Source organism: Schistocerca cancellata, unplaced genomic scaffold (assembly GCF_023864275.1).
Source record: "Schistocerca cancellata isolate TAMUIC-IGC-003103 unplaced genomic scaffold, iqSchCanc2.1 HiC_scaffold_1148, whole genome shotgun sequence".
NCBI lineage: Eukaryota > Metazoa > Arthropoda > Insecta > Orthoptera > Acrididae > Schistocerca > Schistocerca cancellata.
Genome location: NW_026047147.1, coordinates 2,330,895 through 2,475,073, shown reverse-complemented (window position 1 = coordinate 2,475,073; position 144,179 = coordinate 2,330,895). Strand labels below are relative to the sequence as shown.

The following is a 144,179-nucleotide window of genomic DNA, read 5'->3' as shown; positions in this document are numbered from 1 at the left end:
ACTAACGAAGATTTTTGTGAGGTAAGTGATTTCTGAAAGGTATAGTTTAATGTTACTCAGGGCCATTCTTTTGCAGGGATTTTGATAGTCAGATTGCGGTGCGCTAAAATTATTGTGTGCCAGGTTAAGCACAGTCTTGTATAAATTGTTCTAAGGGGACGTTTCATATGGCGACCCTGCCAGGATACGAACCTGGAATCTTCTGATTTTTTTCTTGTAGTTTGTGTATTTAGTGTAGCTTTTGTTTATTGCTAGTGCGTAATTGTAGAGAGAATCTCCTTTGTAGTTGCAGTCTTTCATTGTTGTACTGTAAAACAGTTGTGGCAAGCATGTAGATTTGCACCAAGTATTTCGCAGTTGCGCTTGTAATTAACTACATATTATTTTCAGTGCTATGTTAATGTGTTCTCTTATTTTTGCTATTCAAATTGTGCTTTTCTGTGTTATTGTGTGAAATATTGTGACAATAATGGCGTGTGAAAAACGTAACACTCGGCTCCAAAGTAAACTAAGAAATGACAGTGAAGACGAAAGCAGTGTGTTGGCCCCACCATGTAATGAGTTAACTAATGTTCAAAGTAGTAATTTGGTAACTGTGCATAGGGAAATGGAGCGGGCGTCAAACAATGGCGTAGACAGTCAAACAGGTAGTGAACAGGGAAGCATTATCGATCGATCGGTCGGCAACAGCTCGCCTCAGGAATCCGAAATGATAGGACACAATTTTGCAAATACTGTAGATTCAGGTTTTGCGTCCTCACCGTTTTCTCAAATAAGTCAAGACACATTTTCAGCTTGTCAAAATGTGAATGTTGCCGGTGCAAATGCACTGCCGAAAAGAGTAGAGGAACAGATTCCAGACACTAATGCATTGTTATTACAACTAATGCAACAAATGGAACAAAATCAGAGACAAACACAGCAACAGTTAGACACAATGGAACAAAATCAGAGACAAACACAGCAAAAGCTTCAGAAGTTAGACACAATGGAACAAAATCTTCAGAAGTTAGACACAATGGAACAAAATCTTCAAAAGTTAGACACCACACTTGAACAAACACGTGAAGATTTAACTATTGAGTTACATAACATTGAATCGAAATGTCAAAAAGTCTGTAATGATGTAAAAACACAAATTTGTGAGCATTTTCAACCTATTTTTTCGCGGCATGAAAATGCATTACAGAATCACGAAGCAGCCATAAAAGAGCTGCAAACCATTGTTCATGAAAATCATGAGACCTTGTGGGCTAAAATTGACTCAGTTGCATCTACCGATTCGGTTACGCAACTGGCAAAAACTCAGGAAAACTTAAAGAACACAGTAGATTCGATTTCAACACAAATGGACACTCTGAAACTTGGTTCAGAAAAACACACTGAGGAAATGTGTTCACTATCGGAGAAAGTAGCTGAACTTTCGGATCAGGTCACTAACTTATCTACAAAGGTAGATGATGATCTGAATGACACAAGACCCGTAGCCTTCACTGACACAGAAGAGTATGAACAAATTAGAAAATTCAAACAAAATCAAAATCAAATCAACACACAGTACAAAAGAGAAATCCGGGAAGTACAAGATCAGTTGACACAGGTGATACAAGAATTACATATTTCAGAGGACACTCGCGCTCCAACACGGGAAGAGGAACTTAGAAATATGGAAAAGCCACAAAATAATAACACAGGGCATTTCGGTAATTATGAAAGCAATTGGCAAGGTACACCGAATTTTGAGATGGAACCGCCGACACGACGTAACAATGACCGATATGCTACTCGCCGACACGATGATTTTGACTATAAGCTGTTCATTACTACGCGTAAATTGAAAACGTTTAAGAATTCTGCCAACGACATTCATCCACAAGCGTGGCTCCATCAATTCTCTCATTGTTTTCCTCCCAACTGGTCATTGGAGCACAGATTAGAATTTATGTGTGGTTACTTGGAGAATGAACCAGCTGTAAGAATGCGATCGGTCATTCACGATTGTCACAGTGAAGGAGAATTTTATCATGCCTTCCTCTCAGCGTATTGGTCTCAAGCCACACAAGACCGCGTAAAACATAGCATCATAATGATGAAACACTTCGAACAATCTGAATTTTCCAGTCTTGTGAAATATTTTGAAGACATGTTGCACAAGAATCAATACCTGTCAAACCCATAAAGCCCCTCAGAACTCATCCGCATTTGTTTAATCAAATTACCTGAACATTTACGGCATATTATTTTGGCAGGACGTTGCAAAGACGACATTGAAGCTTTTCAGGGACTCCTACAAGAATTATAAATTGACACAGACAGTCGTGGGATGTGAAAACGGGAAAACAATCACTACAGGTCATATCCGTCACAATTCCGTGACGACAGAAGCAATAACTGGCCACAACAAGCCTATTCTTACAACTTAAATCGTGACCAAAACAGACACCATCCATATGGCAACCACTGGCAGAGTAATTATAGTTACAGAGAAAGTTCGCATTTCCGTAGTAATGAATATGACAGAGATAACCATAGAAACAGACAATATGGTAATCAGAACTATTATTATCAAGGAAGACAGAATAATTTCAGACGCAACTGTTCAGCGCGCAGTTACGATTCAGGGAGAAATTCTCCACCACGTGACCGACAAGAAAGAAACTATCGAATCTACCGACATGACGACAGACGATATGATTGTAACGACAGACCTTAATTGCATCAGAACTGGCGAAATTTAAACAGAGCAGAGCACTCTCGTCACGATGAATTTGTAGAAGTTAGGTCTCCAAATCCCAATAACGACGCGCGCCAACAATGAGACAATAGGCAATGACTCACTCCGCTGTCAGCCACAATATGTACTTATGAAACTGACGACGCAGCTGCCGTAGCTAGTAATTACGTAAAATTGGAAGACATTAGGGACATCTTACTCCAGGAACACGACGTAAAACATAACAACATTGCATATCCTGTGATTCACATTACTGTAAATGACGTAAAATTTACGGCAGTACTTGACTCTGGCAGTCCCATTTCAATAATTAGTGAAACAGCTTTTAGCAAATGCAACAAATCGAACGATTGCCCCACACTTCCGTTACGTAAGATTAAATTACAAGGTGCAATCTTTGGAAAAAGTGTAGATGTACGCCAACAAACCAATTTAGAATTCTTTTGTCAAAGCCACAGCTTCTCTATGAACTTTCTTATCGTTCCATTATTGTCGACGGAAATTATACTGGGAGTAGACTTTTTGAATGAATATAAAGCAATCTTAAGCTTTCACGATGCTGAAATAAGTTTAGAGAAAGAAGGTAAGTCAATAGCTTTGAAATTTGAAGACTGGCTCTCAAACCATGATGAGGAAATTAATCGGCTTTACCTTCTGTTAGATAACAGTTCGGAATTTTCTACAGAACTAGACACTAACAATCACTCTGCAAGTACTGACAGGGATGACACCGATGGCATATTTGAAATTAATGAGTTAATTCAGAATAAAATTCAAACAATTGAGAATTGTAATGACACTGATAGGCAGGACCTTTTTGAGATTTTACAAGCACATTCCACAGTATTTACTCACAAAACAGGAACAATCAAGGGATTTCAATACCAATTTCGTGTTCGTGAGCATACTAAATTTTGTGTTAGACCATACGTAATTCCAGCACATTATAGAGACCGTGTTAGAACAGAAATACAATCTATGCTTGACGAGGGCATTATTGAGCCTGCAGTAAGCTCATACAACAATCCGTTACATGTTGTTGAGAAGAAAAATGGATCGATCAGACTTGTCTTAGATTCGAGACAAATCAGTACTATCATTATTCCTGAAACAGACAGGCCGCAGAACCAAAACTTTGTTCTCTCACTGGAAAAAATACTATTTGGAACTGGGACGAACAAGCACAGTTGGAATTCAATTCTTTGAAAGAAGCGTTACTTCACGCGCCAATACTAGCTCATCCAGATCTGTCACAAGATTTCTGCCTTAGCACGGATTCTTCTAAAGTCGGTCTTGGTGCCCACTTATTTCAAGAAGCCATAGAAAATGACTCTACTGTTCAGAAAACCATTGCTTTTGCTAGCCGAGTGCTAACAAAATCTGAAAAAAATTATTCCGTTACTGAATTGGAAGCCTTAGCTATCGTTTGGGCGTTTAACAAATTCCGTTTCTTTCTTTCTGGTAAGCACGTAAAATTATACAGTGATCATCGTGCATTGCAATTTCTTATGTCTTCAAAATTAAATCATGATAGGTTAAAACGTTGGGCATTGTTTCTGCAAGAATTCCGCTTCACAATAGTCTACATTCCCGGCAAGGAGAACATTGTTGCGGACGCGCTGTCACGCGCACCGGCTGGGCTTGAGAAAAGTAACACAGAAGGCAACCTCCAGAAAAATTTCAGTATTCTTTACATTCAGAAAGTCGCCTTTGAAAACTTCATCACCACATCTTTAAAGGACATTGCTCATGAACAAGATAAAGATCCGATTTGGAAAGACATCAAAGGTAAATGGCATGAAAAGACACACACTCAGATTCGGCATTATTACCTGGTTAGAAACAACATACTCTTCAAACGCTGCACTGTTGATGACAAGCTATGGGTACTTTGCATTCCAGACGATTTTGTTAATAAGCTCATTTGGTACATTCATTTCAGCTACGCACATTTTGGCCCACGAAAATGTTATCATATTCTTCGAACGACTTGTTATTTTAACAATATGGAAAAGCGAATTCGAAGAGCCTTGTCTATTTGTAAACTTTGTCAAAAGGCGAAACCATCTACTATCTCACATCGTGCTCCGTTGTTTCCAATTATTCCTTCTAAATTAAAAGAATTTGCTGCTGTTGATCTTTTGGGACCCCTTGTCAGAACATCGAATGGATTTTCGTACGTTCTAGTCGCTGTTGAACTTACTTCAAAATTTGTTTCTTTCACTCCGTTACGTAAAGCCACTGGACGGTCTGTATCCAACGCCTTTGTTAAAAATTTCTTACGTGAAGTTGGACACGTTAGTAAAGTCATTTCAGATAACGGACCGCAATTCAGATCTGCTGTTTGGTCACGCATGCTTCAGAATCATAAAATCAAACCTGTTTTTATTTCATTGTATTCACCACATTGTAACCCGTCTGAATGGATTATGAAAGAAATCAATAAGGTTTGCAGACTTTATTGTCACAGAAAGCATTAGCATTGGGACAGATATTTGCACTTATTTCAAAATGTGCTGAATGAAATGCCTCATGATTCCACTGCTTTACCACCTACTCTTGTACTGAAGAATGAAGAACCACCGAACAGAATCAGAGAGCTTGTACCTTTCCCGAATACACGTAAACTTCGACACAAAGATATAATTGATTTGGCTCTTAAAAATATAAAATCTGCAGCAGACAAAAGGAGAAAACTACACGGTAAAGCAAATGCAAAGAAATTATATATTGGTGAGAAAGTTCTCATTAAAGCTCATTCATTGTCACATAAGAAGAAACACTTGAGTCACAAATTCTTTCTAGTTTACAATGGACCTTACAGAATCCGACGTATACCACATGATAATTGCGTTGAAGTTGAAACTCTGCGTACTAGGAAGAGTAAAGGTTTACACCACATTTCTCATGTAAAACCATTTATTGACAGATAATCTGCTTTTTAACTTAGTCTTTGCAATTTTCACTTCACGCTACTTGTACAATTTGTCACACTGAGAAACTGTTAACATGCAACTATGTTTTAAAGCTAACTAACTATCCAGTCAAGAACATAGGTAACTTAGACAAGTAATTGCGAATGCATTGTTATTGCGACCAGACGACACAGTGTTGTTATTTATACATTCCTCCTTGTTAGTTGCACGATTACGTAACGAATATACGGCTTACATACTTAGAACACATACCAGCACTGCTAATGAAATTTTCATGCAACATTTTGGTTTGCTTGAGAGTGGATTCTGGATTTGAGGTGCTTTCTGTGAAATGCCAGATGACACAGTGGTTAGTTTATGTGACAGCTACACGATTTTATCATGACGCTGCTAATGCGTGACAATTTACGATGTTGCTTTTGTGGTGTATCTGTTTTATATCTGCACAGTTTTTTCTGAATTCTTCTATAAAGTGAGACATGTTTTAGTGGTGACTTTTGTGCTATTGCTACAAGGAGACAGCCTTTTCTGTAGGACAACAATACGTTACAGCACAGTACTTTCCTCATCACAACAATAAGCGTAATAACTAAGATATCTCTACGCAAAGTATTTCACTTTGTTTATCATGAGGTAAGTACATTGACTTCTGCAGAACTTAACTTTCGGAGGACAATAACTACGACACTTCCCAGAGATTATTTTACAGCAAGACGCATATTTAGCGCTACAGGACACGTATTTGAGTGATTACTTTTGTACTTAAAGCATTTATTTTTAAAGATTTTTGAATTACAAAGTTTTCCGTGATACATTTCATTCCATTGCTGTAATCTGTAACACCTGAGGGTATAATTACATTAAACCTCAGGGGGGTACACGCCTACTTTGTGTACCATGTGTTTGGCAAGCACAAGGAGCCCTAGCTAATATGGTATTTGCTTATACAACTTTACACATCGGTACCATATTTCTCTAACACATAAATTACACAGCTATCTGATCATTTAACTGAGAGAGACAAACCTTTTTACTACGTCAGTGACAGATGTTTACGCAATTACACAGTTGGGTAACTTCACACTTATGAAATTGTATTTTGCCTGTACTGTGTGAACTCTTCATATTTTTTTAGAACCATTGTGATACTCTGAGAGCTTTGAATGATGTATTTGGTATGTATTTACCTTAACAGTCATAATATATATAGCAGTTCATGACAAATTACAAAACTCCGCCATCTCTCTCCTCACATCCACCACTGCTGGCGGCTCACCTCCAACTGCGCAACGCTACGCGCTGTTCACATCCAGCTATAGCAGTTCATGACAACAATGGCAGGCAACAATGCAAACTAGCCACATACTGCACACAGCACAGCCAGTGATCGACACGACGCACCGCGGGCTGAACGACCGCCGCAGCCGGGACGGCTGCCTCGCGAGCTGCGTCGGCCGCAGCCCTCGTCGCCGCCCCCCGCCTGGCGCCGGGACTGCCCGCTCGCGCTGCTGGCCTCGTAACTCGTGCGAGGGCCTCACGCGACGGGCAGCGTCGATCGGGATGGCCGTCCCTGCCGTCTCGACAGCATTTCTTCGGCATCCGCCGTACAGAAGCGGCACGTCCAACTTCTCCTCATCAGCGTGTGAGGAGCCTTACAGCGGAAATGACCTGCCGACAAAAGACACAGTTCCTGCTGGTCCTGCAATGTAGACGAGTAAACAGTCGACATGCTTACACAAACAAGTAGCCTACCATCAGCCTCTTTAAACGCGATAGCCGACTCCGGCCGACTTCCCTCTCACTCTTAGAACATTTCTGGGGCAACGCTACGCGCTGTTCACATCCAGCTATAGCAGTTCATGACAACAATGGCAGACAACAATGTTTTGCTAATTTCTCAATGCTGCTTGCTTCGCAAATCTGCGTTTTTTTTTTTCATTGCTGTTTATATTAACTTTTTTATGTGATGCTGCATTGCCTCGTCCCTTAGTTTAGCATCTGAGCTCAGTAGATTTAAGTCTGACTAACTTTAACCTATACCTTTCACAAATCACTTACCTCACAAAAATCTTCGTTACTGGAACTACTGCAATACAGCGATTCTACCTGCGCTTCTGACAAGGCACTCACACTAATGGCTTGTTCTCCAGGCGTCTGACACACCTGGGTGCCCACGACGCATTATGTGCAGGTGGTCACTTAACTTTCTTATGGAAATATTTACGACATTTTTCCGCTACAGAGACAGTCTCATATACAAAATTTCACGGGTCGAGAATTTGCGTTGCAAATGTGTAGAAACAAAATCCTATGAATACAACAGTGTCCAAAAAAATTTTCGCCGGCATTGTGATACATTCACGCATTTACACACACATTTCAAAACTCTTAAAGTACGATTCTCGGTTTCCAACATCCTTTTTTTGTTTACAAGTCAAGAGTCCTTAACTTCTTTCATTATTCATATACATATAAACACGTAATCACATTCCTCATATATGGTAGCATCATCTTATTGACATAAACATACCTCAACAGCATAATACACATCGTCGTCGTAAAAATAACATCATAACACCTCAGTCAAATCTCAAAATCGTCGTAGCTTTCTGCAATAATTTCAAAACCTAAAGAAAATTCTCTGCTCATTTCAGTAGTGTCATCTACCTCAAACGTACTTTAAAAATCATGATCCCATACCAAATACATCATTCAAGGCTCTCATAGTATCACAATGGTTCCGAAAAAATATGAAGAGTTCACACAGTACAGACAAAATACAATTTCATAAGTGTGAAGTTACCCAACTGTGTAATTGCGTAAAAGAAAATTCTCTGCTCATTTCAGTAGTGTCATCTACCTCACACATACTTTAAAATCATGCTCCCTTACCAAATACATCATTCAAAGCTCTCATAGTATCACAATGGTACCAAAAAAATATGAACAGTTCACACAGTACAGACAAAATACAATTTCGTAAATGTGAAGTTATCCAACGGTGTAATCACGTAAACATGTGTCACTGACGTAGTAAAAAACGTGTTTATCTCTCAGTTAAATGATCAGATAGCTGTGTAATTTATGTGTTAGAGAAATATAGTACCGATGTGTAAAGTTGTATAAGCAAATACCATATTAGCTAGGGCTCCTTGTGCTTGCGAAAAGTTTCAACTCCAAAATCAACAATCTCCATATCTCTGTACTCGTCTGTTCAAGCGCATTCGGACGCCGTTAAAAAAAAGTATATCATCGTATTTTTGAAAAATCACACTCGCTTCAATATCTCGATGTCTTCTTAACATTCTCTGTGACTCACCAGAATACGTACCACTGGCGATCGTCAGCAGTACAGGTTGCACAAATGATGCCCTATTATTCCAAATGTAAGCAAACCCGAACTCACATACGGGCCGCACTGGGTAGCCGCGCGGTCTGGGACGTCTTGTCACGGTCCGTGCAGCTCCCCCCTTCGGAGGTTCGAATCCTCCCTCGGACACGGCAGCGTGTATTTTCGGCAGTGCAAGTTAAAGTTAGATTAAGTAGTGTGTAGGCTTAGGGACCGATGATCTCTCCAATGTGGTCCCATAAGACCTTACCACAAATTTCCAAAGAAACATTTTCTCACATACTGTCGTCTGTTTATTTTCACGGCTGTCATACAAAGTGCTCAAAACGTTGATAACGAGAATTGCTATAAAATTATTTTCGAGAAATAATATTGCACGTTGAGTTACATCAGGAGTTACCGGCATCACAGGCCCGTGTTGTAACGCATTTCGTGCCTTTGGCAGTCATCAGTGTTTCCTAACAGAATGCTTGTTTTAATTTTTCCCACAAATGAAAACATAGTAGTGTTAAGTTTGGCGAGTGAGCAGACCATTTCGCGTTTTCTGAACGACCGTTCCAGTGCTCTCCGAGTTTTCTCTCCAGAGGGTCCGCCGCGAGACGTGAGAAAGCGGGGGTCACGCTGATGAAACACTGGTTGCCTTATGTCCCCCAGTAGCTGCGGCGGCAGCACGTCTGAGGAACTCGAGATGCCCGGGTGTGTTTAGATTCCCGTCAGTAGAGCGCAGACCACGATGCGGGTCTCGAAAAACACGCACTCAATGACAATATACCGATGGCGTTGCTTTTGTCGACTTCCTTGAGTCGTATTGAATTTTCAGCTGACGATTACAGCGTGTTGCGAAGATTGACTTGCCCACGGTGTGTAAACGATTGTTCTTCCTTAAGGTACGTTCTCCTTGTTGCGACTGTTGCCATTATCGTTCAACAACGATCGTGGAACGACAATCGTAGAACGCTATTGCTCTGAATAGTGCTGTGTTCGTTCGAACGTCTGCCGACACGGTCATTAAACGGCGATCGTCCGTCTCGAGTAGTCCCTACGGTCGCTCGCGATTTCTGTTGTGGAAGGCCACATGCGTCACGGCTCCGTTTGATGTTTTACCGGATTCCTGATACAGGATACTTGTGAAACTGTCGTACGCGCACATCTCCACTCCATCGCTACCTCGGAGACGCAAGTAGGCCGACTATAGCACGACGTTCAAACTCACTTAAATCTTGATAAACTGTCATTCTAGCAGTAGTAACCTATTTAACAAGTGCGCCAGACACCTGTTGTCTTAGACTCACGCGCCAAAGACACTAGTATAGGCATGCGTATTCAAACACAGAGATATGTAAACAGGCAGAATACGGCGCTGCGGTCGGCAACGCTTATATAAGTGACAAGTGTCTGGCGCATGTATTCGATCGGTAACTGCTGCTACAATTGCAGATTATCAATATTTAAGTGAGTTTGTACGTGGTGCTACAGTTGGCGCAAGAGCGATGGGACACACCATCTCCGAGGTAGTGATGAAGTGCGGATTTTCCCGTGCGACCATTTCAGAAGTGTACTGTGAATATGAGGACTCCGGTAAAACGTCAGATCTCCGACATCGCTGCGGGCGGAAAAAGATCATGCGAGAACGGGACCGACGACGACTGAAGAGAATCGTTCAACGTGACAGACGTCCGACTCTTCCGCAAATTGCTGCAGATTTCAATGCTGCACCAGCAGCGAGTGTCAGCATGCGAATCATTCAGCGAAACGTCATCGATATGGGGCTTCCGGAGTCGAAGGCCCACTCGTGTACCCTCGATGGCTGCGAGACACAAAGCCTTACGCCTCGCCCGGGCCTGTCACCACCGACAGCCATTTGTAAACGATTCCAGCTGTGACTCATCGATAACACAGCCACAGGATACTACGCTTTTTCGTTTTGTGAAGTGCACAACACTACATATCTCAACATTTAAAGCAAGTTACCGATCTTTGTACACCTTGAAATCTTTTAAAAACCTGACTGAGTATTTTATGCATCTTTTGTCAAACACTACTTCCATACAGAGAATTGCATCATCTGCAAAATGTTTGAGCTTACTATTAATACTGTCTGCATGGTCATTAATGGGACATCACGAACACGAACAGCTACGATCTCAACACAGTTCCCTAAGGCAAGAAGTTACTTCTACATCCGCCGATGAATCTCCGATGCGTGACAACTGTCTTCGTCTTCCCTACCAAAAAATGCTCCATCCAGTCACAAATTTCGCTCGATACACCGTACAATTGTACTTTTGATAATAAGAGTAGACATGGTACTGATTCAAATGACTTTCGGACATCGAGAAGTACTGGGTCTACCTGACTGCCTCCACTCGTGGCTTTTAGTATGCCGTGAGAGAAATAAGTGAGTTGGGTTTCACGAGATTGACGTTTCCGAAATCCGTGCTACTTGACATAGAGTACCTCATTCTGTTCGAGGCACCTCACTATGTTTTAACTCAGATTATCTGCTAAAATTGCACAACAAATCGATGTCGGGGATAGTTGGCGGCAGTTTTACGAATCGCTTCTGCTGCCCACCTTACCTGCGCTCTCTTCCGACTACTGGAGACGGTTTTCTGTTTGGGACATTATAATTAACAGATTACACCATATAAAAGAAAAGATTATGAATTGCGTCAATGCATAGCAGACGTGAGAGAAAAGTTGATAGCGACCCGCTAAAACGTCCAGGTGCGGACTTTTCGCTCATTTTTCTCGACAATAATAGTAAGCAGTGCACACAACACAGCACGTTAGTCAACAATGTCTACTTTATTGCTGCAAGACTGTTGCATATTTAAAATTGAGAGCGAGTCTAAACGTTCCGTAGTGGTCCCACGTCATTCGAATTTGATGGATCATAAGACGAACACTTTAAATTTTGCGATTAAAGTGATTTTTATTTTCTGTTTAAAAAAGTGATGTGGCGACAACTGCTGAACAAACTTTCCTCACCCTACTGTACGACAAATCGCAGAAAAAACGTCGCGTTCTGGACAGGTCTCTAGCGTGGTGCATTAATTAAACTGCATATTTTCGTAGTATGCAAGTATAGGTCCACCAAATAAGGTACTTTAGCTTTGCAAACACGTAAACAAACGTGGCGGCGCGTCGCTTTGCTTCTTTCAGCCAGCCGCGGTTTCCCACACATCAGGCCGTCACCAGAAACTTCATTTGACAGAACAGTGAAAATAATGCCGCACGAATACTGCGGTGAACGTCCTCGGTGCTGTGTCGTACCGCCAGAAGCACGTCCGTGTGGCGCCACGTGTCCCGTGCTGTGACCGGCCGACAGGAGAACTCGAAGCGGCTGCCGTGTCGATTTAAGGTCCGCGCACTTATTTGTCAATCGTGAACCAACGAGTCTGTTAATTTAATCTCGCTTTTGGAGCAGACGCTGTTTGTCTATGCTCGAAATGCAGTTAAAACATTTCTAACATACTCTGGCACTGTCTTTAAAGAAGAAGAAAGCAAGATGCTGGTCCAGAGGTGATTTAGAATGAGAAATACACGAGCTGTAACCTGTTAAAGGGAAATGTTACACTCGGAACGTGACGGCTACGTCAGCTTTCTGCGAATGGACACGGAAACTTCGAATAACTTGTTTGGAGCACCTTCCCGCTCACATTGAAAAAGAAGACACAAGTATGAGAAAATTTATTCTCTTCTACTTGGTATTCTATGACAGATTATTAAGGTACCACAATGTGGGAACATGAAGCCTACATCGCCATTGGAAGAATTTCGACTTTTTATTTTACTGCGTGTTGTGCGTAGAATGCTGATTTTCTTCTTAACCTTATCCTGCGTAAACTATGGCTGGGAAAGATGCGACAAGTCTACTATTTTGGTAAGTGCCAGTGCTATTTTATTTTCTTGCTTGATCGTAGCTTGCACGGGTTGTGGTGACTCACGATACACTCATATATAAATTGTAACAAAAGTATTTCACTAAGCATGTGCGTCAAAACACCAGCACTCAAGTCAGCCATGTTTTCAAATTTTCCGTCAGTCAAAATTTCGCTCAAACACGTCAAACACGCCCCGTGTCAAGCAAAACCCTACACGTTCAAATATTTGGCACACAGAGTAAAATTGGGTGCCACTATTTGATTGTGTAGCGGGCCCTTATGTATTTTTAAGGATGAATTGCGTATCTGATAATCTCAGCAGTTATACGTACGGCATACGAAAATGTGCAGCGTAACTCACGGGCAGAATTAGAGATCTCCCCAAAGTGTACAGATTTGGCCACGATTTGCTGTGTAAAAGTTTCGGGAAATATAACTTCAGTAGATTACCCGTGTTGCAAGTAAAACGCTTTTAAGATGGGTTCATTATTACGGGGAAAGTAATTTTTAATTATGAAACTAGCAAACTTTCAAAACTATGGAGAGAAGCACTACCGCAGAAGAGGTGAAGGGAAGGCCAGAAGAGATAGAAGGGGGGGGGGGGGGGGACAGGGTGTGCGCTAGAATACAAAGCTGGCAAATATGAGGCTGCTTTTGTAAAATAATTTCTTCATCCTGCACCAGCGTGGCCAATCTGGCTCTTTCTTGTCACTTTTACCATTCTTACAGGTGGATTGCACGCAATTCTATTTCTTGCTTGACTTGAATGCACGACTTTTTCTTTAGACACTGTACGTTGAAACCGCATTACTTGTGATGGAATCTGAAGTGTGCTTCCTTTAAATGCTGTCGGAAAAACTGCCAAAGCATTTGCGTAACAAATGTACACAGCAACAGCTGTAAAATATCGCTATGATCTGTTACGATTGCCAGCAACATTAAAATCTAAGGTAATCTGATTACATCACAAGGTGATTTTATACGAAATATACAGAAAATATTTTCATTCGAGAGTGGACACAAAATAAAGTACAGTAAAATTTGATCAATTGAGAACGTGTATAAGTCGGAAATCTGCCCAAACCGTAGAAGTATTTCAGTTCCGACACATTCAATACACTTTAACAAGCTAACTTTTTTTAAAAATATATACAGCGGAACGTGTCTAAAACGGATCGCAAATTCTACGACTTTATTAAGAATTTACTGTGTAATGCCGAAAGTTAATTTTGACACAAAGACAATATATTCCTGACTATCTGCTGAGCGGCGCAAAACGAGAAAAGAGCAGATGTGCTGCGGGTGTGGACATCAGACTGCTCCGCTCTGTGCAACGACGAACAGGTTAGCTAGTAGTGTCGGTGCATCAAAGGAAATGGTTCGTTCGTGAGCGCTCGGTTTGGCGGGGTCTCTGGTTTTCCATTATTATTGACGCATAGGGCGAGGAGGGGGGGGGGGGGGGGAGCGCACGCTGGAACACTGTGGACGCTGCTGCAGTCGGTGCAGTGAGGGAGACGAGTGTTGTTCCGGTGACGCACTAACAGCATTATTTTCTGTCCGTTTCATTTCACTAGTAGCGCCTTAAGTGATAAAATGATTCGAAGGAAAAGTACAAGTCGGAAACACTTTCACTTAATGAAAACATTAAGATAATCGAGGCGAGTGAGATAGACACGAAATAATGCTGCGTTTCAAATGCGGTAAAAAAACAAATTTACGATGCTTCAAGAAACAAGAAGAAGATATTGGACGAATGGATGATTGGGAGGGGGAAAATGAAAAGAAAGGCGAAGAAGACGGGAGATGAAGAAACTAACGGAATAATGTTGGAATGGTTCGTAAGTGCGTGGGAAAATAACCTACCTGTTTCTGGACCCACGTTGCATAGTGAGCCAAAGACCTTGGAAACACCGGGTTTATGCATACACGGGAAGGCTGTACAGTTTCACAGCTAGGCACGACATCGTGTGGAATGAAGTGTGTGGGGAAGCTAAGGATGTGCAGCAGACTGTAGCAACAGAACGGAAGACAGTATTGTGCGACATAACTGCGGATTATGATCCGAAAGACGTGTTCGGAGCCGATAAAACGGGTCTGTTTCGTCGCGCACTGTCTTCAGAATCTCTAGCAATTTGAGGTGAAAATACTCTTTCCACAACAGCAGTTGTGACTCGTGCAGCAAGAGCAAAACTCACAAGCGTCTCTCTATTTTTACATGAAGTACCTGTACTTTTAAGGGGATGGAATACATCACACTATCTCTTAGCTGTTTCCAAATTAGCTGCTTCCCATTCCTCAAGTTTCTGCGACACAGTGTTGTTCACACATCCGATCTGAAATGTTGCACATCAGTCTACTGTCTTCAGAATTATCAGAAAATTTAAAAATTCAGCCCAAGAAACAGAATTTTTTAGCGTTGCACAATGAAATGATTTCAGAGGTTGAAGTGGAGAACTCCATTTTTCCAAATAAGTCAGTTGAGTGTCTTAAAATAAATTGATAACAGGCTCGTATTTTAACTGAGTAAAAATACTTCCTTTCCCAAGTTAAATAAAAATGAAAAAAATATTGAAGTTTGAAATTTACCAAACTTCCTGTTAATGGTTTTTTTTCTTTAAGCACGCTGAAATCGTGGTTATTTGCAACTTTTGGATTGAATTTAAAAACATTTTCAACTGACATTGTGTGAAATGAAGGCAAATAAGTGACTGTGGGTTTTCGAAAAATTGTTTCAGCAACGTAGGACACCTACCCTGAGATAGAAAATAAGATTTCCAAGGTTCATACGTATCAACTCCTCTTAAAAACTCTTCTGAACAATGTCAACAATCTAGTTTTAATATTACCTATAACTTTTTTGTATTCAGTATCAACGAAATCACAGAACGATTTCAGTTCACCCATGTCACAATACTGAAGAAATTAATTCACTGTTGTTTCTGCGTCAGTGGTAATAACTTGTTCCTGCACTTGATCTCCAGTATGTACCACATGGACTGCACAACGGGTGCCTTCCATGCTCACCTCGAGAACACTGTTCAGTTAGGAACAGACAATGTTTACTCCACTCATCTTGTGGCACCAAAGGTGGTATCACAATTACCTGACAAAACGTGACAATCGTGTCAACTATATTTTTAATTTTTAAAATATGCAGGTTATATCCCGGCTAATAATCCTGCTGTTTCTCCATCGGTGCTCGGAAGACAAATTACTTTGCACTGCACACCTTTCCCAGTAATAACTTTAAGCTTTCGTGATGTCATGCATCCAACATGACAGACACACACTTAGAATTTTTAAAACGTTCACTAAAATCGACTCCTACTTTGTCTCAGAACATTCAAATTTCTTCTCAAACAGCCCTCTGACGAGAGCAGTGGTGCTGTCCAGTGAACGGAAAGAACAACTGTGCTTTGTGGTATGGAAGCCAAACAGGACTTCTTACGCAGCGATACGTTTCTGTTCCTCTATTTGTAGTATGTCACATAAATTTCAGTTTCATACGTCAAACTGTCCCACAGAAAAAGACTCTACAAAGAACGAAATGAAAAACGACTAAGGGATAAAAGAAAAACCAAAGTACTTTTTCGGGCTATGTAATTACACATTAAAAACTCCCCGTTACTTTCCTTTAATGGCACCGTGAAGCATTGTTTCTTTCCACGTCTCATGTCTTCATTGTTATAGGTCAACGCAAACAACGCTACTTCTCTTGGCTGTGCGTCATTTCGACTGTCAAAACGTGTCACATAAGTGGCCGCAAGTTTTCCTTGGCTTCACCTACAAGCACACAACTTTTCCACCGCTAACATGTTCAACTTGATACGCCGAAGTCTTCCTCTGTTTGTAGTTTATCCGTACTTAAAAAGAAAGTTATGCTGCTAGAAATTCTAGCAGAAACGGCAATCAGTCGCTTCTTTTTCTTTATGTGTTGCGTTTTGTCGACGCGTCCCCCATGTTCAATGAAAAATACTGAACGACAGAGCGTACATTGTACCTTCGTATAGTCGTGGTTTACTTTAAGAAAGGGAACTCTCCTTTCATGGTTTTAGAGGAAGAACACTTTCTTCTCCTCGTATTAACGGACACGAGTTTCCCTCACATGCAGCAAACAACAGACAATGGAGGGCACTAAAGCGAGCCTGCCGAACCCTGTGCTGCAACAGACGGCTACTTCTAACTGTTGTCCCTAACAGTCTGAGGACATAGTGTCGGTTGCATCTGCGCGCCTCCCCCCGTCGGAAGTTCGAGTCCTGCCACGGGCATGGGCGTGGGTGTCGTCCTTGGCGTAACTTAGCTTAAGTTGGATTAAGTAGTGCGTAAGCTTAGGGACCGATGAGCTCAGCAGTTTGGTCCCATAGGAACTTAACGCCACACCTCGGTTGCATCTACTACAAATTTGTCACACAACGGTGAATAGCTAATCCGTAACTATGAATACAATTGAACACTGATAGCACTTTAACGTTCTTTAACGACAACTTGTTACATCCGTCCTTCACTTCCGGGGTAGCAAATTATCGAGACGAATCGCGACGGAAAATCATCTGTTCACACCCGTCCTCAACCGTGACCAAAATACAGCGTCTTCTTTCATCTTTGCATTCACAGGAAGCGGTATTTGGTAATCGGTTTACAAAATCCGGTTTTGGGAGCCCCATGTAGGAGGGGGTGTGTGTTACCAGCTGTATAGCGCGGGACGAGATGAACGGCCTGTGGCGTGGATGGGACGCAGGCTGCCCGGCCGTGCCGACACCGACGTCGACGCCTCGCCCGCCCTGCCGCAGCCGTTCCCTCGCCTGCCTGGCAACGCCGCCCCGTGACGTCAGAGCTGGGTGGGGGCAGCCGCGCGCCCCGGCTGTCGGTGCGACCCAGTTCACAGTTGACTGTTGAGGGAGCGGCCGAGAGGAGAGGACAGGAGCGTGCGACTTGAGAAAGGTAAGGGGGCCAGCAGGCTACTGGAATTTCTGGACGCTGCCGATGTTCTGCACGCTTTTGTGTGGTTTGTCGCGTAACTGGGCAACGTCAAGGAACTGCTCTTGTCTAATATATTGTCTTACTTTTAAAAATCACGATGGCTACGAACAAAGGGGTCGCGAACAGGGTGTTAAATTACTGCTTTGAGTGTTCAGTAATTTATTGCTCGTTATTTATCGCTTTGCTCGAGGCTTTTAACCGGTGAAAACTTGAGCAAGAATAAGGTAGAACGGATGGAAAATACCGCCACATTCAGTTGGCTAGTATTTCGATGGCAGTGTAGATTTCTCCAGAATTCTCGTACCAAAAAGTATTTAATATGAAAACCTCGCGTTCTTGATTAAGTTCGTAGGACGCAAGTTTTGCGAAAACCATCAACTCGGCACTTGTGACTGGGTGAGTTCTATGGCGACACGGCGTCTCCTGCCACTGGTTCCAGCAGCCGTGGTTGTCTGTAACACTGGACCGCTAGCCTGGAACTGGACGTCGGCTACAGGTTGCCTATCTAGCGGTTTGCAGGGATGACAAAAATTTATTTTTCAATATTTCGCTTACTTTTGCCGACATTAAACATCTACAATGTTGTCCTACCGTACTCATTCAGAGGTATAATCTGACATTACGGGGTCCACACAGAAACATAACTATCAGAGTTGGTAACTTGGCGTATCTCGAGGTGACATATTTCATGGCGCTGAAGTACCCGGACGTTATTCAGCCAGTCTTCCAGAATGACGGCAGTTAGCGATTTGCAATAAACTCCGGACGACATTTAAAACACTTAAGTTATTTTTCGGTAACCCCCCCCCCCCCACACACACACATATATACGTGAAGTAGCACATATTCGCCGCTCATGCGGTCACCTTCCGCATCAGACTTAACGTTTTAGTTTATTACTTCATTGCAACTGTCTCTATATTGCCGACAGTTTGCAGACTGTATCCACGCACCCCATACGAAGTGTTGGCAGAATTAGCATCGTCGTACAGTTATGACGTCACACGTTTGGCCGTGCGAAAAACTGGCTTTTGTTTTGGCGACTTCGAAAACACGATAAGAATAATTTCAAACCGTCCCTAAACTTTCTCTCGCCCACAGGCTTAACATCAAGTATTACACACGTTAAACCGTCTGGAAAGTAATCAGACGTCGGAAGTTGTTTTGTGCATGGGCATTCGAATACCGTGTAGTCCACTCGCGGATCACAACACGTGGCGCCATGCCGACGTGCTTCTGGCCATGAAAGGCAGCACTCGCGTTCATTTCACTGCTTTCACGGTTCTGTGGAGTTGAGGTTGCGATGCGCGAGCGATTTGTTGCTTTGCTTAATATCCTGGTTAGACTGAGGCGAAGATTTGATTAGCGAATTCTTGAGAATTTATCGTAATGTTTTGTGCCTCTTGAAGTAAACCTTTCGTATTGTTGTTTATCGTTCTGTGACGTCACGTCCTCCTAGCATGAGATTACTAATGAAAGGGAAGCGATAAACACACCACAATTTTCCTGCACTACACGACGCTGCAGCGCTTCGTCTGTCCGTTCTCGTGTTAATATTTGTCTGATAAGAGGGCCTGGTGTGCCGACAAAGCAACGCATCGGCGATCGCTTTGAGACGCGTCGTGTTCTGCGTGGCTTGTCGTGCTTGCGCATCAGTCGCATCGTAAATGACGAAAGAACGAATATTACCGATTGTGAAACTGTCACCAACTTCTGTACTTCAGGTTCAAATGATACGACTTAAAGTGCAGTGTAAATTTTTGTGTGCAGGCTATTGACGACGGTAGAGTAGAGATTTAATTTCTCATTTCCATTCCAATAGTATCGAACGTGGAGGTAGATTTCTGTTGTCACTTTCCGTCAGACGAGTGAATCACGTCAGAATGGTAACATTTGTAGAGAGATTTGCTAATTATATTTGACTGAAACCTATAGTAAATACTTCGTTTAGCCACTTACTGTTAATGAAGCCTTACCATTATCGATGTTAAGCCTCTGTTTCGGAATTACGGGCTGGCACTAACGTCTTACTGACGCAGTGCGGAAAATGTGTATCAATTAGAGTGCACTTCGCCATAAAACGCAAATTTGAGTACCACAACTATATAATTTTCAATTTGGACAATCGGGTTCTTGATGTACCGGTTTTCGAAGTTAAGTTTTCTTCCCTGTCGCACGTAGAGGATGATTTGATAAAAGTTGCACGAATTCTGTGAATAATAATTACCCCGATATTGGTGCTCCAAATTGCTTTCACTCTTTTGACGTTGAAGTTTGTGTGGTGGTTTTCGTATTTATACTTGTCTATCAGAAAATATGCAACGCAATTGATGCACACCGTATTAAGAGACCTCTCCAAAACGTCTCGTATGTAGCGAGATTAGTTGTGTCGAAGTGTGGGGAAATGTGACGTTGACGGATGAACAGTAGCCGCAGCAGAAAAACAGTTTCATAAAAAGGCCGCCAGTTACTCGCGAATGTGTGGAATCCACGCTTTGAGTCACACATCGATTGCCCGTAATAGGGGACTAAGATCACTTACGTCTTAAGAGTGTGTACAGTGTTTCTTGGTGCTTCTAATTCTTTAGCTGTTTTGTCCACGGGCAAAGTGTGTGACAGTTGCGTAACTTTCCTCAGTGCGGTGCTTGACACGGTACTTGGGCGGCAGTGGAGACGGTGGCGAGGCAGCGCCCTGACGCGAGGCTGAGGCAGTGGCGGGGCTCCCCCACAGGGAGTGGCGGGGCTCCCCCACTGGCTGGCCACACTCAGACGTTCAGACACTCGCGGAGGTCCGGCGTGGGCCGTTCTGTCGTAGAGCCGCGAAGCTCGGTAGCTAGACTGATGCGTCAATGGGGAACGGATTTACACTGGAAAGAAATTATTTCCAATTTTGGGAATGTTTCTACAAGTAATGGATTGACAACGGAACGTGGGCAGCAAGGGCGAAACAAGTTGAAGAACGCAGAATGCTGATTTTATTACTAACCGCCATTTGCACAATTCGTTCAGTATGAGCACCGGAGACTTCGGCGAGGTGTTGCACAGCGAGAGATTCGCACCTGGTAACCAAAATTGGAACTAATTTTTTCCAGCGCAGACTGGTATCGCATCAACGCGTTAGCACATCTACCAAGTTGCGTTGCCATCCGATAATTACAGACCACAGTGGACATCGGCGAGTAGGTGCATTTTACTTCCGACCAGCCGCCTCTGTCGAAGAAAAAAGCGATTGGCCAAAATTTCGCTGTCGCCTGTGTGGCCTGTTTGGTCATAAACCATTCAGTAGTCAGTCAGTTAAAAGGAATGTACGGTTGTCTGACTCCCGTCGTGTTTCATTTCTGTTAAAGCGCCAACTCTCGGTACGTTCTGTAAATACGCGTATCTTCAGTACAGGCGGCTGTCTGTAGTAGGTCGCAGCTGCCGATACCTGACTTCGAATTGACTCGTGGCGTAATGATGTGATCTGTGACGTCACACACACTTAACGGCCACAACAGAACGCAGTGATGTTCTCATGGCTGCCATATTATTTTTTGTAATGTATGCTGTGGTGGAAAAGTCATCTGTTGCATAGCCCGAGGTCTAGGCTAGCCCGACAGGTTACAGTATCGTTGTAAGTTACTGGAGCCAAAGAAATGCAATGTTATAGTAACAAGAAATTTTGCTGTGGCACATATTTTAGGCATGTTAGATTTCGAAGAGTGTTCCATGTCCATTTTGATGTCATGGAGCGAAATACGTTGGAATCGGCACTATTTTTCACTAGTGTAAATTCCTAGCAGCGAAAGAAATGTAACCTTGCCAAAAGTTGTCTTATTAAGCAAGGGTTTACAAAGTCATTGTCTGAGACTTAAAAACTCCGATTAGAGCAATGAGGCCATTAATACAGTAACTGCTAAACTTGAGGATGGAATCTGTACCTGCCTGTACGAATTATTTAAATCTTAGTCTGGATTTTATACTTCAAGGAAACATATCAATCTCTGCATTTCAGTTACCCCTTTTACGGGCAATCGATGTGTGACTCAAAGCGTGGATTCCACACATTCGCGAGTAACTGGCGGCCTTTTTATGAAACTGTTTTTCCTGTTGCGGCTACTGTTCATCCGTCTTTCGTCCCTAGTGTAAAGGCACGCCGGCAGGTGTGGCCGTGCGGTTCTGGGCGCTTCACTCTGGAACCGCGTGACCGCTACGGTCGCAGGTTCGAATCCTGCCTAGGGCACGGACGTGTGTGCTGTCCTTAGGTTAGTTAGGTTTAAGTAGTTCTAAGTTCTAGGGGACTGATGACCTAAGCTGTGAAGTCCTACAGTGCTCAGAGCCGTTTAATTTTGGACAAGACGCGCGCAGCCTCTGCACGAAGAGGCGTCGGTGCAGCCAGCCAGGCCCGAACGCGCCTGACACGTGAGCACGGCACCCCGGGGGAGTCCCCACGTCCCAGGCGAGTACAGCAGAGGTGGGCGAGCTGAAACACGTACCTGTTTCCAAACAAATACAATGTAATGTTTCGATACGCAGTTTCGAAACAGTTTTGTGTTTTGTAGTCGTGTAGACCTGACATTGTCATCTTGAATGTCTGCTGTATAAATATTTCCGTATAAACACAAATGAGATGTGAGAGTGCTAATTAAATCGCAGAAAGTATGAAACTTTCACTTAGGTGTCTTGACAGTTTATTTCCTGCAGCAAATGCGCTGCTTTCGTGTCGTGTGACTTTCATACATTCCAACTGGCTGAGGACAGAGTCGGTATCTTTGACATAGCAGATTTTCCCAAACTCGTTTCCCTGTATTGTAGCTCCTAATTTTGATAGTTTTATGAGTGAAAATCTGTATGGGCTCTTGAAAAGGCATCTCATGAGATGTAATTTATTGAGATAGCGTTCTGGGAAGCGAGGCACTGAAACAACATTTACGAGTGTGCCACTCACTCTTTTCTTACAGTTCAATTTACCATTCTTTGTCTCACAGAGCAGGCCTGCAAAGTGACTGATTCACACAGATCAAAAAATTGCCATAACAGACTGGAGCATTTAACGCAATGGTCAAATATGGCAGTTTTTCATCAAACATTAGTCAGCTGGGTACAGCTCATAATATGTAACCTGATAGAACTGGAAAACATGTTACAACATTTCAAGGTAACTGAAATGCAGAGATCGGTATGTTTCCTTGAAGTGTAAAATCCAGACTAAGATTTAAATAATTCGTACAGGCAGGTACAGATTCCATCCTCAAGTTTAGCACTTACTGTATTAATGGCCTCGTTGCTCTAATCTGAGTTTTTAAGTCTGACAGTGACTTTGTAAACCTTTGCTTAATAAGACAACTTTTGGCAAGGTTACATTTCTTTCGCTGCTAATTTCTGTTTTGACTTGCACTAAAGGAGATAGTATTTCACAAGATTTTTGAATACCTGACCGTTGGACAGTTTTGTTTGTAAATCCGCACTGAAGATGGTGAGGGTGTAAAGGCTATTTGATTGTCAAAAGCCTGTCAAACATTTCATACAAGGAATTCCATCTCGTAGGACAATCTTGTTTCGTTGTTAAAATAGGGACGCCCATTTGCTTCCGAATATTGTGTAATTTCTCAAAATAGGGACGCCCATTTGCTTCCGAATATTGTGTAATTTCTCAAGTGCTTGAGGACTTATTTTGAAAAATTCCGTTACTGACTTCACCTTTGCTCTTGTCACAGTAATTGGTTCAAGGCTTACTTCCACAGTTAAATTCAGTGTATGTGCAAAACAAGGTACATGCCACCATTTGCACATCATCACTGCCTCGACCATATTAGATGTATCATCTGTAGTGCAAGCTATAATTTTATTGGTAATACCCAAAGCTGATATCACATTTTGTAATTCACTGGAAATGTTTTCAGCTGTATGCTTGTTATGGAATTTAAAACTAGATATGAAATATGACTTAAGATTGCAGTTTTCATTAATGAAGTGAGCAGTCACTGCAGTATAATTCTCATTGTTCACAGACGTCCATCTATCAGTCGTAATGCAGATGTAGGATGTAGCTTGCACTGCAGCTCGTACTCGTGTTAGGGTGTTGTCGAACACTTGAGAGAGTAAACTGTTGGAGACGGTTTTTCTACTGGGGGTAAATAGTTTTCATTTATAAACAAGTCATTTTTCTAAACTCTTCACTCTCAACTATTCTTTAACACGTCTTAACATCTATTCGTCTATTTTGGCTCGTTTGGATGAAGGTGCAAATCCAGCCATCTCTGTGTACCACACCTGCCCAGAACTGAATCGGCAGATTCCTGAACAATTGCTGTGGAAGTTTAACTGGCTTCGTCACCTTCCAGATTCATAAAAACTGGTTTCGACCGAGTTTCACTTAAATTGACTGTTGGATGCTAATGTCCCAAAAGTATGTTTAAGCAAGAGGTTGAACTATTAAACGACAACACTGCCGAACGTTTCCTCAGGATTCATCCTCTTAAAGTAATCCCACACAGTGCTTCATACCGCCATAGCTGAAGACAGTAGAACCACCACGAACGGGACTGGAGGCGGGAGCAAACTGCAGAAAGAAGGGATACGTTTCTGGGATTCCCACATTCCGTTAGTACGGGTAATAAACCCATCCAGCTAGTTTCCATGCACACAAAGGAAATCATCGTGGAGAATAGGCACATTAACTATACTCACAAATAACGCCACGTAATTCGAATATATAAGGGGAAAAATTTTTGTCCCTCAAGGTGTTTCGAACCATTACTATATAAATTCACCCCGCTTCCCAGCCCTTCCCGTTCACCAGAACACCACCAGTGATACATCAAGCAGCTTGCTTGCAGTTATACCTACATCTGATTTACGTATACGTCTTAAAACTGTCACTCCACGCCTTTTTTATTGAATATATTCTAGGCTTACTTGCGTTTTTCGATATCATTAGTGTAAATGAACAGAGAAACGTATGTTATAAAAGATGTGTAATTTAACTGAATGATTTTCACACATTTTTTTATTTTGAATGTGAATAGTGTGCGTTATTTTATTGTTTGGTTAGTGTTTATAAAGTAGATATTCCGCCATTTCGGAATCGGGCAGTCAGCTAGAAACGAATTTTTATTTTCTGAAGTCTTAAGCTTCATGCTGTTGTTCGTGAAAAAGATTTCGACACTCTTGAAAGAGTTTCATGAAGTGATACGCTATATGTGTTTCAGTATCTGTGCCCGAATCTCATCCGACACAGAGCGGAATGAGACATCACTGTTTCTATACAATTAGTCCGTTCCACGCTTAAGTGGAGGGAAACAGCGTTATTTTGAAACAACGATACAGTTTTTGTGTCTGGTTCGAGAACGAATCTGGTTCCGTTATTCGAGACAGGGCAGAATGAAACACCACTGTTTCGAAACACAGAACCACAGCCGTTTCGAAACACTGAAACAGTTCCACGTATCGATACACTGTATCGAAACATAGAAACAGCGGCCAAGTCTACAGTACAGATGGGGCTGTTCCGTCCACGGTTTTGTTTCGTTTGCTCTGTTTTATTGCATCTCACTATTAAGTTACCCTTTTTCGTGTGCTTTCAAATTTTCGTTAGCTCATTGGCCGAGTGGTCTAAAAAGAAACAAAATGGATCTGAAGAATATTCCCGCGCATACTTACGACGCGAGTTACCGGTAACAATCAGTATGGCTTCTGAATAATACAATAAATAATCGAGTTGAACTTTTTACTGCTGATGTTACGACGAAACGTGCTTTCCAATGCAGTGGCAACACACATTGATTACTAATGGCCTTCTGTATAATATTCATGTTGATTCTAGAAACAATATAGTGGGAATAATAGTGCACTGAAGCCCTCTTTCTGTCGCTACATTCCCGACAACAAACATCGTGAGAAACTATAGTTCAGTTCTTTTATCTTGGCGGCTCGCGCATGCCCGCCCAGACGCGGGAGATTGCTGCGTTGCCAGTTGCACACGACGCACGCGCCAACAGAAGCAGCGCCATAGTATAGTATATTTCACAAACTTACGTTTAGGGTGGAGCGCGCAGTTTATGAAGTAAAGCCGCCACGGCCGCATTAACCCTTTCGCTGCTACAGAGACGTGCTCCCCGCATTCCGCGCTGTGCGCGATTTTGTCATCACTGCAATGCTCGCCTGTGCTGACACACGGTGTTCCGACTGCTTTGACACACTTTATCATTCGATTTCACAAAAACTATTTGCCCCAAAAATTTGATTTTAACACATATTCTTGACTGATACCTTCCCCCCATAAATGACTTAATTTTGTTTCCATGTTCAACGCAGTTATTGTGCAGCATTAAATTTAGTAAACCATTGCACAAAATTTTGAACAGTTTGCAGAGGTAAAAGTCCATAGCGTATATTTCCCGTATGGTCGATTTTAGTTGCCACAATGTTGAGAATGAAATCTGGACAAGATAACTAAATTTCGTATAAAATTTACTGTATAACAATATCTCATTTAAGTACCAGATAGGTGTCGTATGTAATATTGAGAAATATTCCGTCTTCCGCGACTGTAATAAAAGTTTTGTTTACACCGGGCGTTTGGCTTTATTTTAAATCACTTCAATCAATCAAAAGGAAGTAGGCAAAATACATTAAACAAAACTTTGGACTTACAAAACCATTAGGACTTATCAGTGAAGTGCTCTGAGCTATGTCAAATATAAATTTTGTGTGTGGCACACACAAACAGCATTTATATGCTAAAACACTGATCAGCCGACAGAAACGTTGAATATTGTTAACGCAGCGCAAAACTACGAAAGGTGACTTAGCAATGGAGGAGACAAAATACTGTCCACTGAAGACGCTTCAAAAGAGAAAAACGCGTCTGGTCTAAATAAGACGCTTATTACAGTTGCAGAAAAGGAATATGTTTCAATTTCATTGTAAAACTGCGACTGTGTAACAAAAACAAGAAAGAGCGTGAGTATTATTGTATATGTGCCTTACCTTTCATTGTTGTCAATCGCTGCGATTGTCATCTGCATCGCTGTAGTCAGTGTCGCGTTCCGAATCATAAAGTCTTAGAGTGATGACGATGCGTTCAAGCAGCTTGTCAATTACAATTTCCCTTTCCATGTCCTCCTCCTGTAGCCTTTGTGCGTGCCGAACACATTCAGCCCACGCTGAAGGAGTAATTGTCATGTGCTTCGTGCAAAAGCCTTTCTGTATCGGCAATTTTAAATGTCACTTTTCGTTCTGTGGCATACCCTTTCACTCGTGCCCAAATTAACGCTATCGGATTGTATTGACAATGACTAGGTGGCAAACCCAAAACTATATGTCCATGTTCCTGAACAATACAATCGATTTCATAAACTTTTGTGCGAGGCGTATGGAGCGCTACAAGTTTGAACATTTCGGCGCGAGTTTGGTTTGCAGTATGTGGTATATTTTTACTTGCAAGCCACAACATGATATCGGCTTTTTTTCTACTTGTTGTGGGTGTCATGTCAACAACAGCGGAGTGATAACTCGCATTGTCCATTACAATCACCGAGTTTGCAGGCAAGTAAGGGAGAAACTGATTCCTGAGCCACAGTTTAAATGTCTCTGAGTTCATTTCGGAATGATAATCCCCCGAACTGTTCTTTTTTGCCCGGAACACTAATTTGCTTTCTGGAATGAATCCGGAAGCAGAACCAGCGTGAAGCACAATTATTCGTCCACCTTTATCAACTGGTACTTTAAACCCACCCGAACCATCACTCATTTTCCAACACGCTTTTCTTGTGTGATATTGGTTTACCAATGTTTCGTCGAAGAAAAAAAAATGTTCTTATTCCCTGATTTTCTTACTTCAATAATACGTGTTACAAACTGTGCCCTTGAACCAGCGATATCACTACGTTCCATGAAAAACTTTCGTCATTTGTATGTACATCTTTGAATCCAATGTTTTTAAGTATCTAGTCATCGAAGTCATGCTATCTTTAAAATTTATGGTTTCACGCATTTCTACAGTGATTTTTTTTACAGTAGGAAATGCGCCTGTGTTGTACATTGAATTGTTGTACATTGAATTTAAATTCCAAAACCTTTTCTTAAGAATTTACTTTATTTACTAGCGACTCAAGAACAAGAACATTAACACATTTAATCACAGTATGTGAGTGTGGAAGTAGTTATCGATTAAATTTTTCCATGCAAACTGGTACTTCGGAGCTTGGTGTTCAGACACCACACTTCTAGATGGAAGCTAACAGTGAACTAAACTACAGATTCAGTATGTTTTCATTGAAGAATAAATAAACGAGAGGCAGAATCATTCGTGAGTGGTAACGAAAATTATGTATATGTGTAAAAGTCTGCGCTATTGTAGAGGTCCATCTGCTCTTAAAAGAACTTCGGATCAGTTACTGTGGCACTTGGTATGTTGTAATCGAAATTTCAGATAAGGAAAGGAGCCATCCGTCACTGATACTATAAGGAAACTCAATTGTCAGTAGGACGTGAACAACAATTAATGAATAGCGACAATGATAGGTCACCATACGTGCTAGAAAACACTATGATATATAAACTACTGAGCTTTATTTTGCAGGAGGAGTAGTCATTGGTGTATTTATTTTTCGTACTTTGCACTGAATGAAGTTCTAGACATTAATTTTAGAAATCTTTAACATATTGCAGCGTGTCAGCAACTGTGTAATGTACAGCAAATAAACAATGTTTTCAGCCTTCAGTTGCAAGGTAATTTTACTCGTTTACCTAGGTTTCGATTCCAGTAATGGAATCTTCTTCAGAACCTATAAATTAAACCACATATGGACATATATTACTCACTAAAATGCATTATCAGTCTAATGATTGAATAATGAAGAAATTGTGATACTTACAACAATGAAATTATTTTGTGAGCCAAACACTGGCCATGTCACAGATTAAAAATTAAAACATTAAAGACGCATAATCATAAGATTATGTCAGTCAAAATTAAAACCATTAGGGCGAACGTAGACGGAGCTGCGCCGGCCATAAATCAGGACTACACGTAAGCGGCTCGAAAACTAGGCGTCGTGAGCAGTTACGCGGCGAGGCTCGGCCGCGGCCAAGCGCATGCGCAAGCGCAAGCGCAGGGGCGAGAGACAAACTGTCTCAAAATTACTTAGAGCAAATATACATATCAACAAAATGTAACTGAAAGCTGTCCTACAATTGGATATACCTATCTATTGGTATAGCAACATTAAACAATTTACCTGAGAACAAACTACAAAGCCAAGGTATAAATTTTTTCTTTAAATATTATAGTAAGAGGGGGTAGCCCCGCTACAGTAACTAACAATTAGTGTCAAAACCATGCGTGCTGAGCATAAAATGTCTTTAACATAAAAAGGCCTTAGCAACTATGTGTCATTACCAAGCATATAAGGAAATACAAAGACACACATGTACAATCACATTATAATAAAGGGACAAAGCAGATAGGGAAACAGCATCGGCCATTCGAGGCGGACTGTGGGTCAACTTCACTGAAGTAAAGGTTGAAATCCTTCGAAATAACTTCTATTTTTTAATTGCAGCTGATCATTAAGTAAGTTGTCCCTATCAATACTAAGATGTTTAAAAATTTTCAATTCTTCGAGGGTGTCTAGCCTGCATCCCTTTACTTCATTATGCAAAAGCTCTGCGTCTTTTAGAGGCTTAGGAGCATGCGCCTTTTGGACCAGATGTTCAGCAAATGTAGATCCTCGAGTTCCATCACCGCTTTTTGTCGGCAGGTGCTCTTTAAACCTAACAGACAGGGCCCTTCCTGTCTGGCCAATGTAATAAGAAGGACATTCAGCACACGTGATTTTATATACACCTGACAGCGATGATTTATCATTACCTTTATCCAGAGAATGAACTAGGTTCTTTTTGAGGTTGTTAGTGGTAGAGTATGAAACTTTACACCCTAGGTTTTTTAATAAACGACCTACCTTATAGGATATGTTACCTATAAAGGGAACTGATATGTATTTCGTTGCCTGGTGTTGATTGTGAGTATCTGAACTGGAAAGGGTGGTAGTCTTCTTTCGTGTTTTTTTATTGAACAACTGTCTCACTATACTGGGATTATATCCATTATTCTGAGCGATGTTTTCGAGGACTTTTAATTCGTTTTGTAAGTTGATTGGCGAAAGCGGAATGGAAAGAGCTTGATGGACACTCGATTGAAAAAAGGCCATTTTTTGGGCCTGAGGATGGGTGGAATCAGCTGGGATGATGATGTCGGAATAGGTTGCTTTCCGAAAAATTTTGAAATCTATTTTGTTGCCAATAATGGATAGCGTCAGATCGAGATAGTCTAAGGTCCTATCAGCTGTCTGATTTTCTTGTGTGAAACTGATTTTTTCATGTAGGTTATTGAAAGTGGTAAATAACAGTTCTAGCTCTTCATGGGAACCTTCAAACACAAACAGCAAGTCATCTACATATCTCGCATAGAATATTATATTATTTGCCAAATCTGGATAATTCCGAAAAAACATCTGCTCTATTGAGTTTATAAAAATATCTGACAAGATACCAGCTAACGGGCTGCCCATAGCTAGACCACAGGGTTGCGAATATATTTTATTATTGAAAGAGAAATAATTGTACTTGAGGGTGGTGCGTAACAGAACCATTAGTTCATCGATCTCAGGGGCCGATAATTCTTTATGGTATCGCAAATTGGTTTCTATAATGTCCATCGTCTGTTCAACAGGCACATTGGTGTATAAATTTTTAATATCAAATGATACGAGTTTTGTGATGTCAGAACAGGCTAAAGTTTTAAGTTTGTTGGCCACGTCTACCGAATTTTTGACGGAGAAATTTTTTTTCAAACACAAAATTCTCTTTCAATTTACGGTGCAGGAACCTAGCTAGTTTGTGGTATGCACTTTTGGTACTGTCAACGATCGGCCGGATGGGATGGGAAATTTTATGAACCTTAAACTGGCTTCTCAAAATAGGTGGTTTCGGATTCATGTTTATAAGGCATTTTTTATAAAACTCGCCGATTAACTTTTTTGTACCGCTAAGAGCCGACCTTATCTCTTTTTGGATCACGGTTGTGGGGTCCACCTCGATTGGTACGATGCCATTTTCCTCAAAAAACATTTCCGTTTTACGGATGTATTCGCTTTTGTGGGCGATAATTAGGGAATTGCCTTTATCGGCCTCAGTTATCAGTGCTTCATTATTTTTAAGCTTAAGATTATTGCTCTTCAACGTTTGATGTACAGTAGAAACAGGATTTTGAACAGAGTAATCTTTTTGGACAATTTTACAGGCGTCATAAGCTATTCTTGTTTGCGCATTTTTTGCTATTTTAGAACAATCAAGCCCAACTTTGAGGTCGACAATTAAATTTTCTACACTTTGAGAAGTACATTTAGGTTGTACATTATACTTGAAACCTTTACATAAAAGCTCGTTCTCAGCTTTGGAGAAACAAATATTAGTCTTATTCACTACGCGTTCGTAAAATTGGGTTAGGGCGGCCGCCCCTTTACATGTGTTATGAACGCCAGAAACCTCAACACATTTTAATAATTTGGCTAGCTTTCTTTCATGTCTAACACTAATTTCGGTTTTACGGTTTGCTAACCATAAACTAATATGCATCCAAAACGAATCAATTTGAAAATTATAGGTAGTCTTAAAAATTTTTGAAAGTTCAAGATACAGTTCATAAGCTTCTTCATTCAGGCTGTCTTTCTTGGAGTACACTCAGCACTTCTTTCATTGTTGTAAGTATCACAATTTCTTCATTATTCAATCATTAGACTGATAATGCATTTTAGTGAGTAATATATGTCCATATGTGGTTTAATTTATAGGTTCTGAAGAAGATTCCACTACTGGAATCGAAACCTAGGTAAACGAGTAAAATTACCTTGCAACTGAAGGCTGAAAACATTGTTTATTTGCTATTAATTTTAGAATTCAAACACGCGCTACCTATTAATGATACCTGCGTCTTTGTCTAAGAGTACGTTAGTCAGGAGCGAAATTGCGTTGGGTTGGATCAACATACTTACTAGTGTTCTGGAAAGGATTAATATAGTTTCGATACATTCACGTATGTAATGGTTGATTGGTTACGGCAAGATGGCAGATGGTAATGTACGCAGTATAGGTACGAGCATTGAAGTCAGTACGTAGTTTTGTCGCTGTGTGGTCAGTTAGTACAGAAGTGCTAGTACATTCTGTGAATGGAAATATTAGGCGCTGCAGTGATTAATTGGACACGCACAGAAGTACTTTGATAACATTGTCACGTGCATCCTTGGATGCAGGTTATGTGTGCAAATATTATCTATATTAGTCTAAGGAATTGTAAATACAGTATTGCCAACCTGTCTGACTAATAATTAAGAGAACTTTTGGCCTTACATAAAATTAGCAAGCGGGTCGAAATCATGAGTTAAGTCGCTTAGTGACCACACCGGTACGGAAACGGAAGACGACAAACAGAAGGCGAAATACAGGACTACCATAAATGATTCACTTGTTTGCAGAATTCTAAATTTCCAAAGTATGACAACTACAGGTACGACTGATGGGTGGATGTAAACTCAGACTCAGCGAGTTTAAACTGTACCGACCACCCCACTGTTCCTTTGCTGGAATACACGAGATATTTGAACAAATGTGGCAGCTACAACCGTGGACGGGGGTGAATGAGATTTTTGTACGCAGTCCAAATAACTCAACAGTAGGCACAAGTCGCGAACTCGAAATACCGCAGCAAAGTCTTGGGAAGATCATGCGTCGGCGGTAACACTTCGCACGACAATTAAGAGCGGAAGGTTGCGGCCGGAGCCTTCAGATTCGCGCCACAATGGAGGGAGCACTGGAGGATTAACATGTCGCCCCAATGCTGAACTTCAGTGACGAAGCAACCTTGCATTTATATGGAAAAGGTTGCTTTCTCCTTAGGGGTCCATCAGGGGACCGCGTATTCCCACCCCCACTGCCAGAGCTCAGAGAAGGCGTCAGTGTTTCTGTGCCGGCCGCTGACAGCGTGTTGCTACGCGAGGTGCGGAACGAACTTTACTACCGCTTTTGTGTGTTTCGTGTCAGAACTCCCTCACAGAAGATTTATAGTGTGCAAAATGTAAACTTGGTGGGTTTATGCTTCTATTCAAGTACGGATCCTATGTGTACACGCGGTACTTCGTAAAATATGGATCTCTGATAGCTAATTAATCGTTTATACTGTTTTCCGAAGTTATTTCACAGTCGAAGATCATCTGCCGGCCGGGGTGGCCGAGCGGTTCTAGGCGCTACAGTCTGCAACCGCGCGACCGCTACGGTCGCAGGTTCGAGTCCTGCCTCGGGCATGGCTCTGTCCGATGTCCTTAGGTTAGTTACGTTTAAGTAGTTCTAAGTTCTAAGTTCTAAGGGACTGATGACCTCAGAAGTTGAGTCCCATAGTGCTCAGAGCCATTTGAACCATTTGAACTCATCTGTTTTCGCACTAACGCCCAAATAATGGCAGATGTGAAGTGGTTGCAGAACATAAAATCACCGAAAAACCCTAAACAGTGGAAAGGCATCTGCACTGGGTGAGGTACCTTCAAGATTCTGCACAAATTTTGAGGAAGAACTTGCTCCCGCCACAGAAGCTGTTCATCGCAGACCGCTGGAACGATGAGTGGTACCAAGCGATTGAAAAAATTGCTGTTTTCAAGAAAGGTCAACGGACGAATTAAAACAAGTCTACGAGGTAACGCTGCCAACACGTGTGTGATGTGACACGGCCCTTAACTGCTGAAGTCCAGGAGAAACTCAACGTGCACAGGTGTCTATCGGGAGTCAGTTTATTGCGTATATCTGCCGTCCACGTCGACGTTCTGAGCGCTCGATGTGACGGCCGCAACAGCAAACACACACTGGCAGCACCCGAGTCCCTTTACAGTGGTACAGGAAAGTAACAAAGTTCCATTGAAAAACTAGTCTGTGTCATAATTGCACAACTGTGGGCATTTATTATGCAATCAGAACATTCGCCACATCTTCCACCGTACGTTAACGAAACCCGATGCTCGATTAGTTTTGGTCGTTGTGGACGTCTTTGTGGTGACGTCTCTCAATGTCAGCATGGAGGCGGAATGTCCATCTTGGACTGCTCCCTCCCTGCCTTGTGGCGCAAATCAGAAGGCGCCTCCGGCCCGTGTGTCTGCTGTTGCGGCTTTCAGTTGTTGCACGCGATGCAGACGGTATGGTTCGAACCGTAACCACCGACGCATTACCTTCCACACACTTTCCTCCGGTATTTGGAGTCCGTGGCTTGTGGCTGCTGTTAGGACTGCTTACGAAAATTTCGCTCACCCCCACACAGCGGTTGCAGCTGCCACATTTGATGAAATATTTCGCAAATTCCAACACACGAAAACTCTGCTCTCGCTTTGTCGGCATTTTGGCAAGGCGCTGCATTCTTAATGTCAGGTGGTAGGCACAGTTTAAACCCACTGTGTTTGCCGTTATATTCTTGCTCGAACCATATTTGTACATGTAATGTTTCGGAAAATTTAGAATTCTGGAAACAAATGATTTGTGGTAGCTCTGTATTTCGCCTTCTGTCCGTCGTCTTCCCTTTCTGTGGCAGTAATGTCACTGAGCGACTCAACTTACGGCTTAGATCCGCTTCCTGGTTTTATATAATGCCAATTTCTTTTTAAAATTTTTATCCAGATCGGTTCAGCAAATTATATTTACGAATTCTTTGAATGACTTAGAAAATATTTGTACACATAATCTGCCTCCAAGAACACCCCCGACAATGTTTACAATCCATGTACTTCTGTGCCCTTACTATTAGTCACTGCTGCGCGTAATATTTCTTTCGCAGAAAGTACCAGCACTTCGGTAGCTCCTGACCACTCAGTGCCGACACTCAATGTACTGACTTTAATGCCAGAACATGCATGTGTACTTTATTATCCGGAATCTTTCCGTAAGCAATCTACGATTACGTTCATAAATGAATATATGCTTCCTTGTATCACATCCATATTACTCCTTTGTGTTACACAATTTAATTATGTACTTACGTGGAACCAACGCAGTTTCGTGTCTGACTGACGTTGTTGTTGTTGTTGTTGTTGTTGTGGTCTTCAGTCATGAGACTGGTTTGATGCAGCTCTCCATACTACTCCATCCTGTGCAAGCTTCATTTCCCAGTACCTATTGCAACCTACATCCTTCTGAATCTGCTTAGTGTATCCATCTCTAGGTCTCCCTCTACGATTTTTACCCTCCACGCTGCTCTCCAATACTAAATTGGTGATCCCTTGATGCCTCAGAACATGTCCTACCAACCGATCCCTTCTTCTGGTCAAGTTGTGCCACAAACTTCTCTTCTCCCCAATCCTATTCAATACTTCCTCATTAGTTATGTGATCTACCCATCTAATCTTCAGCATTCTTCTGTAGCACCACATTTCGAAAGCTTCTATTCTCTTCTTGCCCAAACTATTTATCGTCGATGTTTCACTTCCATACATGGCTACACTCCATACAAATACTTTCAGAAAAGAATTCCAGACACTTAAATCTATACTAGATGTTAACAAATTTCTGTTTTTCAGAAGCGCTTTCCTTGCCATTGCCAGTCTACATTTTATGTCCTCTGGACTTCGACCATCATCAGTTATTTTGCTCCCCAAATACCAAAACTCCTTTACTTCTTTAAATGTCTCATTTCCTAATCTAATTCCCTCAGCATCACCCAATTTAATTCGACTACATTCCATTATCCTCGTTTTGCTTTTGTTGATGTTTATCTTATACCCTCCTTTCAAGACACTGTCCATTCCATATGACTGACGTATACGTGGACAAAGACCCAGGTATCGTTAACAGGTTGCGTGCAAGTGTTTAAATTCTGACATTAGATCTAGAAGTTTATTGTGTGCAAAGTCACGTACGAGAAACCACTGCACCTATGGCTTCATTCTTCTTGCAAAATAATGCTGAGAAATTTATATATCATATTGTTTTCTAACATGTAGAGTGAGCTATCAGTGTTGCTGTTCGTTAACCTGTAATTCACGTCTTTCTGACAGTTTACTTATATTATCATTGAATCGTGGTTCCTTCCCTTGTGCTAATTCCGAATACAACATACGAAACGTCACAGTAAGTGATGTAACGTTCTTTAAAACACAGTTCGACCTCTACAATATTTGACTTATACTGATAATATAATGAATTTTCGTTACCACTCATAAATGATTCCGTTTCTCGTTTATTCACGGTTAAATTGCTGAATACTTTGGAAAATCTAGTGTTTTATAATTTATGTAAATACGCCCTTCGACATTCATTAATCCTTTCTTTCGTCGGGTGAATTTTTCCAATTCCAAGTGGATATCTTAACTGCCAAGTCAGAGATATAATTTTAGTCTCCTTATTTATCAGGTTCAAACAGCTATTTCTCTTCATCTTTTCCTACTATGAAAATAAGTATTGAATATTTCTTTATACCTATCGCCTGTACAAATTATTTCCGCTTTTTACTTCTTTACATAGAACAAAATGCAAATTATCATTACTGCCTAGGTACTCTTAAAACATGCAGATTGTATCTGTGGTCGGTTACTCTGTAATGCGCCTAAAAGAGAATTACTATCGTCTTTGTAATCTCTTTTGTTTAGGGGTCTTCCAGAGTATTTTTCTTTGAGACTCAAAATTAATTAGGGAGGAATTCTTGCTTGAAATGAGGATGAGGGAATCTATTTTTAATTTTTTATTAATGACATCTTTATCAGCAGTTAATCATCAAATGGCTCTGAGCACTATGGGACTTAACATCTATGGTCATCAGTCTCCTAGAACTTAGAACTACTTAAACCTAACTAACCTAAGGACGTCACACAACACCGTCATCACGAGGCAGAAAAAATCCCTGACCCCGCCGGGAATCGAACCCGGGAAGGTTAATCATCGGGTGTGAACGAATGGCAGCAAAGGTAAATACTCAGACCAACAACGATAGTGAATGATAACCAAAAATGCAAAAAAAAAAAAAATTCCTAGGCGCGTCCTGTGTGGCCTAACAGATACTGCAGGGCCTCCCGCACCCCGCATTCCTACACACCACGGCGAGGCACGGATTTCTGAGCGGAAGAGAACCCACGACCCCTTACATCGGTGCAGTGCAGTCAGGACTCAGCAGCCGACACGGCAGTCAAATACTGTCCCAACATGTGCAGAGGTCACTGAGGAGACCTCGAAGAAAGTATAATAGCAGGTGTAGCCGTGTCTGTTCTCACAGTTAGAGGCAGTACCCAGTCTTCACGCGACGAATGTCGCAGTTTTTATAAGCTCATGCAAAGCTTTATTAAGGAAGTTTTTCTCGAACGAAACTTTCCAGATAGGACTAAAGAAAACTACTATGACGTCAACAGTTGTGTGTGGTGACCCACAGTGTTGACCTCACTGTAGTTAAGTTGAAGCGGCAGAAATCAAACTTGGTATTTGACCCTAAAGTTACTGCAGCTTGCAGGCGTGTGTATACCGATATGTCGCCTTGTTATATTGTGAGAAACCGCACAGGTAACGCAGTGTTCGGTGGATTTTTTCTTTGCACCTAAGTTTCGATACAAAGCCACTAAATGTGGCACCAGTGCTCCGGTAGTATAAAAACCGAATATGGCGACTGCTCAGTCTGTTCGGCATCAGCCAATCACAGCCCAGATAACGCCCCCGCGTTACGAACTGTTAAAAATAACTACCGGTTGCTACAAAAACTGCTGCCACAGAACAGCCGTTCAAGCCATCGTACTTGGCGCAGCCCTAGTGAGCAGACAGAAAAATTAAAGCACTCGGATAAATACCAGGGCAGCCAACAGTCAACGGAATCGATAAAATGTTGTGAATGGGCAGCTCATACGAATTAATTACGTTAAAAACTTGCTACATATAAGCTTCTCTGTAAGACTGAAATCAAAATAACTTTGAAAAATACAAGCGGAGACGATTTAGAGTTACAAGCGCTTGTAATGCTGGAAATAACAGTAAGCCTATAATTTGCTCGAGTCTTGACGATCGTATCCCGTCTACACGTATGGCGTGGTGCAGGTGATTTCTGTACTGTCCAGAAATAAGGTGGACTGCGCAAACTATTGTTCGCGTTAAACTGCAATGTAGGGCCTGAGGTATTAAGACAGGGGCTTACAATCTCAGCCGTGTCGTTACTCAGCAATGCTGAGCGGACGTAGAGCCAAGTGGAGGACGGAGTTGTTTACTCGGAATGCAGCGTTCTGTAGCAGGAATCGTTGACCGTGCTCGCTTCTTGGAAAAAATAAAATAAGAAACTTACACGAAGCACTACACAAAGGCCACGGCATGCAGCGTTCGTTGCGGCCGTTACTCAAGGGAAAAGGGGGAGGGGTGCCACGTGACGTCAGAGCCGCTGCCCCGCCACTTCTGGGACATTTGCTTTCCTAAGCAGGGCGTGTGTGTGTGTGTGTGTGTGTGTGTGTGTGTGTGTGAGATTGCCCGCAGTGGCACTGATAATGTCGTACGTGGTTGTGTGTGTTGTATTGTTAAGTAAGTAATTTCGTATGTCGCAGTCTCACTTTCATGTTGTCCGCGGCTCGTGGTCGTGCGGTAGCGTTCTCGCTTGCTGCGCGCGGGGTCCCGGGTTCGATTACCGGCGGTGTCAGGTATTTTCTCTGCCTCGAGGTGACTGGGTGTTGTGTGTCATTCATCGTCATTTTGTCCTCATTCACTCGCAAGTCGCCGTAGTGGCGTCAAAGAACTTGAGGAGCGGCGGCCGAACCGCCCCAGCCACCTGTGCCATACGCTCATTATTTATTGCTTTCATGTTTCACAATTACAGTTACCTTCCAGTTATTTTTCTTTGATTTTACGTTGGGAATTGTCTCAATACATACAATCTACATGTGCCGCCGCTGCCCTATGGAAATGATTTTTGAAGCTGAGTACAGCCGTGTTGCCCTCCCAGTCTCGCCCAGACACAGAGTATCGCGTATCCAGCGACGTACTTACCTGTACGACACGTATCACGTTCTACTGCCTGAAGTGTGGAAGCTTTGTTCACAAAAAAATGTCAAAACTGTTGCCGGTAGTAATGTCAGATTCGACATAAAGAGCGGCAAAGTACAGAATAGTATTCTAATTATCAGTATGTTCTCAGTTTTAACCTCAGAGCAAAACAGTTTTCTCATTGTTCTAGTCATGTCAGAAGGCAGCAACATGCAGCTCACAACTTTTACCTAGCTCATTATCTAGAATTTATTCAGCTTGGTACTAAGTGGCAGAACAGATATGAAAGAAAATTACTGATTCCCTTAGAATTGCCCGTATCTCGTGGTCGTGCGGTAGCGTTCTCGCTTCCCACGCCCGGGTTCCCGGGTTCGATTCCCGGCGGGGTCAGGGATTTTCTCTGCCTCGTGATGGCTGGGTGTTGTGTGCTGTCCTTAGGTTAGTTAGGTTTAAGTAGTTCTAGGTTCTAGGGGACTTATGACCACAGCAGTTGAGTCCCATAGTACTCAGAGCCATTTGAACCATTTTGAACCTTAGAATTGATCTTTTCCAAAATGGACGTTATGTTTAGAAGAGAAGTTCTGACACAGTACTCCCGATGAAGTAGGTAGGATACTTCGGAGTACGTCTCAACTGAATAAAAATTCCCTCGTATCTAATGCATGGGTGTCTGCTGCATCCGAGCCCTGAAAAGCAACCAGTGTAATTCTTCCGTAATTACCGGCGGTATAGGGGTCCTGTTTGTTTCGGTTATCATCACAGAGGGCATTAGTACCAACTAAAACACTGTTCTCAATAAGATTTCTGTTCAAAATATTATCTGTTTACACCTGTTCCGCTCGCGAATGCCGCGTGGGTGGCGCAATCGTCGGTAAGGTCTCTTTGACAGCAATTTCTCGATTTTTCTCGTCGCGGTCATTCAACTGCAAGCCTCAAACCTTCGAAGATACGCTTTGGCACGCCACTTTTTCAATTACAGGCCACACGTCCTGTGGATAAATTCAGTCGAGACCGTTTGTAGCGCTCAACTTTTAACGACTTGTCTCCTATAACACCAAAATCTAATGGTTCCATCTAAACCTTACGTGAATGCTATATTTCGGCTACAGCACCGAAATCTAACAGTCCCATGTAATTCCTATCTGAACGCTACATTTAAAAACTCCCTTAGTACGTCTTTTTCTGACTTATCGAATAAAACTAACTATTTTTATTCCATTTTCGGAGAAATGCATCGGCTGTAACGTCCAATATTCGTTTTTTTTCTGCATTTTTTGTTGCTATTTTATGGACGTGACGCGTATTTTCAAACTCCTTCTGCAGGTTGTTGGTTTCAAATCAAGCATCACAACGAAGAGATCGTCAAATGCAAAATGAGTACGCACATCTTAGATGTGAAAAGCAAACAAATGTAACAGATAACGTCAAGTAGGACAGTATATTGTAGTAAGCGTTACTGTACAGCATATAGTCGAGAATCTGTAACAAGAGATTCATTTTTTTGCATTCAGATGATACAATTGTATGGTCAGTAATTTTCGTAACTTTTTCAAGAGCGAAAAATTTTTTGAATGATTCTAAAATATTTCTTTCTCAGCAGCAGTTATTCGCTGATTTTTGTACACTTCATGGCGGAACCATTTTTACGTATTCTTGGAGCTTCTTCTGGACGCACTCTGCTAGATCTTGTGGCATATTTGGAGTGTTGTTACCTGTGTGGATTGTTTCTTCATTGCCCATCACATCTTCTTTATACGAATTATCTTGAAGTTCTATGTAATTTGATTCTCAATATTTTTCGTCCACTAAAAGTCACGCAAGAACTTTTGCTTCATTCAGGTGTCTGTAACTCATAGTAGAAAACCTCCTTTAGAAGAAACATCTTTGCTGTCCGTGACAAAGGGCTAATAATAATAATGGGTAGCCTATTAATCGACCACCAACTGAAACTAAACTAGACTCTCCCAATGCGCCATGAAGCTTACATTCCAAGTTGCAAATGAAATGTGGACCCTGTTAGATATGGCCGCAGATGGCGCCAACCCAGTGAAAAGTATACCTTTCAGCATAAAAGTTACCGTTTTCGCTCTTCTGTGTTAAAATGTGTCGACAAAAATCGTAGTTCAAGATCGCTGAAACTCCATTACTGATTACTAGTTTCAGATCATTGACGAGTCATCTCCCGATCTAAATATACAAAATAGCATAAGAGGTGAACAATAGCATAATACGTTTTATGTTCAAAATCCCATTCTACGATACACACACATATGTAAGTAGTAATATGTATTGGTATGTATCAGCCACGAGGCATTACACAGCGCCATAATCTGTTGAGATGAACCGCTCTTGCTGTGACGCACACACTGAAAGATGTTATAGACCGTGATAAAAGTAATGACGTACGAAGGGCATTTCGTAAGCGATATACACGTTTAGTCTCAGCTAGTGCTTGATTTGTGAAAAAATGTTTCCGATACTGTGACCTTCCAGGTCGGGACTAAGGGTGTGTTGCTGAAATTCAGGAGTCTTAATACGTTATTTTAACGCTACAAGAAAAGTGCTTAATGTGGCCACAGCCGAAAGCAGTGCAGTATTTCAAGATACAGGAAGGTATGTGCAGTACTGGTGACCACGTGCAGTACGTGAGGCTGGGCGCAGATTCAGGTGCGTATAGCGCGTGTGGCGCGGCGCAGCGCAGCGCGTGTTTTTGTAACTCCACAGGTTCAAATGGGACCGCGCAAATTGAGACGCGACGCGACTGGGACGCGCCTGCGCCAGGTCGCGCGGCGTTGTGGTTCCGGCTCAGTTTCTCGCGCCGCGCGTAGCGCTTGCCTCGCTAGCACCGTGGGAAATCTGAGGAGGGGAGCGGAAAAGTAGCCCGGCCATGTGCTCACATCGGAACGGCGCATATCAGCAGTGGTAGTATTGCCAATACGATAAATTTTGCCTTACTGTGTACTGAATTTTATTGCCTTCTGGTAGTCTTTCGTTTTTCACCATTTAAACGCTCCAGCTTTCTTCGTTAGCACGTTATACTTTTCTGTTATTTATATCTGCATAGTTTTGTTTTGTTTTTATTCTGTCAAGAAAAATGTATACTTCAGTAACTGATGAGCCATTGGCCGCTGGAATTGCACCATATGCCTCTGTGATGTTTTCAGATCGCAAGAAGGGAGAGAGGTTTGAATAAGGAAGCAAGGAATATTATAAAATCATGTGGTTAAGAATCAAGGCAGGGATGTAAGGCAAGGTTATATTCTCGCTGCCTGGTAAACTAGCGTATCTGTACGATCTGCTACAAAAATTTAGAAAGGGATAATCTCCACAGGTGTGATCCCTTTGTTCTTGTGGTAAAAAGCGTCCAAGATCTGAAGTATAGAAGTTTCACTGTGATTACTCTGATATGGATGTAATAATGCAATAAGACACACTGTACTACATGCATGTGAACAACATATTTCCACTGCAAGCTAGAAACAGTCGAAAAGCAGTCACAAATAACAATGTTTTAATTGGTTCGTCTTGATGACAAAAAGCATTTCAATTGTTGTATAGACATTATCAGCATTAATAAACTAATTATACAACAACAGGCTACACAAATGAAGAAAATGGTCGGTATTATTACGAAAGTAGAAATATCCTAAAAGAGTGTTATGATTAGATATATTTAATTTGTTGAAATGTGCTGCTGACAAAGGCAGATCTACTTTCAGGGCAATGTTTTTCGAACTGCATCTCACTAGGCACACATGGCTAGCTTGTGCATTCCTGTCGGGCGCATTATCCTTCGCTGCTGACAATACACTGTGTTGTGCGACAGATTTATTTTTCTCAATAACAACTATTTTATTCGCGATCACGCGTCAGTTTGGCAAGCCCTAGGTGAGTAAACAGTATCTGGCATGTGCCTATAATTCCGCCTGAAGGAACGCTCGTCATTATTTTAATACTGCTCAGATCAAGAGAAGGAATAAAATCCTTTGGTAAATTTCCATTCATAGCGACCCCTAATTTCCGTTGCAAACTTTTTGAGTTTTGCGTAGTGTCTTACTAAAATGTGTACATCACAATAAGAATGGTCATTACCGAGGTGATGGGCACTTCGTCACGAAGCTGACATACAACGCTACAAGTAAGGCAAAAATCATATATTTTCAGAGAATAGTTTCTGTAAAATCGTTTGAGGAAGATAAGAGGTTGCGCGCGCTTCGGTTCAGTCAGCGCAGAGCGTCGCCAGTCGGCGCGTGCGAAGTACGGTGTAGGCGTCGCAATATGCGCTGCACCAGCGCGACCCGTGCGGCACGTGCGTGTCGCGCTGTAGGGTCTTGTCGTGTCACACGTGCTGTACGCCTCTCAATTTGCGCCTAGCCCGTGTTGGGCCGGAAAGGCTGGAGGGGGGGGGAGGGGGGGGAAGCAGTCCTGCCGGACGCTCACTTCGCCGTGGCGCACGAGGGCAGTGCAAGTATTGCCTATCCGAAAAATACGGCCTCACTGTACACTGAATTTTATTACAGGGTGTATACGACCCGGAAGATCCGGGAAAAACCCGGGAATTTTTCCTTGTTTTAGTTTTCAGTTAAATTTTTGTAACATTTCACTGGTAAGAACCAGTACTCTGACAAAGGAAATTACCGTATCCCGCTGCTGCAGAATAGCTCTTCAACAATAAAACATAAATTTTTGTCGTCTCTTTCTTATGGTTTCAGACCACCTTTTCGCACTTAACTTTCGCACTGCATCTGTAATTCCATCACTGACGCAAAATTTCCGCTCCAGCAATCTATGGCGCTTTCACGGGCTCGCTCATTTGCGAGCTTGCCTCCTAACTCATTCGCAGGACGGCCTACTTTTACTTGCGACCATTCCTGGATGAGGTGCCACTTCCCCCTGCGCAGTTCTCGTGTATACCCTTATTTATCTAAGATTGCTGCAATTTTTCGGGGAATCCAGCGTAACTGGACTGCCTATGCGTATCTGTCGTGAGTCGTCCTAAGTTTCTGTGCCGACACAGCATTTTCTAAACTATATTCTCCATTTCCAAAACTCCTCTGCTCCGCAGCTCCAAATGCCTCCCTAATGCTCACACATAGCTGATACACGATGTCAACAGATATTTATTCTAATCGTTTCCAACGGAAATAGCGATAGATTTGCAGGTGTGTGTGCAAACAGAGGCAGTAACTTAACGAACGTTGATCGTTGCACCTCAGAATTCTCACGATGCGGAAATGACGTTCAGGTGGGGGATGATTAAACTTTGCCGCCAGGACACAAGTGACTCCTCCTCTAGTACAGACGTGTTCGTAAGGTGCAAAAAACGAAATTCAAAACGACTGACACATTGTAAAGAGTGATAGAAAAACTATTTACTGCTAGTTTCACAGTATCGACCATGAAAAAGTGTTCATAGCTCATAACGTACGTGTTTCAGGACTTTGGTTTACTTAACCTTTTTTCTGTCACTGCCCTTTTTAGAGATGTCCATTCTAAGTGGCCAATGAGCTATACATTACTGCAGCATCTGTAGCCTCAGAGACCTTTAAGCGTATCTCTTCATTCATTAATGCTTCCCACTTCTTTGCATATTGGTTCTTCCCGACTAGTCTCCTAAACTTTAGCCTGCTCTTCACCACTACTAAATTGTGATCTGAGTCTATATCTACTTCTGGGTACACCTGACAATGCAATACCTGATTTCGGGATCTCTGCCTAACCATACTCTAACCTAACTGGAATCCTCCTGTATCTCACGGCGCTTTCCAGGTATTGTCTCCTCCTCCTGAACGGAGTATTTGCTATTACTGTCTGAGTTTTATTGCTGAACTCGTGTTTCTTCTTCCTCGTTCCTTCTATAGCAGGCCCATATTCTCCTCCTTCCCTTGCTTTTCCCCCCTCCCCCCTACCACCGCATTCCAGTCCGCTATTACTAGTATAATCTGTTTATCATAAGAATAAACATGATGTAAACATTGCACTATGTATTCTTCCGCGTTTGCTGGAACAAGCATTTAACTTTGACAGCACTGGCCGGTCAGCTGGTGCAGGCAGCCTGCAGTGGCGTGCCCAGCTGCAGTTCACACGTACAGAGAGGCGAGCAGAGGAGCAATACAGCTTCGAATGTCATTCTTAAGCTGGATGAAATAATACACGGCAAATTTCCGACAATATGCTCCTTTGGCGACTAGAAGAAAACCGCATCACGTTATCGTTTTTAGTTTACGTACGATTGTATCTGAAAACAAGCATGATGAAAATTCCCAACCGCACGGTAAGTTTTCTGCATAAGCTGTTTGTAACGTAAGAGAGTATCGAAGGATTTCACCGTATAGTTAAATATTGTAGCCACTGCCTATCATCAGAATCCACAAAGCCAACCAGGCGCAGCATTTTCTCTTCTTTTATGACGAGCCGTTCTATATCCCACCAGCGTTCGACAGTGGCGTGCGAAAAATATGGGTGCGTTAGTTCCTGTACAGCAGCCTTGTTAACTTCTCGCGCCAAATCGCGCAGCTTGGCTCCACATCACTTCTGTTGGGTTCACATTGTAATGGTGCAGTAGCAAATGTAATTGTGCAGCATTTGTATTATGTGCTCGATGCTGTGAAAATGACTGTTTTTCTCGTTTCTGTGATACTACGTCTGTGGTATAAAACGATGGACCTAGTCCAAATATAGAGGATTTGGTTTTTATATTTGCCTAAAAAATTAAATTGTTATTATTATTTAATTTAAACAACTTGTATGAACAGTCTTTCATCAAACATCGATAATTAAGAATTTGAATTTGAAATGGAAACAGGAATTTCGAGTCCATTATGTAATTAGAAACATGAAGTGCATTAGTCATGAAAAATTGTGTTTTATAATTAGGAGATGTAGGTATTTCAAATTGAACGAGAGATTTTAACTAGCGAATAACCGCATTTGGGTCATATTCCATTATGCTACTTGCCGCCGGCCGCTGTGGCCGAGCGGTTCTACGCGCTTCAGTCCAGTACCGCGCTGCTGCTACGGTCGCAGGTTTGAACCCTGCCTTGGGCATCAATGTGTGTGATATCCTTAGCTTAGTTAGGTTTAAGTAGTTCTATGTCTAGGGTACTGCTGACCTCAGATGTTAAGTCCCATAGTGCTTAAGAGCCATTTGAACCATTTTCCATTACGCCACCGACTGCGCTATACGTTCAATAAACATTCGTTCGTGACCTGCGTTATATATAACGCTGGAGAAACTTCAAAGCCGATAATCTCCGTAAATTTATGAAAAACATTACCAACAGCCTATTTCTCTGCACTTCTTAGCCGTGTTCCACATGCGTGTTTCACCACGGAACAGAAAGTAGCCTCAGCCATTTTCATACTGCGCATTAAGAGCGCAACAATCAGATCACAACGCTCCAGAGACAGCGACTGTAAACGATTTTTGAAATAAAAACCACGTAGCTAAAGCATGATTACGAAAAACATTGACGGCTGTTAATATATTAGAATATCTGCGTTTTATTTAACGCAACTTAGTAATAAGATACCTGATACACAAGTAGGACCTACTTCTAGGAGTGTCAACACCACCAGTGTACGTGTGCTACGGCTTCTGACCAATCATCGCCTTTGTTTACATCATTTTTATTCTTATGATGAACGGATTATACATTTTCATCTCCCTTTACATACTGAATCACCGCTTCAGCCCTGAAAACTGCCCTGTCACCGAACGGTTCACAGTAATTCACTCTGTCCTACCTTCCTTTTCATAACGAATCCTACTCCCGTTGTACCATTTTCTGACGTTGTTGATATTGCCGTATACCTGTGTGACCGAAATCCACGTCTTCTTCCCATTTCGTTTCACTGAACCCCACTGTATCTATATTGAGCCTTTACCATTTCCCACTTCAGAGTTTGCTCCTTCCCTACCACAAGTTCAAACTTGTGACATTTCATGCCCCAGGTCATACAACGGAAACCTTTCGTTCGTTTTCCGCCTTTTCCTTTGGTCACCTCCCCCTAGACAGTCCCCTGAAAGGGATCCGAATGGCTGACCAATCCGAAATCCTCTGCCAATGGAGGAATCATCTGGCCACTTTCTCGATTACAGGTCACACGTCCTTGCGTGTACATACATTCGAGACTGTTCATAGCGACATCACTTTTAACGACTTGTTGGCCGTGACACCGAAATCTAATGGTTCCATCTTGTAAAGCCTGTGTCAACGTTATATTTAAAAAGTCGCTTAGTACGACATCGCTTTTTGCGACTTATCGTATAAAAGTACGATGTTTAATCAGATTTCGGGGAAACACATAGGCTGTAACGCCCAATGTTCGTTTTTGGTTGTTGCGTATTCGTAGACGTAACGCTTATTTTCGAACTTTCGATTTCAGCAGATTGTTGTCTTCAAATTAGGCCTCACAACGAATACATCGTAAATGCAAAGTGCGTACGCACATCTTAGATGCGAAAAGCAAACAAATATAACAGATTACCTTAAGTAGGACAGTATATTGTAGTATGCGTTATTGTACTGCATTTAAAGCAACTGACTTGGCTGCGGTCATAGAAAACTAGAAAATTAAATCCCAATGTGTGCTGTTTTTTCAAAAAACAGAGATGGAGTAATAGGGTATTCGTCATTCATGTTTTGTGGTTACGTGTATTAAGTACACGATTGGCCATTAAAATTGCTACAGCACGAAGATCAAATTTAACCGACGGGAAGAAGATGCTACGAGATGCAAATGATTAGCTTTTCAGAGCATTCACACAATGTTGGCGCCGGTGGCGACACCTACAATGATCTGACATGAGGTAAGTTTCCAACAGATTTCTCATACACAAACAGCAGTTGACCGGCGATGCCCGGTGAAACGTTGTTGTGATGCCTCGTGTAACGAGGAGAAATGCGTACCATCACGTTTCCGACTTGGATAAAGGTCGGATTGTAGCCTATCGCGATTGCGGTTTATCGTATCGCGACATTGCTGCTCGCGTTGGTCGAGATCCAATGACTGTTAGCAGAATATGGAATCGGTGGATTCAGGAGGGTAATACGGAACGCCGTGCTGGATCCCAACGGCCTCGTATCACTAGCAGTCGAGATGACAGGCATCTTATCCGCATGGCTGTAAAGGATCGCGCAGCCACGTCTCGATCCCTGAGTCAGCAGGTGGGGACGTTTGCAAGACAACAACCATCTGCACGAACAGTTCGATGACATTTGCAGCAGCACGGACTACCAGCTCGGAGAACATGGCTGCGGTTACCCTTGACGCTGCATCGCAGACAGGAGCGCTTGCGATGGTGTACTCGACGACGAACCTGGGTGCAAGAATGACAAAGCGTCACTTTTTCGGATGAATCCAGGTTCTGTTAACAGCATCATGATGGTCGCATCCGTGTTTGGCGACATGGCGGTGAACGCACATTGGAAGCGTGTATTCGTCATCGCCATACTGGCGTATCACCCCACGTGATGGTATGGGCTGCCATTGGTTACACGTCTCGGTCACCTCTTCTTCGCAGTGGACGTTACATTTCAGATGTTACGAACCGTGGCTCTACCCTTCCTTCAATCCCTGCGAAACCCTACATTTCAGCAGGATAATGCACGACCGCATGTTGCAGGTCCTGTACGGGCCTTTCTGGATACAGAAAATGTTAGATTGCTGCCCTGGCCAGTACATTCTCCAGATCTTTCACCAGTTGAAAACATCTGGTCAATGGTGGCCGAGCAACTGGCTCGTCACAATACGTCAGTCACTACTCTTGATGAACTGTCATATCGCGTTGAAGCTGCATGGGCAACTGTACTTGTACACGGGATCCAAGCTCTGTTAGACTCAATGCCGAGGCATATCAAGGCCGTTATTGCGGCCAGAAGTGGTTGTTCTGAGTACTGATTTCTCAGGATCTATGCACCCAAATTGCGTGAAAATGTAATCACATGTCAGTTCTAGAGGAACATTTTAACGAGAAACATAGGAGCAAGTGTAGGCCTTCCTGTAATCTATGTTCAGAATACTGTCTTACGATTTTGTTCCTGTTGATTAAATTTTGTGATTCAATAACTGAAGCAGAGGTGTGTGCTTCCTGGCTGCCCTACCTCACAGCACTCACTGCAAGTTCTAAAAGTGCTCAACACGTTACCTCGTTCAGTCCAAGACCACTCGCAATATGAGTGAACCGTTCACGTCGTTGCTCCTTCTTTCTTCACTTATTGAAGGTTTTTGCATTTTGATGGAATTCTATTGCTGTACGTAGTGGAGAAACGTAAGAAAAATTCCTCTTCAGTCCCTCTCCACAAATACCGCATTGTAAAAACTGTATGTAGGTGCACCGTATTTCTGCCGCTTTTCCGAAAGTCAACTCCAAAACAGCCTAAAATTTACAGACGTGAGATTATTATTAAAATCCAAAGAAAAAAACCGGCTTGTGCGACTGTCAGCTATAACTACCGTAAACCGTCGGTCCCTTGTACGCCGTTACAACCGGTTTCGACTGTGTGTTGTCTCTGATGCGGTGTACAATATATTAACACAGAAATCAAGAGTTTTGCTCAGTTCAGGCATTCGCCGGAACTAGCGAGGCCATCTCACAAAAAGCAGTAACAGAAAATGATCGTAAAGATTCCCGTTTTCTCTCCTTGTCCTCTTTTTCTGCCATTTTCAATGATTATAATGCTTCTTTTATAAAATCACAGTTAAGTTTTTGCAGCAAATACGTACTTTCTTTCAAATTTTTGCAATGACAAAATGTTTTACCGCCTATCACAAGTGGTTTCCGTTGCCTCCTGCATCCTCGTGCTGGCTGATCACTGCTGATTCTTCGACATTTCTGAAGCAGTTTCGCAGCCCCCCTCCGGCCCCTTTGACAAGGCCGCTGGCGGAACGAGTGTGACTTTTTGTGCCGGAAGTCTTTCGCCGCCATTGCTGATTGTCTTTATTCTAGAATTAATCAGTGGCGAGGCTGGAACCGAAGACCAGGGAAATCGTGGTTATTAGTGAAATACGCGGCGCGTAGACCACGGGTGCAGTAATCTACACACACACACACACACACACACACACACACACAAACGCACAGAGAGAGTATGGGGTGGGGGGGGGGGGAGAGAGAGTGCCGCTCCCAATGGCACGAAAAGTAAACAAAAAAGGAACGCATCCCGCAGTAACAGAACAAACTACACGAAATGGCGCAAGGTGGTAGGGAAAGGGGTGGTGCAGAATGTCCGGGCGGCCCCCCTATGTCACAAACGAAAGTACTTAAGACGTAGTTACCATGTACTGAAATTGAAAGATATTTTGATTTCCAATCACACGACGAAAGGGGGATACGCCCTGTCAGTAGTCAGTTAGCTCAAAGATAGATTTGAGCTGTCTACACATTCGTAGCACTGTCAGCTCTCTGTCGCTCTCTTAGCCAAAACCAAATGTTGGCCTTGCTTGTTCAGTTTTGTTAACCACTTCAGTTAATAGTAGTTGAATGTGATTGAAATTTTTAAGACTGGATGTCATGAACTGCTATATACATTATGACTTTGAACACTGTTGAGGTAAATACATTGTTTTTTCTCTATTAAAATCTTTCATTTGCTAACTATGCCTATCAGTAGTTAGTGCCTTCAGTAGTTTGAATCTTTTTAGCTGGCAGTAGTGGCGCTCGCTGTATTGCAGTAGTTAGAGTAACGAAGATTTTTGGTGAGGTAAGTGATTTGTGAAAGGTATAGGTTAATGTTGGTCAGGGCCATTCTTTTGTAGGGATTTTCACAAGTCAGATTGCGTTGCGCTAAAAAAATATTGTCAGTTTAAGCACAGTCCTGTACAATTGTTCAAAGGGGACGTTTCAAATGTAATGTAAGTGCTACCGTTTATTGTTTATGTGCTGTTGTGATAGTTTATAATTATGAATAAGTTAGTAACAGGAAAGAAGAGACAAATCGAATTTGATTCGTCCGCCAGCGTTATGGTAAGTTAAAAATTTGTACGCACTACTGTCATTGCCTAATTACCTGCCTACAGCAGTTCAGTGTTAGCACTGGAGTCGTTACTTGCAGGTTGGTAGAGCTTTGGGGTTGCAATATTTCAGTATTTCACAAGGCAGCGAAGCGGTAAATATCATTGAAAACAACATTAAATTATAATCAGTGCACAAAAATACACTCGGATTCAGCTGTGTCGCCCAAGAATCGCGTTCATCAAGAAAACTATCGCCTAAATGGCGATGGCTGTATTCCTTTCAAAAATTTTGTCCAGTTTTCTGTCATTAGTGGACAAAATGCCGAAAGGTGACCCAATCTTATCACCTGGGTAGTATCAGTTATGAAAGTCAGTTCCGATATGGAACCATTTTTTGGCTGGGGGGGGGGGGGGTACAGGATGAGAGCGCATTCTGTAGTTCGTACGTTTCCAAAAGCGCGCTGCTTGAATTCCTCCGAGCCGGCAGCGCCCTTCATCCCTCCCTCACCCTTTCTTCCCCCCCAGGGGGTCCACAACTCTTTTGTGGATACGTGCGTAGCGAGCACGGGACCCCGAGCTAATGTGGCCTTCCTTCCTTTCCGGGCTGCATACCTTCCCTTTCCGCATCCTTCCCCACCCCTCTCTTCGCCCCTCCTCCCCTCACCTCTGGCTCTTTCCTTCCCTTTCTCCCCATCTGGGAGTATGGTTTGTGCCTACGTCCGGAGACGGACGCTCGTAAATGTACTGCATTCTTCGCCTTCCTTGCTTTTATGTCTTCTTCCTTCCTTTGTCCTTCTCTTTTCCTTACCTCTTCTCTTTACCCTTTTCTCCGCTGCGGCGTTTGAGACCTCTCTTCTTTCCTTTCCCTTTCTCTTTCTTCCTCCCTGTGCGTGTCTGAAGGCCGACCCACGCCCTTTGTGCGTAGCCGGTGACCGGGTAACGCGTAATTCCCCGCCCTGGGTAGACAGGTAGGACATGTACGTACCCCCTGGTAACGGCCAGGCCCAGGGAGGGGTGATTACCCGAGCTGATACCTTCCGAAAGTGCCGATTGGTCCCTCCGTCCGTTTGTCGGGAGGTGTGACCTGAGGTGTGAACAATCACCTAAGGTGGGAGTGCCCTCAGAGAGGGCCCCCACAAGAGGAGCGCGCCATCGGAGACGCCGGTAATCATGGGGGATTCTTCTGCAATGGTTTCCTCACCTTCCACTATGTCTGCTCACAAACGTAAGTATACTGAGTCTCAGCTCAGCCACAGAAGATTCTTCCATCGTTGCCACAGTTCCTTGTTGTTTCTCGGTCTGACGAAGGTCAAGACTTCTCCACAGTCAACCCTTTCATTATTCAGAAAGGTGTCGACGCAATTGCAGGTCCTGTAAAGTCTTGTTCCAGATTACGGAATGGCACCCTGTTGTTAGAAACACACAGTGCCCTCCAGGCACAAAAATTGCTGCGTACTTCTCTGCTCCACACCTTCCCTGTCCGGGTGGAACCGCACCGTACCTTGAATTCCTCGCGTGGAGTCGTTTATACACGCTCCCTCGATGGATTGTCTGACGAAGAAATTCAGCACTACCTGTCTGACCAGGGCGTAACGGCTGTTCATAGAGTTATGAAAAGGGTTGACACGAACATCATTCCAACCCGCACTGTCTTCTTGACATTTGACAAAGTTCAACTCCCATCGAAAATCAAAGCAGGCTATGAGATAATTTCCGTTCGCCCTTACGTCCCAAACCCTACGCGTTGCTATCGATGTCAGCGGTTCAATCACACCAGCCAGTCCTGTTCCAATCCGGCCAAATGTTACGTGTGGCAAGGATGCCCATGAGGGTGCTTGTCCACCTCCATCTCCTCGCTGCATCAACTGTATGGGTGACCACCCTGCTTCCTCTCGAGATTGCCCCGTTTTTAAGGACGAAAAGCTCATCCAGGAAATAAGAGTGAAGGAAAAGGTGTCGACCTTTGCTGCTCGAGAATTATTCGCCAGTCGACAGCCCACCGTGCCTCAGACAGGCAAATACAGCACTGTCCTTGCTTCTCCTCGGCCAACAAAGGAGGCGGCCACACAGACTTGCGACCTCACCTTTAGTACCGCGGTCGTCAGATCGGCCAGCGCAAAGATCGCCCATTCAACCTCACCACTTTCGCCTGCCCACTCTATGGCTCACCCTTCGTCGGGTTCTGCTAAATCTCGAGCCCAAAAGTCAGACGCCAAGTCTTCGAAAAAAGAGCATACTCGTGAAGAGTTTTTATGTACCGCAACTTCACAACCATCGGTTCCTCCTTCATCTAAACATCATACTTCCAAGAAGGCTACAAAGAAACCCAGTTCCTCCCCTTCTCCGCCAAGGCGTGTCCCATCTACAGCACCACCTGGCGGAAATCGCCCTCGGCCGTCTTCTGTGTCGCCGAGGCGCACTGCTGGTCGCTGGTGGCTGGTGGCAGGGGCTGCTCCTGACCAACCTATGGATCAGGATCTTCTGCGTTCGGCTGAATGCCATTCCATGCTGTCGGTCGCAAGCTCTGAGCAGTCGTTGAGTTGACAGCACCCTTGGTCACATTCCTTCATTTTCTGTTCACCGTATGTCCATTATCCACTGGAATATCCGCGGCATTAGAGCCAATCGGGATGAATTGTCGATCCTCTTACGATCCTACTCGCCGGTCATCTTCTGTCTTCAGGAAACAAAGCTGCGTCCCCATGACCGCTTTGCTCTCCCTCATTTTCGGTCCGTCCGATATGACCTCCCCTCTGTTGAAGGCACTCCAGCCCATGGAGGACTCATGATTCTCTCCATGATACTCTCCATTATCACCCAATCCCCTTAAACAGTTCCTTCCAAGCTGTCGCCGTCCGTCTTTCCCTTTCTGGATACACGTTCTCTCTTTGTACTGTATACATTCCATCATCCACACCAATTGCACAAGCTGATCTCCTTCATCTTCTTGGTCAGCTTCCACCCCCCTATTTGCTGGTTGGGGACTTCAATGCCCACCACCCGCTTTGGGGATCTCCACATCCTTGTCCACGTGGCTCTATTGCTAGACGTCTTCCACCAAGCGGATCTAGTTTGCCTCAACACTGGGGTCCCCACATTTTTGTCTGCCTCCACGACAAATTTATCTCATTTGGACCTTGCGGTCGGTACTGTTCCGCTAGCTCGGCGCTTCGAATGGTTCGCCCTTGATGATACACACTCGAGTGACCAGTTTCCATGTGTCCTTAGACTGCAGCCTCCACTGCCATATATGCGCTCGCGACGCTGGAAATTTGCCCAAGCCGATTGGACACTTTTTTCGTCTCTAGTGACATTCGATGACCGTCGCTTTCCCAGCGTCGACGATGAGGTCACACATATTACCGACGTTATTCTTACAGCTGCGGAACGTTCAATACCACGCACCTCCGAATTGCCCCGGCGCCCCCCAGTTCCTTGGTGGAACGAGGCATGCCGTGACGCAATACGTGAGCGGCGACGTGCTCTTCGCATTTTCCGTCACCATCCTACTTTGGCCAACTGTATCCGCTATAAGCAGCTCCGTGCGCGATGCCGTCGCGTCATCCGCGATAGCAAGAAGGCAAGCTGGAAATTCTTTATTAGCTCATTTAACACCTTCACTCCCTCCTCGGAAGTTTGGAGTCGGCTTCGACGGTTCTCAGGCGCGCCTAGTTTCTCCCCGGTCTCTGGGCTCACTGTCGCGCATGATACATTCGTGGACCCCGTCGCAATTTCTAACTCGTTGGGTCAGCACTTTGCTGAGATTTCGAGCTCTTCAAATTACCCGCCAGCGTTTCTCCCGAAGCAACGTGCAGCGGAAGTGCGACATCTTGCTTTCTCCTCTCAAAATCACGAAAGCTACACTCCTGGAAATTGAAATAAGAACACCGTGAATTCATTGTCCCAGGAAGGGGAAACTTTATTGACACATTCCTGGGGTCAGATAAATCACATGATCACACTGACAGAACCACAGGCACATAGACACAGGCAACAGAGCATGCACAATGTCGGCACTAGTACAGTGTATATCCACCTATCGCAGCAATGCAGGCTGCTATTCTCCCATGGAGACGATCGTAGAGATGCTGGATGTAGTCCTGTGGAACGGCTTGCCATGCCATTTCCACCTGGCGCCTCAGTTGGACCAGCGTTCGTGCTGGACGTGCAGACCGCGTGAGACGACGCTTGATCCAGTCCCAAACATGCTCAATGGGGGACAGATCCGGAGATCTTGCTGGCCAGGGTAGTTGACTTACACCTTCTAGAGCACGTTGGGTGGCACGGGATACATGCGGACGTGCATTGTCCTGTTGGAACAGCAAGTTCCCTTGCCGGTCTAGGAATGGTAGAACGATGGGTTCGATGACGGTTTGGATGTACCGTGCACTATTCAGTGTCCCCGCGACGATCACCAGTGGTGTACGGCCAGTGTAGGAGATCGCTCCCCACACCATGATGCCGGGTGTTGGCCCTGTGTGCCTCGGTCGTATGCAGTCCTGATTGTGGCGCTCACCTGCACGGCGCCAAACACGCATACGACCATCATTGGCACCAAGGCAGAAGCGACTCTCATCGCTGAAGACGACACGTCTCCATTCGTCCCTCCATTCACGCCTGTCGCGACACCACTGGAGGCGGGCTGCACGATGTTGGGGCGTGAGCGGAAGACGGCCTAACGGTGTGCGGGGCCGTAGCCCAGCTTCATGGAGACGGTTGCGAATGGTCCTCGCCGATACCCCAGGAGCAACAGTGTCCCTAATTGTTGGGAAGTGGCGGTGCGGTCCCCTACGGCACTGCGTAGGATCCTACGGTCTTGGCGTGCATCCGTGCGTCGCTGCGGTCCGGTCCCAGGTCGACGGGCACGTGCACCTTCCGCCGACCTCTGGCGACAACATCGATGTACTGTGGAGACCTCACGCCCCACGTGTTGAGCAATTCGGCGGTACGTCCACCCGGCCTCCCGCATGCCCACTATACGCCCTCGCTCAAAGTCCGTCAACTGCACTTACGGTTCACGTCCACGCTGTCGCGGCATGCTACCAGTGTTAAAGACTGCGATGGAGCTCCGTATGCCACGGCAAACTGGCTGACACTGACGGCGGCGGTGCACAAATGCTGCGCAGCTAGCGCCATTCGACGGCCAACACCGCGGTTCCTGGTGTGTCCGCTGTGCCGTGCGTGTGATCATTGCTTGTACAGCCCTCTCGCAGTGTCCGGAGCAAGTATGGTGGGTCTGACACACCGGTGTCAATGTGTTCTTTTTTCCATTTCCAGGAGTGTACAATACTGTTTTCTCCATGCGGGAACTCCAACATGCCCTCCCTTCTTCTCGCTCCTCCGCCCCAGGACCGGATGGTATCCATGTCCAAATGTTGCTGCATTTATCAACCCATAGTCTGCGTTACCTCCTTCGCTTTTATAATCGAATTTGGACCGACAGTACCTTTCCCAGACGGTGGCGGGAAGCTGTTGTCGTTCCCGTTCCGAAACCTGGAAAGGACAAACATCTCCCCTCTAGCTATCGCCCCATTTCTCTCACGAGTAGTGTCTGTAAGGTTTTGGAGCGTATGGTGAATTACCGTTTAGCTTGGTGGCTGGAATCCCGCAGTCTTTTAACACCAGCCCAATGCGGATTTCGGAAGCATCGTTCTGCAGTTGACCATATTGTTGCTCTCTCCACTTATATCATGAACAATTTTCTCCGGAAACGCCAAACGGTAGCAATATTTTTTGATCTGGAGAGAGCATACGATACGTGTTGGAGGACAGACATCCTCCGCACACTGTTCTCTTGGGTCTTTCGAGGCCGGCTGCCCCTTTTTCTTCGCGAATTTATGGCAGAGCGCACATTTAGGGTGCGGGTGAACACTACTCTCTCCCGTACTTTCTCCCGAGAAAACGGGGTACCCCAGGGATCCGTGCTGAGTGTTGTACTGTTTGCCATCGCCATAAATCCAATTATGGATTGTCTCCTTCCTGATGTGTCGGGGTCCCTCTTTGTGGACGATTTTGCGATCTACTACAGCTCTCAACGGACCAGCCTTCTTGAACGGCGTCTTCAAGGATGTCTCGATCGCCTCCACTCGTGGAGCATCGAAACCGGCTTCCGTTTCTCACCCAGTAAGACAGTTTGTGTCAATTTTTGGCGACGTAAGGAGTTTCTTCCTCCCTCCTTACATCTAGGTCCTGTCAACCTTCCGTTTTCAGACGTCGCTAAATTCTTGGGTCTTATGTTTGACAGAAAACTGTGCTGGTCCTCCCACGTTTCCTATCTTTCGGCTCGCTGTCTGCGATCGCTTAACACCCTCCGTGTCCTGAATGGTACCTCCTGGGGGGCGGACCGAGTGGTCCTTCTCCGCCTATATCGCGCCTTAGTGCGCTCGAAATTGGATTATGGAAGCATAGTCTATTCCTCTGCTCGGCCGTCTATTTTTCGGCGTCTCGACTCTATCCACCACCGTGGATTACGTTTAGTGTCTGGAGCTTTTTACACCAGCCCTGTGGAAAGCCTTTATGCTGAGACTGCTGAACCTCCGCTGTCCAATCGGCGAGCAGTCCTCCTGAGTCGTTATGCTAGCCATCTGTCTTCCATGCCTGCTAATCCAGCCCATGACCTTTTTTTCGACGCCTCCTTTGATGTAGGGTATGCAGGCCGCCCCTCCTCCCTACTACCATCGGGAGTCCGCTTCCGTCGACTGCTCCATTCTCTTTGCTTCCGCTTTCCGAAAACCTTCTTGACAACTTGGGGTACAGCACCGCCTTGGCTCCGTCCCCGGATCTGCCTGCTCCGAGACCTTTGTCGATTTCCCAAGGATGGACCCCTCACTTGTTTATCGTCGGGCATTTGCTGCTCTATGTGCACAAATGACGGACGCCACATTTATTTACACCGACGGCTCGAAAACATCGTTAGATGTAGGGAGTGCCTATATTGTTGGCGACACCCCAAATCACTTTCGGCTTCCCGACCACTGTTCGGTTTATACTGCGGAGCTTTACGCTGTTCTCCAGGCTGTCCACTACATCCGCCGCCATCGGCGGATACAGTACGTTATCTGCTCAGATTCTCTCGGCTCTCTTTTCAAAGCTCTTTACCCTGTGCACCCTCTGGTCCACCGGATTCAGGACTGTCTGCGCTTGCTCCACCTGGGGGGCGTCTCGGTGGCGTTCCTCTGGCTCCCGGGACACGTTGGTATCTGCGGAAATGAGGCGGCCGATGTTGCAGCCAAGGCTGCAGTCTGTCTTCATCGGCCAGCTATTCAATCGATTACCTTCGCCAATCTACGGAGCGTTTTATGTCGTCGTGTTGTTCATTTATGGGACGCGCATTGGTCGACACTTCCCCAAAATAAATTGAGAGACGTGAAAACTCTTCCTTGTGCTTCGACCTCTTCCTCCCGAACGCGTCGTCGGGTGGAGGTAATTTTAACTAGACTCCGGATAGGGCACTTTTTTAGCCATCGACATCTTTTAAGCGGCGATCCTCCCCCACTCTGTCCCCACTGCTCTCAGCTGTGGACGGTAAGACACCTTTTAATTGAGTGCCCCTATTTTAATCCGTTACGCGCCCGTCTACAGCTGTCGCTTGATATATCGTCCATTTTAGCAGATGACACGCGCTCAGCCGATCGCGTTCTCGACTTTGTTAGTGCCAGTGAAAAAACGTCAGTCATTTGAAGCTTTTTTTGGGACAACCAACCCCTTTCTGTAGTGGATTTTTAAGCCTTCCTTCTGCTTTTAGTTTCTCCAATTTTCTGACTTTCGTTCCCATTGCTGCTGGTTTCCGTTTTCGGTTTCTTACTGTTTCCTAAGTCACAGACCGGGCGCTAATGACCATAGCAGTTTTGCGCCCAAAAACAACAAAAAAAAAATACGTGAGCATAACGAATGTAAATACAACAATTTGCAATGAACCTGTCACGAGTACTCACGACGGACACTTTCACCCAGAAGCCATACTTCCCCATTCATCGCATCTTTCAGAGCGATTCTTGGCTAAGTGCCTTACCAGGGTAGTTCTCATACTTTTCTATTTAGTCTTATTCCTTCGAGGCCGTCATCGTAAGATTCCGATCTCGCCGTTTCTCCTCTTACAAATATTGTTCTTCAAATATGACTCAATGGCCTTGTGAAACCTTTACACAGTCCGCAGCTCGTGGTTGTGCGGTAGAGTTCTCGCTTCCCACGCCCGGGTTCCCGGGTTCGATTCCCGGCGGGATCAGGGATTTTATCTGCCTCGTGATGACTGGCTGTTGTGTGATGTCCTTAGGTTAGTTAGGTTTAAGTAGTTCTAAGTTCCAGGGGAATGATGACCATAGATGTTAAGTCCCATAGTGCTCAGAGCCATTTGAACCAAACCTTTAGATAGATATCAAAACATACGGTTGATGACAATCTTACCACCGATATACGGGTGTACAGAATGTCTTATACCAGGCGAGGGTGTTCCAGCCTTCTGACTGCCTACGCTCTTATCTTCGCTTCCAACGTTACCGGCACGTAGTGAGGTTTCCCGGACAACACTTGACATACCCGTACTGGATCTGTGCAATACGCTTTTACATTACAGGTATCTGACGCAGATATATTTTACGGTGTTTAAGTTGGAATTTGCATCACCCTTCTTAGCTAAGATAAAGAACTAGAGAATGTTACGCATTCTGTTCGGTCCGCCAAGAAGCGAGCAGTATTGCTGGAATAGTGCCGAACATTACTTCATTCTCTTCAAAAACTAAATGACATTCTAAGCTACGTATATTGTCAGCTCGTCCCTTCTTACGATTTAACTGCAACGTTCAGATCACGGCAGGTTAATGGAACCAGCTCGCTGGTACGGGTAACGCACGGCGCAGAACGTATCCTTACTGCACTGCAGTCAGCTCGGCTGCCGCTCCTCGTGAACGCGACTCAATGAGATCCCAGCAGAAGCGGAATAACACACAGTGTAATGTTTACATCCGGTTTACTCTTACGATGATCGTAGAATAACGGCCAGCTAATGTATTTGATACTGTAAATTGCAGAGCTTCTCATGGCAGCCTGGTTCACTCAAAGAGCGAAACCGGGCAGCAAAACACACTCAGTGCGACCGGTGGCTATCGTCGAAAACTCCCACAGCCGTCCCGTCCCGGACACACGGCTGGTCGCTGCTGAGCCGGCGGACACGGGAGCACCGGCAGTGGGGACCCGGCGGCAGCCAGACGGCGGCGCTCTGCTGTTCCCGCCAGCAGACCCAGCTGCGAGAGAGGCCGGCCGGAGTTGCCGTCTGCACACACTGAACAGTTCTCGGACTCACTTCCGACACGAGGAAGCGGGATATTTGCGGAAATTGCGATAAAAAACGGGACACTAGGCAAAAAGAAAATATTCTGCATATATGACTACATTGCTTTACTAAAATAAATAAAAACTAAACTTCATACACATAAAGACACATTCTAACAAGGCACTTCAAAACATGCTTGTAATTCCACTGCTTCATATGATAATTCATTCCTTTTTCCAGAAACTGACTACAATTGAAAATACTGAGAAGCTGATAGAACGATTTCTGACAAATGGACGATAATGTAGACATCAAAAATAAGCAAACAGTTCAGCTACTGTACGGCGTGCACTGCTACTAACTTGGTACTTATCAGAACAGAAGACCTAACAGCTTTCGAAAGCTTTGACTAGGTTAGTAGCAGATTGCAGAAATCCTTGCAGGTGAGATCTTCATAACGAGTCTATAACAATTGCTTCAACAGTTTGTCGTAAAACGGTTTTCCTAACAATCCAAAAGGAATTCACAGTTGAAAATACTCTTTCCACAACAGCATTTGTGCCTGGTAAAGCACGAGCAAACCTCACATGCGTCTCTACATTTTTACATGAAGTACCTGTACTTTAAAGTGTATGGAATACATCACACCATCTCTCAAGAGTTTTCAAATTAGCTTTTTTCCCATTCCTCAAGTTTATGGGATACAATTTTGTTCAGCCATCCTGTCTGAACTCAAATGTTGCACATCAGTCTACTGTCTTAAGAATTTCAGACAATTTAAAAGTTAAGCCCAAGAAACGGAAATTTTCAGTGTCACCCAATGAAACTATTTCAGAGGATAAAACACACAAGTTCTTCCCTTCTCTAAAAAAGTCACAAAAGTGTCATAAAACAAATTAACAGGCTCGTACCGGACTGAAAATGCCATCCTTTACCAAGTTAATTAAAATCGAAAAACTAACTGAAGTTTGAAGTTAACCAAATTTCCTGCCACTGATTTTTTTTCTTTAAGCAGCTCTAACTCTTCACCTGAATGTGTAACTGAAATCGTGGTTGTTTCAAACTTTTGGATTGAATCTGAAAAGATTTTCATTAGCTTTGTGTGAAATGAAGGCAAAGACATGTCCGTGGATTCTCACAAAATTTGCACCAATGTAAGACACCTATCCTGAGACAGAAAATAAGATCTCAGAGGTTTATACAGATCAATAACTCTTCCAACTTCCGGCAACAATACTACCTACAACTTTTTTGTATTCAGTATCAACGAAATCACAGAAGGATTTCAGTTTCTCCACACGCTGAGTGTAAATGTGAAAATACTGGAAAAATTTAATTCACTGTCGTTTCTGTGTGAGTGGGAAGAATTTCTGCACTCGACCTCCGCTCTGTGCCACGTGGACAGCACAACGGATGCCTTCTATGCTCATCTAGAGAACGCTGTTCAGTTTCCAATAAACATTATTTGTTCCTGCCATCTTATGCCTACCAACGTTGAAATTACAGTTATAGTTTACGAGATTGTCACATTTCGTGCATATATTTTTCTTTTTTAAAATACCCAGACTACAGTTAGCTAATAATGCTACCGTTTCTCCGCCATTGTTCATAAGAGGGATTATGTAGTGCTGACCAACTTTCTGCACGAATGAATTATCCAGCTAGAATCGGTACCAGCTTTCAGGTTTTGTCATTTGATGCGTCAGCCATCACAGGCAGATACTTTGCATCTTCATATCCTGACTCAAGTTAACGCACTGCGTAAGGCCATAAAACGTTCTCTGAGATGGACTCGCATTTTGTCCTAGAACATGTTTCTTCTGAAACAGGTCTCGGATGACAAGAACCATGCAGTCCTTTAGCGGAAAGAACGTGTGTGTTTTGCGGTAGCGATGCTTTCATCTTCGTCTGTTTGTAGTTCATTCGTACTAACAAAGCAAGAAGTTACACTGTCAGTTCCCGAAGAAACTGCAAAATGGTTCAAATGGCTCTGAGCACTATGGGACTCAACATCTTAGGTCATAAGTCCCCTAGAACTTAGAACTACTTAAACCTAACTAACCTAAGGACATCACATACACCCATGCCCGAGGCAGGATTCGAACCTGCGACCGTAGCAGTCCCGCGGTTCCGGACTGCAGCGTCAGAACCGCACGGCCACCGCGGCCGGCGAAGAAACTGCACACAGGTACTTATTTTTCTTCGTGTGATGCGTTATATCGGCAAGCCATCGATGTTTGTTCAGTGGAAAAAACTGAACGTCGCAGCACACCTTCGTATAGTCGTGATTTCCTTCAAAAAAGCGAACTCGTCTTCCATGGTTTTAGAGCAAGACGACTTTCGTTTCCCCGTTTTAACGGGCTCAAGCTAGTTTCACACAACGGACAACAGAGATTGGAGCGCACTAAAGCAAGTTTGCCAAATCTAGTGTTGAAACTGCCGCCTGCTTCTCATTGTTCTCTCAAACAGTCCGAAGACATCGTGTCGGTCGCATCATTGCAAATGTATGTCATCTACCAGTGAATAGCTAGTTCGTAACTGCAAGTACAATTGCTCGTTGATAGCCCTGTAACGTTCTTTATCGAAAACTTGTTACATCCGTCCGTTATTTCTGCAGTAGTGAGTGATGGACACGAATCGCGAAGCTCACGCCTGAGTCACTTTCACCGAGCGTGATGACGGCAAATCTTCTGTTCACACCTGTCCTCATCCTGTGACCAAAATACAGCTTCTGTATTCCATCTTTGAATTCTAGACAAAGCAAGACTCACGAAAATGTTTAAAAAATGTCTGTCATGCGAAATTGACGTAGAAATAATTAAAAACACAAAATGAAACAAAATGTCACTTATGATTACGAAAAAGCCGGGGCATTTGGCATCCCTTTGGATAGTGTACGGGACACAGAACGAGAAAATGGCCATTCCCATTAAAGACGGGGCTTCTGATGACGCTAGCCTAGGTCCTAGTGTGTACATGCCTTAAAATGGCTTCTACATGCGACACCTCATCGGAAAGACGAAAACCGAATTTCGGAAACTGCTTTTCGGTCTCGTGGTTACTGAAACGCATTTGCTGCCCAGTTAAATATGGCACCAGGAAAAGAGCTGTTACGTTATCTGATTTAGCCTGTGCAACTGCTATTCCTATGCACGTAGACGAGGTGTAAATAGTTGGTATAATATTTCTACTTGTCCTTCACTGTACAAAAAGTCACTCCGTCCATATTACCTGAAAGTTTTTAAAAATAAGAAGAAACCTCTCAGCCGAAGCATGTTTCAAAACCACATGGAAGCGAAAATCGATTGCGGAATTGGAAAACAGGCAACTAGAAGCGGTTTCCAAAAATAGATTTTTAAGGCTGTATATAACCACCCAGAAGCGGTATCGGGAAGTCGATATAAGAAAGTCGGTTTTTGAAACGCCATGCGAAGGGGTGTGTGCTGCCAGCTGTATAGCGCGGTACGAGGGGGAGGGATGGAGGCAGTGCCTGCTGCAGCCGTTCCCTCGCCTGCCGCGGGCCGAGCTGGCAACGCCGCCCCGTGACGTCAGAGCTGGGTGGGGGCAGCCGCGCGCCCCGGCTGTCGGTGCGGCCCAGCCGTGACGCAGCAGCCGTGTAGGGAGAGCAGTCCGCCGCCAGAGCATCTCTTCTGCGCGAGAGTTCCAGGGGAAGGTAAGGCGGGCAGCTGGCCTGTGCTGGAGTTTCAGGGAGCTGTGGGTGCTGTTCTGCACGCTTTTGTCTGGTTTGTCGCCTAACTCACGGCAGACCTGCTCCTAATCCATTGTCGTACTTTAATTATATAAAATAGAATTGTTGCCAACAAACGAATGGCGAATGTCCGGTGGTTAATAATTCGCTGCTTGTTATTTGTCGTAATGCTACAGTCATCTGATAGCTGAAAGCTTACATTAGGATAATGTGGAACGAACGGAAAATAGCGCCACATTCCGTCGGACATTGTTTCGATGTGCCTGTAGTCCCTCGCAGGTATACGTTCTGGGTGTTCACAAATTTTTAAATTTAGATAAATGTGATAGCTCGAAATTAATAACGTCTGCTATGTAACAGCTATGCTCATCAACACATTCATCAGCAGCTGTCCATAATAATAATAATAGTAATAATAGGCGTCACTTCTCTGCAAAAAGGAAGAAATAATTTTGTTGTTTTGCCCATAATTAAGTACTTTATGGTAAGAACGGAATAATGTTTGAGCTTCCACTACCCTCCGTTTCGCGTGTTTTGTGTAACTTTTCGTGGTTTTGTATTTTTTTCGGCAATGTTCATAATTCATTTGTTGTTAGTTAACTAATAAAACTTCTGGGCCGAAAATCGGGCGTTATTACGTTGCATCCACTTAAAAACTTACGGTTATTGTACACTTCCCTGTTGGCTTGTAGTCACGCTTGATTTCGTCACTTTCTGTGACAACGGATTTCGTATTGAATGCCGTAAATTCTTTGCGGCCAACTTTTCCAGGTAATTTTCTTTTCTGTTACCACTTAATACACGTTCAATAGAGTTCATGTTGCTACTCCACTAGAGAGCCGATTTCTTCACAGTAGACAGCCAACTCCAGATATATACAGCCCTTTGCGTAAATGATTAAATTCAGTTGGTACCATTTGCCGACAAGGTGACTTAACTAGAAGACAAGTGAGGCGCTAAGAGCTGTAAGCGCCAAGAGCAATTAGTCTTCGACCCCCTATATTTAAGTGAACATCAGAGAAACCAGTGACAGCTCTCAGTGAGTGTTCAGATATAGGTACAATGTGGCCCTTCAGTACACATAAACTGACCCAACAGATGTCAGAAGCATGAATAAATGCTACTGTCTAACAATCGACGATTAGGTGCTTCATGGTTCTCAGCCCCACAAATGTATTACTGTACGATAAATTTTAAAACATCTCGTTCAGAATGTCAGAAAATAAATTCCCCCCCCCCCCTCAGTATAACATACGCTGATGTCGGATCTGATTTTACTATGTATAGTGTGCATCTGTGGTCTATGCTGCCGCTAGCGGGATTTATGGCGAACGTAGATAAATTTGCTGCCGGGTGCTACCAAGTGGTGGCATTGACGTAACAAATAATTGTTCATCAAACCCCATGTGTTTGGCCGGTAGGGAATTATATGTCACGCCAGTTGCGCATGTGCAGAAACTTGTGTGAGGCCCGTTCCCAGCAAAAAACCCGCGGGGCTGGCCTCGGTTGCAACGTGCGTCGCTCTTTGCACACGAACCGCTACCGCGCCGCCAATCACATAAAGGCCGGTTCCCACTAGAGCGCGGCAGCGCGGCGTGCGGCAACGGCAGCGGCAAGCATTTTCCGCGTTGACGCGGCGGCTCGCGGAATTGGCGTTCCCATCTGGAAGCGGCAGACGTTAGCGGTAGCCAATGACGGACAGCCACTGAGGTACGGGGCAGGACCCACTGAAACGCGCGGTGCGTTTGAAAAACTATATCTAGTTGGGTGAAGACATACCAATTTTTCATTTTCTGTACAATGTACTCTTTCACATATTCCATTATGCATGTTTTCTCATTTCACCATAAACAGATTTCATGACTACCGTTCATCATTGTTCACTATCTAGCACATTGCTTAAGAATCATGAAAGAATAATACATATTTGGAACAAAGTTTTCGAAACCAGATTTTAAATTATAAGACATTTCCCGGTGCAGACGCAAACCTACAATACTTTATTAGTTACGAGCTGCAGTTTACAACTAAAGAGACAGTAAACGGTAGCAAATTAAGGAAATGGAACTTGAATAAGTCAAGACCCACAGTTTTTCGATAATCTTAAAGTTAGCGTAATGCAACGACTGACTGAAACAGAGGAAGGAATCCGCTAGAATACGAATGGATATCTTTGAGAGAAGAAGTGGTGAATGCAGCAGAGTATGAGAACGGGAAGAAGGTACAGTAGAAATCGTTAGATAAAACGTGAAATATTAAATCTGACAAGAGGGAAAAATATAAAAATGCAGCAAATAAAGTAGGCCATTGGAAATAGAAATGTCTAAACAAGACGTTGACAGAAAGTCCAAAATTGCAACGTGATTTTGCACTTGGAAAACATAAGGGAATGAAAATGAGAAAGAACAAAGAAAACTTTGCTCAAAGGAGAAGCAACTGTCAAGAACTCATTTGGCAAGCCAGAACTAAGCAAATAAGAGAAGGCTAGATAGTGGAAGGAATATGTAGACAGGAGAGGGGGAGGGGTTGTACAAACTAACATAAGTACGATGTTCGATTCCTGTGAGATGTCTGAACACACAAGGCAATACTGATCCTATCACTTAACTAAGTAGACACACTGAAGAACAGCGAAACTGTCTTTATAGCATTAGCATGTTTAGAGAAAGGTTTTGACAATCTTAATTAAAACATTCTTTGAAGCTCTGGAGATGTCATCGATAAAACACTGGGACACAAGATTATCTACAACTTGTACAGAAACAAAACTGCATTTCTAAGACTTCAATGACTTGAAAGGGAAGTAGTAATTGAGAAGGCAGAAGTAGAGAGGATATAAAATGAAGACTGTGAATAGCAAGAAAAGCGTTCTGCAAAAGAAAATTTGTTCACATGGAATATAAATTGTAATGATTGGGTACTATTTTACGAAGGTATTTGTGTGGAGTGCAGCCTTGTAAGTGAAACGTGGGCGATGAACAGTTCTGTCGAGAAGACAATGGACACTTTCAAAACGTGGTGATCAATAAGAATGCTGAACATTAGATATGAGGATCGTGTAACTAAAGAAGAGGTACGGAATTAAATAGAGTAGGAAGAGGAAATTACGGCACAACTTTGACTACAAGAGGGGTAAGTTGACAGGACATATTATGAGGCGTCAAAGAGTGAGGACAAAGGGGTTGGGTGATAGTATTCTGATAATAATCATTTGTTCAAATGCTATTCTACTATTTTAGCTGTTAATGTAAGCAGTGAATTTAGTCTTCCATGCACTCCTCCACAAAACATTTAAACCAAAACTGAAATCAGCTGAACACCAAACCTTTCAACCACTGTCTGACAACTACTGCATTCACTTTCAACTTTCTATAACTATCACTGGCTAGCCCCACACATATACAGATATAAGGAGAACAGAAATAAACAAACAATTTCAGCATATAATTCTTTAGGTTGGCAACATGTACATACACAAACCAAACAGGAAGGGGCATGAGGTGAACACACTGTAGTTACGACTTCAAATCAGTGTTTTCGGTAAAATGTCTACAGCTAATGACAGAAGAAAAAAGAGCGAACATGAAAATGTGCTTATGTTCCATAATCTAAGTTTTAGTTCAACCTCCAGCATGTGACCAGGTGAGGGGAAACGTATATGTCCGCCAAAAACTCGATTCACTGTAAGTAATCAGTTATGCATTTAAAACAAAACTGAATCATTCTAGATTCTACCGAAAATGCCTTAAAGTAAAAGGCGAAACGCGTCTTGAACCAATAAAGTACACTCGATAAAGAAAAAAAACGTTTGTTACTTACCAAAGGAAATAATCAATAGCTGTAGATACTTAGCAAATTACATCTTATGACATACCAGCAAATTAGTTTCTGTTTAACTTCTCATTCCACACGCTATTAAATGCTGTTTAAAAAAAATCATCTATCCCTTCTGAAAAACTGTAGTTTCTTTCATAAACAGATAAACAGATTTTGGATATTTATCATGCGGCGAAATACATGACTTTTTACAAGTTATCGTTTGCAAAAAAACGCTTTTAGATTTCTTGAACCGTTTACGAAATTTGCAGTTGATACAACCACATGGTTTACAACGAGCAGGACGAAGTATCAGTCGCGTCGCGAGCGACCCACGCGCGGTCACCGCACAGCCCGTCCGCCTACATATCACCCAATATCTCGGGAACGGTGATAGCTATCGTTCTGCTCTCAGCTTTAAAAGCAATTTCGATATGTTGACTAAATTTCATACGCAATAATGTATTACCTAAAATGAACTGTACGCAAAGTCCACGCAATGCGTTTTTACCTCTGCACACTCATTAAAATTTCGTGTAAAGGTTTACGTAAATGCGATACAGCAAGTAACCACGACGAATATCGAAAAGAAATTCGGCCCTTTATCGAGAGAAGATATCAGGCTGTAACATGCCCAAGAATCAAATTATTCTACCGAATAGTTTCCTTGGAATTGGATGATATGTTTTTCATAGCTGCCGCCGCGTCCGCGCCAGCGGTTCGGCGAAAGTTCTTGTGGCCCGGGGTTGCGTACCTGACGTCATGCTCAGCGCGGTCTGTGATTGGCGGCGCGCACCTGGGGCGCGTCACGCGGCAGCGGAAGCGGTTCGACATGGGCAAACCGCGACGCAGAGCCCGCCGCGCCTTGCCGCTGACGCCGTTTCCATGGCAACCACGCCGCTGACGCGCGGTTTTGACGCGCGGCAGCCCTAGTGGGAACCGGCCTTAACGCTCTGAGCGTGACGTCACTCACACAACCCCGGGCCGCACGAACTTTCGCCGAAGCGCTCTGGCGTAGACGCGGCGGTAGGTATGAAACACCATCGGATTTAAAGGAAAAGGTTCGGTGAAATAATTTTATTCTTCTGCGTCTTATGGCCTGATGCCTTTTGTCGATAAAGAACTGAATTTCTTTTCGTTATTCGTCGTGGTTGCGTGCTCCATCGTATTTACGTAAACCATTACACGAATTTTTAATGAGCTTTCACAGGTGAAAAGGCATTTGCGTGGGCTTTGCGTATAATTAATTTTAGGTAGTACGTTATTGCGTATGAAATACAGTCAACATACCGAAATTGTTTCTAAAGTTGAGAGCAGAGCGGTAGCTATCAGCGTTCTCGAGATACTCAGTGGTTCGTCGGCGGGTCGCCCGCCATGCGGCACACACTTGGCCCTGCTCCTCGTCAACCACGTGGCTGTTATCGGCCCCAGATTTCCTAAACGGTTCAAGAAATCGAAACTTCCTTTTTTTTGCGAATGATAACTTCAAATGACTCCATTATTTGGTCGCATGATAAATATCCAAAATTTATTTACCTATCGAGATGTGAAGGTAACTACAGTTTTTCAGCATGGATCGATTTAATTTTTTAAACGGCATTTGATAACAAGTCAAATGAGAATTGCAGTGACATGGAACACTTTAATATTTACGATACTCTAAATTGACCTACAGAAGCTAAACAGAAACTAATTTGATGGTATGTCATACGATGTAATTTGCTAAGTATGTACAGCTGTTGATCGTTTCCTTTGGTAAGTAATGAATCTTTTTTTCTTGCCGCAGTGTACTTTATTTGCCAAAGACGCGTCTTTCCCTTTGCTTTAAGGCATCTTTGGTGGAATGTAGAATGATTCAGTTTGTTTTGATATGTGACGATTGTAGTTTATAAAAGTTAATCGTATTTTTGTGTGAAAAGGTAATTACTTACAGTTAAATAGTTTTTGGCGCAAATCTGCGTTTCTTCTCACCTGGTCAACACATTTTTGTGTTCACTCTTTTTTCTCCTGTCAGTAGCTGTTGACATTTTACCAAAAGCTGTAATTTAAGGTCGTCACTGCAGTGTGTTCAATTCATGTCTCCTCTTCTTTCGTTTATGTACATGCTGCCAACCTGACGAATTATATGCTGAAAACTAACGTTTGTTTACTTCTGTTCGGTGAGAGGTATAGAAAGTTAGAAGTGAATGCAATAATTGTCAGAGTGGTTGAAAAGTTTGGTGTTCAGCTGATTTCAGTTTTGGTTTAAGTGTTTTGTGGAGTTCATGTAATTCACTACTTACATTAGTAGATACAATAGTAGAATAACATTTCAAAGGATGATGATTATTATCAGAATACTAACGCCCAATCCCTTTGTCCCTACTCTTACATGAACCCTTCCAAAAATCAAAATATCGACTGAGCTCCTGTGAACGTGCCGGCACGGAGATCCGTACGCTATGGCTGCTCAGAGGGAACTGGCTGCTCAGTTCCCTCTGAGCAGCCATAGCGTACGGATCTCCGTGCCGGCACGTTCACAGGAGCTCAGTCCGTCAGTTCACCTGATGATGGCGACATGTATGATCGCCGAAATATTGTGCCCGTTGGACACTATAGAAAAAAATGTCTGTGTACTGCCAGTGCATTCGAAAGTGATGGATAATACGTAACCATTCATTGTTTGTTGTTTCATGAAGGAATACACGTCTTACGGAAAATGCTACAAATGGCAGAGTGGCCAAAATGGTTACTAACCAGTGTGTGTGTATACGACCTGGGAGATCAGGGAAAAATCCGGGAATTTTTTCATCCGGGGAAAACCCGGAAATATTTTAGAATTCCGGGAATTTTTCATTGTTTTAGTTTTCAGTTAAATTTTTATAACTTAGATTGGTAAGAACCAACGCTCTAACAAAGGCTATTGCTGTATCTCGTTACTGCAGAATAATACTGCAGCAATAAAACGTGAACGAGAGAATAGAAAACGGAAATAACACTAGAGTTGCGAAGGAAATGCGCCATGTACAACATAAAAACACAGTGCTCATACAAGCGTCTGCCAATAGCAAAATCTGTGAAAGGCTTTAGGAAGACCTCATGACAACACATTGCCACCGATGAGCGTGACGTCACAACTGCTTACATTAAATTCTTTTGAGCAGTTGCGAGCGAGCTCAAGCGCAGTTGAGTCGCGTATGAGCAGTACCTTCTCGCGTTTCTGATTACAGAAGTGTGGCAGTTAGCTGTATGAGCAATAGCAGCAAGCAGCCAGGTGCTGTCCGGAAAAATATCACTGACGCGCCTAAGCTGGCACATTCACGCATGCGTAACAGGCCCGGGTCTAGGGGACGAGTGGCAAACCAAGGTATCTGTCCCGGGCAGCAATTTGGGGGGGGGGGTAAAATTCGTATTCTTGACGAAAAAGACATCGTTTCTCAAAGCGCCTAGCATCCAGCGCACGTTGGTCTATCGAGTCTTCATATGATTTTGAAACGCATCACTGTAGGATTTGAACATTTTTGAACAAATTGAAAGTCGATTTCTGAGTGAATCATAAGTTGAATTTTTGTATGCGTGCGTAGCGTACGTGATGTGTATGCCAGGGGAATCCCCGTCGCGTCTGGAAATAAACTTGCCTGCAGACAAAAGGGGACAGGGCTACACAAGCTGGGCGGAACAAAGCCGAACGGGTGAATGCCAATCGCTGTTTATATGGTTGACTAGGATTGCGAATGATCAGCGTTGTTACAATTACTAGCGAAATCCATAGGCTGAGACTGCCAGAGTGGAAATAAACGAGTAACAGGAATAAGAGGTAAGAAAGATTACTTATTATCTTGTCGGTGTATCCATGAAAAGGAAATTTTGACAGGAAAGTTTTGGCCAGACTGTTACACTAGTAAGGGCCAGTCGTACAGTCCCCGGATAGCAGCCGCTAAAGCTGTATTCTGGTAGTAGCGCGGAAAACGCGTTGTACGAATACGTAATAACGCCTGACCGGAGAATAAACGTGGGATAACTAAACCGGTGATTGCGGTAGTGTTAGTGGAGTTAACCGGAGAATAATTTTTGACACTGTCAGGAATAGTTACAAAATAAGTGATAACAAGGTTGTTTGTTCGGACGAGGAAGGAGAAGAAACGGGGACATCACACATATTACGGAAAAATATGACTACAAAATATATATCAAGTTTCGTACTACTACTTTTCGATTTCATGCTTGAGAAACTGGAGAGTGTGATTGAAATGTGTAACTGTTTCCTAACACAAAAACGTTTTGCTTGTAGGTGGCCGAATAACGAATTTGATATTGGTACTTCTTGAATTATATTATTTGGTGTTATAAAAAAATGCCAAAATATCTTGTTTATTTGGTGTGTGTAAAAACTGCTCCAATATTAGGCAGGCCTACTTCGTGTAGCAGACAGTGACAAAATACGCGTAATCAGATAGAGAAACCACACCAGTCTTGTTACTATTAACAGCTTTTTCAGTACTAGACAGCGACATGTCGTTTTCTCATGTAGCAGGTGAGACAGCGCAGGACATTTTAATTTCCACTGTCTTGAATATAGTTTGATGGCTTCCATTACACAATATCCCACGTTCGAATTTCACAGAGCGAAATACTGTGACGAGCGACAGAAAAATGCTGTGTGAAGAGGCGTGGCACTGCACTTTGGCACACTGCTGACCAAATAACATGTCTCACATTTCCTCGAACATGTGTTTTATGGATCAGACCCTTCAGAAAGATCTGCGCTACAAAATCAGAATTTTTTGAAAATATGAAATAAAACACTCTTGTATTACCCCGGTTCGGAAATATCGTAGATACGGGGGGCTATGCACAGAGCAGTCTTGAGTTGTGGTGGAGAGGTGGGTAGTCTCCACGTGGCTCATGTTTACGTTTTAGTGATTTTGCTGTTCGCTCTTCGTCTATTGCTCTCGCGTCAAATGAAAACAAAACGGATTTTTTCTGTGCCCGGGAGCTATCAAGTGAAAATATTCACATAATTACGGAAGGCTAAAATTTACTACTTTCAGATTATTTTGTTTTCACCTTTCTGACAGTCAACCATTAATCGCCTTGCAGAACAATGAAGTTACTTTTGTCGGTTTGCTAAAGAAATTTGGCTTTATTAACCTTTTCCGCAGAGGCAGTCAACTTATTTGAAACAAAGTGTATATTTCCACATTATTAGCTAGTTTTAACTTTTCGCTGAATTTCAAGTGCACATTTTCATCTTCTAGCACTTTTGGCATTATGCCATAATAAAGAACCAAACATGAGAATACAGTACCGGTACTCCAAAAAATTTTCATCCGAATCAGGACATGCAAATGTGGACTTTAAGCCGAATTATGCATTTTAGTATGGTGCACGAAATTCCCATGCTCTTGGAGTATTCTCTAGTGTCTTTTTTTTCTTTTATGACATAGTGTAAGATCTTTCAATGTTTTATACATACGAACATTCCGGCTTCCTGCGTCGTCGTAGCTGCGCAAGTGCGGTGACGCCTCTTACCTGTCGCTCTCTGGCAACTGCTGAGACGATCCTTTATCTTAACAGGTCGCGGGAAAATAATGCGGATGATTGTTTGAAAAGCGTTACTTCATAGTAAATTTCCTTTTACGCAAGATTATGTATGTGCGAGAATGTACGATGGATTTCTTAAATCACGGAGCATTTGATCTCATTTAAAAATCAACCCTTTCAGGACGACCATTCAGAATAATTTCGAGCCCAGAAGATAGGACATTTATGTCGTTGTTACAAATTTTACTGGCCCGTTTGTGTAGTGTATCTTAAAAGTGATACGCGCAAAAAAAAGAAAAAAAAGTAAATAAACATATGTAAAAGTTTAACTTCTCTTGCAGTTTATTAATCTTAGACACTAATAGGTGAAAGCTTTCCTTTTCTTGTAGCAACACTATGTATGTTAATTTAAACCATGAGCGTTTCGTGTTTTTGTGTGTTCGCGCTACTTGACAGTAATGTTCCTGTTGGCTGTCTACATCGTGTCCTCTGCTCTGAATATCCACTACATCGACTAGCGAGATCACGTGACATGAGCTATGACCGGCTTTGAAAAGCGCATTGCAATCTCAATTTCAATGCTTCAGAAAGTAACATGCCGTGTTTGGTGACATTCGAATTGATACTTTTGTAACACGAAAATAAACAGTGTACATTTTGCTGCGCATCAGCCATCTTTCCAATACGTGTTTTTTCCCCTGAATTTCGTTTCCTAAAGTGCCGGGAAATTCCACGCCGGTGTATAAAACCACAACCATCCAAAGGATTGATAAGTTTTACAGTTTTGAGGAATAGTGTAATGTCAGTTAACACGGAAAAAGTGTATTTTCACCCGGGAGAAAGTTTATTTTTTACCGGAAAATCTGGGAATTCTTTTTCGTTGTGCACGTATACACACTGTAATAACCTTCATATTTGCTGACGGTCGCCATAAGAAAACTGCGTTAGTCATAACTTTTCCCTAACCTAAGGCCGTTTGCAGAAACTAACAGAGATATATACACAAATACATCACAAGTATATGTGCTAGAGGCTACATTAAACAAATATTCTGGCAATAAATACGCAACTGACCTACTAATGAAAAGTGATGTTATTTGCTGTTTGGCTTCATTAATAAGAAAAACAATTCGTCTGTGTGTTGATAGTGTTCCACAGTAGTCTATCCTCTGCAGGCCTCTTCATCGCCACGTAATTACTTCATCCTACATCCATTCTAATCTGCTTGCCATTCGCAAGCCTTGGTCTTTCCCTACAATTAAGCCTCCATTACCAAACTGACGGTTCCTTGATGCTTCACAATATGCCCTGTCAACCTACTCCTCTTGTAGACAAGTTGTACCATAATATCCTCTTCTTCCTCTATTTCAGTAACTCTTCTTTAGTTATACGATCTTCGTATCTAATCTTCAGCATTCTTATTTATTATCACGTTTAGAAAGCGTCCATTGTCTTCTTGACAGAACTGTTCATCGTCCATGTTTCACTTGCATAGCTGGAAGAGGCTACGCTCCACACAGATTCCATTATGAAATACCACTCAACCATTAAAATTTATTCGATGTGGACAAATGTTCTTTTTCAGAAACGCTTTTCTTGCTACTGACAGTGTGCATTTTGTATCCTCTCTACTCCTGCTTTCTCAATAACTGCTTCCCTTCAAAGTCATTGGAGTTTGGTTTCTTTACAAGCTGTAGATAATCTTGCGTCCCTGTTTTTTTACTACTGATACCTCCGGAGCTTCAAAGAGTGTCTTAATTTTGTCAAAACCTGTCTCTAAATATGCAAATGCTATAAACACAGGTTTGCCTTTCTTCAGCCTATCTAATTAGCTAAGTGGTAGGATCAGTATTGTCTCTCGTGTTCAGACATTTTACAGGAATCTAACATTGCGTTCATATCAGTTCGTATAGCCCCTCCCCCCCTCCTCTCTACATACTCCTTCCGCCATATATCCGTTTCTTATTTACTTAGTTCTGGGTACCCAAATGAGCTTTCGGCAGTTGCTTCTCCTTTGAGCAAAGTTTTTTTTTCTTATTTAATGTCGCCACCCAAGTTTTCCAACTGCAAAATCGCTTTTGCGATTTTCGACTCTGTCAGCGTATTTTTAGACATCTCTGTTCCCCATGGTCTGCTTTATTTGCTACGTTTTTATATTTTTTGTCTGTTAAATTAAACATTCGTGTTTCATCCAAAGATTTAAACTGTACCTTTTTCCGATTGACATTCTCTGCTGCAGTGACCACTTATTGTCTCAGTGAAGATATCTGTTCGCATTGTAATCGATTCCTTCCTCTGTTTCAATCAGCCGTTGCCTGTAACATTAATGAAAAACTCTGCGCCTTAACTTATTCAGGTTCCACGTCCTTAATCTGATTCCGTTTACTATCACTTTGCGTAGTTGTAAACTGCAGTCTGTAACCAATAAATTATCGTCTGTGTGCGTCTGTACCAGGAAATGGCTTACAGTTTAAAATCTGGTTCGAAAACTCTGTTCCAAGGCCGACCGCGGCTGCCAAGCGGTTCTAGGCACTTCATTCCGGAACCGCGCGACTGCTACGGTCGCAGGTTCGAATCCTGCCTAGGGCATGGATGTGTGTGATGTCCTTAGGTTGGGTTTAAGTAGTTCTAAGTTCTAGGGGACTGATGACCTCAGATGTTAAGTCCCATAGTGCTCAGCCATTTAAACAATTTTTTTCTGTTCCAAGTATGTATTATTGTTTCAAGGTTATCGAGCAAAGTGTTTGCGGTCATTACATTATGGTCTGTGCAGACTTCTATCAGATGCATTCCCCTTTCATCCCTTCCCCCTAAGTCTATATTTTCTTAGTATTTTCTCTTTTTATACCTGCTACCATATTCCAGTCTCCCACCACATTTTAAATTTTTGTCCCGCTTAACTCAGTAATCTTTTACCGTACATTGTTAAAGTCTGTTCATTGCCTGTGGTGTGAGTGATAGCGTTATGTCTATCTTGGTAATGATATCAACGTTAATGGCAATTTGGAGACGGAGCTGAATGTTGTGGTTCTCTTCATTGGTAGTTGTAGCAGCCAACTCACGCTACTGTCAAGTAGTAAATGTGAGGGCAATCGTAGCATGCTTTCGACTGCGACAGTGAACGCACATTACGAGTGTATCATTGTAGACTTCGGAAGCAATTGCCGGATATCTGGTGGTGGTGCTGTTACAGTGAAACACCGAAATCTGGAGAATGTCGACTTTCACTGGTGAATGTCAACATTCACGTAGTCGCTTAGTGTATGTCCGAAATATTCTGACTTAAACCGGTAAATGTTGACAGTCACCATGCACTAATGGTGAAAGTTGAACGTGTTGGAGATTTATATTTTCTTCTCCGTAATTCAGTCGCTATAAAACGTCACAAGTGTGACGTAACTTTTTCGCCTCTTTCTGAAAGGAATGGCCAAGAACTTAAAATACACAGTACATTCTACATAAGAAAATAATATTTATAAAAAATTACTTAATTATATGATTCATATCTTATTTATTGCAACAACTTGAACTGTTATGACACTTGCAATCGCACAAGAGCCCCTTGCTTTTACAACTGCATTTTTTTGTGGAACTCTTCCTTTTGCAACGACGCCTTGTATAGCCTTGTCTTCTGTTTACAAATTACGAACTGATTACATGTGTAAAGCTGCATGAAGGTACCATTTTTATTTGCCAGTTTATAGAAGTCGGAGACTTCTATTCCCACAACAACCGCGAACACATTTTGGCTATCTGTACGACCACGGTCGACATCAGGGACTCGTATTCGTACATTATCACCAATTTAAGCAGGATGGAAATTGTTTTTGTGAGGTGTTTTTATGAGGTTCGTAACACCTTTGTTGCTTGCAGTAGATGATTTTCTCTCGCTGTCTCTCTTTTTGTAGAAGTCAACTCGTGTTTTTCAGACAGAATTTGATGTGAAGACGTTGTAGGTTCTCTTCAACATTTTTCTTTGGAATGTGGTTTTCGGTATGACGACAGCTCAAGTTCTTTTTTATAAGCATTAACAGCTTCTTCAAGCTATCTTTCGGTTTCAGAAGTATTGGCAATTTCTTAGAGTTCTTCAGTTTCAGTATTTGCTATGTGTTCGCCAGGCAAAAAAGACGATGCTATGCCTCTTTTTGTTTTAACGCCATACATGGCTTCATAAGGACTTTGGCGTATTCCTTCGTGGTATGTAGTGTTCTTGGCAAATTGAACAAAGGATAAACCATCTGACCATTTATTTGTGTCGTTATCGTTCGTCTATGCAGTTAGCGTATTCTGTATATCCTGAATGGCTTGTTCGACTGTGACGAGGCTTTCCATGAACTGTTTTAACATCTGTCCACATAGCGCATATTTCGGTTATGACTTGATTACTAAACTCTCTACCTGCAATATTGCTGGTGCACCAAATGTTAAAAATATTCAAAGAACGTGATGCGCTACTTCTTCAGCTCTTTTACTTTTCAAAGGTCGTAGCTGGACAAACTTAGTTAAATGATCTTGACACACCATTATGAACATATATTCGCCATCTCTGTTTGACTGCAGATCTATCAGATCAACTTGACATCTTGAGTTTAATTCAGAACTAACCATTGGCTTCACAACAATACCTTTCTTAGGTGCACTGCGTTTCATTTGACGCTGTTTGCATAAATTTAAATACAACATTACAAGTCCATACGTAATATTTTTGTATTTAACTTGCAACTCTTTAAGCATGTGTGTTCTTCTTCGGTGGCCTATTCTGACATGAGTTTCATATACTAGACTATACTGTACAATTCTTCATTGGTAAGATAATACTGTATGTTCGTTTCCCCTGGTTTTAATGCTACAATTAACTTCTCTTCATCATTAATTTTTAAAACACCAAAACGTTTTAATAGTTAGCGATCCAAAGGTGTGTTGCATTTAATTTTAGCGGAAACCACTTCAGAAAGCGTTCTAGAAAACTTTTCTTGAGAAAAATGAAAACAGGGTGTCTTCTCCATCACCCGCAATTAATGCATTTAACTTTACATGAAAAAGATCACGATTTACTGCAGTATCCATTTAGTATAAATTAGGGTACCGGAAAAAAATTAAGAAAACGTTGCTGGCGTTATCAAACCTTGTGTAAGACTGACAAAGCTGATTGACTCCGAGCAGAACAAAGGACTTGGCGGGAGAGAGCCAGTCGCTTGTTTGTTTGACTCTTCTGTTTTGGACTTCCACCAGAACATATGTGACTGTCGACACACAAACACACACGCACACACACACACACACACACACACACACACACACACACACACCGAAGAGGGTCCGAATGTACAACAGTGTAATGAAATATTCGACCTTTCACCGACGTATTTGGTATCTGTTGACATTCACCGGAGAAAGTCGACATTCTCCAATTTCGGTCATTCACGGTAACAGTAATATTGGAAACACAATATTTCACAAAAGGCTTAACAAAAATAAGTTAAAAATGACGTGTGAATCTTGTGTTACGGGTTACAAACTATAGTATGTTTTGTAGGACATGAAGCCTTCGCCATAAGGCATATTTCATGAACACCTGTAGTCGGAAGGTGCTAAATCGTGAGAGGATAGTTTTCAGTTATCGGCTGTCAGGTTGCCGAAAAATTGTGGAGAAATAAAGTTGCTTATACTCGGCACCAAGGAGTCTATCACTAGTTAATCATGCGAAGGTGATGCGAGAATGTAAGGGACGAGAACGTTTTTGCAACAGAATATCAAAATAGATTCACAAAATATTTGTACCTTTATGAACGTCACGGACAAGCGCATTGTGGGAAAAAAAAAAAAAAAAATACGTGAGACGGCCAGTGGCGGGTGTCCCAAACATCCACTTGCCTGGTCGCGGCAACACCGACTCAAACAAAGGAAGGCCTCGCCGCTTGTTGGTGACGTCACGTCATCTAGGCACGGCGAACGCCAGATCTGTTGCAGGCAGAAACGTAATGGTGGTGTCTCCCTCCATGACACAGGAAAATGTGAAACTATTGGCGGTAGTTGACCAACACACATTGTTCTGAGAAATTTCTGCAATCAATTAATTGTGCAATTCATTACACTTCTTAACAAATAGTGTACTCCTGAACTTAAATTTCCACCTGTTTTAGGGATTGACATACAAAAACAACTTCATGGACCAGAAGCAACAGAATTCGTGCTTCTTTATCTTATTTGCAAATCTGAGGAAGTTATGTTTGTACTGGGTTGCTTTTGCAAGAAACTGTGAACATATTGGTGCTCTTCTTTAAGTATCTTGGTTGACTATGGTGTGAGGAGCACTGAATGTTAATGAAATATCTTGCGATTGTACACGCTGGAGGAGGGGGGGGGACAGAAAAAGAGGCAAGAGATACTTGTTTTGCCCGCATCTCGTGGTCGTGCGGTAGCGTTCTCGCTTCCCACGCCCGGGTTCCCGGGTTCGATTCCCGGCGGGGTCAGGGATTTTCTCTGCCTCGTGATGGCTGGGTGTTGTGTGATGTCCTTAGGTTAGTTAGGTTTAAGTAGTTCTAAGTTGTAGGGGACTGATGACCATAGATGTTAAGTCCCATAGTGCTCAGAGCCATTTGAACCATTTGAAGATGCTTGTTCTTTCAAATAAAATTTTTTTATCTTATAGTTTCTCCTTTCAGTTGCAAGAGGGGAATATTTATCTTTTCTAATGTGCATGTTTAAAAAAGTTTAAGCTCAGCTGTATTTTCGATGTATGAAGCTATTTTATTTCCTGTTTAAAATTCGTTTCGTTGAAAACGACTGTAATCTAATGGCTGGGAACAGTTGGACATTTACACATGTAAATTAGTACGAACGTTTTTACTACAGGTCTGTTTGTAGCGCCTACCAACTCGTGTGTCTTGGAAAAAATCAGAATAAATGACGATTTCAGAAGTTTTTCATTAGTGTCTCACACATTGTGCTTGTATATCTTCTGTATAAACGAGGTAACTTAACAATGAATCGTGAACACGGCAGGGTTGCTTATACTGTTGTAAAACATAGCTGACATTTTATTTTCGAGAGGCACTATAGATGAAACTCGGATATGTACATTCGTTTAAGGTATTGTCACAAGGCGTGAGCGGGTAGCTCAACCGGCTTCTACGTCGGAATCCTCCTTCGGGATATAAACTCAAAAGCCAGAATACTCGGGTGTGGTTACGGTTTTGCTGAGAGGCGCGGAAGCAAATACTCCGGCTGCAAGGCCGAAACACTGAGGAGACACACAGCCACTGCGAGAGAGAGAGAGAGAGAGAGAGAGAGAGAGAGAGAGAGAGAGAGCGAGCGGCCGCCCGCCGCGGCCAGCCCAGGCTCCACAGAGGCCGGGACTTCCCCGGGCAGCTGGCGCAGTGCGGCCACACCCGCGGAAAAAAAGTACCTGTTGCTGTGTGGGAGAGGGGTGTGCGGCAGCGAGGCTGACGGGACGACGGAGCGCAGAATGGCCTTGGTGCCCCCAGATTCCAGTTAGGAAAAATGGGAACAGATGTATCGAAACCGACACTTTTTAAAATAATTGTTTTTTTGCACATTTTCTTCAGAACACACGCAACACAACGAAGAGGAGTACTTTTCAGCTGAGCGTGCAAATCTCAACAATTTCCATGAGACAATGCTGTCTTAAAATCACGGCAGCTTTCATCGTAACTGAAATTAGTGTTAAATCCGTTTTTAGTAGATCAACTGAAGCTCCGTTTCGCTCATCCCTCAATGTAATGTTCGTCATGGAGAAAACTTTCTTCATGAATGCCTTTGAAGGGAATTTACTTTAAAACACTGCATAGTCTTGATGCGCCAATCGTTTGTATAATGCAGACTCAACTCGGTGGTGTTGTCACAGCAGCCAACTTTGCTCTCAAGTTCTCGTTCCCTCCCCCCAAAAGAATTTGGAAACCATAGCGATCCCTGAATACGTATTATCTACACCAAGGATATCAACAATGCCAAGTGATTCGTCTAATTTCAAAATATTTTGAAACACAGGGTTCTTCCAAGTGATACACAATCCATTAAGGACAGAACGTTACTCATAAAAAACGAACTATTTATTTAAATATTTCACACATACTTCATATACAGGGTGAGTCACCTAACGTTACCGCTGGATATATTTCGTAAACCACATCAAATACTGACGAACCGATTCCACAGACCGAACGTGAGGAGAGGGGCTAGTGTAATTGTTTAATACAAACCACACAAATATACACGAAAGAATGTTTTTAACACAAACCTACGTTTTTTTAAATGGAACCACGTTAGTTTTGTTAGCACATCTGAACATATAAACAAATACGTAATCAGTGCCGATTGTTGCATTGTAAAATGTTAATTACATCCGGAGATATTGTAACCTAAAGTTGACGCTTGAAACCTCCGACGTTCAGTTGCGTGTTGTAACCAACAGCTGCAACATACATCGCGTTTCTACAGAATGATCTGCCAACGTTGCTAGAAAATGTCCCACTGGAAACGCGTCGACGTATGTGGTATCAGCATGATGGTGCACCTGCACATTCGGCAATTAACACTAGGCTGACCCTTGACAGGATGCCCGACGGGCGTTTCATAGGACGTGGAGGACGCATAAATTGGCCAGCCCGTTCTCCTGATCTTACACCTCTGGACTTCTTTCTGTGGGGTACGTTAAAGTAGAATGTGTACCGTGATGTGCCTACAACCCCAGAGGATATGAAACAACGTATTGTGGCAGCCTGCGGCGACATTACACCAGATGTACTGCGGCGTGTACGACATTCATTACGCCAGAGATTGCAATTGTGTGCAGCAAATGATGGCCACCACATTGAACATCTATTGGCCTGACATGTCGGGACACACTCTATTCCACCCATTAATTGAAAACGGAAAGCACGTGTGTACGTGTACCTCGCCCCTCATGGTATTGTACATGTGCGTCAGTGAAAAAGACCAATAAAAAGGTGTTAGCATGTGGACGTAATGTGCTGTTCCAGTCTCTTCTGTACCTAAGGTCCATCACAGTTCCCTTTGGATCCCTACGTAATTCGGTGCTCTGCGATACACACGATCAAACAGCGGAGGAGTGGTACTCAGCGTCAACTTTAGGTTACAATATCTCCGGATGATGCAACAAACGGCACTGATTACGTATTTGTTTATATGTTCAGATGTGCTAACAAAACCTAACGTGGTTCCATTTAGAAAAACTTAGGTTTGTGTTAGAAACATACTTCCGTGCATTTTTTATGGTTTGTATTAACCAATTACACTAGCCCCTCACCTCAAGTTCGGTCTGTGGAATCGATTCGTCAGTATTTGATGTGGTTTACGAAATATATCCAGCGGTAATGTTAGGTGACTCACCCTGTATATGTCTGCATTTTTCCAGTCGCGTTTCTTTCATCCGGGATCTGGTCCTCCAATTTGTCTAGCAACTGTTGCACCTTATAACAAAAAAAGATCATTTATCCTATGTTCTATCTCCGTTTTTATTTTCTACGTCACACGGTATATTTCACAAATTGACAGTTTTTGTTTCATTTTTTTTTGTCATTTCAGTTTAATAAGTCACAGCTGCAAAATACTAACGCGAATTGTTTACAGAGGAATGGGAAAACTGGTAGAAGCCGACCTCGGGGAAGATCAGTTTGGATTCCGTAGAAATGTTGGAACACGTGACGCAACACTGACCTTACGACTTATCTTAGAAGAAAGATTAAGGAAAGGCAAGCCTACGTTTCTAGCATTTGTGGACTTAGAGAAAGCTTTTGACAATGTCGACTTGAATACTCTCTTTCATATTCTGAAGGTGGCAGGGGTAAAATACAGGGAGCGAAAGGCTATTTACAATTTGTATAGAAACCAGATGGCAGTTCTAAGAGTCAAGGAACACTAAAGAGAAGCAGTGGTTGGGAAGGGAGTGAGACAGGGTTGTAGCCTCTCCCCGATGCTATTCCATCTGTGTATTGAGCAAGCAGTAAAGGAAACAAAAGAAAAGTTAAGGGTAGGTATTAAAGTCCACGGAGGTTCGCCATTGACATTGTAAATACGTCAGGAGACAGCAAAGGACTTGAAAGAGCAGTTGAACGGAATGGACAGTGTCTTGAAAGGAGGATATAAGATGAACATCAACAAATGAAATGATAATTAAATGGACACCCTAGCTGCAAACAGGCGTTGATTTACTTCATTGGGGACATGTTGAAAATGTGTGTGCCCCAACCGGGACTCGAACCAGGGATCTCCTGGTTACATGGCAGACGCTCTATCCATCTGAGCCACCGCGGGCACAGAGGATGGTGCGTCTGCAGGGACTTATCTCTTGCACGCTCCCCGTGAGATCCAAATTCCCAACATTTCCACACCACTACATCAACAAAAGCAAAACGAGGATAATGGAATGTAGTCGAATTAAATCGGGTGATGCTGAGGAATTAGATTAGGAAATGACACTAAAAGTAGTAAAGGAGTTTCGCTATTTGGGGAGCAAAATAACTGATGATGGTCGAAGTAGAGAGGATATAAAATGTAGACTGGCAATGGCAAGGAAAGCGTTTCTGAAGAAGAGAAATTTGTTAACATCGAGTATAGATTTAAGTGTCACGAAGTCGTTTCTGAATGTATTTGTATGGAGTGTAGCCATGTATGGAAGTGAAGCATGGACGATAAATAGTTTGGACAGGAAGAGAATAGAGGCTTTCTAAATGTGGTGCTACAGAAGAATGCTGAAGATAAGGTGGGTAGATCACGTAACTAATGAGGAGGTATTGAATAGGATTGGGAGAAGAGAAGTTTGTGGCACAACTTGACTAGAAGAAGGGATCGGTTGGTAGGACATGTTCTGAGGCATCAAGGGATCACCAATTTAGTACTGGAGGGCAGCGTGGAGGGTAAAAATCGTAGAGGGAGACCAAGAGATGAATACACTAAGGAGATTCAGAAGGATGTAGGTTGCAGTAGGTACTGGGAGATGAAGAAGCTTGCACAGGATAGAGTAGCATGGAGAGCTGCATCAAAGCAGTCTCAGGACTGAAGACCACAACAACAAGTGCAAGGAAAATTGAACATATAATTCCACTAAAATAAGTTGTATTCCTGAACTACTCACACCCAACAAGTTGTTTTCGGTAAAGCTGGGGCAATCATCTACACTAGGAAAGTATGGCATGATTGCAGGAAGATTTTTCAACACACTTTCTATGGCAGGCTTTAGGCTTAACCACCTTGTAGGTACATATCTTGACAAAGCATTGTATTCTGTATCAACAAATTGAAAGAACTCTTTCAACTTGGATAACCTTTTAGATGAATTTGAGAAATAGTTTAAAGTCGTAATTACTAACATTTCAGTATCTGTTGATACAGCGTTCGTACCACATTTAAATCAGTATGGAGTATATGTGCGCAGCCATTTGATTTCAATCTCCCACGATTTTTCTTTTTTAAATGAACGTAGAGTTCTTTTTCCCACAGTATGCGTTTGCATTGTCTACAGTAAAACTTAGAAACCTGGGACAAACTCACCTTGTGTTTTGGAATCCTTTTCAAGCTCTGCCCAGGCATTGCAGATCGGCCAGAGTCCTCATAGAAATCGAGAATTCTGTGCTTGCGCATGGAAGCAGCTTACATAAATTGGATAACTTTTGATTAGGCTACCTTTGTTGGAAGCGTCAATTAATGCCTCACATTTTGTTTTTCCACTCGTGATTTTACTTGCACTTGTCGAATTCGGGAATAACTGAGAAGACACTTTAACATTGCAGTGAGAGCTATGTTGTTGTTTAATTGTGTGAAATGCGAATGTAAGCTCAGACTAGTTATCTGTAAACGAAAAAGAAGCAATATTAATAGCGTTTTTGTAATTGCCTAAGCAGGTCTATTATCACCCTGAAAATCAGAAATTTTGAAATTAGCATTCAACTACGACATACCTTGTCTGCTGTCACGGTGTCCACCTTGTAGAGACTTCCCATCAGTGTGGTTTGAACCGATGTTAAGCGCCTTGGTTTGTGGTTGACACTGTTAAAATAACAGCTGGCGTCGGTTATGCCGCCGTGTGAAATCGAAAATCCCTCTCCACCTTTACCAACACCAAAGTTACACATTGCTTTGTATACATTTCCTGGAAATAGTCGAAATTCTGGAAATTCTTCTTCCCAGACTTGAACGATACACTTTCCGTCTTTTATTCCGCAGTGTGCAGGTTTGAATATCTACGCTGGTGTTGTTACGCTCTTGGAAGTAGGTCTTACTTATTTATTAGATATCTTATTACTGTTGTTGTTGTTGTTGTTCTTCTTGTGGTGTTCAGTCCTGAGACTGGTCTGATGCAGCTCTCCATGCTACTTTATACTGTGCAAGCTTCTTCATCTCCCAGTACCTACTGCAGTCTACATCCTTCTGAATCTGCTTAGTGTATTCATATCTTGGTCTCCCTCTACGATTTTTACCCTCCACGCTGCCCTCCAATGCCAAATTGGTGATTCCTTGATGCATCAGAACATGTCCTACCAACCGATCCCTTCTTCTAGTCACGTTGTACCACCAACTCCACTTCTCCCCAATTCTATTCAATACTTCATTAGTTATGTGATCTACCCATCTAATCTTCAGCATTCTTCTGTAGCACCACATTTCGAAAGCTTCTATTCTCTTCTTGTCCAAACTATTTATCGTCCGTGTTTCACTTCCATACGTGGCTACACTCCATACAAATACTTTCAGAAACGACTTCCTGACACTTTTATAAATCAATACTCTACGTTAAATTTCTCTTCTTAATAAACGCTTTCCTTTCCATTGCCAGTCTACATTTTATATCCTCTCTACTTCTACCGTCATCAGTTATTTTTCTCCCCAAATAGCAAAACTCCTTTACTACTGTGTCATTTCCTAAACTAATACCCTCAGCATCACCCGACTTAATTCCACAACAATCCATTATCCTCTTTTTGCTTTTGTTCATGTTCATATTATATCCTCCTTTCAAGACACTGTTCATTCCGTTCAACTGCTCTTCCAAGTCCTTTGCTGTCCCTGACAGAATTACAATGTCATCGGCGAACGTCAATGTTTTTATTTCTTCTCCATGGATTTTAATACCTACTCCGAATTTTTCTTTTGTTCCCTTTACTGCTTGCTCAATATACAGATTGAATAACATCGGGGAGGGGCTACAACCCTGTCTCACTCCCTTCCCAACTACTGCTTCCCTTTATGCCCCTGGACTCTTATAACTGCCATCTGGTTTCTGTACGAATTGTAAATAGCTTTTCGCTCCCTGTATTTTACCCCTGCCACCTTTAGAATTTGAAAGAGTATTCCAGTCAACATTGTCAAAAGCTTTCTCTAAGTCTACAAATGCCAGAAACCTACGTTTCTACAAATGCCAGAAACGTAGACTTGCCTTTCCTTAATCTATTTTCTAAGATAAGTCGTAGCATCAGTATTGCCTCACGTGCTCCACCACTTCTACGGAATCCAAACTGATCTTCCCCGAGGTCGGCTTCTACCAGCTTTTCCATTCGTCTGTAAAGAATTCGCATTAGTATTTTGCAGCCGTGACTTATTAAACTGATAGTTCGGTAATTTTCACGTCTGTCGACACCCGCTTTCTTTGCGATTGGAATTGTTACATTCTTCTTGAAGTCTGAGGGTATTTCACCTGTGTCATACATCTTGCTCACCAGATGGTAGATTTTTGGCAGGACAGGCTCTCCCAAGGCCGTCAGTAGTTCTAAAGAAATGTTGTCTATTCCCAGGGCCTTGTTTCGACTCAGGTCTTTCAGTGCTCTGTCAAACTCTTCACGCAGTATTGTATCTCCCATTTCATCTTCATGTACATGCTCTTCCATTTCCAAAATATTGTCCTCAAGTACATCGACCTTGTATAGACCCTCTATATACTCCTTCCACCTTTCTGCTTTCCCTTCTTTGCTTAGAACTGGATTTCCATCAGAGCTCTTGATATTCATACAAGTGGTTCTCTTTTTCCCTGTAAGCAGTATCTATCTTACCTCTAGTGAGACAAGCCTCTACATCCTTACATTTGTCCTCTAGGCATCCCTGCTTAGCCATTTTGCACTTCCTGTCGATCTCATTTTTGAGACGTTTGTATTCCTTTTTGCCTGCTTCATTTACTGCATTTTTGTATTTTCTCCTTTCATCAATTAAATTCAATATTTCTTCTGTTATCCAAGGATTTCTACTAGCCCTCGTCTTTTTTCCTACTTGATCCTCTGCTGCCTTCACTACTTCATTCCTCAGAGCTACCCATTCTTCTTCTACTGTATTTCTTTCCCCCATTTGTGACAATTGTTCCCCTATGCTCTCCCTGAAACTCTGTACAACCTCTGGTTCTTTCAGTTTATCCAGGTCCCATCTCCTTAAATTCTCACCTTTTTGCAGTTTCTTCAGTTTTAATCTACAGCTCATAACCAATAGATTGTGGTCAGAGTCCACATCTGCCCCTGGAAATGTCTTACAATTTAATACCTGGTTCCTAAATCTGTCTTACCATTATATAATCTATCTGATACCTTCTAGTATCTCCAGGATTCTTCCATGTACACAACCTTCTTTCACGATTCTTGAACCAAGTGTTAGCTATGATTAAGTTATGCTCTGTGCAAAATTCTACCAGATTGCTTCCTCTTTCATTTCTTTCCCCCAATCCATATTCACCTACTATGTTTCCTTCTCTCCCTTTTCCTACTCTCGAATTCCAGTCACGCATGACTATTAAATTTTCGTCTCCCTTCCCTACCTGAATAATTTCTTTTCTCATCATACATTTCAATTTCTTCATCCGCAGAGCTAGTTGGCATATAAAGTTGTACTACTGTAGTAGTCATGGGCTACGTGTCTATCTTGGCCACAATAATGCGTTCACTATGCTGTTTGTAGTAGCTTACCCGCACTCCTATTTTTTTTATTCATTATTAAACCTACTCCTGCATTACCCCTATTTGATTTTGTATTTATAACCCTGTATTCACCTGACCGAAAGTCTTGTTCCTCCTGCCACCGAACTTCCCTAATTCCCACTATATCTAACTTTAACCTATCCATTTCCCTTTTTAAATTTTCTATCTGCCCGATTAAGGGATTTGACATTCCATGCTCCGATCCGTAGAACGCCAGTTTTCTTTCTCGTGATAACGACGTCCTCTTGAGTAGTCCCCGCCCGGAGATCCGAATGGGGGACTATTTTACCTCCGGAATATTTTACCCAAGAGGACGCCATCATCATTTAACCATACAGTAAAGCTGCTTGTCCTCGGGAAAAATTACGGCCGTAGTTTCCCCTTGCTTTCAGCCGTTCGCAGTACCAGCACAGCGAGGCCGTTTTGGTTAGTGTTACAAGGAGAGATCAGTCAATCATCCAGACTGTTGCCCCTGCAACTACTGAAAAGGCTGCTGCCCCTCCTCAGGAACCACACGTTTGTCTGGCCTCTCAACAGATACCCCTCCGTTGTGGTTGCACCTACGGTACACCCGTCTGTATCACTGAGGCACGCAAGCCTCCCCACCAACGGCAACGCCCATGAAGATATTCAAACGCATTAACAGCCACCAACGTTTCTCTTAACCACGCTTCAGCTACGTAGTTTCTATTTCAGACATCGTGTTCAGTCACGGCCCCTGCATCGTTGTGCTTCTACTGCCGCGCTGTACGAAAATGGCCGAGGCCGCTTCCTGTTGCGTGGTGAGACGCGCGCGTGGAACACGGGTAAGAAGTGCCGATAAATTGGCTGTTCTTGCTGTTTGTCATAAATTCACAGAGATAATCGGCTTTGAAGAGTTCCGAGGGACTGTCACATATAGCTACAACGTAACTAAAAGTGAATGTACAGCGGAACGTAATGGCTTGGATATTTATTGCAATACATGGTTCACTGGTTAAAGTACTGCCTCGGGTAGGTTTGTCTCGTTCAATTTGAATTACCTGCATCTCGTATTTGTAAAATTCATCATTTTTTATGAATAATGCACAACTTCTTATTTTTAAGTGCATATTGCACGCGAAATTTCATTTCAATTATAAATTCTCAACTATCGATATTTTATGAAAGACAGTTAACAAATTAGGAAAACATAACGATTTAATTATTCTGTGCAAAAATGAAAAGCTAAATACTCCTTATTTGCACGGTCTCCGTTGTTCTATGCCACAGATGTGTGTCGTAGAAACATGAATAACACTCATTTTCACAGCATCGCGCGCAGCCTACAAATGCTGCATTTGCTACTGTACCATTACAGTATGAACCCAACAGAACTGACCTGGAGCCGAGTGAAGTTATTTGGCCCCAGAAATGAAAAGACTGTTAAGCTCCCAGACGTACTGGATCTAACGCACGCAGCTCTTTCACCGGATCGGCCCGCGCAGAGCCAGCGTGAAATTGTGCCTACTATGAGCTGTAATATCTCGGGAAATCGTTTTTGTAAAGAAATAAAATTTGGCCGGCCATCTTGTACAACTTTATGCGTTCTCCTAAGAACCATATTCAGCCGGAAAATTGTAGGTAAATCGGCCAAAAAATTAGGCACCCGAAAAAATTTCAGTTTGGCTTCTTGCATCTCCTGAACTCATGCTATGACGAACGTGAAACTTGGCATGTAGTAACCTAACAACAAAAGGTTCTTAAATACAAAGTTACATTTCCAAAGCACTTTTCAGTACTGAATGAATTAAGCACAGAATTGAAGATTTCGTAAAAACGTCAGAAATGCGGCATTTTCATTCAGATTTTCCTAAAAAAACTGCTCCATAGATCATACCAAGCTGTACAACTGGAAAGAAAGTTGGGCGTGAAAATCAGGCCCGAAAACAATGTAAACTTCGGGTTAGCATGTCTAGTAGTGTGAACGCACGATGAAAATGAAATTTAGAGTGCAATAGATTGACTGCACAAAGATAAGGAATAAAAATTTTTATTCCCCTACTATTTTCCAATAATCCATAAATTAGTCGAAAATATGTTGATTTTCATGACAAGATGAAAGCAGGGTGTATTACACACTCCTTTTTCAAATACCGTTTTCTATTAATTATTCAAAGCCATTCTCATTCGAACAACAAATTTTAAGCCCCCCATCCTCCCCAGAACAAAGAGTTTAATTTTCAGTATTGACTGACAACAGAGGCAAAGTAGCAAGAAAAATCGCACTGAGAAAACAGTTTTGACTTTGGCGTGTTGTTTCTCGTTGATCGAAGGCGTTTAAATCAGTTATGGAAAACATGTTTTGTACAAGTAGATAGTGTGATATACATTTGTACTGTTCAGGATGAAAGAATGTGCCCATGTTACATGTTAATAATTTAAATGTACCGTATGCAGATTAATGAAGGGTTTTGTTATACTGGCGCAAAGTACTCGGCGTAATTACATTTCCCACAGTACAGATATTGTGCCATCTCAATCACCAAGTCCGTTCATTCGCCAGTAAACTGCTACATATGAAGAAGTCAGGCATCGTTTAAATAATTGTACACTTGTTGCATCTACCGGGCTTTGGCGGACATAAAAATAGGTTTATATTTCTTACATTTTTGCGTTTTTTTTAGTGATTAATTCAGAAGTGTGAATAAATTTTCTCAGATTTAGTTCCCAATGATGAGTAATGCTTCTTTGTATGATTAGTCTCAAACCAGGGTGCAACGCGTAATGGAGCGTCGCAACTTTTGCGTCGGTCTCTATTTGTTTCCGGCGCACTTACTGTTTCGTGCAAACCACGCATCTGCGCATTAGCGTACTTTCCTGCGAATGTTCACTCTCAACAGCCGGGAAATGTCTCTGTGTGAATCGCAGAGGATTCTCGTCATCGCAGTACCTTCCCCTACAAGCTTTCCTCCGCTCTGTAGCATATTTTTCTACAATCACCCTTACGAGAGAAAGGTGACACTACGGGTGCCAGTTTTCGCCCTGTTACCACCGGTGGAGAGCATGACCATTTAGAATGCACAAGTCGAGAATGTGAAAAAAATACTTCTTATACCATTTCAGTCTTACGCGCTGATTCCACTGAGCTGAGTTACATGTCACAACGGTCAGCTGCACCCATACTCGAATTGTTCCCTACAATACATTGCGGTTTCTCTATTTTTTCGTCAGTATTTGTCAGTCTTCTCTGTTCCAACCATTCGTGTTGTGTGACTTGTGGTCAACATGTACACGTCTCTCGTATCGCACCACTTGATAGCAAGGACCTTGTCAGTGGACCTAAACTCAGTTTCTCCTCGTTTTAATTTCGTCTCCAGTTTTGGCATGTTACGCCTGTTCTCACGAACAGTGCCACACGCGGCTGTTCCATGATGTGAAGCCAGAGGAGCAGGCCCGGCTGCGGTACCAGCCAGTCACTGACATACAGAATGTGACCCTGTTCCAAATATAAAATACACCCACTGTGATAGTTACACAGTCCGAATGTCTTTGTTCCGAATCTACTTCGCTTGGTTGGAGTAACTTGCTTAGAAGATATTCGTCCTTCGAACAGCAATGGACTTTCGTCTATACAAATCTTGTGATGTGGGTGACATGAATTACGAAATGTCTTACGAACTTTGCCAACACTAGCCCTAATTTTCAATAGACTGTCGCTTCCAGTACTCGCAGAGTTATCACTGAAGTGTAAGATTCTCAGAAGTAGACAAAAACGGTCTCGGGACATAATTTCGCTGAAAACTGGTGTGTTCAAAAGTGTATCTCTGGACCAATAATCAGTTAATTTTAACTTCTTAACTTGCGCCATTAGAAGGCAAACAGCAACAAAACGATACATTTCCTCAAATCCAGTGTCTTTCCATTTTGACAGTCGAGAATTCACAAAAAAATGGTTCAAATGGCTCTGAGCACTATTGGACTTAACATCTGTGGTCATCAGACCCGTAGAACTTAGAACTACTTAAACCTAACTAACCTAAGGACATCACACACATCCATGCCCGAGGCAGGATTCGAACCTGCGACCGTAGCGGTCACGCGGTTCCAGACTGAAGCGCCTAGAACCGCACGGCCACACCGGCTGTAGTACTTTTTCTGGTGTAAACGTAAAAACGAATGTGTTCCGTCTGCAATAAATTGAAAGTTCTTGAGACATAAATATCACAAAAAATGAAAGAATGTTTGGGTCAGTATCTGGTATTTGTGTCCTGAACTCGTCATTGAAGCAATGGTTTAATGGCTGGAAATTGGTTTCTTTCCAGTCAGATGTGTCACGTAAGTGCGCATTTTTCTGAACCGTTTCACTGTCGCTTTCTGATTCCTCGGATTCAGAGGAACTGCTGACTTTAACTCTCGCTCTCCCCTCTGACGTAAATGGCTGAGGACTACAGCTTCGAGATTCTGTTGAAGACCCATCACTGTTAGCAACGTCAGATAATCCACACTCACTGTCGCTCTTAGTGCGCATATCCAGGATTTCTTTCTGTGCAACCACGGCGACGTGACGTTTCTCACGTAGGAAACAAGTAAACTGACGAAATTACAGGAATGTAAGTGGGATTCTGCAGAGAGCGAACACAGCAACGTGCACTCTGGAACTACACAGTCAGACCACTGAACAGCTACGAGAAGAACAGGGCGGAAAGACAGCTGTGCGTGTACGCACGTCCGTAGCGCCCAGGAAGCTGTGACTCGGCGCGCCTCAACTCTGCCTGTGGCGCGGGCCGCGTCAGCACTGCCCGTGGCGCTGCAGGCAGGGGGCGGGGCCGCGCGTGTCCAGGGGAGGTTCGAGGCTGCCGCCGATGCACACCGCCTCCACACTGACCGAAGTTCGTAACGTGGAATGTAAACACTGAACGCAATTAACAACGTTTACCCTCTCATGTGGAAATTAAAATGCGATTTTTAATGGTTTGTTTACTGTTACTCTTCCCCATGTCCTCACAACCTCACAATGTTTCAACATTGTTTCATTGCCCTACCATGACTCACTTTTCATGGGAGCCCTCTCGTCCGGTGAGTGTAACTACAACCCCCCCCCCTACACACACACACACACACACACACACACACACACACACACACACACACACCAAAAGTTTTGCGGTTCCCAGAACTCCTGAAGATAAACGTTGACTGTGGATATTGTATCACAGTCCCTTTGACAGTTCAGAGACGTCACTAAACCCACCCAAAAATGTAAACAGCTATGCATGGCCAGCGTCTGTTAGACAAAGCGGGTCGGACAGCCAATCAGTTCGTCATTCCACCCCCGGAAGGCGATACACGGCTCGTGTTCTATGTGGTTCAACCATGCCTAGACGGTAAACAGCGCGGTTCGGTCGCGTCCGCATTGTCCCTTTGTGCTGGGAAGGGCTCTCAACAAGGGAAGTGTCCAGGCGTCTCGGAGTGAACCAAAGCGACGTTGTTAGGACATGGAGGGAGGGAGAGAGAGAGAGAGAGAGAGAGAGAGAGAGAGAGAGAGAGACAGGAACTGTCTATGACGTGCCTCGCTCAGGCCGCAGTGGATGACCGCTGCCTACGGATTATGCGTCGGAATAACTCTGGCAGCAACGGCACCACGTTGAATAATGCTTTTCGTACAGCCCCAGGACGTCGTGTTACGACTCACTGTGCGCAATAGGCTGTATGATGCGCAACTTCACTCCCAACGTCCATGCCGAGGATCTTGGCAACCACGAGGCCGTGCAGCGTGGAACAGATGGGCCCGACAACATGCCGAATGGACCACTCAGGATTGGCATCACGTTCTCTTCACCGATGAGTGTCGCATATGCCTTCAACCAGACAATTGCCCGAGACATGTTTGGAGACAACCCGGTCAGTCTGAACGCCTTAGGCACACTGTCCAGCGAGTGCAGCAAGGTGGAGGTTCGCTGCTGGTATGGGGTGGCATGATGTGGTGGGCCGACCGACGTATGCCGCTGGTGGTCACGGAAGGCACCGTAACGGCTGTAAGACACCTGAATTCCATCCTCTGACCGATAATGCAACCATATCGGTAGCACATTGGCGAGGCATTCGTCTTGGTGGACGACAATTCGCGCCCCCATCGTGCATCAGGATTACGACATCGCTCGACTAGTGGCGAACACGTTCTCCAGACATGAACCCTACCAAACATGTTTGGGACAGATTGAAAAGCGCTGTTTATGGACGACGTAACCCACCAACCACTCTGCCGGATCTACGCCGAATCGCCATAGAGGAGTGGGACAATCTGGACCAACAGTGCCTTGATGAAGTTGTGGATAGTATGCCACGACGAATACAGGCATGCATCAATGCAAGAGGACGTACTACTGGGTATTAGAGGTATTACAATCTGGACCACCACCTCTGAAGGTCTGGCTGTGTGGTGGTACATCATCCAATGTGTGGCTTTCATGAGCAATAAAAAGGGCGGACATGATGTTCATGTTGCTGTCTATTCCATTTTTCTGTACAGGTTCCAGAACTCGCGGGACTCAGGTGAGGCAAGACAACTTTTGGTGTGTGTGTGTGTGTGTGTGTGTGTGTGTGTGTGTGTGTGTGTGTGTGTGTGCGCGCGCACACACTTCAAATAACTGACATCGGCAGTTGAAAAAAGATTATTTCGTGAGATTAACGATTCTTCCCTTTGACTTTTATTGAAGTTAGAATTTTGCCTCGTGTAGGATTTTCAGAGGCATTTATTATACAGAGAAACTTACGACCAAAAAGTCTGTTGCAAAAAAGTCAGTAGAATGGGAAAGCAGTCCAAGTAGCAAATTTTTACATTTTATTTATTTGATGATTAATTACGGGCCGAGACCCATTTTCAAATCATAGCATTTACGAACATGTCAAATGTTCGTAGTACATTTTTGAAACGTTCGGAAATCCCATTTCCGATTATGTTGCGACGATTTCAAAATTGGTCTCGGCTCGAAACTGGTCATCGAATGAATAAAAAGTAAAAATTTGCAACTTGGGCTGGTTTTTTATGTACTGATGAATAGTAGTTGTCGCCCTAAGGTACTTCAACACGCTGGAAGTTCGCAAAAGAAAATGTGTTTGTAAGGTGCAGTAGCTGCTGTTAATTTTTTCCAGAAAAATCTGTTTCTCACATGTATAAGACTCCAGAATGATTGCAGCTTGCCATACTTTAGACATTTGGTGGGTGATTTGATAAATGTAATCGATAACCTCTCGACTTTTCACTAGCTTTTTCCACTCAACTGATTAGTCATTCGACGGCTCTTCACTGATAAGGGATCTGACTTCTAGACACGAACAGGTTTTAAGCAGTCCTTTAAGGACTGCATGGTATTCGGAGGTTGGTGGTTACAGTGGGGAAGCAGAGCCACTTTGCCGGAGGACAGGAGAATCTCGTGTGTGTCTTTTTCAGCAGGAAGGGCGTCCTGGTTTTTAGCCGGGCGACGTGTGTCATATGTTACCTACGATGCGTTAGTGTTGCACAATCGCAGTTCCCCGGCTAAGTGCATAATGAAACTCATCGTATGTGTCAGTATGGGCACTGACTCTGTTGTGAGTAATTCTGCCCATTTATCACTTTACGATGTCTGCATACAGGGAAAAAACCAAATGACGAAAACTGACGTTTGATAGACACACAGCCGTCCATTTATGTGGCCTCACAGTTGCATTTGTGTGCGCTGGTGACGTGATGACGTTCAGAGGGAGCACATGGTCGTAATAAGGACTGAAAACGCCACACACTATGGGATTCTTCCAGTATTTAACGACCGTTAAGTTCTAACTGTTCCTTTCAGCTCTGCAGGAAGTTTCAGTGCAGTAATGCAAAGTCTATAGTTACCGCGGATGGATGATGTATTGCTCATAATTACGGACTCGCTACGTATTATCAGAGTTGTTTACGTGAGAGAGCAGCAAGGTCCTTATATTTACTGGAGGAACCAATCAGTTGCAGTCCCTTAAAAGATAAGTGTGATTCTTCCTCCTCCCAAACTGAGTCTCACTTATCTACACCCTTGAAACGACTGTGAAGTGCATGGCACTGGGTACATGCATCGTATCACTTACTAGGAGTTTCTCATGGTCCATTCACGTTCAGGGGTGTGTGAAGAATCATTATAGTGCCTCTGTGTGTGCAGTGATCAGTGTAAACTTGTCTTCGTGATCTGTGCGAGAGCAATACGAATGGAGTTGTGATGTATTCACAGAGTCAGGATTTGACGTTGGTTCTACAGACTTTCTAAATGTGCTTTTATGGAATATTGTCTCCTCCAGAAATCACCTGCACTCAGTGCAGCCCTTAGCTCCTCGAAAACCATGCAGAATGGCGAAATTCTGGGCTGATTTAACAATTGCGGCATTCCAATAAACCTTGAAAAAAAAAATCAGTGAAATCACTCGCCCAGACTCAGTATAGAAACATTCCTATAATGCATATAATGTCTCGTAATCAGCACGAAACACGCCGCGCAGTGTTTGTGTACGAAATAAAATGTTCACATGCGAATATCTCCTAAAATAAATCACTCACAAATCTCAAGCTTTCACAAAATATTCTGTACTGTAGTCGCTCTTTGTCAACGGCAAGAGAAGCAATAAAACGCGCAAATTTCTTTATTTTGGAATAAATTTGATCAGCGTGATTTAACATAGGCGTTTACCAGAAGATGGCTCCCGAACGACTTCATCGGCTCGTAGATCGGAGGCACAAAGCCATACTGATACGCACAGGATATGCTTAATTCCTATTGGCTAATATATTAAACAGCCAATCAGATCATTTCGAGCACTTGTATACTTCAGGTATTTTTATGTCAGCCAATCAGATTACTGGATGTAATTTACACTGGAAATCACGTAATTCCAAAACTAAATAAAATTTAATGAAGACAAAATTAGATTCCATTCCGCAACATAAATTACTTACAGATTTAATACTCAACGACCCTTCTGGCTGCCTTTTACAAAACCAAAGTAAGTCGGCCATACGCCACAAATTCCACTATTGTACAAGAAACTTTATCACACATACATTTACTTAATTTCCATAAAATTTCAACGTATGTCCTCAGACCCTGCAAAACACTTAAACAACCAAAACACGATGAAATAATAATTTTCCAAAGTACTTTCTATTTAGTCAGAAATCTGTGGTAATGAAACTAAAGAAAATTCCACACAATTAGATCTTATGGACCTGTACTTCTGGTTGTAGTTTCAATTGATGCTATAGATGAACCAATCACAGTCGTCCCTTAGGTAAAAATTTATATCTCCGAAAGTACTGAAGTTATTCACCTGAAATCAGCTGTGCCAGCGTGAGAACCAAAATTCTGCTCCTCCCAGCTCCGTGGTAAGCTACGCTTTCGATGTGAGATGACAATTCGTAATAATTAGCTACATTGCAAACCCAGAGAGTGGTTGAAAAAGTGTTGATATAGCTGACATGGCCAGTTTCATCTGGTTGTTTCATTAAACTGATAAAACTGACGGAGTGAATAAACAGTTGACCAGCCACTCACGTCTTGCTGCATCAGTGACCTGCCCATCATCCGTGTACTGCTTGCCGTGGAGTGCATCCTTCGTTGGACCAAACAGACGGAAGTCGGAAGGTGCGAGATGCGGGTTGTTCAGCTCTGAGTGATCCACCGGTCACCTTGAATGAGAGCACGTTCCCACATCGCAGGAGTCACAGCCGTCTGCAGCTGACCGACACGTGGAGGTCGGCCAGATATGCACAACCCTGCTGCGACGATGGCGCTGCTAGGCCAGGCGTTGATCACCAGTAAGCCCTTCTGACGCTGACAGACACCTCGCACTAAGACTCGCGGTGCTTCTGTTCACTGCCAAATCTCCTCAGACATTCTGCAAGCGGATATGAAGATCTCCGATGCTCTGGTTTTCATCCGAAAGAAACTCAGTGACAGCTCTCTGCTTGGGTCGCACCTCCTTTACGGACGCCATTTTGGAGGCTACATACAGTGCTGTCAGCTGTTGGAATTTCATGAAGCTGTAGGGGCTGAAGCGGGAATATTCCACGATGTCTCACAAATTTCGCATTTTTCCAACAGAAATTGGCCGAGAAAAAAGTGTAGCGTTGCAGATCGAACGCCCCCGTAGTTTTATAAGTAGCTCAGTCGGATGATTATGCTTACGTATTTTACTCTGGGTCCTTGATCTTGGTGTGGCTAGGTTCTTCACAATGCCTGTCTTCTTTTCAGCATCTGGTAGCAAGAAATGTGTGTGTTTGAGAATAGCTCCTCTTTAGATTTCTCTCCGAGGTAACTGGAAATTTGTTTAATATCGTTCTCGGCCGAAAACACTAATCTTATTGCTATCTGAGCTGCACAGTGAAGTCGCTACCACAGCCAGGACAGACACACAGCCAAACCAGTTACAGAAGTACTGGCCTGCACGTCAACTGGTTCCGAAAATGACGAAGAGATTAAGGAAATGCTTTTAGAGAGAAAAGAAATTGGTCAGATCGTTAAGCGAGATGAAAACTTGTGATGCGGCACTCGAAATCGATAGTCGGAATACGAAGTGGAAGAAAAGTTGGAGGAGAAAAGAACTGAAGTAAGGGAATGAAAGGGGAAGCTGCCTGGCAGAATTTTGCTTAGAGCACAATTTAACCACTAACAGTTGGTTTGAATCATGAAGACAATTGTGTACGTGTTAGGAGTCAGAATGCACCTCAGTATTTGAGACATACTACATAGTCCTAATATTTACTATTACTTTACAAATGAAATTAATGTGCTCGGATCGAACCTTCTTCTCTCATCGTGAGTCTGGAAGTTGCTAATGTCCATTCCAATCAGCTGGAAATTTATTTCCTGAACCAGAGATTACGAGTTGCAATTTTCATTTTAATCAACAACGTGGAAAGAAGTCCCCTCTTAAGAAAAACTAAGAAAGACATTGTTATCTAACAATCTATCCGGAGTACGATATATTATCTTAGAAATATTGGACCATGGTTGGCTATCTATTCAGAAAATACTGTCTGAAAAACTAGTTTCGTCGATTGTTGGACTATTTCTGGACTAGTTGGTTGGTAAAGACCAGATGCCATCAGACATTTGGAATTACAGTGGAAGGCCCCATCACATCGAAAACGCCTCTGAGGGGTGGAAGAAAGTGATAACATTAATATCAAAAGCTCAGTCAAATGTTTTCTCATTAATAAAAAACCTTCGAGAGGGCGTAGAGTGCTTTTGCTGATTAATTTCTAATTCGGATGGAAAAAGAATAAGGAACTCTGCAATTCATACTGATGAGACGACTGTAATGATTCCAAATTGATGGCACCGTGAAATCATTTCTGACTTGTGTGACCCACACACAGAAATTACACTGTAGAAGGAAACATCACCACCATTGGAAATTGTATCAATATTGAAAAGTAGTTTACTGCACGTCGTACTCATTGGAAACCTTGTAAACAACTTTAATGATGGACGAAATGAGACCACTTCCTCACGGTTTTCCTGGGAAAAGACACACAGACAGCTAAATACCTGTTGTAATTTCTGGAACATTCGATAATGGAAGACAGGTACCTTAAAGGTAATGCCTCTTCTAGGGCACCATCACGGCACTCCTATTGAGAGAGACTCCATGAAGAAAAACCTGTGTGGGTGGACAGCAAACAGAAAACCGGTGCAGAAGACACAAATGACAAGCAGCCACATCCACTCATTCGCCCTCTGTCTGCAGACCTGCTGCGGACCACTGCACGGTGTGTGGTCGAACCACTGTCCTCCCGAATGTGAGCCCAGAGTGTCTCACGGCCGCGCCCTGCATATCCAGTCCACTACTTGAGTTTCACACACGTTTCTCTGTCGGTTACTTGGCGCAGACACGCACGAAGATTGTGTCTCCAAAATATGCTGAAGGTGATCGGGACCATGGCTCTCTGTCTACTAATAATTCAGACACGATCCTGCTCAGTATCTTGGCAAATTTGTGATTACCTAGAAAACTCTTTGAGTGAAAGAATCTGCGAAAGCTCAGTGTAAACTACAGTCGCGTTGCGAGTATCACAATAAATTAGAATACTACACCACTGATCTCGGGATATATTAAAGATTTATAAGACAATGACGTCTGTTTCGTAGACGAGGAACATGTCGATGCTCGATGACTGTATGGAAATGTAAACGGCTTTACAGCTTTTACCACTTCGTTCATTGACATGCAGCAGCACTTGGATGTAGGAAAATACCGTAACAATACCTGTAAACAACAGTGAAAAGCCGTTCATTATGCGATTACAACGCCAAGTTTTGAGCCTATAACGTTGAGTGGATACTTGGTATGGGGAGGCGAAAAAAACCAAAAAGCGATATAAAACGGAAGCAAATGTACAACTAACTAATGAGGGATGGGAAAGGAAGACTTGGGTTGGTCGGGTGGCTTCCAGAAGCCTGCAGTGCACGTGTTGGCCTGCGACCCTGCGCTGACCTCTGGCGCTACGCTCTGTGCAGCACTGCCTCGAAGTCTCCATCCACTTCGAGCGGCCGCCACAGAAGCCTTGGGACGAATTCTTAGGCACTCTGTTAACACCGTAACGATCCAGCAGACGTCTTACGCTGGTGGAATGGAGATGCTGATTCGGCACGTTTCGAAAAAACTGGACGCCGTGCTCGCGAAACCCAATTGTCTGAATTTAGGAAACCAGCTACACTGTAGTGTGTGGAACTATTTCACTGACTCCATCGTTTGCCCCCTCATACGACCAGGAGAGTCAAGAGTGTTGTTGGAGCTGTGATGGAGCTTACTTTGGTTTAGCCATGACGTATCTATCATCTAATAAGTATCCGAACGTTCTGTGGGGCAAAGATGCTATACAAACATGTCCACGCCAGAAGGAGATGCAAATATATATTTGTGCGAAAGTTCCACAACACATGTTCTGGAAATGGAGCCAACGAGTTTCATTCCTAAACTGCTCAACCTGGAAATACCTGGGTACACCATAGCTTGCAACATTCGGATAAAATGGCGACATGATTTACGATAGTATTATGCAGCATTCTTTACCACGGAGGTGGGCGCTGCATCTTTTTCTGAAGAAACAAGACGCAGATATCAATCTGTTCAAAGGAGAGTTAAACATACCAATGAATTTAGACTTACAGTGGTTCAAAACGGCTCAAATGGCTCTGAGCTGTATGGGACTTAACATCGGAGGTCATCAGTCCAATAGAACCTAGAACTACTTAAACCTAACTAACCTAAGGACATCACACACACCCATGCCCAAGGCAGGATTCGAACCTGTGACCGTAGCAGGCACGCGGTTCCGGATTTAAGCGCCTAGAACCACTCGGCCACGATGGCCTGTCAAGTTTAATCGTGCCTACCCTGAGACATTCACCAAGGAAACTGATTTCTGCATTACATGTACATTGCTTCTGATGTGTCACTGATCTGTGGAACCTGAGATAAGGAGGAAGAAAATTTTTCTCAGAGGAGCCACGAGCTTAGATTTAAATATAAGTCCTGTAACTTTAGTGCTGAAGGAAGTTTGTTGCTTTGCCATTTTTTTGCTATGACATATATAAACCATCTTTTGACTGAGAACAATAACATTTTTAGAAGGTGAAAGCAGTCTATCATAGTACCACGCTGGTAGTTACAAACCTTAGGTGATCACGAAGCAGTACGGACCATTGTCATTTGAAGGAAACTGGTGACGTTGCATTTGATTTAGGGTGGACAACACTTTAACAGCTGTTGTTTCATACAGGTATGCATGCGCCTCGTACAAGTGTTGAGGGTGCAGTGTGAGGGCTGCTCAGTGGCACTGTGTTTCAGGACCACCCACCATGTCGGCAGTTACGGAGGTTCAGAACACCACAACCGAGGCCCTGGCCGCCCTGCTAGACGGGGGTGAAGGCGCCCTGGTGACGCTGGTGGCGGGCGAGACGAGGGTGGCGGCTCACAGGGCCGTGTTGGCAGCCGCGAGCCCCGTGTTCGCAGCGATGTTCGCGCACGGCATGCTGGAGGCCAGCTGCGGCCAGGTGAGCATCGACGGCGTGGAGGGCCCGGTGCTGAGGCTCCTGGTGGCCTACACGTATACCCTGCAGGCCCCCCAGCTGCCCGACACGGCCGCCCAGCTGCTCTCGGCGGCCGACAAGTACGGCTTGTCGGCCCTGAAGGCTGCCTGCGAGCGGCAGCTGATCTCGCAGTTGGCCGTCGAGACCGCAGCGGCGACGGCCGTCAGGGCAGTGAGGCACTCGTGCCCGGACGCCACCAGGGCTGCCGTCGCCTTCATAAAGCACCACCCGCAGGTGATGGCCACGTGGAGCTGGGCAGACGCTGTGCTCGACTACCCACAAGAAGTCAACAAAGTCACCCGTCTGCTCGGTGAGCCACCAGCAGAAGCCAGGTAAGCACGATTCCATTTTTGGCAGTGCTAGTGTGAATTTGACGTCGTCCTTGCTTTGTTCGTCGTGGGTTGCTTTGTTGCCTACGTTGCATAGCACCGTAACGTCATCTACTTACTGATAGTCGGTCACGATGCTAAGTCTCTCGCTGTTTACACTTCTACTGCTTCTTATCAATTTTGCCTTTCTCTTATTTACTCTCATTCCATATTCTGTACTCATTACACTGTTCATTCCATTCAACAAACCATGTAATTGTTCTTCACTGTCACTGAGGGAATCAGTCATCAGCAAATCGTATATCGTTTCACCCTGAATTTTAATTCCACTCTTCAGTCTTTCCATTATTTCCGTCATCGCTTCTTCGGTATATAGATTGAACAGTAGAGGCGAAAGATTACATCCCAATCTGACACGTTTTTTAACCCGAATACTTCGCTCTTCGTCTTCCACTCTTATTTTACCTTTTTGCCTCTTGTACATATTGCAAATTACTCGACTTCTCCTGTGGCTTACCCGTATTTTTCTCAGAATTTCAAACATCTTGCAACATTTGATATTGCCGAACGCTTTCGCCAGGACCACAAATCCTATGAATGTTACGGAACGTCAATTTTCTTTTCCGTTCTCCTGTGTATTATCCTTCTTAGCAACTGGGATGCTAGAGCTGTTAAGCTGATTGTGCGATAATTCTCACACTTCTCTGCTCTTGCAGTCTCCCAAATCGTGATGATTATATTTCTCTCTCTGTCAGATTGTATATTGCCAGACTCATACATTCTACACACCAGTGAGAATAGACCTTTTGCCACCTCCTCCAATGATTCTAGAACTTGTGATTGAATGTTGTCTATACCTTATGCCTTCTTTGATCTTAAATTTTCCAAAGCGCTTTTAAAATCTGATTCTAATCACCAATATTTTCCATACCGACTCCTGCTTGTTCTTCTGTCACGCCATCAGACAAGTTGTTCCAATCAGAGAGGCCTTCAGTGTACTCCTTCCAACTATCCGATCTCGCCTCTGTATTCAACACTGGAATTCCCATTGTGCTCTTAATGTTACCACGCTTGCTTTTAATTCTGTGGAAGATTGCTTTGACTTTTCTATATGCTGCGTCAGTTGTCCCAAGAATCATTTCTTCTTTGATTTTTTCACATTTTTCGTGCAGCCAATTCACGTTAGCTTCTCTGCACTTCCTATTCATTTCATCCTTAAGTGACATATTTCTCAATTACTGAATTTTCCTGAATATTTTTGAATTTCTTTCTTTGATTGATCAACTAAAGGTTTTCCTGTATTTTCCATGGTTTCTTCACAGTTAGCTTCTTTGTACCTACGTTTTTCTTTCCAACTATTGAGCTGTTAATTATCGCAGTATCTGTAGCCTCAGAGAACATAAATCTCATCTCTTCTTTCCTTAGTACTACTGTATTCCACTTCTTTGTACACCGATTGCTCCTGACCAGTCTCGTAAAATTCAGCCTACTCTTCATCACTGCTAAATTGTTATGAGTCTATATCTACTCCTGGGTTTGCTGTACTGTCCAGTATCTGATTTCAAAATCTGACTTTAAACCTCCCATGTTTCAGTCCTTTCCCAAGTATACCCCCTTGTCTTGAATAGACTATACCAGCTACTACTAGGATAAATTTACTATAGAACTTAACTAACCTTACTTCTCTCCTATTCCTATTGTCAAGTACATATTCTCGTGTAACCCTTTCTTCTACTCCTTCCCCTACAGTTGTGTTTCAATCCCTCCATGACTATTACATATGTACCAAATTACGTGTTCAATATCCTCATACGTTCTCTCTCTTCACCTTCAACTTGCGACGTCATCATGTATACCTGAACTATGGATGTTGTTGGTTTGCTTTCGATTCTCACGAGAACATCTATACTCATCCGTTCACAGTATCTCACTTTCTGCCCTGCCTTTCTATTGATACTGAATCCTACTCATGTTATCTGCTGCTGTTGCTACTACCCTATTCTCATGTGGCCAGAAATCCTTCCTTTTCCCTTTCCTTTTCCCTTTCCCCTTTCCCTTTCGCCTTTCCCCTTTCCCCTTTCCCTTTCCCCTTTCCCTTTTCCCTTTTCTTTCCGCGTCACTGACACACACTACAGCTAGATACGTCCTCAGCATTTCCCTTTTCTTATTTTCTAGCTTCCCAACCACATACAAATTCCTTACTTTCCACATGACGACTCGTAGAACGTTATCCTTTCGTTGATAACTCAACTTTTTTCTCATGGTCACCTCCCCCTTGGGCCTCCTCGCCTGGAGGTTTGAATGGGGGACTAGTCTTGCCAATGGAGAGTCTGTACAGCACAGACTTATTGAATCACATGCCTCATTGACGGACGTTATGTATCTTTAAGCAGTGGTTTACATTGCCTTCTGTATCCTCACGTTGTTGATCATTGCCAATTCTTCCTCATTTAGGGGCAGTTTCAGACCTCAAGGGAGAGAGTGTGCCCTGAACCTCTGTCGGCCCTCCGCCCTCTTTGGAAAGGCTGTTGGCTGAAAGAGGGTGACACCTTATGCTGGAAGTCTTCAGACACCAATGCTGATGATTCTTATTCAAAATTTAAGTGATTGTGAGGTTCAAACCCGGGACTGAGGACTTTCCTGATTACTAAAAAAGACGCTACCCCTAGGTGACTGGCACCAAACAGCAGGGTATGACTCCCTGAGATATCCAGTAAAGCAGGAGCTATGAGCGCTGGGGCTACTCATGCACACTGGGGGCAAACAAGAAGAGAATAATCCAGCCAGCACAATAATATTGTCACACTCAATGCTGTGCTTTACAATCACATTTCCTTCTTGTCTCTGTTCAGCTATCGCCCTGAATGTTTTCCGTGCATTCCCTTTCACTAAACAGACAGGCAATCTCTGCCCCCCCCCCCCCCCCCCCCCCCCCGGTCTTGTTTGAAGTTCCCTGTGGCGTCACCAGAGGTCGTCCAGGGAATCCTATCAGGTTTCCTGTTACTGGGATACAGCAGATTATATTTGCTGTCCACCTACAGGTGTAAGACATATCTCCCACAATGTCAGTATTGATGTGACGTTTTCATCCAGCTATCGTTTGTTGCCTCTGTCTCTCGGATACATATGCTCCATACAAGTCTATTTTGTTTCCTTTTCAATTAAAAAAAAATCCATATTCAATAGACTACAGGTTACTTCACAAGTTGTAAACATTGTCCATCATATAAAAATTGCATACCCTGCGTAATCCATTTTTTTCTTTTAATGGTGGCCTCTACTGCAAACTGCTCAACACGAAAATTGTTGTTTAAGAAACACATCACCACTGCTCTCTTTTCAATGAATCGAATTGTAGAGACATTACACACATATGTACAGTTCTATTTGCTTTACTCAAATGCAGATTTTGAATATACTCCTGATAACTTTTATAGCATAGCTCTTGTAATTCTTGTCCATCTTCGTCATTCCCTCAGGCTTCACATAAAACAGCGCCTGCATATCCATGACCATATAGTTTCAACAGTAAGTTGATATTCCAACTTATCAGTTTGTTTCTCTATCGCTGGATCTCTCTCTCTCTCTCTCTCTCTCTCTCTCTCTCTCTCTCCCTCTCCCTCCCTCCAGTGATATAATTCAGCATCCAGATATCAGTTTTCAAATTACCTCACAACCAAAAGTAGCACCCAGTTGACTTTCACTGCTTCTAAATTCTGTCTGAAAGTTGTTCTGTCAGGGCAGCAAAATTGTTGGCCCTTATGTTTAGAATTTGGTTTGTGCTTCATTTTGAACAATTTTTTGTTTTGCATGTTAAGCTACGCTAATGGGGAATATAGCAGAAGTAGTGCAGAAAAAGATCAGTTAATTGGTGGCACAGTCACGTTAAGTGACAGGCTGGTGTTGTTGGCACTGAGTGTACTGTTGCCCCGGTGGACAGTCCCTCTGCTGTACCGCCTGCAGTGAGCCCCTGTGTGAACACGCCCATCCACACAGTGTTTCTCTGTGCAGCTCGCCAACCGCCACAGGGGGCGGGCCCACCCCCAACTCTGACCGTCAACCCCACAGCGGCCACAGCCGGACTCCTGCTGCAGCTGCGCCTCCCACGTCTGCCCGACACACCCCTCCACCTGATGACGCAGCCGTCTCGCGCTTCCGGTGAGTTGTGTTACCACAGGTGCCAAAGTCTTACCCTCACAGTACTGCTTATTTTGGCATTAACCAGCCGATATAGTAAATAAAATAAAATACAGATTCCTTCAGTTTTTGGATAGAGGTTACAGTTGCCATTAAACATTACTCCTTTCTCACTTTTTTGGCTGTGATATTTTGAAGATTGAGCACATATGCAGAAGTTTTCTCGTTCTCTGTATTTGCAGTGAGAATTACGTTCAGTTCAGAGTCACTCAACTGTAGTTACGTACGAAGTGTCCCATACAAATCATACCCATTTCCAAAGATTCTTTATATATTGATGTGTTGAATCTAGATTTTGTTTTGAGTGGTGACTGTGTGTTTTACAAATTGATTCTGAATTAAATGGGTATGGAAACGGGATTTTTCACGCAATTCCACTCAACAGAACCTATGTGAATGGTTGTAGATATGTTGTTGAAGACACTCCGGAAGAAATGGCAAAAGAAAGGTAAACAGAAATAGAAGTAATAATGACAAAAAATTAATATTTAGTACAGTAATGAGGATACAGCTTGTTTTGGGTATGTCTTAAAATGTAATTCGAATATTCCTTAAATGGTTCCCTGGTCAGTTACGTCTGTAGTGACTACTGGAAATCTGTGCCGCACTGTAACAGGAGCCCAGATTTGCTGCTTATTGCAGGCAGTCTCCTTGAGCAGTAGGCTGCATGAGCGCACCTCCACTTCTGACTCAGTGTCTCATCGACACTTGCACTAGAGTTTATCCTGGGGGACTTGTGGGAAGAGTAGCAGGAGGAAAATCGGATCCGTGGATTTGTTATCTTACTTCAGATGATGTACGGGAGAACCTCTTGTGATGGTGTCTGCAAACCATGGGTAAAAACATCATCCACAATGGTAATTCCATCTACGCCAGCAAACACACTCAGCTGGTCTAATGGTTGAGGCATCTGCTCTCGAGAAGTGAGAAATGCAGTGGGTGTGGCTGAGTGGAGATGCGTACAGCACTGTATGGCTCGTCACTCGTAAACAAACTCCTGCAACTGATGGATGATGGAGGTCACCAGGTGTGATGAGTAGTGGTTTTGATTCACCGAGGAGAAGTTTTGTATAATTCCATGGTATAGTTAACTTTTATTTTTAGAAAAGAGCAACCGACGTGGGCAAAGATAGTTGGTCCTACTGAAAATATACTGCCATCTCAAAGTGAACTGACATGTTTGCAAGATGACTCAATAGCTGGTGGATTTCAAAATAAAGTACGGACCAATTTATGCTTCAGTAACACACACACACACACACACACACACACACACAAACACACAGGACCAACAGCAGTGAGACTCGACTTTTCAAATTAACCAGAGCAGAATGCAATAAGCTATTGTATAATACAGAAATTTCTCCCCTATACAAAGGGAAACGTGGGAGCCAAACAAGTAATTTAATGTGGATAATGTGGCAGGAGTCTTTTGAATGGACTTGACTAATTCCCTTTTAATAGTTTCCACAATGAAACATTGTCTCAAAATGTGGTAGAAAGCCCAAAGAGATTCTGGTCGTATGTAAAGTACACCAGTGACAAAACAGTCAACACCGTCACTGCGCGATAGCAATGGAAATGTTCCCGATGGTGGTGCCACTGCAGCGGAGTTACTAAATACAGTTTTCCGTAATTCCTTCACGAAAAAAGGCAAAGTAACTATTCAAGAATTCAGCTGTTAGCATCAGTGACATAAAAGTATATATTTTAGGTGTTGTGAAACAACTCAAATCACTTAAGAAAGGCAAGTCTTCTGGTCCAGATGGAATACGAATCAGGTTCCTTTCAGCGTATGCAGACACAATAGTGCCTTTCTTAGCAATCATATACAACCGTTCACTTGGCGAAAGGTCTGTTCCTAAAGACTGGAAAGTAGCACAGGTCACGCCATTACTCAAGAAAGGAAATAGGAGTAACCTATTGAATTCCAGACGCATATTACTGACCTCAGTTTGCAGTAGGATTTTGGAGAATATACTGTACTCGAACATTATGACTCACCTTGAAGAAAATGACTTATTGATACATAACCAACACGGATTCAGAAAATATCGTTCTTGTGCAACACAGCTAGCTATTTATTCCCATGAAGTAATGAGTGCTGTCGACAAGGGATCTAAGATCGATTCCATATTCCTTGATTTCCAGAAGGGTTTTGATACCATTCCTAACAAGACTATTACATGGTGTATACGGCCCGGAAGATCTGGGAAAGACCCAGGAATTTTTTCATCCACAAGAAAATCGGGAAAAACGGGAATTTTCTAGAATCCCGGGAGTTTTTCATTGATTTAGTTTTCAGTTAATTTTTTGTCATTTTGACTGGTAATAACCGATACGCTAACAAAGGACATTACTGTATCCTGCTACTCCAGAATAATACTGCAGCAACAAAATATGAACGAGGGAATGAAATTTAAAATGCAAAGGAAATGGTTCATATATAAACAAAAAAACACAGTGCTCATATAAGTGTCTGCCAACAGCAAAATGTGTGAAAGGCTGTAGGAAGACAATGCAGTGCTTCGTCACAACAAATTACCTCCGATGAGTGTTAAGTCACAACTGTTTACATCAGATTCATTTAAGCAGTTACGAGCGGAATCACGCACATGTGCAGTTGAGTTGCGTCTGAGTAGTAACTTCTTTCACTTCTGGAAAGAGGAATGTCCCTGTTGGTTCTGCACGCAGCAAACCGGAGTATCTGAACCAGGCGGCAATTTCGGCGGCGGGGGGGGGGGGGGGGGCAAATTCGTATTGTTGAGGAAAAATAACCTTATTTGACAAAGCACCTAGCATCTAGAGCACATTGGTCTATCGATTATTCAAGAGAGTTTGAAGCTCATCGCTGTTGATTTTTGAACATTTTGGATCACATTCTAAGTTGATTTCTGAATGAATCATAAGTTGATTTTTGAATGCGTGCATAGTGTATGTGATGTACCTGCCAGGGGAATCCTCGTTGCATCTGGAAATAAACTTTCCTGCAGACAAAAGGGGACGGGGCTACACGAGATGAGCGGAATAAAGCTGCACGGGTGAATGTAGTGTGTGTGTGTGTGTGTGTGACTGACTGGTATGCAGATGATGAGCGTATAGCTACGTCCGTAGATTCAGACTACAAGAGTGGAAATGAACGACTAACAGGAATAACAGATACGAAATATTAACGTATTATCTTGTCGCTGTATCAAAGAAAATGAAAGTTTGGACAGAAAATTTTTGACCAGGTCGCTACACTAGAGAGGGCAAGTTGCACATTTCCTGGTTAGCAGCCGCTTAAGTTCCATTCTGGGAGTAGCGCGGAAAACGCGTTGTACGAACACGTAATAACACCTAACCGGAGAATAATCGCTGGATAATTACTAAACCGGTGATTCTGGCAGAGTTAGTAGAGTTAACTGGAGAATGAGCTTTGACAATGATAGGAATAGTTACAGAATTAGGGATGAGAAGATTTTGTTAGAACGAGGAAGAACAAGAAACGGGGCGGTTCCAAATTTATACAAAAATTTCGTACTACTACTTTTCTACTTTTCGATCTCATGCTTTAGAAACTGGAGCTTATGAATGAAACATGAAACTATTTCCTAACATAAAGCCTTTTGCTTGTAGTAGGCCAAACAGGCATTTCATATTATTACTTGGCAGAGTTATATTCTGCTGTATTATAAAAATGACCATTGTTACCAAAACGATCTCGCTTGTTTGGTGTGTGTTACAGTTGCTGCAATATGAGAAAGGCCTATTTTCTTTCATCCTGCAAACAGTGGCTATAGACGTAATGAGATCGAGAAACCACACCAGTCTTTGGTACTATTTGTATTAAAAGCTTTTTTAGTATTAGACAACGACATTTCGATTTTTCTTGTAGCAAAACAGTTGACGAATTTTGATGAGGTAACAGATTCTTTCACAGAAAGGAAAGCACGGCATGTAAAGCTAGAGCAAGATTAGTGAGAAAAGAATGCAAGGATTGAAGAAATATGTACTGCCTTGCTTGTCTCTTGTCTTACCTGGTTTTGTGTATCCTGTATTTCATTTTATGTCACACAGAACGGAAAGTTATTAGCTATTAGGCAATAAAGAATCGACATTTTCTGAAGAAATCTTCCTCTTCCGGTTACAAATAATTCCATCCAGTATTAATTGCGAGATTATTTTGTTTAAAAAACAAAGGACATTTTAATTTCCGCTGTCCTGAATGTAGTTCGATGGCATCTGTTACAAAATACACATTTGAGTCACACAGTGGAAAGTGCAGTGGCGTGCAGTGCAGTAAGAGAACGCTGTGTTAAGAGGCGTGGCACTGCACTTTGGCACACTTAAGACCAAATACCGCATCCTAAATTTCCTCGAAGTTATATGTTTTATGCATAGGACTCTTCAGGAAGAAGTGCGCTACAAAATGAACATTTTTTGAAAAGTTTTTTTTTACGCCCTATCTCAAGCGCTTGAGGGAGGGGTGGAGGGGGGGTGGCGCCACCATCTAACCATCTAGTATTGCCCTGGTAAGAAATATCATAGATCCAGGGTTGATGTGCAGATCAGGTTGACTTGTAGTGGGGAGGGGGGGGGGGGGGTGATCTGTGTTCACATTTAGTGACTTTGCACGTTTCCTCTTCGTTCACTGCTGTCATGTCAAATGAAAGGGAGTGGTGTCTGTGGCTGGGAGATATCAAGTGAATTAAAATACATTCACACAATTATGGAAGATTAAAATATGTCATTAGTTCCAGATTTTAATACAATTTCCACCTTTCTGACAGTCAAGCATTAATTATCTTGCAGAACAATGAAGTTAATTTTGTCGCTTTGCTGAAGTAATTCAGCTTTTATTGATCTTTTCCGCTGAGGCAGCCAGTTTGTTTGAAATGAAGTGTTCAATTCCACATTATTGGCTAGTTTCAACTATTTGCTGCATTTCAAGGACACGGGAATTTTTTCATCTGGGAGAAAACCAGGAAAAACCTGGGAATTTTTTAGAATTCTGGGAATTTTTCATTGTTTTAGTTTTCAGTTAAATTTTTGTAATTTTGGCTAGCAAGAACCGTTACTCTAACAAATGATATTACTGTATCCCGCAACTGCAGAATAATACTGCAACAATGAAACTTAACGAGAGAAAAAAACCAAAATAACTTGAAATGCAAAGGAAATGCACCATATACCATGACAACACAGAGTCCTCATGCAAGCGTCTGCCAACAGCAAAATGTGTCAAAGGCTTTAGGAAGACTGTGCAATACTTCATAACAACAAATTCCTTCTGATGACCGTGAAGTCACAACTGTTAACATTACATTCGTGTTAGCAGTTAAGAGCGAGCTCATGCGCATGCGCAATTGAGTCGCGTTTGTGAAGCATATTCTCCCGCTTCTGGCTACAGGAATGTGGCTCTCCACTGTGCAAGCAGTCGCAGCAAGCAGCTAGATGGTACCGGGAAAAGGGGGTGCCAAATTCATGTTCTCAAGGGAAAAAAAACTTGTTTCACAAAGTGCCTAACATCCAGAACACGTTGATCTATCGATCATTTATATGATTTTGAAACTCATCCTTGTTGGTTTCTGAACACATTTTAAGTTCATTTCTGAATGAATCGTAAGTTGATTTTTGAATGTGTGAGTCGTGTACGTGATGTCTCTGTCAGGAGAATCCTAATCGCATCTAGAAAATAAACTTTCCGCAGACAAAAGGGGATGGGGCCGTACGAGCTGAGCGGAGTAAAGCCGAACGGATAAATGCCAGTAACTGTCTGATTGGGTTTTCGAATGGTCAGCTTTGTTATAATTCGTAGCGAAATCCATAGATTCAGTCTACCAGAATGGAAATAAACAACTGCAGGAATAACAAGTGGGTAAGATTACGTATTATCTTCTCGTTGTATCCAAGAAAATGAAATTTTGACAGAAACTTTCTGGCCAGATTGCTACACTAGTAAGGACCAGTTGTACAGTCGCCGGCTATCAGCCGCTTAAGTTCTGATTCGGAAGTAACGCAGAAAACGTTTTGTACGAATTTGTAACAACGCCTAATGGCAGAACAATCGCGGGGTAACTAAACCAGTGATTCTGGCAGGGTTACTGAAGTTGATCGGCGAACAAATTTTGACAGTGACAGGAATATCCACAGAATTGGTTATGACAAGACTGTTAGAACAAGGAAGCAGAATAAACGAGGACATCACACAAATTATGGAAGGACGAGACTATTCCAAATTTATATAAGAATTTCGTAATACTACTTTCCGATCTCGTGCTTAAGAAACTGGTGCGTATGAATGAAATGTGAAACTATTTCCTAACATAAAGCTTTTTGCTTGTTGTAGGCCTAATAGGCATTTGATATTGGTACTTAGTGAATTATATTCTATCGTGTTTTAAAAATGACCATTTGTGTCAAAACAGTCTCGCTAAATTGGTACAATATTAGAAAGGCCTGTTTTGTTTTATTTAGCATCCAGCGACAAAATAGATGTAATAAGATCCAGAAACCACACCAGTCTTGGGTATTATTTGTATTAACAGCTTTTTCAGTATTAGGTAACGAAATTTCGATTTTTAATGCAGCAAAAAGTTTGACCAACTTTGGTGAGGTAATAGATTCTTGTGCAGAAAGCAAAAGCACGCCATTTAAAGCTGTAGCAAGATTAGAGAGAAAAAATTCCAGGAGATAAGTATTGAAATGTGTACTTTCTTGCTTGTCTCTTGTCTATATTGGTTTTATGTATCCTGTATTCTACTTTGTCACACAAAACAAGAAGTTATTAGCTATTTGGCAATAAAGAGTCCAAATTTTCTGAAGAATTCTTGTTCACCCGGTTACAAATAATGTCATCCGCTATTAATGGTGAGTTTTTTAAAAAATAAAGAGGGGCAGGCTATCAAACTGGCTGACTGGGAGCAGGAGAGGCAGCACAGGACATTTCTATTTCCACAGTCCTGAATATAGTTTAATGTCATCGCTTACAAAATATACACGTTTCAATTCCACAGAGCGAAATACAGTGACATGCGATAGGAGAACGCTGTACGAAGAGGCGTGGCACTGCACTTCGGCACACTTAAGGCCAAATAACATGTCTTATATTTTCTCGAACACGTATGTTTTTGTTTCAAATTTTTCAGAATGATGTGCTTTACAAGATGCGCATAGGGTACTTTTGAAAATTCGATTTTTTTTAGTATTGACCCGGTTCGCAAATATCGTAGATGCGAGGCTGATGCGCAGAGAAGTCTGAACTACAGCGGGCAGTCTCCACGTGACTCGTGTTGATGTTCAGTGGTTTTGCTGTTTCTCCTTCGTTTACTCTTGCGTCAAATGAAAGAAAAGCGGATATCTTTGGCCGGGAGGTATCGAGTGAATCAAAATACATTCACATAATTACCAAAGGCTGATATACGTTATTAGTTTCAGATTTTATTTTGTTTCCACCTTTCTGACAGTCGAGCACTAATCGCCTTGCAGAACAATGAAGTTATTTTTGTCTGTTTGCTAAAGAAATTTGGCTTTCATTAACCTTTTCCGCAGAGGCATCCAATGTATTTGAAACGAAATTTTTAATTCCACAGTACTGGCTAGTTTCAACTGTTCGCTGCATTTGAAGTGCAAGTTTTCATCTTCTAGCACGTGTGGCATTATGCCATAATAAAGAACCATACATGAGCTAATGCAGTACTGGTACTCCAAGAAACTTTTCATCTGAATCTGGACATACGAATGTGCACTTTACGTTGCAGTTTAAATGTGCACATTTTAGTATGGTTCACGAAATTATGATCTCTTGGAGTACCCTGTGACGTCTTACTGCTTTTACAACGTAATGTAAGATCTTTTAATGTTTTACATGTACGTACATACGGGCTTCCTACGTCATGTTAGCTGCGCAAGCCCGGGGCGCCTCTTACCTGGCGCTCTCTGGCAGCTGCTGGAACGAACCTGTTTCCAGCAGGTCGTGGAAAAATATTGCGAATGCTGGTTTGAAAAGCATTACTTTCAAAGTAAATATCCTTTAACGCAAGTTGGACTATCGTGAGGATGTACCACGAAATTCTTAAATCACAGTGTGTTTGACTCCATTTAAAAATCAACTCTTTGATGACAAGCCATTTAGAAGAATTTCAAACCCTGAAGATCAGACATTTATGTCATTATTGAAAATTTTACTGCCACATTTGTGTGATGTATCTTAAAGTGTAACACGCGCAAAAAATCAACATTATATCGAAAGATTAGTTTCTCTTGCAGCTTATTAACCTTAGTGACCAATATTATATGTGGAAGCTTTTCTTTTCTTGTAGCAACACTATGTATATTAATGTAAGCCATTAACTTGTGTGTTACCGCTGCTTAACAAGGAAGTTGCTATTGGCTGACTACATCACGCGTCCTATGCTCTGAATACTCGTTGTCATGAGCTGGCAAGATCATGTGACATGATCTGTGACTGCCTTACAAAAGCGCATCACAATCTCGATTTCAGTGATTCGGAAAGTAACGTGGTGTTTGGTGGAATTCCAATGTGTGCTGTGGTAATACGAAAATACGCAACGTACATGTCGCTGCACATCAAAGATATTTCCAAAACGTGTCTTTTTCCCTGAGTTTCGTTTTCTAAAGTGCCAGTAAATTCTACGCCCATGTCCAGAACCATAACTATTCAAAGGATTGATAAGTTTTGCACTTCCGAGGGAAAATACACTGTCACTTAAGACGGAAAACGTGTTTTCACGCGGGAGAAAGTGTATTTTTAAGCGGGAAATCTGGGAAAAATCCGGGAATTTTTTTCCTTGTCCACGTGTACATCCAGTATTAATCAAATTTGATACGTATGAAGTATCGTCTCTGTTGTGTGACTGGATTCTTGATTTCCTCGCAGAGATGTCACAGTTCATACTGATAGACGGCAAATCATCGAGTAGAATAGAAGTCATATACGGCGTTCCGCAAGGTAGTGTCATAGGCCCTCTGCTGTTCCTGATTTACATAAATGATCTAGGTGATAATCTGAGCTGCCCCCTTAGATTGTTTGCAGATGACGCTGTAATTTACCGTCTAGTGAAATCATCAGACGATCAATTCCAGTTACAAAATGATCTAGAGAGAATTTCTTTATGATGCGGGAAGTGGCAGTTGGCACCAAACAAAGAAAAGTGCGAGGTCATCGACATAGGTACTAAGAGAAATCCGCTAAATTTTGGGTATACGATAAATCGCACAAATTGGAGGGCTGTCAATTCAACTAAATACCTAGGAATTACAATTACGAGCAACTTAAATTGGAATGACCACATAGATAATATTGTGGGAAAGGCGAAACAGACTGCACTTTGTTGGCTGAAACTTAGAAGATGCGACAAACCTACCAAAGAGAGCCTACATTACACTTGTACGTCCTCTGCTGGAATACTGCTGCATCGTGTGGGATCTTTACCAGGTACGATTGGCGGAGGACAGCGAAAAAGTGCAAAGAAGGGCAGTTCGTTTCTTGTTATCGCGGAATATGGGTGAGAGTGTCACTGATATGATACGCGAGTTGGTGTGGCAGTCACTGAAACAAAGGCGGTTTTCTTTGCGGCGAGATCTGTTTACGAAATTTCAATTACCAGCTTTCTCTTCCGATGGAAAATATTTTGTTGACATCCTTCTATGTAGGGCGAAATGATCAACATAATAAAATAAGAGAAATCAGAGCTGCAATGGAAAGATTGAGGTGTTCCTTTTTCCTACACGCCATTTGAGAGTGGAATGGTGGAGAAATAGTATGAAACAGGTTCATTCAACCCTCTGCCAGGCACTTCAGTGTGAACTGCAGAGTAACCATGTAGATGTAGATGTTGATTCCCTCCTGTATAGAGATTCAAGAACTTCCTGTTTTGATTGACCAAGATAATCAGCTGCAGATATCGACTTTGGAATCCAGTGAACATTTAAAACCCTCCTGCACCTCAGGCAGGCAACAGAAGCACACCCATTTCGACTGGCAGTCATGGAAGACACAGAGAATGTGTTGAAATTATATCAGGAGCAGGCATCAAACAGAAATATTTCAATTTTCGTGCATACAAATCATGCGGGTAATAACGCGTAATTTGGCACAAGAAGTACATACCTACAAGTAAAGCAATTTTAAAAAGGCTCAATATAAGGTGACACACACCTACATGTGGTACATGCACACTGAAGACATAATCGATAGTGTCGAATTGTATACTTAGTGTCCAGGATAATAGTAATAATTATGCAGCACATGCTGATATCAAAATCAGTATGCTCCGTAGAGAATGTGAAACAAAGCATAAAAAAATAGAATGCCAGGATGAGATGCAAGACTTGGAAAGGTAAGTAGTGGGGAAATGATTGGGATGCAAACACAACAGGTTATGTTACAACGAAAAAAGTGAGAAACTTACTGTTAGAGAAGGAAGCAATGGACTTACAGCACACACAATAACAAACTATGACAATGAAAAACAAAGAATAAAGTTTTGGGGGGTGAATTGGTAGCTTTCAGAGAAGGTAGAAAAAGATCAAATAGGTAAAAAACAGGGCCAAATAGAAATCCTTGGTTAATGCAAGAGATACTGAGTTCAACTGTTAAAAGAAGAAACTATAAAAATTCAGCAAATAAAGCAGGCAAAAGGAAATATGAATGTTTAAAAAATTATTGACGAGAAGTGCAAAATGGCTAAGGAGGACTGTCTAGAAGGTGTGTGTGTGTGTGTGTGTGTGTGTGTGTGTGTGTGGTGTTCTTAGCATTTTAGTTTAAGTAGTGTGTAAGTCTGGGGACCAATGACCTCAAGAACCTGGTAGCAGACAGCATTCCTTCAGAGCTACTGACAGTTTTGGGAGAGCAAGGTATGACAAAACTCTCCCATCTTGTATGACACAAATCTCCCATCTAGTGTGCAAGATGTATGAGGGAGGTGAAATACCCTCACATTTCAAGAATAATATGAGATTTCAGTTCCAAAGAAAGCAGTTGCTGACAGGTGTGAGCACTAATGAAATACCAGTTACGTCATTGGGTTGCAAATTATTAACATGAGCTCCTTGCAGAATAATGGAAAAACTCGTAGAAGCTGATGTCGGGGAATATCAGTTTGGATTTTGTAGATGTCTAGGAATATATGAGGCAATAATGACCCAATGATTTCTGTTAGAAGATACACTACTGACCATTAAAGTTGCTACACCAAGAAGAAATTCAGATAATAAATGGGTATTCATTGGATAAATATATTATACTAGAACTGACATGTGATTACATTTTCACTCAGTTTAGGTGCATAGATCCAGAGAAATCAGTACCCAGAACAACCACCTCTGGCCGTAATAACGGCCTTGATACGCCTGGGCATTGAGTCAAACAGAGTTTGGATGGCGTGTACAGGTACAGCTGCCCGTGCAGCTTCAACACAATACCACAGTTCATCAAGAGTAGTGACTGGTGTATTGTGAAGAGCCAGTTGCTCGGCCACCATTGACCAGACGTTTTTAATTGGTGAGAGATCTGGAGAATGTGCTGGCCAGGGCAGCAGTTGAACATTTTCTATATCCAGAAAGGCCCGTACAAGACCTGCAACGTGCGGTCATGCATTATCCTGCTGAAATGTAGGGTTTCGTGTGGATTGAATGAAGGGTAGAGCCACGGGTCTGAAATGTAACGTCCACTGTTGAAAGTGCCGTCAATGCGAACAAGAGGTGACAGAGACGAGTAACCAATGGCACCCCATACCATCACGCCGGGTGATACACCAGTATGGCGATAACGAGTACACGCTCCCTATTTGCGTTCACTGCGATGTCGCAAAACACAGATGCGACGATCATGATACTGTAAACAGAACCTGGAGTCATCCGAAAAAATGACGTTTTGACAAACGTGCACCCAGGTTCATCGTTGAGTACACCATCACAGGTGGTCCAGTCTGTGATGCAGCTCCGGCGCTACAGTTTGGAGCCGAGCGACTGCTACGGTCGCAGGTTCGAATCGTGCCTCGGGCATGGATGTGTGTGATGTCCTTAGGTTAGTTAGGTATACTTAGTTGTAAGTTCTAGGTGACAGCGGCGCCAACGCACTGCCCTTTTATTCCTTGTGTACGCAATACTGCTGCCATCTGTATGTGTAGATATCGGTATCTCATGACCTTCTGTCAGCTCAGCCTGTCTCTGCCTGGAAGCACCCGGGTGGTTCTACAACGCAAAAGACCTGCTGTCAGTTAGAAATTAGAAACTACTCGAAATTGTACGTAGACAGAATAGATTTTAAATAAGCTAAATATTTATTCAAAATAACTGATGCCTTGTCATCCACAAACTAAATACTCTCCTTAGTGAAGTGTGGTTTTACATTTTAATTGAGAATATAGTCAAATTGCACACCATCGACTGCTAGGCACATTTGGAATGGCTGTCTGAGAGAGAGAGAGAGAGAGAGAGAGAGAGAGAGAGAGAGAGAGAGAGAGAGAGATATCTACTGGACAAGCTACATTGGATGATACCTCGTTGTGTGGTCTGGCGCGTATCATCTGACATACTTGGGATTCATGACACTATCTTTCAGTCAAAACAAGGGACATGAGAGGTTTTGCACACATTAACAGTAAATAAATGATAATTAAGTTGAAAAATAACTCGCTCGTTTGATGAAGAAGCAAATATGAATGTAGTCATGTTTCTACTGCCGTGTACCAGACGACGATGCAATCCATAACTGCTTCCTCTTTGCGGCACATTTATTCATTGCTTCCAACTTTGCTTCTTGATTAAGATGCCTAATCCTTACAAATGTTCTCGTTTTTACATAAAGAGTAATAACTGGTTCATGGACCTCAGGAAACTTTTGTTTTGTAATAGAGCACAGAGACTTTACGACATTTTTTTGTCTACACACTCCATTTCCGTGAAAAGCAGCAAATTCTTCTTCAAACAGCAACACCGTTGTTTTCCCATACTGGCGTTGGAGTGTAAAGACCCACGAGATGTAATTGATGTCCAGTCTGTAGCATGATCTCCTTCACTTTTTGCTGATGGAAAGCCTAGTGATTTATCAATGTTGTGGCACTTAAATGCAATATAGCCTGCAATGTATTTTACCGCATCCGGAAGAACATCTCACATTACAGAGTCATCCCCCATTGCTACCACATGTCACCAAATTTTCTTCCACATTCACAGTTTCTGGGATTTCTCATAGTGGCGCTTCGTCAGCAACATACACACAGAGCTCACTGGTAATGAAACTTAGGGATGCAGGATCCAGGTCGACGTCACACTGGGAAGACTCCGTGTTTAATTCTTTAGTAACTGACGTGTTCCCAGAGAGAGAAATATCACTTGCATTACCCGTCAGTATAAGGAGACTTGCCCTGTTCCTTCCTTCAAAAGGTGTAGGATTGTTACGAAATATACCTAATCCTCGTACCCTAGAAAAAAGCTTTCCAGGCAATCTTGATTCAGTCTACAAGTTAATGAATAGCTAACTTACACAGTTTTCATACTTTCGAAAAGACCAAAGGGAGATTTTATTGAAGCTATAAAACCTTTTTGGAAAGGCAACATTCTTTCTTTGTCACCAACGCACATTGCTGGACAGATGTCTAAGAATCTGTACAAAGTATTTTCTCAAATTGAGAGATGGATTCGCAACCCACTACGGAGGGATGAGCATTCATATTTTGGAACTCTACAGTTCAAGACATCAAAGACGTCGTTAACGAGTTCAATAAAATGACTTTCGATGTCTTTATGAAGAACATACTTGAAAGCCTGAGCTGTTTGTCGTGAAAATAATGCCGGCACGGGTGGCCGAGCGGTTCTAGGCGCTACAGGAACCGCGCGACCGCCGCGGTCGCAGGTTCGAATCCTGCCTCGGGCATGGATGTGTGTGATGTCCTTAGGTTAGTTAGGTTTAAGTAGTTCTAAGTTCTAGGGGACTGATGACCTCAGAAGTTAAGTCCCATATTGCTCAGAGCCATTTGAACCATTTTTGTCGTGAAAATAGTCGCGCTGCCATCTGTACATTCTGCCTTGCTTGTCGAGTTGAGTTTCAGTGCACTTCAGTAATGTGGTGTGTTATCGTTAAGTCACTCTTCTGATGCTTTAAAAGTTCCTGTATAGCTGCTTTAGATATTTTTGACCCATCAGGTAGCGTATTACCTGTATCCAAGAAACTGTTCCGTAATAACTTTAACAGGTGTGGTACACCGAAGAAAACCCATACATTCGTGGTGCAGTCTGCTTGATTTTCGAAATAAGCTCTCTCTGTATTGACAGACAGTTCTTTCCAAACTTTTATATTTTTTCCGCCCATATCACACATCAAAACAACACAGATTCCAGATTCCTCAACTGCATTACTGATGCTCTGAAGCAAATTACTGGTCATCACAGTGTCGAAATCATAGTAAACTGGTGGTTTCCACTGCTTCCACAACCCACGTATCGTGCAGACTTGTACATTGGAATGTGGTCCGGCTACTACGTCTTCAGACGAATCGTAACATATGCGGCCATCAACATTGATTTCGTCAAATGTCACAACAGCTTGTCTCTCTCTAGAGTAGTAAGTGTGTGACTTGGCTTTCAATAAACACAGGATATCTTCAAGAATGCCAAGTCTGCATTTAAATTCCTTTGTCCATTTCTGAAGCGTTGCCCTGCACTGCAAAGGAATTTTTCGCTTTCGCAACTAAGTGTATGCTTTAGGTGACAGAGCTCTTAAAGTTAATGCATGGGCAATGTCCTCTGAATTCCGCTTTACCCTTTCATTTTCGTTTAATAGACATCTTATTTGCGCCGGTGTAAAACAAATTGACAATACACTATTTACACTTTTGTGCAATTTTACTTTTTCTTTCACGTCAGATGACTTTTCTGCCCGCTTCAGCGAAAGAACGTCGGAGATCTTTTGTTTTACTAAGTAAGGCTGCATCACATTTTTTAGTGCCGCTTCTTTCTGTGCATTCAATCTCGGCCCTCAATTCATTAATTTGCAAATTCTTATTCACTAGTTCAGTGGGTGCATGAACGGAATCTGTACATGTGGTTCGGTCAACTATTTTTTTTTTTTTTTTTTTTTTTTTTTTTTTTTTTTTTTCTCGGTGACACAGTTTCTAAAGCCGTCAAAGCTCGCTTTTGCAAACTTCTTGCTCCACAGCGTTGTGCACGACTTCCGGATCTCTAAAGCATAAATTTAATTTTAATTTTATTATTCCTAAAATTATTTACCGAGTAGGCCTACTATTCCTAAAATTTTTGACCAAGTACTATGCAACTGCATTAATTTCTCACTAAAAATAAGATCAATTGACAAAAGGGATTAAATATCAGTGGCATAAGCGGCTACAATAGCCTAGTTTAATAAAATGTAAAAATACAATGTAAGAGGAAATACAGGTATATGAACCCATAACCTCCAACATGGGAGTCAGAATCCACACCACTACGCTGCAAAGTCAACTGGTCAGCATCAGCTATTGTTACAGAAGTAAATGTAAACAAATTACGCGAAATATGCTGAATTTCTCATTTGAACTATATACTAGCTTTAAAATAGTTAACATATCGAGAATATAAAAAAACGGCTATTTCTAAGACAAATGTAGCTATTTTATCCAGGAGGAAAAGCAAATAAACTTGAGCAACATTATTAATTTCCTGTACAACATTACGAGTCATTCACTCCCGTAAAGCAATGCGTCAAAAAGTGTTGCATTTATGTGAATTCGTTTGTATTGTGGTAATTTTTCAGTTTCAATTATTGAAGGTGTTATGTATGTGCAGACGTCTTACGCTTTTGTTTGCATCACCGCTTTCCGCAATTTCTTGTCCACGCCAATTCGGAATGTTTATGCAGGGGATTGCTACTGGTGATAACTTCTTCCATGAAGGTAACCCTAGAAGCTCATTTCTCAAATCCCGTTCATAATCTTCTGGTCGATAGTGACCTGACCACACACGTGCTGGTTTCACATTCACTTTGTCCTTGCGTTTGCATCGAATCATCCATTCATGTCGCAAGTGCTCATCCTTGGGAAAAACGTGATAAGTAACGTCTGTCGTCGTTCGAGCACTATTAATGCAATGTGCCACGGCACACTTACAGCGAGCCTTGCTCGTGGCTGTCTCAAAACTGAATGCACGGCACTGCAGCCTCCTCTCCTCTCCTGTCCTCTCCTCTCCTGTCCTCTCCTCTCCTCTCCTCTCCTCTCCTCTCCCCTCTCCCCCCCTCTCTCCCCTCTCCTCTCTCAAGGCGCGTGAGGCCGTCTGCGAGTTTTTTTACTCGCTTGGGGCCAGAATGGCCTGCCTGCTTTTTCTATATACCTCGGTTCCGAAATGCCATGCCGGCGTTTCCGCGGTGCGCACCTTAAATCGGTGACAACGCACTGTGCAGACCCATCCGGGCAGTGTTCATTTTTAGGTAAATGAGTTGGCACCACTGCAAGACAGCAGACGATAGCCCTCTCCCGAAACACAACATTGTGGAGTAAATCACATCAACACAGGAATAGAAATCAAAAGCCAGGGTTGCTACATCTATTACAAATATACGACAGAACCGAATGCCTGTTCATCTGAATGTATTTTCATCTACACTTCCCTCCTAAATGTATGGATATATTCAGAATATAAACGAAATGTGGTGTAATTATACCGGAGAACTGAAGACTTGCTCTTCCATTGTGTTTCCTCTAAGAGGTAAAAGTACCCCTTGATTGGGTGGATTGAAGCGCAACCATTCTTGTGATACGAGTAGTGCTCAGAAGTAACGGGAAACTCATCATTTCACGCGTTTTATTACTCAGATTCATACTTCCTTTTTGTCATTGTGTGTACGAAGTTATGCGTATCGGTTATTTAGTGTGTTGTCAGGCGTCAGAAAGGTTACTGGTATTTTAAGAGTATCAGCGATTATCTGTTTACTGTAAAAATGGATTACCGCATTTGTATTAAAATTTGCTATGAGAACGGATTAAAATGCATCTTGGTTTTAGAAATATTATATACTGCTTTTGGTGAGTATGCTAAGAGTGAAATAGGTGTTTACGGTCGGTATAAACCTTTCGAAGAAGATGAGGATGACGAGGTCATAATAGAAGACGAACTAAGAGTTAAACCAAACGATGCGTAATCCAACACTCAATCGTCTCAGTGACAGATGGCCAAGACCACTGAAATGTGAATGTTACGTTTCTGACAGTAATCTTCGGTTTTGACAGTACAGTGCACCACGACTCCTTGTCCCAAGATGAAACGGCCAGTAGGCAGAACTTCTCACCAGGTCAACCCCGATGGCTTGAAGCAATGCGGAAAGAAGTCCGGCTTTGTGGCGGAACAGTTCACCGTTTCTGCACTGCGATAACGCACCTGCTCACACTTCGTTGCGTGCTTGTGCATGTTTGGCTAGAAACAATACTGTAGTGATGTTCTTGGCCCCACGTTCGCTCCATGTGTGACATTTTGTTCTCAAAAATAAAGACAAACCTTAAAGAGCTGTCTTTTACATCAGAGATGAGATTCAAACTGCACATCTGAGAGAACTAAACTCTACTGTAAGGACTGTTCCAGAATAGTTTGAAGCATTGGAAGAAGCACTGGAATAAATGTATAATATGTAATGGGAAATATTTCGGTGAAGACGACATTGATGTAGACCTATAGATAAACCCAGTGTTGGATACAACATTCACCGCTGTTGCTTCCACTATCATATTGTCCATTTTGGTGCCAATGTCACGACCCTGTCACCGTCTTCTAAGAGGAATGTCGTTGGTTCACCACCCAAGTTTCGTCGACATAAAAGAGTTCTGTTAATTTCCTGACTTGTATCAAGTATTTGCATCGCCAGTCAGTAATGAGTTCCCTCTAGAGGGACCTTTCCTTTACTTAGAGGTCTGTTGCAAGTAAATCGTATTTCATGCAGTGTCTTACGCTAGACAGCTTTCTTGCAAGGAAAATAATTTTTTTGTTTTTACAGCAACAGCTAATTTGTGTAATGTCAGCACTATTTTTTTTAGCCATACAAAAGTCACTATGGTTGATCCAATTACCTATTTTGAGATGCTGCCTGCAATGATGGATTTATTCCCCAAATTTCTTAGTGGATTTTCTTGGCGGTTCTGGCAAACCGCGTGGTTTATTTTCGGTCGTCTTTGTTGAATCGTCCAATATCGGTAAGGCTGACTTTTGTGTAAACTACAATCTTTTTATTGTGACAGGCAACATTAGCCCCGAGTTCTCTCTGTGCCGACTCTTGCTTGGATTAGTCTTTAACTTGCATCAGATGTGGGGAGAGATTCTCGCGACATTGGTTCAACTTCAGCAATGCCAGATCTATACAAGCATTTTGATATTTGTAAGTGAACATGCGATAATGAATCAACACTGTCTGTTTCTATTTCTTACAGACACCTAATTTCTTTCTGGCATGATCTAATCTATGCATAGCATTAGATACAGGAAATATAGTACTTTTTTGAGATTGGTCTAAAGTTACGGTTTAAGTGTTTCTACTACAACTGAAACTGAAATTTTACTCGAGAGCAACATAGTTGGTGTACGTTTACAGTTCCGAAGACCTTTTTAACTCTAAATGGAAAGTGTTACGCTGCCTGTAGCGGTGTGTAACTTAGTTTATGTCCAGAATTTTCCCAGAATTTTCAAAAATTGCAAGAAGTTACACAAAGTTAACATGACTGAGTATAGTAGTTGTGCAGGATACCGTCTGCCACAGACCATATGGTAGCTTGCAAAGTGTGTAAGTAGATCGAGATGAATGTTCAAGTGGATGTATCTCTTGTTGCATGCAAGATTATATGAGCACATGTGACGATTATTATGCAGCGGGTAGTGTGTGTGTGTGTGTGTGTGTGTGTGTGTGTGTGTGTGTGTGTGTGTGTCAGGGAGAGTCGACCTGGTGCCCTTGTTGTATTTCAGATATGTCGACCAACTTATTGTGTACAAAGCAGTGACTTATATTTTTTGTCGGCATGTCAGAAAATTTCCGTGTTACTGGTCTGAATGACTTAGCTGTCTGGTGAGGAAGTAGTATTTCAGTGCTTACAGATATGTTTAGTTTCCAGTGTTTTCTTCCTAAGTGACAGAAGAAATTGGTACTCAGAGAAGGTAGTTTTAGGGGTGTGTTTGAATGTAGATGAAGGATTGGGTAGCAACTTCATGCCGAGGTGAAAGGAGGCGGATCTGTGGAGTGAATTATGAGGAAATGTGCCAGATGAATTTGTAGGAGATGAAGTGCACCTATTTTTGATGGGAGATGGCTAAAGTTTTTGATTATGGGCTAGTGCTGTGGATCTGTCTGTAATACGCTGGTTAACCCATATCGCAGAAGCGAGATTTCTAGACTTTTGACTTGTTGCTCTGAAGAAGTGTATTCAGAATTATTGCCAGTTTTGTGGCTGTGACAGTTTCTTTCATTTGGTGTGTGTGTCTCGATAGTAGAGAGTAAGTGTGTCGATGTTTTGTGCAGGAGCCTTTCTGGGGCACAGCGAGGCAGGTGGCTGATACAGGCGGCTAAGGTGGGGGCGGTGGAGGTGGTGCGGCTGTTGCTGGCGGCTGGGGCGGATGCGGGGGCGAGGGACGAGAGCGGGTGCACCACCCTGCACTGGGCTGCAGAGAGAGGCCACGCGGCTGTGGTGCGGCTGCTGCTCTCTGCGGCATCCGACCCCAACGCCAGGTCTCTGAAGGGGTGGACGCCGCTGCACTTCGCGGCATACTGTGGCCGCGCAGAAGCGACGGCTGCGTTGCTGGAGGCCGGAGCCGACAGGGGGGTGTGGACTAATGACGGGAGGACCCCACTGGACTACGCCGTACTGTGCAACCATCGTCAGCTCGTCCAGATGCTAACAGAGCCTTAATACGTGCCAGTAGGGGAAATGACATCATGTACTTCATTGTACATTATATTAAAATAAAAAAAATTGAAAAAATGAACACTTTCTCTATTCATTTCTACCTTTTGCAGTCCACACAATTCCTCCAGTAACACAACTATTGCAACAACAGGAGATACCTGTAAACCAGCGTGACAAACCTTCCTTTTGAGAATTCACTCTGTAAAACATTTCAGAAGCAATGTCCGCAAAAGCTCAGCAACAATTGACAAATATTCATTCATAAACTCCACTTCTCTCTCCCTCTCTGTCTTGTGTTTCTCGTCCCACATACAACATTCAAACAGCTTACAAGAATACAGCTGACGTCTTTCACAACCGCCTGTATTTCGAAACACGAACGCCCAATCTCTTCCAAGACACAAATGCGAGAATACCGGTTGTTGGGTAACACGTCGCCCAGCCGCAATAACATCACTTCTTCCCACCAGTCCGCTACATTACCTACTTACTGCAAACTGTTTGCTAGCAGTGTCTATGGTGCTGCATCACATCACTGCGAACTGCACCATACTCAGATTACTGCCACATAAGCTGTTCAGTTAGAATGTATCTTCACTTAAGACTTCACACTGAATTCACTTCTGTGCGTGCACTGCACAAGTACTTTTCCTGTTTAACTGCAATGTCACATTTGTAGCAGTGCTCACACCACATCACGCTCACACCATCTGCAGCAGTCTTCCGAGCTCACCTTCAAATAAAGAGAATTGAAGATCCACCTAAAATCATTCCTCTCCCACACACCTCGCTTGCTGCTCTTACAGAACAAACTGCCATCTCTCAGGGAATTATACTCAATCACGTGAGACATGGAGCGATCACTGGAATTATACGGCAGTTTCCCAAAGTACACTTACGCGTCTCTGTAGGCGTTTTGGAAGCAGACCACATTAGGAACATTCATTCCCCTTTCTGCTGTGATACAATTAGACTTGGCATCCCCGTGCGTGCATGTGTGACCAAAGTGGCAGACTGCATTATGAACAAGAGCTTCTGTGGCCCTCATGTGGCGGCGTTACAGACAGAAGCTCCTTAACATTCTCTGTGAGGAAGCAGCGATGGCAGAAGGCAGTATTGACTTGCTGAGTGACCTCCACAGCATTGATGAATGCTTCAGGCTCTGCCAGTTGATCCTCAACAGAAATAAATGTAACATACTGTGCATACACCGGAAAAGAAATCCACTACTGTAAAATTACACTGCTGATCACAAATTGCTGGAAACAGTAAGTCACCTACCGTAAAATATCTAGCAGTAACTATCCAGAGCCATCCTGCGTGCAATGACCAAAAGATACCAATTGGTAAGAAACTGCAATAGATCTTTTCTCAGCGATTCCACAATCATATGTTTTGGGCTCCTAAATCCAAATTTCGTGCTTCCTGCCCTGTAGTATGTTGGCTTCACAACGAAAGCCTCAAAATTTTCAGACTTTTCTCAGATTTTCATTTATTTCACAAAGACTACGTGTTTCTCAAAGTTGAAAACCCAACACAAAATTAAATTGGACAAACTCTTCTACAACATGCAGCAATCAGCAGTGATTTTCTGACGGCGAGTGATGACCGCACTAGAGCGTCCTAAAAAAACGGTGACTCCCCAAAATTCGGATCGCGCCTAACGCACTCTGCTATTACGGCACTTTGGAACGGTATGGCACGCGTCAGCAGACGGAAAACAGCCCAGAACTCCATCTGCGTTCTTCGCATCGTCAAACACAGTAGCACTCACGGCAGACATCCGCTGTCGAAACGGACGTCATATATTTTGAAACGTGTTCGCATTTATTTAAACTAGTGCTTCTAAGTGTGTGGTTGGTATCTGAGAAATGGCTAAAATTTATTTTGATATATAAATACGTAAATCTCAGTCCAGTGCGACAGAAAAGTCTAAATATTGAATTTTGTACCGAAGTATGCGAAGCACACGCTACACGATGCGAAATCCAGGCTAGCCGGTACATCAAAGAATTCGCCTGCGAGAGAGGAGGTCGTTTTCTACGTAATTTATACATACCATTTATCTGCAAAACAGATAACTCAATTTAAAATATTGAGTCCTGAATATTGTAAATCTTTATCTTCAGACTTGTAAACAATAAATGCACCAGATCTGCTATCATATTTATAGTGCAAATGAAGATAAAATGTAATGCATCCCGCTTTGTGTCAAAACTGCTCCAAAATTTACAAGATAACGCCTTTCTGAAATAACTTTCCAAATCGGTAAGTCTGAAATATGATGATTTCACAGATACATTCTGGTGTGTGGCGGAGGACAGTTTGAGTACCACAGCTGTTCCGGCCTTTTCCTGTTGCAGTCGCGGTGTGAAACACTGCTGGTAAGCCACCGTGTGACCTCCATTCTCCTTAATTTTTACTTTCACGCTCCCTCCTTAATTTTTACTTTCACGCTCCCTGCTTAATTTTTACTTTCACGCTCCTCCCGAGACGCGCGCAGCAGGTAGCAATATATCGGTTGAGTCAGGTGTAGAGAAACTCAAATAGAGCTAAAGTCTCCTTCATGTCCCTGTTGTACTCTCATAAAAATGTTTGCAATCGACTGAAAAATTTCACGTCGACAAGAATAAACAGTTTTGATCTGTCTTTGCTCAACTTATCGGTTCCCGTTAAGACTAGCAGAAGGGCCGAGTACGTCTTTCAAACACTGACTGTGAAATTGCATTGTCCTGCTTTTCCTAAAAGCTGCCTCAGAACAGTAGCAGGCAGGGTCCTTTCGCACACTAGCCTTACTGTAACTCAGCCACCAATCAAGAACCGAGCTGAAATTTTGCCATTCGTATTGACGTGCTTCCCAAATATCAGTGATTTCGGAATGGAGGATTGTAGAATATTATGTAAAAGACCGCCTCAGGTTAGTCCTCACTGACGATTCGAGAAATATCGTCTATGAAGAGCTCTGAATAGAAAGTAAGAACATCTGGCGTGCACTTCCTAGTTATTCATAGTTTTAGATGGAACCTTTAACCTGCCACCTCTGCAGTGGGAGACTCGGGTAGCCGGGCCTGGTGGCAGGGCCAGAGAATTATGACAAACTGATCCAAGTGGTTTACCCAAAAACTGCCTCGAGCCATTCATCTGAAAACCGACTCGTGAAGATAACATCTTAGGCCTGCTGCTAACAGATGGACCGGAACTTTTCCAATCTGTTAGGGCAGAAGAGGGAATCGGCGATGACAAGACTGATACAGTATCACTGAATGCGAGCTTTAACAGAAACAGAAAGTTAGTTGGGAATATTATTGTGCGTAACAAGAGAGACGAGAAACAGTCTTCAGATTACCTTTCCTCTGTAGCACTAACAGCGTGTGTATCAGTGGAAGCAGTTCAAGAGCATTGTAGAATACCAGGGTGTATATGACCGGGAAAAACCCGGAAATTTTTTAGAATTCCAGGAAGTTTTCATTGTTTTAGTTTTCAGTTAAATTTTTGTAACTTTGACTGATAAGAACCAATACTATAACGAAGAACAGTACTGTATATCGCTACTGCAGAATAATACTGCAGCAATAAAACACGAACGACAGAAAAAAAGAATATAAAACTTAAGTTGCAAAGGAAATGCGCCGTATACAACAAGACAGTGCTCATACAAGCGTCTGCCAACAGCAAGATGTGTCAAAGGCTTTACGAAGACTACGCAATACTTCATAACAACAAATTGCCTCTGATGTTGGAGCGAGCTTATGCGCATGTGCAGTTGAGTCGCGTATGAGTAGTACCTTCTCCCGCTTCTGGCTGCAGAAGTGTGGCAGTTAGCCGCATGGAAGCATAAGCAATAGCAGCAAGCAGGCAGATGCTATCAGCAAAAATTTTACTGGTGCGCCTAAGCTGCCAGATTCACGTATGCGCAACAGGCCCGGAACTGGGGGTAGGGAGCGAGGACAAACCGGGTATCTACCCCGGACGGCAGTTTCGGGGGGGGGGGGGGGGTTGAGAGGCAAATTCATATTATTGAGGAAAAAGACTTTGTTTCACAAAGCTCCTAGCATGCAGCACACGTTGGTCTATCGATTACTCATATGGTTTTCAACGCATCCCTGTTGGTTCTTTTAACATTTTTGATCAAATTTTAAGTTGATTTCTGAATGCGTGCATAGTGTACGTGATGTGTCTGCCAGGGGAATCCCCGCCGCACCTACAAATAAACTTCCCTGCAGACAAAAGAGGATGGGGCTACACGAGCTGAGCGAATAGAGCTCAACGGGTGAATGCCAGTCACTGTTGATGTGGTTCAGTGGGTTTACAAATGATCAGCATTGTTATAATTACTAGCGAATTCCCTAGATTGAGACCACCAGAGTGGAAATAAATAAATGACTGACAGGAATAACAGGCAACGAAGATTATGTATTGTCTTCTCCGAGTGTCCAAGGAAATGAAATTTCGACAGAAAATTTTTGGCCAGACTGCTACACTACTAAGGGCCAGTTATACAATCCCCAGCTAGCAGCCGCTAAAGTTCTGTTCTGGGAGTCGCACGGAAAACGCGTTCTACGAACACATAATAACGTCTAGCCGGAGAATAAATGCGGGATAACTAAACCGGTGATTGTGGCAGGGTCGGTGAAGTTAACCAGAGAATAAGTTTTGACACTGGCAGGACTAGTTACAGAGTTAGTGATGACAAGATTGTTTGTTAGAACATGGAAGGAGAAGAAAAGGAGACTCACACAAATTACGGAAGAATATGACAATTCAAAATGTATATAAAGATTTCGTACTACTACTTTTCGATCTCATGCTTCAGAAGCTAGAGAGTATGAATAAAGTGTGAAACTATTTCCTAACACAAAACTTTTTGCTTGTAGTATGCCTAATAGGCATTTGATATTGGTACTTCATGAATTATATTCTGTCGTGTTATAAAAATGACCATTTATGCCAAAACAGTCTCGTTTATTTGGTGTGTGTAGCAACTGCTGCAATATTAGCCAGGCCCATTTCGTTTTATCTAGCAGACAGTGACAAAATACACGTAATCAGACCGAGAAACCACACCAGTCTTGGGTAATATTTGTATTGACAGAGTTTCTAGTATTAGACAACGACATTTCGTTTTTTTTCATGTTGAAAAATGTTGACGAACTGTGATGAGGTAATAGATCCTTTCCCAGAAAGGAAACTACGCCATATAAAGCTGTGGCAAGATTAGAGAGAAAAAAAAATGCTAGGACTTAAGGATTGAAGAAATGTGTTCTGTCTTGCTTGGCTCTTGTTTTCACTCATTTTATGTATCCCATATTTAATTCTATGTCACAAAACAGGAAGTTGTTAGCTAACAGGCAGCAAAGACTGCAAATTTTGTTCTTCCGGTTGCAAATAATACCATCCAGTATTAATTGCGAGATTTTTTTAAGAGGGGCAGGATGTCGAACCGGCCTACTGGGAGCAGGAGAGGCACCACAGGACATTTTAATTTCCACTTGCCTGAATATAGTTTGATGGGCCCTTTACAAAATGTTGCACGTTCGAATTCCACAGAGACGTGCGATGGAAGAATGCTGTGTGAAGAGGCGTGGCACTGCACTTCGGCACACTGAAGGCCAAATAACATGTATTACGTTCCCTCAAACATATATATTTTATGTAGCAGACTCTTCAGAAAGATGTGAACTACAAAATGAAGATATTTTTGAAAAGTCGATTTTTTAAATTTTTGGCTTCCTACGTCAAACGCTCGAGGGAGGGGAGTGCCACTATCTAATACTGCCGCGGTTCGGAAATATTGTAGATTTGGACTTGATGCACAGAGCAATCTGAGTTGTAGTGGGGAGGTGGTAGTCTCCATGTGACCTGTCTTTACGTTTAGTGATTTTGCTCTTTCTTCTTCGTTTATTACTCTCACATCAAATGAAAACAAAACGGATTTCTGTGGGCGGGAGCTATCAAGTGAATTAAAATACATTCACATATTACGGAAGGGTAAAATATGTTATTACTTGCAGATCATATTTTGTTTCCACCTTTCTGAGAGTCAAGCGTTAATCGCTTTGCAGAACAGTGAATTTATTTTTGTCGGTTTGTTAAAGAAATTTGACTTTTATTAATCTTCTCTGCTGAGGCAGTCAATTTATTTGAAACAAAGTGTTTAATTCAGCACTATTGGCTAGTTTCAACTTTTGCCTACATTTCAAGTTCACCTTTTCGTCTTCTAGCACGTATGGCGTTATGCCATAATAAAGAACCAAACATGAGATAATACAGTACTGGTACTCCAAAAAAATTTACATCTGAATCTGGACATACGAATGTGCGCTTTAAGGCGAATTGTGCATTTTAGTTTGGTTCGCAAAATTCCCATGTCTTGTTTCTTTTATGATATAATGTAAGATACTTTAATGTTTTATGCGCACGAATGTACGGACTTCCTGCGTCATCGTAGCTGCGCAAGCACGGCGACGGCTGTCATCTGGCGCTCTCTGGCAACTGCTGAAACGGATCCGTTCCTAACAGGTCGCGGGGAAGTATTCCGAATAGTTGTTTGAAGAGCGTTACTTTCAAAGTAAATTTCCTCTGTCGCAAGATGAACTCTGTGCTCGAATGTCGGATGAATTTTTAAAATCAGAGCGTTTGACTCTCATTCAAAAATCAGTTCTTTGAGGATGGCAATTTAGAATATTTTCGAGCCCAAAAGATCAGACAATTATGTCGTCGTTAAAAATTTTATTGGCACATTTGTGTCATCTATCTTAAGATGAACATCAACAAAAGCAAAACGAGGATAATGGAATGTAGTCGAATTAAGTCGGGTGATGCTGAAGGAATTAGATTAGGAAATGAGACACTTAAAGTAGTAAAAGAGTTTTGCTATTTGGGGAGCAAAATAACTGATGATGGTCGAAGTAGAGAGGATATAAAATGTAGACTGGCAAGACAAGGAAAGCGTTTCTGAAGAAGAGGAATTTGTTGACATCGAGTATAGAGTTAAGTGTCAGGAAGTCGTTTCTGAAAGTATTTGTATGGAGTGTAGCCACGTATGGAAGTGAAACATGGGCGATAAATAGTTTGGACAAGAAGAGAATAGTTTTCGAAATGTGGTGCTACATAAGAATGCTGCAGATTAGATGGGTAGATCACATAACTAATGAGGAGGTATTGAATAGAATTGGGGACAATAGGAGTTTGTGGCACAACTTGACATGGAGGGGGGACCGGTTGGTAGGACGTGTTCTGAGGTATCAGGGGATCACAAATTTAGCGTTGGAGGGCAGCGTGGAGGGTAAAAATCGTAGGGGGAGACCAAGAGATGAATACACTAAGCAAATTCAGAAGGATGTAGGTTTCAGTAGGTACTGGGAGATGAAGAAGCTTGCACAGGATGGAGTAGCATGGAGAGCTGCATCAAACCAGTCTCAGGACTGAAGACCACAGCAACAATCTTAAAGTGTAACTCGCGCAAAAAATATCAACTTTATGTGTGACAGCGTAGCTTCTCTTGCACATTATTAATCTTAGAGACCAATATTATACGCGACAGCTTTCCTTTTCTAGTAGCAGCACTATGTATATTAATTTAATCCATTACCTTTTCCTATTCGCGGTTGTTGACAGTGCTGTTGCTGTTGGGTGACTACTTCACATGTCCTGTGCTCTGAATATCCTCCGTCATCGGCTGGCGAGTTAGCTTGACATGAGCCATGACTGGCTTACAAAAGTGCATAGCAATCTCGATTTCAGTCCATCGGAAAGTAACATGCGGTGTATGCTGGAATTCGAATTTATACTGTCGTAATACGAAAACATGCAGTGTACATGTTGCTGCACATCAGACATCTTGCCAAAACGTGTTTTTTTCCCCTGAGTTTCGTTTAAAGTGCCGGGAAATTCTATGCCGGGCTATAAAACCGCTACCATTGAAAGGATTGATAAGTTTAACAGTTCCGAGGAAATGTATACTGTTACTTAAGACGGAAAAAATGTATTTTCACCCGGAAGAAAGTGTATTTTTAAGCGGGAAATCCGGGAATTTTTTTTTCTCCTCGTCCACGTATGCACCCTGAATACGCTTCAGACAGGTGTGTACCGACCAAATGCGTCTCAGGCCTGGTTTGACAGACATGAGTTTACGGCACTGGTTTTCATTTCAGTGCGCGTATCTGCACGCCAGATCACGAGATAACAAAGGAATTTCCGAGATCCGAATTTCATCGATAAAAATGACGCCAAAGAAACAGCTATTTCCGGAAACAGCAACATATCTTATCTGTAACATGTTGCGTTACTCTCTACGTAACGAAAGCCTGTGTAAACATTCGGTCTTGTCTCTTAGGCAGAAATGCTTGGAACACTTTTATTCAAGTGCAAACAGCAACAGGTGGCGTCAGACTGCCCGCGCAAACGGCCGAGGGGGAACTCGCAGGTGGGGGCGCGACGCAGAATGCGGGCGGCGAATCCGGCAGAGGGCCGCGCATGCGCAGAAGCAGCGGCGGGGCGGGAACAGGTGCTAGGGGCGGTCCGACCACGGCGGCGGAGAAAAGACCGGCCACACGACAGGGGGGCCGAAACTAAGTCAGGACGATCACTTCCCGCATAAAATGTGTAATACTGTTTAGGGATCAGAGCTCCAGTTGTACTCAACAATTTCAAAGTCGGTGATGATCGCAGACACCGGTGTCCGGCTGCCATTTACTATCCCGGTATTACAAAGATATTTTCTCCCGCTCTCCCAGCAGTTTCGCAGTTACGTCACAGCACGCTACATGGCAGTCCACTATATACTAACACTAAACATTATTTCGATAACAACCTCTGTTACAATTAGTGCGCTAGATGATTTAATACATGTAATGTATTATTTTCGCAGCAAGTCTCAATGACAGGTATAGGAACATCCTCTGACTTTCAAGTTGTCATTACTATCGATCCAGAAATCAACAGTGCAACGGCAGTTCTTTTAAGGGATGGGTTTACACCTGAAAACGTCCAACTTTATGGTTCAAATGGCTCTGAGCACTATGGGACTTAACATCTGTGGTCATCAGTCCCCTAGAACTTAGTCCCCATGCGGGACTGACGTTACACATCCACGATCGGTCTATTTTTTAATCAGGATGTCCCACGTCTTTTGGCAAATACGTGCATGTGTAGCACACGCTACACGATGCGAATTAGAGGCTAGTCAGTACATCGAACAATTCGCCTGCGAGAGAGAGCAGGCCGATTTCAGTGTAATTTGTATATGTCATTTGTCTGCAACGCAAATGACTCTGATTAAAATGTTGGCCCTGAAGATTGTTAATCTTTGTGTTTAGACTTCATTTACCCGTTTGAAACATCTAAAATGATATATTTTCACAGATAGATTGTGACAATCATTGTACCTTACAGTGATGGTAATTAAATTTGTTGGCCTAGCTGTGCGAACAGAACGCTCCTCTGTTCTGTAACCAGTTACTATTAAGAGAGTGACGGAGCTGTCAAAAACGTACGGTACAGGTCCAGCGCGACAGCCGTCTGGAGGCAGAAAGGGTGCCAGCATCACAGAATCAGCAGAGGGATTCGATACGCCCACGCATGCGCAGAAGTACCCGTTCTGCTTCTCGCTCGTGTGGCCACCGGCCAAGTGCAGAGTTTCGTAATGCAGATTTTGCGCCTTTTGCGGTGAGTAACTCTTCACGAACACAGTAACTAAATGATGTAGAAAAAGAGCCGGGAGGACGCATTGTCAAAGGGGTTCTGAATGTGTTCACCTCTCTAAACCTCTGCACACCCTCCGCATCAAACAAGAGAGCTGCTAGGGAAAGATTTTTCAGCGATCGAGTCCCGTATTTTCTGAGACAGGCAAAAAAAAAAAAATGGTTCAAATGCCTCTGAGCACTATGGGACTTAACATCTGTGGTCATCAGTCCCCTACAACTTAGAACTACTTAAACCTAACTAACCTAAGTATATCACACACATCCATGCCCGAGGCAGGATTCGAACCTGCGACCGTAGCGGTCCCGCGGTTCCGGACTGAAGTGCCTAGAACCGCACGGCCACCGCGGCCGGCAATTCGCATATACTTATTCTTAATTGTCACATCAAGAAAAAAGTTTTTTATCAGTCGTCCTATATTGATTTTCCACTTTAACGAAATACAAGACTTGACTGTTCTTTTATAAACCGAAATAACAACTTCTGCCAAAGTGAAACAAAGACTGCTGTGTGCGCATTCACGCCAAAACGGTTACAAGTAAGTCAAAGATTATGAGTCTCACAGAAATGAATACACACAAGAACCGTATCACTGTAACACATCGATACATCGGAGTACCTATACACTAATAAAACCAAATGTGAATATTGTCACAAAAATATGTCTGTTACTTCGCAGAAAAGCAGTACGATATTAGTGGCATCGAGAACTGGGGTTGGAGTGCCGTAATGGTCACGTAAATAAAGAACCATTACAACACGAAAGCCAATTACGTATACAAATTAATTATAAAAAAATGTAAATTAATTTAGTTGTGTATTGCGATTTTTTTTAATAAATGCATTTCAGTTTGTTTTTTATAAAACATAAACCGGTCCAATATTCTTTCTACCTACAATAAATACTGCTGTAAAACTTTTTTATTTTTCTTGTTTCAGCTACAAACTTGCAATAACAGTGTAAACTTAAGTGAAGTTGGTTACTATAATGTGTTACTTCATCTTAAAGTTTAATGTACAAGGAGGAGGAGGAGGATATTAGTGTTTAACGTCCCGTCGACAACGAGGTCATTAGAGACGGAGCGCAAGCTTGGGTGAGGGAAGGATGGGGAAGGAAATCGGCCGTGCCCTTTCAAAGGAACCATCCCGGCATTTGCCTGAAGCGATTTAGGAAAATCACGGAAAACCTAAATCAGGATGGCCGGAGACGGGATTGAACCGTCATCCTCCCGAATGCGAGTCCAGTGTGCTAACCACTGCGCCACCTCGCTCGGTTAATGTACAAGGTTAAAACGGAACAAGTGCGACGATTTATCTCTAACCGTTCGTGAATTTTGATTTTTTAGGAAAACGACAGAAAACCCCAGTCTGACGAGCTAGAATGTCGTTAAGAGTCCCAGACTTCAAAGTGTTGACTTGTTGTTCCGGTGAGAGGCAGTAAGGCCAGGCTCACTCGATTACGGGGCCAGCGTGTGTGGGCGGTGGGGTTGTGACGTCACCACAGTGTGTCAGCAAGACGCGCCTGCCGCGGCCTTCAGTTGATGACAGACTGAAGCAAAGAAACTACAGGGACACTCACTGAGGTCTTGGTGACGCGACACAAAATTACAACGTTTTTCTTTTCCATTATCGTCACAATTATTGTAACATTTTCAATATGTGGAACGTAATATTGAAAGTTGAGAGGTGGCATGAGCCCCCTCTCATATTTCTATCTTACGATTCTCCTCTCTAATTGCATGCGGTGGAAAGTTGCTATTCCTTCATACGCGGACTTCCCACGCAGCGTCTCTCGTCACCCGGGTGGTCCGGTGACAGGCGGGCTCTGCTGATCTGGAAAGCTTTAAGCCGACGGGTGTGAGGAAGTCGAGTGAATGCTTTGCAGACACCGACATTGTCAAGAGGCACACCCGCAGAGCCTGAAGTAGCGGCTGGGCTAGAGGTTCCGTTACTTCGCAGAAACTTAGCGAAAACACTTTCTGGCGGGCTACCAGCGAGGCGTGGGATGACTTGTGTACCCAGGCAGCTGTGGCGGGAAAATTCCCGCACTTTCTGCAAAATAGTAACTGTGATTGGCTTGCTCAGGGCATAGCTCCGTGACGTAGCAAGATCGGCGCAGAAATTGGCGCCAAGAATCTCCATTGGTGGAATGGTAGCGTTCCGGCAATGGAGTGGAATTTTCCGCCGGTTTTCGAGTTGCTGATTGGAACATTTGACCACGGCCACTGTCGTGGGGGCGGGAATGTTCTGTGTTCGGTTTTTGTACGGGTGCTCTTGTGGGTAGTCGGCTCTCGCCTCTCGGTCGAGGACGTCGAAGCAACCAGCCAACAGCTCCAGTACGCCAGATCGTGTTCTGGCAGTTAAGAAGACAGTTTGGTAATGTATGCCAGCAGCACCGGCAGATAGGGATTTTCCTAGGTGATAATCAGAGCTCAGCAGAGCGCGCCTGTTCGTCTTTTTTCTAACCTTGTTCTGTCATGGGTAGCAGCAATTAATGTTGGGTTGACTATGTGTTTTCTCTAAGATTTGAGTTGGAAGGAATTGGCTGCACATACCACTTTGTCATAATCCTCACAATCTAGTTTAGGGACAACTTCACATTCACAGCGTTTGTTTGAGTATCCAATTTGAGCCAATTTGATGTCTTGTAAATGTTTCATGTGTTTTTGTTTATTATTTTGTGTTTAGTCTTAATAAATCATATTGTTATTTTGGACAGAACTTTCATTCTGTTAATCGGTAGAGCAACCCTATCATTCCTCACTATGTTAATGAAACCTTCGTTTATTTAACTTATTTATCAAATTAAATTATTGCAGGTGCCAAACTCTCTTCTACTCCACTGGCAGGGTTGATTAGAGTCAGTTCGCGTATTTTTTTTAATCCTTGTGCAACAGCAAAAGTCGGAGTTAGAATAGGGGGGGGCTTAGCGCATCATGTACATATGTAGATTCTAGAAGAATTTAGTGTTAAATACAGTGCTTGCCCCGGCACCTCGCATAAAATGGCGACCCTTAGCCTCGGATCTTTCCTGGGATCTTCTGATAAGCAAGTATTATTAGTAGTAGGGACACTCAGAATTTTTTTGCTTAATTTTTTTTATTGATTAATACCCAAGTTTTTTCTGGTAGTTCCGCGTTTAGTTTTTAGTAGCGGCGCATGATTACTGTTTTTGTTTTCAGTGTATATATTTTTTTTGGTCATTGTTTTTGTGTTCCTTTGATGGTGTGTCCGTATCACATCACACTTTGTTGGGTTTGTGTGCGGTTTCTGTACCACAACAAATCGTGCGTATAATTACAGCGTTGGAGCGGCGTTGTTGAAACTTTATGTCTATGTGTAAAAATATATGGAGTAGATTAATTTTATTGTGCATTTTAGATAAATTTGTTTTTTCATGAATGATAACGAGAAGTAAGGCACGACTATTATCGAGCGACGCTAAAACAAAAGAGGATAGCATAATGGATAAGGGGCAGTTTACCGACGGGAATAGGTTCGGACATGAGATGGGCACATTTTTAGCAGGACAGGACGCCAGGGTCATTGATGAGGAAGGTGATTTGGACGCGATCTTAGAGCAGCGTTGCGGCCGTGATTATGATAGTGAGGTAGAGGATGAAACGGAGACAGTCACACAGGTCGAGACGGTAGCAGAAGTTTATAATCAAACGAACGAGAGCAGACAGGGGCCAGCTCGGCCACGTCAGAGCTCTAGCGCCCAGGTGTCCAGAGTTACATCACCCATGGGTGACGAGGATCAAAATGATGACATTAACCCAATACTGAGCTTCCTACGATCAATGAAAGAAGAAGCTGACGAACAACGTAAGAGGGAGAAGGAAGAAGAGGAGAAACAACGTAAGAAGGAGAAGGAAGAAGCTGACGAACAGCGTAAGAAGGACACTGAGGCAATAATTTCGCATATAGGGGAAATTCGTGGGGAATTACTAACAATAAAGAAAGAATGTGAAGAAGCAAAACAAATGTCAATGGTAGCACAAAAAGTAGCAGGCCTAGCCAAAACGGCAGCAACAGGGGCAATGAAAATCGCAAAAGTAACTTCTAAACTCGCAGGGCGCTTGCGACGTGCGACACAAGTGCACTCAAAATCCCTAGCGGCCTTAAAGACTCAAGGTAATATTGTGGTTACGAACATCACGAAGCGAATGAAAGAAGTAGAGAGTCGGATAGCAAAACTAGAGCAAAACGGGCACACGAGCGCTGCGCGTTCGGATACCAATGATGGAGTTCACGGAATTGTGTCTCCGAGGAAAAGCCCGCCGTGCTCTAGCCCAGTGACAGAGTGCGGAACCAACAATGCACACGCAGAAACAGAGAGTAATAGCTCCAATAATTGCAGCCCACTTAGAAGAGTGAATGCTGAATGCCACGTCCACTGTGATACAGAGGTAGCAAATCACAGTTATCAGCAAAATAGATCAGGACACTCAGCAGACGTGCAAGTATCGGAAACGAGTGACAACAGAAGTGCGAGGATCGGACCGGATTTTGATCACAATCACTTCCTGTCGATACTAAAATTCCAGAAGTTCAAAGATAATGGAGGGTCGATGCATCCGAAAAGCTGGGTGATGCAGTTTACAAATTCATTACCGTCGTCATGGCCAACTCAGGCAAAATTAGAATTCATGTGTGGACACATCGAAGGCCAAGCCGCGGAAAAGATGCGGGGCGTGGCAGCGACGTGTCGGACTTATCAGGAATTTGTTGGTGCATTCCTGCGGACCTACTGGTCAAAGGAAACGCAAGATAGGATTAAAGAGGAAATAATATTTTGTCCTGAGCTGGAAGTGTCCGGGCATAGGACCGCAACCAAATTTTTAGATGATTTACTCAAGAAGAATCAGTTTTTAGATAGTCCATATAGCAACGGAGAGATCATTAAATTTTGCTTTTCCAAATTGCCTGTTAGGTATCAACAGACACTTGTCGGCAAGTGCGGATCTGACGTAGAAGCATTCGAGTCTATTGCGCGAACTCGAAGTCGTCTTCGATAAAGAAGACGCAAAGGACAGGAAGAAGGCGCAAAATAACAAATACCACGGGCCAGCAAGGGCAGACGACAACAGATCGCATAATCGCACTCGTCAGTTAGGAAACCAGGGTTACGGAAATCAAGGTTACGCATTTCAAGATTATGGAAACCAGAGACACGGAAACCAGAACGTCAGGGAACAGGGTCAATCTAGACAAGGAATCTGGGACAGGAGGAATAACGAACGGCAAAGCGACCGTAACTGGAGAGAGCGAAATCAAGGACCACAGGAGAACCAGGAAATTGAAATTAGACCTGAAAATCCTAATGCACGTCAGAGGAGGGGGAGTCTGACAAGGGATTGGCGCTAGTCCATAGGACTCCACCACATTTCTCACACATAGAAGTTCGTGGAATAATAGTAGATTAAGTGGTGTACATAATAAAATAGGCAAATATATGAACCTTTTTTTTTCGGGGAACAATAATCGGTGGATTAATAGATTAAGATTGTTAAAGTATTAACACGCCGCGTTTTCTCGCATAAGAATTTACTGTTGTTAATTTTTTTGTCTATGTTCGGGATCTCCTCTGTCATTGCGATAAGAGGCACTACCTTTCCATGAGCAATGTTTTTGTCCTTTCCTATCTGGTGTCCATGTTAAGGGATAAGGATGAGTGACGAGATGTCGCACAAACGGGCGCATACAAGAACGTGCTCTTAGAAGCGTTCTGAGAAGTCGTGATACGCTCCATAGCGGCCACAGCCAGTTCGTGAGACGTTCATAGCAATGCTTGCAGGCACGCGTCAGTGCACTGCAAGATTGTGGTATATTGCGTGATTTCGAGGATGAATATGGGCAGTATAGTTTTTACAGTGATGCGCCAACATCGTTGTCTTGCAAGCCGGGGTGAACCTGTGAGCGTTTGACTCCAATGGTGCCCTAGGGCCTAGACGGTAGAAATGCGGGCATAAAGCCTACCATGCTAATGTGCTGGTTGGGGATTTAGCATGCTGCTTGCGACTGTCACAGATGAATAACCAGTGACTCATACTAGGATATTCGTGACATACTTTGTAGCTGGCGTGTGGTGGGCGACTGAATCCTCAACAGGAACCAGACTTGGCTGGGTCAAATTACATTGCCTCTGGAAAGGTGCGCTTTCATTGCTAAGACTGCATCACATACAAAATTAAGTTCAACTATAAATTTATTGTCTTGTATAGCCATGGCTAACCGAGTCTCTGGAGTTTCAGTGAGGCGTAATGAAAACTTGGAGGTCATGTCGTACGGCGCGCACATCACTGTCATCAATAGCGGCGAGCAGCGAGACATCTCAACGTAACAGGAATTATGTAAGAGTATTGTATAAGGTAAACAAAAAAAAAATAAATAAAATAAATAAATAAATAAATAAAAGTGATAGTACGTTATACTAGGATAAGTTAAACTGTAGGATTTAACAATAACTAGATTAATATTGTGGGGGTTTTCTACCACCAGTGTGGCGCGCGCCTGTTGGGATGCTATTTTTCAGGTCATCAAATCACAGACCCGAGATGGAGGGACGACCGGCGAGCGAAGTTGCATGTTCTTTATAGCTCAGTAAAACTTAGACCTGCATAACAACATAATTGAATTAAAAGACATAGAATGTAGATCGTTGGAAAATGGTAGTTAATTCTTGAGCATGTCTACTGTCGATCTATATAATTAATAGTAATATTAGTGCGGGCCCGCACATTTAGTTCTTCATCCAATATAGCGTCACACACCATTTACAATAGTGAGATCGGTCTCTACACAAATATCAAGATAAATTATTTCCATTTTTTGTTATGATAGCTACAGATAAATAACTATAAAATTAAAATTACAGTGTCTGAAATGACAGACCATCAATGTATCGTTATGTAAATTTATTATAACATAGAAGGTCATGGGGAAAAGTTAGGCGTAGGATTTTTGTAAGAATTGTGCAGAGGACGGGGATCGTGGCAATGCAGAGGCCAGCTGGAGGTCATCGGCTACCTGCAGGAGGAGAGCGTCGGCGCGCTACCTGACGTGAGGGGCGCGAGGGCGTCCGGTCCTGCAAGCTGACAGTCGCCGGGCCGTGTACCTGAGGGATTAGGCAGGATCCTCGCCGGGCCACAAGCGAAAGTGAGGCTGGCCGTTGACACTGACACGCGACCCACGCACGACAGCCCGCTAGCTCTCCGGTCGCGGCGGCCGTTTGGAGGGATTCCCTGCGGCAGACCACGTTGTCGTGAGTACACGAAGAAGATCACATATTGTGTCAGAACCTGCGCCTCATGTGCCTCAGGACAGAAAGGGACACTATATACTCACCTGTTTGGGTTTTTACAGCTCACTAGCATAGGCTGATCTGCATACACAAAGCAGTATCGTGCCACACTAACAAATGTATGGTCTCTTTTCTAACTTCTCCTCTCTGTTAGAGAGCAGTTTTAGCAGTCGTAGCTCCTAGTTCGATCCTGTATGGATGACCTCACACACTTGAGGAGTCACTCCACGTGCCATCATCCCTCGTCGAACTGCAATGTTGGGAAACGTAAAGTACTGTCCAGCGAGAGAAGAGACCTAGACTAGTGATGTATCCCAACACGTAGACCTCAGAGACAATTAATCGACGTGAGGAGAGCCTATCACTGTGTCTTGCTACCGTACTGCCGTGATCATGTGCGTAGGTCTTGGTGCAGTCTCAACAGAGTACTGCAGATGCTCCAGCACACCCTATTGCCGTTGCAACAACGTAGCAACAACACCCGACGTTTAGCCCTATGTGATGTCAGTACTGTGGAATTTGTGAAGTGCTTCGAATATTTCTAACAATGTGATTTAGTGAATCATTCTCAGCACAGTCGTGAACTTTTTGCAATGT

At 42.9% G+C, this 144,179-nt stretch overlaps 1 protein-coding gene across 2 annotated transcripts; it reads left to right on the top strand.

Moving 5' to 3' along the window:
• The first annotated feature begins 63,659 nt into the window (after positions 1–63,659).
• Positions 63,660–126,600, top strand: LOC126159826 (poly [ADP-ribose] polymerase tankyrase-2-like). Of its 2 annotated transcripts, XM_049916633.1 has the most exons (4): positions 63,660–63,800; positions 101,930–102,503; positions 106,512–106,658; positions 126,190–126,600. In XM_049916633.1, exons 2-4 carry the CDS (start codon positions 101,941–101,943, stop codon positions 126,575–126,577), a joined length of 1,098 nt encoding a protein of 365 aa, XP_049772590.1. In that variant the 5' UTR covers positions 63,660–63,800; positions 101,930–101,940; the 3' UTR covers positions 126,578–126,600. The 2 variants fall into 2 exon arrangements, with proteins under 2 accessions (XP_049772590.1, XP_049772592.1); XM_049916635.1 differs by lacking the exon at positions 63,660–63,800 and having other exon boundaries at positions 101,616–102,503.
• The last annotated feature ends 17,579 nt before the right edge of the window (positions 126,601–144,179 follow it).

Excerpts from the sequence above, each read along its gene's own strand:
- LOC126159826 (XM_049916633.1), top strand. The coding sequence starts at position 101,941 with ATGTCGGCAGTTACGGAGGTTCAGAACACCACAACCGAGGCCCTGGCC. Across the intron at positions 102,504-106,511 it reads GAGCCACCAGCAGAAGCCAG|CTCGCCAACCGCCACAGGGG; the intron begins GTAAGCACGATT and ends TTCTCTGTGCAG. Across the intron at positions 106,659-126,189 it reads GCAGCCGTCTCGCGCTTCCG|GAGCCTTTCTGGGGCACAGC; the intron begins GTGAGTTGTGTT and ends TGTTTTGTGCAG.